Here is a 144,179-nt window from a genome sequence, read left to right as displayed (position 1 = left end):
ACCCAAACAAATTCTATCCCATTGGCAACAGTTTTATTTGGTCCACAAGCTAGCTGGGAGACAAGCAATTGATAGGAGCAACAAGACTTCCAAGAACACAGGCAAACAGTAAAACTGCCAGAGGGAGCAATACAGCACTTCCAGGTTGCAGAGATGTCTCCCTTCACAGTCGTGCTGTTATCTTCAAAGACAGCTAATGTGACTTGATTGTTTGTATTCCTTCATCATAGCAACAGCTTCCTTTTCTTCTATCCGGTGATGACATCTTACATCCTCCCTGTCTGTAAAACACATCCCTGCCTCTAGTATTCTGCTGGTAAAGAATTCTGCTTTTCTGATTGATTGCCAGCCAAGACTGCTAGGATGCAAGTGAGGATGATTCAAGCTTTTGGGTAAACAGTCTGAAGTTCCAGCATACCTGAATCTGAGCCAAATTCCTGCAGTAGCACTGTTCACTAGAGCTAGCTACCATTGCTAGACCCCAAATAGCATTTGAATTAAGCTTTCATTACAGAAGGTCAGTACTGAGCTACATTATCCCAAATAGTGGGCAACATTCTCCAACTTTAAATCTTTGGTGACCGATAACAGGGCTGCGCATTTCTTGTCTGTATTATAACACAGAGTTTCTGTTTAATATACTTTGCCTTACCCCATGTATCAACATATTTTGATAAACAAAGGGCATTTATGCTGCCATTTGACGAAGTATCTGCTTGTTTTACTAAATCAACTGCCTGGTTTCAATTTAGCCTATATATCAGAGATCACTTTAACCACAGAAGTGCCAAATTGAAAAGGATTCCATCTGTTACACATGGAAGGGAGCAAGAGCTCTATCACATTGCTGCAATATCCACTGTATTTCCTTCTTCCACCATTCTCTGCCCCTTTATTTTCCCCAAAAGATTCTCTGCTTAAAGTGCACATCTCATCCAGTGGAGTCTATTTGCACACCTTCTATGGCCCCAATATGGAAAAGCTTTTCAACATGTGCCTCGTCCCACTTGACAAGTTTCCTAGAGGAAATTTTCTTTCAAAATTACCAGTGGAGAGAACCATGCGCACAGCTCTGTGTGAACGCTGTAGCACGAGGGGAACAACACCAAGCTGTGCAGAGCCCAGGAATGCTGCCTGCCCAGCAGTCAGGAGTTCGAAAACCTGCATTCAGCAAGGGCTGCACTAGTCCACTGCCTTCCAAAAGGTCTGCAATGAAAGGCATATGCAAAGCAAGACCAAGTGTGCTGACAGGAGACCCTTAGACGGTGCCTGTATTGGCCAGTTAAAGTCAGGGATTTCCGTTTATGTTTCAAAACAGCCTATTCAGAGTGGGGAGTTTCAAGGGCTTCCAAGTGGCTGTTAAAAGTAAGTAAAACAGACACTCAGTGGTATCACTTCTGCCATTTGTCTAAAGATGTTGAATCCTTACTTTAAAAGAATAACCTCCATAATGTCAATATGTATGGCAAGTGATGTCATTCGAGATGTCACTAGCATATTTAGGAATGCAGCACAGGCACCTGAGCAGTATGAAGGACACCAATAAGCAAAATAAGAGTAAAATATTCAGCAAATGTGAGGTGTTCAGGGCCTTGCCTCCTCTAGAGACATGGTGCCAATGTTCTCCCAAGTCAACTGATGGTCTCCTGGGGCCCATATGTGAAAGAGCTTCCATCAACTGCCAGGGAAGCAGGAATGATTGCAATTCACTGTTGGGCTTTAAAGGGGTTGTAAGTGATTAATACTAGCGTAAGCAAACTCAGACAGTGACTGGACACAGCCATCTGCATGCAGGGTGGCAACAGCTGCTGCCGCAGCTTCTGGTACTGTCAGAGCAGGCTGAGGAGCTCATGCCAAAATCAGGAGTGCACTCTGAGGTCTGTCCTTTGTTGGTTCTTCACAGTGAGAAATAAACAATCTGGCGCTTAGAAGAGCATGCAGGACACCAACTACCTCACTCTCTCAGCTTGCTTGAGCCTTTTTTTTTTTTTGGAACTGGGGTAACTCTGCATAACAGCTTGAGCTACAGAAGAGGTCCCACAGACTTGGAGGTCCCACAGCTAACTCTTGGGGAGATTTCTGTTGGACAACTTCCATTTCCCAGACAACTCAAATTCCTCATCATGAGCTTGAGAGTTTTTTTCTCTTCTTTTTTTTTTTTATTCTCTCAAGTGAGCTTTAATTCTGAAATTAACAATTCTGAAAACTGCATATATCAGTATTTAATAAGAACTAAACATTCCTGCAGCATGCCATTCTCCTTCCTCTGAAGAAAAAGTCAACATCTGATTTTGTTTTGAGTTCCACGTGGGTTAGCGTAAGTGAATTGTTGAACAGAAAATTTTGCAGCCTAAATTGCATATTCAAAGTAGCCCAACAAGTCCCACAGAATTTAATCTTGATCATGTATCTTGATAGGGGGGAATGGGATTTATTCCTTGTCTCTAATAAGAGTCATCTTCTTCAACGAAACGTCAAAAAACCTCACACTCTAAACATGCTCTTCACTCCTAGAAATTTAACTACCAAATCAATATTATCAATGTAATTTTTTTTTCAAATTTTCAAATATATGGTATAAATATTTCAGAAAGAACAGATTAATAACACTTTCCAAATAATCCTCCCCCTTTTGTTGTAGCTACAAGAATCTTATGAGTTTTCTTAGAGATTTTCCAAAAGGTGAATCTTCTTCCCCACCTCACCTCTCTGCAAATACAGCCTATTTGCACATACTTGCACAGCAGATGCATGCTTGCAATGAACAGAATTTTTCTAGAAGCTTCTTATTTTCTTCACCAGGGAGTGGGTGGGTTGCTCTACGTGACCATGCGATACCCACCCAGGAGGGTCCAAGCTGTGGCCAGATGGAGCCTCAGCTGACGTGATGTAGTGATGTGACTTAGTTTTTGAGTTGGAGGTGAGATTAGACACTCCAAAGATATCCTCAAAAAGACCTATCTCAGGTACTGTGGGTTAGAAATACCAGCATCAGCATGCTCCTGAGATGTCATTTACAGTCATGACAGGTGCCCACCATAATATAATGAAAGTCTTATGCAAAAAAAAAAAAAAAAGACAAAATAATTTGTTGTAGTCTGAAGATAGAAAAAAAAAAAAGGGATTGAACAAACCACTTCCTTCTTTCCAACCCATGACTTCTTTTTTTTTTAAGAGTATTTCTTTCCCTGACAAAGAAAAATTGAGAAGCAAGTCTGGGCCAAATTCTTCACAATCTCTTTCTTGCTGTAACTTCTCAAACTAATTTCTGGGAGGAAAAAAACCAGTGGATTAGAAAAGCTTTCTCCTTCAGCAAATTCTTCTCATCATTATCCCTAAAAAGTGCTCTTGAATGTACCCACAATGCCTTTTTCACTCATTTTAGGTAGAGTTCCTAAATACTTTAGGTTACTGTGTGACACAAAACAAGGCAGCAAATCATGATTCTGACAGGTGAGCAGGAGTGCTCTGCTGTCAAATGTTTCTCTGTTGTTTTCAGAATATTTGTGGTTGAGTGGACCCCATGGTTAGGTCCCCAAAGCAATGTGAGGAGGATAGTCTGTTCTCCAACATGAAGAATAATCTAACTCTTCTAAACAGCATTTCCATTTGTTAATTCTTCTGTGCAGTTTTTAAAGCCAAGCTATTTTAAGAGAACTTTTATTTTGCCTTCTTTGACAATAATTTTAAACAAAACGCTGCTCTGCCTCACATGACCGAACTGTCTTCCAAAAACAATATTTTCAAAAGGGTAAACTCAAAATAGGCACTTACTTCATACTTACACATTGAAATGAATTGCCATGGCTTCTGAAGAGCTCACAGGAGCTTAACACACAGAACAAAAAAATACATAGAATAAAACTGTTTTATTTAAGTGATCCATTCTGGAAACTTGAGCTCTTCATTTTGGCTTGTGTTTTGACATTTCATTTTATTGTAATATAAGGATAAAGATATTGCATGCTGGGTAATGAAAAGTGGTCCAGAGTAACCTTTCATGATGTACCGTACATTTTATCAGTCATGTTTTTTCCTTTGTTAAAAGCTATCTATGATTAGAGCTAAAATACCAATGTTAATCCTCAAAGTTCTTACTAGATATTTAAAAATATCTGAAATCATTATCCCATATTAGTATGAACCCAGTTATGCTGTCCATAATGGAAGCTCTGGATCATGTAAAAATTCACTGACTTTCACAGAGAAAGCTGCATGTGCAACGGACCTAATGGAGAATCTCAAACAACTAATACTGAGTCCTGCATGTGCTCAGGCCATTAGATCACACATAATCTTTCCATCTGACAAGTTGATCATTTAAGCCTCCTATATTAACACTCTTAAATCAAAACAAAAACAAAACAAAAAAAACAGACAGATCCTTAAATCTAGAATCTAGACATCCATCTGTAAGGAGTTACATTGATTCCAATGGGATTCCAAAAAGATTCAGGGGGTTTCATTTGCACTCATTCCATAGATTGTGTTCTCTACTAGGCTTAAAGTTAACTGACTTATGCATAGACATTTTCTTGAGGAATGTGATTTTAGATGGCTAAATAGTTAAAGTCTTGGAGACTCTTGAGAAGGCAAAAGCCTAACTCAGGAAACCATTTAAGTATAGTAACCACGAGCTGTGGCAGGTTTGGGGAGCACTTGTTGGAATGCTTATCCCACAGCTCTCTGCAGTTATAGTCCCAAGGTAGAGCTTGCAAAAAGACCATGATAAAAGAACTGCTTCCATTCACATACCAATAAGTGAGCTCAAAGCCATATTTCTAAGTGATTTAAGGTCACAATTCAGCCCTTTGTGGGCAGCTACAAGGGATACAAGAATGCCTTTCCTCCTGATGCACCTCTGGGGACAGGAATGCCCAGCAGAAGGGCAAGCAGACTGCTACAGGCAGCAACCATCTGAGCAACTTTCTCTACACTCACTTTAGCGGTCAGTGGTGATACCAACAGGTCTTGGGCCAAACACGAGGGTCTTGATTGCTGAATTGTGTCAAAATCATGAAAAAATACAGTACAATCAGCATTTGCTGGGTTTTTCCAAAAGCTTTATCTGGCAGCTGCTGGGTTTTGAGGAGATGGGTGGCTTTAGGGTGGCTTTTTCCCATGACATCGCAGTAGTGGATCCAAGTGAGAACCCACTATCTAGTGTCACACACTGCAGCATTTAATACATTTACACCTGCTAACATGCCTGACTGTCACTTCAGGCTGAGATCCTTCTTTACACGTAAGAATGTACCTCCAACTCTTTTCTGTCTGGAAGTAACTTTGGATCAAAATATTTGAAAGTTTAACACCACCTTCATCAATCATGTTAAAAATAATAATAAAAAAAAGACAACAGCAGTTCTTCTCATCTGATACAAAGAAAGCTCTCCAGAAGTATTCCTCTCATTGAAGAAAGGGGAAAGGGATTACTGGAAAATAAGGATGCTGACAGCAAGTTAGTACAGACCTATGCCACAGCATGTTCCTTTCTATCACCTCCTCCTCCCACTAACTTGACCTGCTGCTAATCCTTGCATTTTTAGCACAATGAAAACCCTTCTCTGTTCACTAATCCCTCAGCACAACGACAGCATCAGCTGATGTGTGGCCCCTTTCTCCCGCTACTGCAACCCCCAGCAGTCTCTGCCAGCATGCCTCTTCCTCTATACATCCTAATCCTGCCCAAAAGTCACACAGTTATGAAGAGTCTGTGCGACAAGCAGAATGCTGTCCTTGGAAGAGTGCCTCGTGAGAATTTAGGCAACCCAAGCTTTAGTTTTTCTTTAAAAGTTTAGTTTGCTTTCTTTAAAAGGCAGTTTAGTTGAATAGATCTCAGGTTTAATTAAAAAAAAATCTACTAAACACAGTCATTAATCTCACTGTGGTAGCAGAAAAAAAACCCTTCAATTTGTGTTCCTAGAGAGGGTCTTTGCTTTATGAACCAATAAGGATGTTACAAAGCTGTTTGAACTGGTGCCAGATTCAGTAAAGGGACCCACAGCAACAGAAAACAAAGTCATTTTATTCTACAATTACCCAAATGTCAACTATAAGTACATGGATACACCCTAGGATTAAATCCACAATTTTGGTTCTTAGAACAATTTGAATTTCATCCAGAATATCCAGAAGTTGTTATAATCAATGCTAACATGAAAAGCATGAAAAGCTGTACAATCCAGCAAAAGTAAGTTTTTCTTCGTTGTTCATTCATCTTAAGGCTCTTTTGCACCACTTTGTTGATGCAAGGAGAGTTGGATGCTGATATAAGTTGTGCAGGGATACCTTAGTGAAGCTGAGGAAGGCACACTTAGAAAACAAACTGCGTAAAACAGTATAATATAAAAGGACAAATCCTTAACCTCTTTAGAACTAAACACCCTGCAGCTAGTATAAGGAGATTTATTTACAGAGCTTCACATCCATTTGTTTAGCTCTGAGAAACTGTGGGACATATTGAACTACCTGTTATATAATACATGGCATAATCTGCAGCACATAATTCACACAATGATTTAAATGAATGCTGGTCTTGTGTGATATCAATAACATGTAAGAGGCATTTAACCTTTACGAGGAATGAAATGCACATTTAGAATTAAATTTGATTCAGAAATAAACGCCTGTGTCCTACATCCAGAATATGGATCGTTTCCACCTCATCCACGACTTTTATCCCAGAGGTGAGCTGTTCTCGCAGCAGCAGCAGTCTCCTGATGTGTGTGCAAACAGCTGGAGTAACAGCTGCTGCTGCTGTGGATGCAGCACACAGGTAGAATGAAGTAAGGGGAAGTTGCATCAGTCTAACCCCTAGAAGAGATGGTCCCAACTTTGGGACTTCATGTTTGCTACTGATGAATGTCATCAGCCTGCAGAGGATTACTCAGTTTCAGAGACAGCATACTGCATATTCGCACAGCAAGCAAGTTGCCTTGCACCATGCATACTGAAACTTATTTTTATTTTTTTAGTACAAAAAATGTTTGAAAGCATTGTCTTAGAGATGGATTGTATCAATTCTGGGGTGGAACACAGTGACTAGAAACAAAACAATTTCAGGATGTAATTTAATAATGGAGTTGACTTCTGCAATAGGTCAGAGTTCCCGCAAACCTCAGCCATCTACAGAGTAAGAATCACGCTTGCTACGTTAGTGCAGTTTTGTTTAGTAAGCCAGAGGACAAAGGAGTAGAGAGGATATAGTCATAAAAATCCTGGTTTCGCAAGAAACAGGAAACTAAATTACACTGTTTGAGGAATTTCCCAAAAGGTAGTTTTTGCAAGGTGAAAGATTCAGCTATCGGCAATATAAAGTGCTGCCTATTACCTTATCAAAACAAACAAAAAACAAAACAAAAAACTTTTATCAGTTTCACCTTTATAGTGCAACGGGAAGTTAGGAACTAAAAAAAAAGGCATTGAGAAAGCCCCAGATAAGGTCATAGTAATAATCTAGTGCGTGATGTAGTGCAAAGAAAATGTGGAATCACATATACAAGCAAAATACTATCCATGTGTCCACGGTGAAGTTTGTACGGCACAGGTTGTTCTGATACTCTCAGGATGTAACTAAACTGTAGACTTATCCAACTGGGTACATGGACAGAAAAATGCCGTGCTGCCCCCCTGGACTGCAAGGCCACAGAGGTTTCCCATGGAGGAAGACCCTGTGGGAGAGGGACGGTGCTTACCAGGCCTAGGTTGACCCTGCAGTGGGAGATGCCCAGCACACCCCCCTGGGCCGCGGTGTACAAAAATTCGCCCTCTCCTCCTGGCTCAGGCCCTCTAATTGCTGCATCTTGCAGGCTGTGGGCCAGAACAACACTTAAATGTGGGCACGTGTTAGAAATCTTGTTAGATGCTCTTGTGCAGGGCCCAGTACCTCCAGGAGGAACGGACAGATCCCTCCATGAGCCCTTCAGAGGATGCCTGTCCACCGCTCACCAGGAGACTTGGGTGAGGGGTCAAGAGGGCCCCAAGGACTCTATCTGCTGTGTGGGGGAGGGGAGGCAGCCCTTCACACAAAATTCCAGGGAGCTTTTTCCACTTATCTTTTAGAGAAGCTTCACTGCTCTTAAAAAAAAAAAAATCAGTTTTCTCTCACTTATTCAGCCCATCTGCCTAGGGACATGAGAAGTTTTGCCCAGTCATGTATGACTGTACCTATTTGACCCCTCTGCGTTTGAAAAGCCTACTGTGCTACTGGCAAACATACAGCGGAGACACTTCCTCAGAAAACAAGGACAAGAAAAGTCTGCTTATTCTAGCAACCAAATTAAAATGAAATTTCCATTGGTTTAATTGATCAGCATTTTGTTAAACCAGAGTTATTTAACATGCAAGCTTCATTTAACTAAGAAAGAAAAGCAAGAGTAAAAGTAAAATTAAATACAATGACAAAAAAGCAGTGAGGTTGGTCTACAATCCAAGAATCATAGAGTCATAGAATCCTTAAGGCTAGAAGGGACCTTAATAGATCGATATAAACAATATTATTCTCAGCATTGCATTGTTTCATGTTTCCTTTCTGGAAAGCTTTTTTTCTTTCTTTCTTTTTAATCGGGATTGGTAGGAACATATTGTCTTAGTAAATAACATTTGTTTCTTTCCTCTTTCCCCTATTCCTTCCCCAGCCAGATATGTGCTTATAAAGTGAAAGTGATTACTGTACAACAAATTCTGCGTCCAGACACTTGGTGAGATGTTGCAGCGAATACAGACCACCCACTGGCTTCATCTGTTTTGTTTTTCTAGTCCCATATTTCTGCAGTTTTTCCACTGCCCTTGATAATGAAAAACATAAGCATTTATTTTTATACAAAAGGCAACATGCAGGGGCAGGTCAAGGAGAATTTGTTAGATGCCAAAAAAATTGAAGATGTTATGCTATACATATTTTTCCTTTCCCCTCAGTTGGTCTTTCAATAGTCAGAGCATCCTTCTTTTTGAACTCTCAGTATAGCTTAACAAAAAGCCTGTCCTTATCAGTTTGCCCTCTCAAGACTGTTAGATATGTTTGCTGTATTTTGCCTTACTCCTATATTAAAAGTAACCTACAGAGTAGTTTAAAAGTAAACTATAGAAATAAAATTAATCCCAGAAAACACAAATGATTTGTCATAGTTCTGTCTGTCAAAGACATTATAGAGCTTTCTCCCTATGGTCCACCTATTCTCTAAAATGTCCTAGCTGAGAACTACAGATTGTAAAGCATATTTTGGCATGGGTGCTATTGGACTGAGCTGTGCTCTTGGAGAAGGAGACAAGCTAGAGCACATTGGCAACAAGAACAAGAAAGACTATTAAAATGGATGCCTCTCTCGAAAAAAAATCATCTAGTTTGACAGTTTCTGAGTCTCTGCTGAGTTATATGTCAGCTTTACTCTTCACTTCCAAAGGTGCCTCCTTGCTGCTGAGGGGTGTATGTCCAAGCTAGCTATTTTTGCCACATTTCTTTCTTTTTTTGGTCACAATAGGCTAACTGTTAAATCACAAAGCAAATAGTCCTTTTATTTTAATTACAACTGGGTATGTTCCTGACAAACGCTAAAATGTGCCATGAACAGTAGTCATGCGTTACATTTACATAGCTTCTTTTGTCAGTACTCCTTCAGGAAAACACATGAATAGGAATCAGCTCATTCTTCACTAAATGTAATCAATTTGGAATTGCTAAATGTTCTACAGTACTGGGCCATAGAGCAAAGGGCAAAGCACAATTTCAGTGAAGCGAAGAAGCCAGAAAAAAATATTTCAAGGCAGTTAGGCACAAACACAAGTTGAAATCTATCCAGAACCACAGAACAGGCTTTTATAAAGAGGGTCAGTAAGTTATGACTAAGTGCTCAGATCACATTTTTTATTCAGGCTTCACTTGAGACCCTCCACGGGCACATCTTATCTTACCAATAGATAAATTTCTACCTCAAGATAAAGCTTAGTGCAATTGTTAAAAAATGACAGGTTGAATGCTTGAAGTCCAGCCTCTAAATATGTTTGTTGAGCCTTATTTAAATGGTGTGAAGATCTTTATAAAAAGACCTGTCTGTAAAAGATACTATGAGGTTCAATTTTAAACCAGGTACTCTCTTGGCTGCACAGACTTATTACTGTGTTGTCTACTGCAATTTTGAAGTTTCCATTGAAAGAAAGGTGATTTTTATGTGGAAATGCGTGTTAAACATCTGGAAACAAAAACAAAGAACTTAACCACAGTACAAAAACATAAAAGCAGGGGCATTCTCAGTGTTGCATTAGTGGGCCACTGTTACTGCAATTCAGTTTAAGTTGTTGATTATGACTTCTCATTTCTCTAAGACTGTTTATACATGAAACAAAGTTTCTCATTTTTTCCTGAGGTGTTCCCCAAAAGTTTAATTTAGGCCATATTTATCTTAACAATGGTCAATAGCAGCAGATAAAGAACCTGGTGACAAATTTCACCAAAACACCAAAATCCACCAGAAAGATATACACATGTATGTTGAAGTTTATTCTGATGGAATGGGGCATGTTCTTCAGACAATGCAGATTGTCTTAAGTTTCCAATACATTATGTGCCAGCAAAACAGTTAGAAGAAAAAAATGGCCAAAAGTAAACCAGCCCTTGAGGATAAACACCAAACCCTAATTAACAACACATGAGAAATTAGTATTTTAGTCTCTTGGCAACGGGACTTTCTTTTATTGTACATAATAACACTACTGACTTCCTGAATTTACCTCCACAGACCTCCCTTCCGTCTCAGGTAACGCACACAGCCGCACTGTGGTGGATGCAGCCTGGCCCGCTCGTGCAGCTCATGGTAAAACTCTAAAACTCCAACGCTCGTGGCATTATGAATCCATGTGCTCACAGTGGGGAAAATCCTGACAGGAATGTCAACAGCAGTACAACACTTCATTTCTATAGGATCTAGGAGGTGAGAACAGGGATTCCAGAGCCTTATCTAAATACACATTTGACACATGGAAATGTTAGTTTTTTGACATCTCCTGGCTAAACCTTGCCCCCTCCCAGAAAAAATGTACTACTTTTTTTTTGTAATCCAAAACAATTCTTCACCAGACGTATTTCCCCTGCAATTCTCCATAGCACCATGAACACAATCGTATTACACAAACATGCCAATTCACTTGAAGCAGAATTAAATTCACAAAAACTCTTAAGTTTTGTCTCTTGGGAATTTTCCAAAAGAGGCTGGTGTTAGCCTTGTCTCACCACTCCTGCTCCCCTCCTTCCCTTTCCATGATCCAGAAACTAGATCAAAAAGGAAGAAATATGTCCAGGATGCAACTCGAGCTTCTGCAGCTTGGGCCTGATGTATCCCTGCGCTCGTCAGCCTCTAATCACACTCATTATTCCCATCCAGACCAGGGATGTGCTGTAATGCCTGGAGTGCTACCCTTTCGTGAAGGCTGCCCACCAAAGCTGCTGTGGAATTTCAACGGCTGTCCAAAGGGATGTCGTTTATCCTCTGCGATGGGGTCTGAGGTCTCACCTAAGTAGTTAGAGACCAAAATTAACTTCCAGGTGGAGACTGCTTAATGATTCATGTGAAAGTCGTGGTGGTCTTGGCCAAAATGAGGGTGGGCAAGTGTTTGCATTACAATAAGGCACTAATGAGCACTGCCTTCAGTATTGCAAGCTAAAGGATCCCATCCCGTGTCGGTGCTAATGATGAGAAGCGGCTTTTGCTCCCATGGCATGATTAAGTCAGATCCGGCTGCTTTGCCACATGCAAAAATAGCAGTCAGTGATGACTGTCCCCTCCCTAAGGGTCGGCCTGTGTGTGCTCCACAGCAGGGAGGACAAGAAATCTCCCAGAGATTAAGAGTCTTTGCTTCTTGGGCCCCTGACCAGATCAACCTTGAGTCAAGCCCTTCTTGGTGCACTTTATATCTCAAAAAACATCATTTTCCTTCTGAAATATGGGACCAAATGGATCAGAAGCAGCATTTAATTAGCTGCCAATCAAAGGTATAGGATTTGGTGCCACTGGCACAACGTTCACACTGAATTGATCTTCCTTTCTTGCTTACCACAGTGGCTGAGTACAAAGACAAGTTGGGCTTATTTTTCACTGCGCTAGAATAGCTTAAGGGAAATTTTCTCTCTTTTGAAAACAACTCAATCTCATTTAAAAACAAATGCAAGGTTTCTTGTGCTGAATGCATATGAACACATTAGAGGAAAAGCACTGCTTCTGCTGTGCATTAAGCTTTCTCACAGTCTCAAGACTGCCTTAAAAAAAAATTTAGTCACTCATTTCATTTCCAAAGAAATCAAGTTTTCGGTTATTTTTCCCCCTCCAGCCATTTCAAACCCCTGGTAGTAATGATGATGTTCTTGTGAATGAAAAGAGAGAGAGAGAGAGGGGAAAAAAAAACAAAGAGGATTTTCCATTGTTTGGAGAAAGTGCAAATCTGGAGCAATGAGTCAGATGAACTAGAGCAGATAAAGTCCAAGTCTATACTGGGGCAGTGGGAAGTTGCAGCTGTGATAATGTCATGGGATGCAGGAGTGTGCAATGCTGGTGTCGACAGTGGGCAAAAGGGATGCTCAAGTTCCCCGTGCAAGAGAAGGCTGTACGCTACAGCGTGTGTCAGAAGACTCATGTCTGTTTCACTTCAGTAGAAGCTTTTAATTTCTAAAAACAAAACAACCAAACAAATGCCTTTTTACTCCGCAAACTGAAAAAGATCTGAAACATTTCTCAGCGCAGTAACTTTAAGCCAGACAGTGAAATTTAATATATGTTTTTAATCTTCAAGACTTGTGTTGACATCACAAACTGCGAAAGTATTCTTTGGAGTAAATGATCAGAGGGAGATGAAGCTTGGATTGCATGAAGTAGAGATTTTTTTTTCCTAAAGTATTATTGCTTTTAGTGCAGACCTAAGGAATTAAAAGAATTTTAAGGAGATGGGGAGATGCATGTCTAAATAGTGGCAGCAGCATCTCATGGTCTGCCTTGGAAGACAGAGGGAAAGAGATAAACCAGGAAAACTGCAAGCTGCACATAAAAATAAAAGAAGTATCTTAGAGGGATGAGATCTTGCAAGAGTGAACATACCTTAAGATAAATCAGTCCTTCTCCATGACTGTAGAGGATTAGTGGAGGAAAATATAAAACCAGGAGAACAGCCCTGTTTGTAGGAGTGTTCATTTGCTTATAGCGTTTCTGTTGATAGTGGCATCGATCCCAGTACTGTGGAGGCCTGGACTGTTATGTCTTTGCTCTCCCGAGTGGGATGAGAGGCAGAAAAGGTAGAAGACGGCTCCTTGCTCACAGCATGGGTGCAGTCAGATGGGCAGAGGGAAGATGGTGAGAGGACAGAGCATGACCCCACTTCCCTCTCTTCCTTACCACAGGACAGCTCTGGAGGCACAAAGTTTGGAAAACAGAAGTTAACTGACATTAACTTGTTCCCTATCTACAGCAAAGGGAGAAACATAAATGAAGTATGTTTCTGAATCATGAGCTTTGCCCTGCTCAGATAACTCAAGGGAGGTGGCTGATGGGACCAGCATTTCAGTTGCTGCAGAAGGGTAGGAGCCCCTTGATTGCTCTTTCTGTTATTCCATAGCATCCTAGGAAACAGCACAAAAATATCACAATCTTTGCAACCTCCTTGTCCTGTAAAAGATGGTGTATGAAGGAAGCTGCCAACACTTTCACTTCATTAGGCTGGTTGTGATAAATCACCTCATTAAACTTCCTAGCAGGCCTTTTGCTGCGGCATGCCAGGCTGCAATGGGCAGCTCTGGAGAGCCCTGAGTCCCACTAGCATCAGGCAGGAGCTAGAGAGGAGCTGGAGGAAGTTGTTCCAACCCCAGAACAGCATTATCAGAGCTCCAATGGGAACAGTGTCAGGATGGGGTCCTTGGAATGTGAGAGGAAACAAGACAAAAAGCAAATAAGCCTTGAAATCTTAACTAAAACTGCATGTGTCCGAAAATATCCAACGTCCTTTCAAACAAAGGACAGAAATCAGGAGTTCGAAATATTAGCTGCTGGTTTGAGATATGGCTCTTTCTGGCAGTCCACTCTGACACATTAGCTTTTAGTGATGTTATCAATGTCCAAATCCTTTTAAACAGGCTTGGGCAAGTAAGTACATGCCCACATGCCGTGCTTGTTCACAAAAGATTATAAAAGGCACTTTGGTTAAAAAAAAATCATAGCAGGAATAGCTTTCCATGTTTTCACATTGCTTACCACCAAATTAAAAACACACAGAAGTTATATTTCCTGGGAGCTCTTAGAGCATCAGAAATTCACTGTCACTTGAAACACACAGCTTTTGCTAGGTGGGCAAGTGCATTCTGCTCATCCACAGACAGAAAAATAGAAGTCCTCATTGTCTTGCCAGGCTGAAAGTCAGTGGATGCTAAAGAAATCCAAAGCTAGTTTTTATAGGCCTGATTCTAATCTATAAGCATACTGCTTAATGCATCTCCAGGAAGATCTCAAATATTTTAGAAACAGTTCAAATTACATTCATAAATTTGTATGTAGTAAAATACCTTAGCAGAGCAGACAGGCCCCTTTAAATGTTTTAGACTCATCTAAATGCTCTATTGTAACATCTTTCACTAATACAATCAAGTGGAAATCACCCCAAGAAGATGCAATTACCGACAACAAATGTATTCAAACTTTATCGAAGGGCAAAAAATAGCCATATCTAATCATGGGCAACTGAAGACTGACCACTCAAATGAAATTCCGGGCAGAGATTCCAATCTCATTATGGATGTTTTCAGTGCTCACGAGACAAAGAAGGTTAAATAAATAAATAAATAATGAAGCTGGCGCCAGTAACACCTACTAAGAACAAATTTCTTATGTTACAGAAGCAATCAAACAGTATTCCCTGACAAAATGGAAGATACGACCATTTATCTTTTCTTGTGTGCACACAGGATCAAATGGGGGTAGCAGAGGCTGAAAAGCACCAGCTAATGTTATCACCATATATTGATGACCTTTGATGTGTTTGCAGAATACAGGAGCTAGTGGCTGGGAGACATTCACATCTCAGCTCTGAGGGAAAGGCAGCTAGGAAAGGGGATTATGGCGAGTGCTCTGCCAGTGCATCAAAGCCACAGTCAGGACCCAGCAATGGTCATTCCTGATCCCTGCACACACTGCCAACACTAAGCTCCAGTTAATGTAAAAGCAGACAGGAATTATAAAATATGCACCAGCATGGGACAATGAATAGAAAAGTAACTTCATTGGAAAAAAAAAAAAAAAGGTAAAGTGATTTTTAGCCTTCCTTCTATCAAAATTTCTTTCATATGCTGCTTTGGAGCCCACTCAATTCCATTGTTTCATACTCTAGACAACTCTTCAATATAAAACAACATATACAAAAGCAATTCTGCTGCAGCAACCTTGTTTTATACATGCTCCTTGTTTCCTACATGTCAAACGTTCCTACAGAGGAGTCCTTTTTTTCCCCTTTGCCATAGAGGTTCCTTATTATTTGTGCCATTAGCCACATTCAAATGCTAACTGAATGAGGGAAATTGTTCTTTTGCAAGCTTCTGGCCATTGGTGTCATAACTGGATGTTCACTCTGATATGGACTGTTTTGATGGAATAATATTCTCAGATCATGAACAGCCCCTGTAAACATGAAAGGGTAAGATTTATACTTGTTTATAAGCTATGTGCTATTCCAGCCATCTCATGTTAGGCATATATCTTAAGCTTCCTCCTCCTACATACAGTGATCACAAACAAGTCACTTAAGGTTTTTTCTGCACATTTTCCAGAAATTCTTTTGGATGGGAAATTTATGAGAGCAGGGATTTCTCTTTTCTTCCTTGCAAGGTGTTTGCACAGCAGATTTCTCAGCTGCATGCAGCAGAACATGATACCTCCAGATAATGTCACAGAATCACAGGATGGTATAATGGTATAAATGGTATAATACCATTAAATTATGTTGTTGCTGCTATGCACAGAACTGTCCTATCCTCTTTTTATTTTTTTGCTTCCCCCACAGGCTGCAATGGTCTGGTAAAAACCATAAACTGAATCTTTTTTAGGACCCAGAAAAATCTCCTTTCCATCAACCCAAAAGCTCTTCTCCATTAGGCTTTTCCCATGATAAGTCCATTGCATACAGGAAAGCAAATAGCTTAAGGATCTCAAAAAAATCAGCATATTAATCTTCACTGTATGAACTGGTACAGTGGTTGCAGGGTCAAAAAAGAAAGGGCTATAAGTCAAATGCACTGCTGACTTATCTTCCAGGAACATGTCACTCATCAGTTATGTCCCTTTAAGACAATTACGGCTTGCTGGTACCACGCGTCCCCAGGCCCTGGCAAGGGAGGCGCAGATCCAGACCTCGGCCTTCCCGCCGCCGCACTCCCTGTGCCCGGGCCTTCTGCGGAACAAGAGGAGTCTGTTTCAACCGCTCTCTTCTCTGAAACCTTCAGCTTTCTGTTTTCCAGAAAACTCGACTAACCCTCTTTTATCCCAAATTCCTCCCCATTTTGTAAATCCTTGCAATTGTAAGAGCTGTATGTAAGCAGCTATAGAAATTATGTAAGTTCTGGAAAACTACCTACCTGCTCAAAATTTGTTCAGTAAGTACAAGTGCACTGGCAGGAATTTTGAGGCTAGAAACGGCAAACAGCACATGACTGATGACTATGAATAAATGGCATTGACACAGCTGTGCTGAAGAAACTGTTGTATGGCCTTTGACTCCTCTCCTTACAGCCCATTCCATGTGGTGATTAAAAAGTCTCACTGCAAGCCGTGCTGCCTCCCTTCTGATTTTACTCTTTTAACACACGTGAGCAGGTGTACCCACTGCCACAGAAACGATCACAGTAAGTTACTGTCACCCCCAAATATGCCAACCTCCTGCAAGCCCCAAACTTTTAACTAATGTGTCCCAGCTGCTAAAAAGAGCATAATTCATCTGTGAGCACTGCAGCTTTGAAAGGGTCAGCATTCAAATGAACAAGTCCTTTGCATCGTCGTTTCAAACTGCATTAGCCTGGAAGAATGTTAAGGGGAAAAAGACCGGGTACTAGGAAAAGTCTGGCCTAGGGAAGGGAAATTTTTAGATTTTTCTTCAAACTTGAATCTTCCCAGGGGCCACACTTGTAATGCACATGCTCTGTACAGAATGAGCGAGCAAGGGAGATGGGATGTGAACATCTTACAAGTGCTTCCTCAGGATACCTGCAGCTCTCTCAAGGAAACTGTTACTGTGGATCACATGGCTTACACAGACCACAACTTGTACATCCTTAACCTTTTCACCTGTTTTTCTTCCCACTGGCCAGTCACTGCCTTGACACCCCAGCACACACGCAGGCCCCTGCAAACCACCCAACCTCTTCTCATCAGCTGCGTGATGCAGAACGAGATTCCATGGATTTAACAGCTCCCTGGACTTGCTTGCTCTGCAGTCGAGACGGGGCTTATTCCAAGGCAGGAGGAGTTAGACTACAGTGACAAATATTTCTGAGCTGGATTGTCAGAACCAAGTCATGAGGACATGTTTTCTATCCTTAGCAAGCGCTGATGAGAAGGAGCTTTCCTTGAATTAGGGGCTGGAGTTGTTATTCTCCAGTTGCTCTCTGCTAAAGCCAAGCCAGACCATGAAGCTGTTTAAAAACGCAGGCAGTGCCCACAGCAAAGACTGCTCCAGATGAGATGCTGGATCCAGCGCCCGAATATGTAAAACACTAACAGCCGGGGTGACCAACATTAACATAATATCTGAACTCTCAACAGTTGGATCTTTCGCACAGACCATGAGCCAGCAATTTTTTTCCATCTTGGGATGTGGCTCCTACATGCTTCCTTTTTAGCAGCACAGAGGCCTGCCAGATCTGCGATTGTATAATTCTTGGAAAACGAGTGAAGCAAACGACAGGCCCAGGCGGTGGAGGCTGCTTGCTACGAGAAATAGGAATGGTCAAAAGGCGCTGTGACAGAGCAGCCAGACTGACAAAGTCTGTTCATATTTCACTGCTATTTAAATACTAGTAAATTCATCCAAACTCCATCTCTGGATGAAATCTAGCAGATTCTTTGGCCTGACTGAACAGTGCTCTACTGGAAGCTAGAGAAGGCAGAAAGGTGGCTATAAATTATGTTTATATCTTCCCCATCCTTGGGCTGACCCAGGACTGCTGTATGATGTGGTGCACAGTTAACCAACTAGAAGGCCTGTTTTCAAAGGGAGCAGGGAGCACTTCTGCCATGACACTCTGCACAGTCTGACTCTGCTAGCGTTGAACAGAGGGTCTTGCAAGTGAGGGTTAAAGTTTTACCTTTGCACAGGAAAATAGATTGAGACTCCTTTCACACTGGAAAAGTGTGTTGTAACATAGCTGAGGAAGCACTGAGCTTAGCACAACTACCCATATTCAGCATTTCAGAAGACTGCTGTGGTTTGTGCTGTTGCTGTAGCTCCACTGCTACCAGCCTCTGAGCAAGGTAGTTTGAAGTTGTCCTAGAATTGCAAGAGGACCTTGAGCTGAGGCCAGCTAGTCTATCGTTTACCAGATCCTGCAACTTCTCTTACGTGTTTGTAGAAAGCTTCAATTGCTTCATCCTCTTAATCAAGCAGTCAGTTAACAGATCTCTGCCACAACGCCAGAGATACCTTCCCCTCTGATCTCCACACTGAGAGACTTCCAGTGGACATGTCCTGGTTTCATTCTGGAGCTCCGTGCTGCCCAGGAGCTCCTTTCCTTAAAGGACACAACCCCTCCCCTCCTCTTTCCCCTTACTTATTCTTCCTAAACAGCCTGTGCCCATCCATGACCACGCTGCAGTCACATGTGCTAACCCAGCACATCTCTGCTTCCATCACAGCCCTGTGACTGCACGTGGACCTCCAGACTTTCCTGTGTGTGGCCCAGACTCCATGAATTAGCACAGGCACGCAATGTAAGCTTCTGGGCAGCAACATTAAGAGCCCCTTGCAGCCTTCTGCCTCCACCATTTGCAACGTTTCCTCTTAACCTCTAGCCCTCTGTCCCTCCTCCTCATCAAACCTAGTTCAGAAACCCACCTCTTCAGTTAGCAAGCCTGCAGTGCTTTGGCTTGCCACAGGCACGACGGCTTTGTGCAATCGTATCTAATAATCTGAGGTTCTGCTGTGCAGTAAGGACTGTTCAGAAAATATTTATGAAGTAACAAATATTTTAAGACTTCATTAGAGCTGAAGCACGAAACTCTTGGAAAACAAAAGGTTTGTGAATTGCTTCACTTAACACCCATAGCAGACATTTTAAAAATGATTAAAATAGTTTTTTTCAACTATATTTTATAACCTTACATGCCATGCACCACTGAAATTGTAAAAACGCAGATTATTATTACAATGGCCACAACAGCCACCCTTTACATTATGAAATAACAATATGCACTGTTCGCAAACTCCTGTAATCAGCAGAAACAGCTACCACGGAGAACCCAGTATGACTGTGACAGCAGCATGTACTTCTCAGTCAGTGCCTCGTGAATATCACCTTGTATTTCTAGCAAGGAAGACCATGCTGCATCCCTTCTTCTATACCTTTCCTGCCCCCGTGGCACACCAGTATTAATGGGCACACTTTCTGCCGACCCAGCCTGACAACCAGCTATGTCCCAAACTGACCTCACTTGAAAATATTTGTCTTTAGTCTTACCAGTGTTGCATATAGGCCATAACTGCAGAGATAAAGACTGCCACACACAAGTAAATAGTTTTAAAAATGGCATCCTGAGGCCCTCAGCATTTCATATGATTGTTCAGCCATCATCTTTCAACTTCTGAAATGCTGGAGCATTTCTGTTTCCTAATCTCTGCTTTTATGATCTATTGTAGGAAAGGATTAGAGGTCCTTAAAATAATAGCTGATACACCTAACTTTAATTACATAATTGAGATGGAAATTAGATTTCTGCTTGACTTCAGCATCTAAATATTCAGTGAACAGGCATCATGTGTTCTTCAAAGTGATAGTTTTGAATATCAATATGCCAAAAGTGATGGGCATGTTTGTTAACTTTCTGAAGGACTTTTACACACAAATATCATTCTCTTCTAATAGTCTCAAAACCCTTGTACCTTTTTTGCCTTAAAATGAGCCTTTAAGATTTACTTAGTCTCACCATCTAAGGCTAAACCACAATATGAATCTCAGCACAGCCTTACTCTCACTAATCCCTCAGTTAAGTTGCCAGTACCAAAATATTAGCACCGGATGGGTAGAAATTCTAATCTCTGGGAGCTGCCTATCTGTTCCTGCAGCGGTATGGGGATCACTCAGAGCAAGTGCCTCATATATACACGCCTATGTTGTGACACAAAGGTAGATTAGCCAGGTTCAAGCTAATGTGCAGGAACCCACAAATCTAGCTCCAGTGAAGATCCTTGCAGGGCTACAAGAGAGAGAGAGGCTACAGGTCCTGAGAAATACTCTACCTTTCAGTCACAAGAGAAGGAGGATGAGGAGAAATGGTATGCATCAGTGACATAGTGAAAACACTCCTTTCTGTGACCTACTGGCACAAGATCAGAGGAGCAGACTATGAAAAAAACAGACTTCTTTTTTCAGTCCAGCAGAGCAAATCTGTTTTCTGATGTCCGAAGTGGGAGGCTTGATGTTTTTGTAAAAACAGTCTTAACATCACAAGGCACTTTCTCTGGCTAATGTGTTCAAAGGGAAAACACGACCGGCCAGGATCAAAAGCCTTGTTCAGTCATGGTTGATAAGCGTGTACTTTATGGCACCTGTCCTTCTGTAAACAGGGGCCTTCACTCTCCAGAACACTTTCTAGCTATAGAACTACCTATAACAAAGAGAAGTGAGACAGGTCATGTATGGAAATAGACAATAACAAGAATCAGTAGCTGCAAATACCTATGAAAAGTGTTTTAGCCATAGATTTGCTTTCTTTCAATAGGCAAAGGAAGTCTTATCAGGTTAATTGCATCAGATTTGCACAGCTTTACAGTGGATTAGTTAACACAAATAATAATGATTTCACTTGTTTACTGATAATCCTTTTCTCTTGACTTCCTTTTCTTATTCTACTCTGCCTTTCCTTCCATCACATCATTTTCTAATAAAACCTTTAAAATTATTTACATTACAAAAATGCAGACTGTTACATGCTTTTCCAGCTCTCTTATCAGTTGGAGGTAAATTAGAGTATAAATGCATCTCTCCCAATCATTCGACATCCTCATTGCTAAGGAAAGAAAATCTTTCAAGGTTTAATGATGGAGAATCACTGTACTGAGAATACCTGGTTGTTTTCCAAGTCTGCTTCAAGCTTCTTGGGCAATTTCCAGGAAGTCGTTTTACTTTGCTGTGCCTCTGTTCCACATGTATGAAATGGAAATAATGACATTTAACCACATTATATAGGAACCAGATAATAGTATCATTACTAAGTCGTAGAAAATACTTGCAATTTGTTTTGCTGTTCTAACATGTTAAAATAGATAATGAATATATACTTTTTTTTCATCATCAAGTAAAATATATAAATGCACTTCATCCATAGCATCATTTTTGCACATGGGAATAGGAATTGCATTTATAAACAGAAAAGAACAAGGCATGTTATTTATGAAGATGTAAGAAATCCCACCAGAGATGGCTTGATCACACTGAATCTTAGCAACATGAGTAATCTTTGTGTATACAAATGAAGTCCGTAAGTAGCTGCTGAGCTTTGTCACATGAATACGGGTTTGGGGAATCTGTTTCCCTAGGGAACACAGTAAATGTAGCTCTGGGGAAACAAAGCATTAATAGCAGCTGAGAAAGAATGATTATTTCACAGTGATACAAGCTAAATTCACTAACAAAAAAATGCCCATACCCATGATAGAAACAACATCAGATAAATCACTTAACCCATCTAGCAAGAAAAAAAGAGATAAAGAGGGTTCTTTTTTTAAAAGAATTAGAACCTCCTCAGTGACACAAAATAGCTCGATGTGATAGAATTTTCTAGAACAATTGTTTACTATCCTCTTCTCTATCTGTTCTAAGAAGGCAGAAAAATGATTCATCTTAGGACCAACCTTTAGTAAATACTTATCCATTTCCGAACATAGATCAAGATTGCCCTTTATATGGGATACTTTCTCTGTTGCACTAGGTAAAATGTCACATATACAAAGAATAGCCATATGTTTGAAGTTAATTCAGATTAATGGAACTAAGGAAAAAAATATTTCCATGAGAAAATACAATGTCCTGCAGTAGCCTGTACTTTGAAATGGAACAAAATATACTGGCTTTCTACAGAAATACAGAAATCACCAGAAATTTGAAGATGAAGTATGCAGAAACACAAAATCTATTAATAATCGCATTACCAGATGCATGCTATAGAGAAATGGGTCATATACAAGACGTGAGATTGCTGGCCCGAATCTCTGACCTTTCCTTTATTTGCTGTGCTGCTATGACCAGCACTTTCCAGGCCTTCTAGGGAATCCGAGGAACTCTGTTTTTCTGCCTCCATGGATCCAGCCATCTTCTGGCAGAGATATAACCCTTCAAATATGGGCTGTGAAGAGACAGTTCAGGACCTTAACTGTTCAGAAGCCAGTTCAGAGCTAATGCTTGCCAGTACTTTTTCCCATCCCCTCCTCCAAAGGCATAAATCAGAGTGCATGAGGGACACAAAAGGGGAAATAGAATTTCTCATTTGAAAAGAATTGAAGGATTCAAGGCATCCTTCCAGGGCTGCGTTTGCCTGCTCTTCTGTTACAGTGAACCACTTAGAGCACTGTCAGCATTCGCAAATTTTAAGTGCTTTTCTTTTTCTTTTTTTTCTTTTTTCCAGTGTCAAGGTTTAGTTTCACAGTGGAGAGCACGGGCAGTCAGCCATGTGTTACAGAGCCAGCACTGCCCTCCAGCGCCTGAGCACCAGCCCACGCTGCACAAACTGAAACACAGAAACACAGTCACCACCTAAAGGGCTCGGTGAAAAACTTTCTGAAGAGTTGGCAACATCCTTTTTTTTCCCCCCTCTTATTCTCAACTAAAAATTTCTGAAATACCTTTCCTGAGATCATTAAAAAAAAAAAAAAGCTCAATAAGTGTTTACACTCATGCCATAGAAAAATATCTTTCTGTACATACCATCTATTGGCACTTAATCCTAGTTTGTATTGACATCATCACAGAGGAAAAACAAGGCATTGGTAGGTATAGTCTATAATGAATTGTTTGATTTTATGAAGCAAGAATGATAGTTCAAGCAGTTCCTCTAGATATCATAATGGAAGGCTCCACATCAGTGAAGATTGATATCTTCATCTCACTTTGACAGATGACTTTCAGATCACCTGGGAACATCCTGACATGAAAATGCTTTCTCCAGTGCTATTCTAAGGTTTTACTAAGTTTTTTATTCCCATATTTCCATAACATAGGAGTTACCTTGTTGTATACACCAAGAAAAACATCATTCTAGAGTTTGACATTACCTTCAGCTAATGTTTGAGTCATATTTTCCTTCACAAAGTGCCTGGAAAATTCTGAAATGGTTTTTCAATACTTCTAGTATCAAGGGCTTCCTAACGAATAGTTGTGTGGCTTCTGCTGGAGCAGCAAATGTCCCTAGGAAATGCCTCCTGCCTTCTGGGTCAACAGCTACCCTCCAGAAAAAAATCCCATTAACAATCATATCTGGCTGTCACGCTACTGGAAATTTACTGGGGTGTCTTTTCCCTTGCAGATTAATACCAGTTAAATGTTTTATTCCCTGTTGGTCCCAACAAAAGTTAAGGAGCCTGCCACCTCATCAAGGCCGGGGGGAAAGCACCTTCTGACACTTGCCTTCCCCTTTCTAGTATGGACACAGCCCTGTGCTGACAAGTTCCTGCTACCCATTTTCCAGCGGTGCAACCTTTGGTCTGTCTAACCCAAAGCTGGGATTTACCTTCATTGTTTTAAGCATAATCATCTTGCGCACAATCATTGTAGGATTTTCCTGCCTTGGCCAGGGTCCAGTACCTCTGACACAGAACTGCACCCCCCGCCGCCTCTGCAGGAGAGACTCTCTGCCAAATTTCTTGAGCCCTTGAGAAAGGTCGCACACCAAATCGTAAGGATGATTCAGCAAACGAACCTGATATTTTAATGCAATGTATTCTGCTACATCCCTCATCCAAAGAGTTCTAAATTAAGAAGTTAAACCTCAGATAAGTTGATGAGCTCAGAAACCATGCAACAACGCCACAGAAAGCACAGACACCTCAGAGAACTAAAACAGCTACACGAGGAGGAGTAACACAAAGAGTTGCTTAAAGAATGTGATGCAAAACTGGTGTGGAAAAGTGAAGCTTCTTCACTTTCAGGACAGCTTTCTCCCTAAACAGGCAAAGCAAGCAGAACTTTCCCTTTGATTTAATTAAGAACAATTGCTGAGGGATACCTCAGACTTCTATTAAGAGATGGAATGACAAAGTATATGAGTTACTGCTTTGATTCCCCATGGTAATTCATATGTGCCTGCGCCATGAACTGCACTAAAACAAGGATATGTAAGCCTCGTTCTTTTGGGCTAGCCATTTTTAAAACAAACATATAGGGATTACCCACTGTTACAATTTATTTGCTTCCTACTATGTATCTTAATTTTCACTCATTCTAACATCCAGACTGGAACATGTAATATGGTTTTAGTTCATTTAGGTAAGTAAAAAAATGCCCAAATATGCATTGCCCAAATACAGCAAAAGAATTTTCATAGTATTGATAAAGGTATGGAGATGTATGTTCGTATACACAGTATTCCTACAGGAAGCATGGATTATAAAGACTGGCCTTATTGCTTTTTACTGTTTAAATAAAAGTGTTTCCTAACATTTTCTTAGTTCTTTAAGCATCCTGGATGCCCTAATGCAAAGTGAGAGCACCTTAAACTTTGAATGGTGCCTCTTTGTAAACATAACATTCCCCAAATGACTTATCTAAAGCAGGATTTGGGATTTTGCTATTAAAGGGCTGCAGTGGAGTCACCAGAGAGACTGCCACAGTTCAGTAAAACAATACCCTAATCCCTTGCACTTTCTTAAGCTAATTTTGGAAATTGCCCTGACATTCATAATGCAGCACTTTGTCTTCACATATCTATTTTCTGCTACAGCTGAGCTGTAGTTAATACTTTATGAAACTCCATCGGGCTTACGGTTGTTTTATTTTGCTTTTGATACTACTGATGGAAAATGTGACATTTGAAAGAAAAAAAAAAAACATGCAAGCCACCACCAAAAAGCCTCGGAACAGAACAAAGCAAGACTTTCCCCTCATGTGAAAGCAGCTGGGTGGGAAAGGAGGGAGTAGCAGATGTGAAATCAAGGGAGGCTTTCCGGAGATTGCTGAATCACTTGGCCCTTTGTTATGGCACCAGGCCTTCCTGCCTGCAGGTCAGTGGCGCATTCAGGATACCCTGAAAGGCCACGTCCCACTCACTGAGAAGCCCCCATTCCCTGCGTGATGTCAGGGGACAATTTCAGATCTGAGGCGGCAACTTGTACCAGAATAGAGGTTATCCACTTCCAAAGTGTGAGGAGTGAAGGCACGCTGGAGCACACCCCCTGTACCAATTTTCACGTCTATTACAGATTTTACAGGATGTTTTTCAAGATTCACTCTGGTTTTCCCCATTCCTCTGTTACATAAGCAAGCTTTTTTTTTTTTTCTCTTAGGGAGCAGAAGGTAAAGTTTATCCAGAACCTCTAAATTGGATGGGCAAGCTTTGTGGAGAGCAGAATGGACTGAACTCACAAACATAACAAAGCTTGGGGCTACTGGATGATGAGCTCCAGCTAATTAAGAGTGAACCAGCCCTTCGGTTCTGCATAAGCAGCAAGATTTACACATCCCCCAGCCATGTACAGAGACCAAATTATAAGTCGGTACTGTACCGATAGGGCTAGAGGGAATGAAGAAGCTATTACAAGCAGTTCTCACTGTTTGTGGACCTTGGCAGAAGGTCTTTTACCGTGTTTAAGTAACCAGAAGAGCTACCCCTGCCCCATACCTGAGGTCCCTACCTCCAGCAAGAAGTCTGACACTGGCACCCCACACAGGTCCCCATCCCCATCTGAGGCAGAAACAGCTCAGGTGCAGATTGAGAACTAAGCATCTAACACTCACTCTTCCTGCAATGACGGCTGGCGACAGTTTACTGTCATTTTTCTTTTTAATTGGAAATCACCTCTCAAAACAACTGCTCCATCATAATTGTGTTCAGCAATTAAAAATAAAGATTAAGACAGCAAAAGCACTGCTGCCAGTAAAGCAAACAAATGCCTTATGCAACAGGTATCCACCCTGCCAAGACCCAGAGAAGCACTGGGAAGCGAGGCCTTTTTGTTTTGTTTTGTTTTGTTTTTTTGAGGAAGAGGAGGAGGAAAAATGATACACCATTTGTTCCGCAGGAAACTCAGCATTGATAGGGAAGATGTTGTGAAGAGACAGGTTAAGGCACTGACAGATTTTTACTGTAGACTAGCACTTGCAAAATGATCTGTCATTTTACTTGGGAGGTTGCAGAGATGCTGTCCATAATCCTACAAGTTCTTTGCAGTGCTATGCTAGGATCTCTACTCAATCCATGCGCTACTATCGATAAACTCTGCTGGGCTGTAATAGCTCCTCAGGATATACTGAACTCTGCTACTTTGAAAGACCAGATGATCATGAAGAGAGCATACACACTGTATTATAAACTGTTCCTGCCCGTTCCAAAGCATACATCCTATTTCAAATGATGCATTCAGAACAAAGCTCAGGCACAGTTAAAACAAAAAACACAAAATCCTATGCTGTCAAAATTATTCAGTTTTATGATTTATAGAGTCTGCATAAACTAGAACTGAAAAACTAAAATGAGAGAAATAAACATTGCTAATCATATAAAAAATACCAATATATAGGATCATTTGTAAAAAGGGACATACTCCACTTTTGAAAAGGTATGTATCAAAGCTCAAACTCAGGAAGGATTTTATCCGTTTAATTTGCATTATAATCATGGTGGTATTCCAAAAGAAGGTAATAGATGCAAGACCTGAATAGCTGTTTTTAATTTTCAAGGTAGACACCTCATGTCCATTAAAACACAAACTTAGTTCAGATATATAGTTCAAATAGCACTTTTTACTTGAATAAAGCTAATTTCCTCAAACTTCTGTGTTCTAACATACTAAATATCTCTGTGGGAATATACACGTTCAGTACTTTCTTCTAGTTCTGGAAAGATCAAGCCTCTCAGCAAGTATGATTTTACCAGTAAGCAAATTCAGGAGTGTTTAAGCCCAGATAAAGAATTTGCTAGGAAGGCAGCAATATAAGAAGGCCAGGCCACATAACACAGGTAGGTCAAAGATAATACTGCCTTTGAAGATAAGTCAATATTTAAATGGGAGATGCTCTATTTTGTGTTAGAGAGGGGTAAGTTTTTGAAGCCATTTGTATTTCTCTTACCACATGGGCTACTATGAATGCCGACGTTTGCAATTTCATTACTTGCAGCTTCAAACAGTCCTATCTTTGCTCTTGGAGACAATGCAGTACAACGAGATTAGTTTAAGCTAACAAAAAGCTCTTAAATATTACAGTACATGTCCACTATATCATATCAAGCCACTACAGGCATTTAGATTGAAAGGCCTAGCTAATACCTTTTAAACTAGCACACAGGACACAGGTTGTGACCTGCATAATGAGACGTGTGAGATGAACTGTGTAAGAACACATCAGAGTAACCAGTGACTTTATCTTTTATCTAACCAGTGACTTTATCTAACCAGTAACCACAAGACTTTATCTTTTTATACCTTGAATAAAACTGCTGTCCTAAACACTTCCTTTGCCTTGCTCAGTTTTCTAACCCAGCTCTATTTTCATCTTACTCATAAAGAAGAAAGCTATCTAGCAGTACAGTGTGGGAAATTCCCAATGAAATATTAGATACTGTTTCTGTCTTTTTTATTTCTGCATAAGACTTTACATATCCACATATGTAGCTACAGCATAATTTCCTTTCATAATCCTCGTAGTCTCCAGTGCTACCTACAGCTTTCAGGTAAAAGAGAAAGACGCAGAAGTAAATGAACTACCCTTCAGCACATTTCACATTTCTTTCTTTTAGCATTCAAGAGAAACAATCAAATCTACAAAGTTAACAGCTGCAAAAGCCTACCAAAAACAAAAAAAGTCTCTAACTTCTTCAGGCTAGACAGCAACGCTATCTCACAACAGCTTGTCATTTAGGACAGGTAGCTACCTATCTCTAAAGAGCACTATCACATCCCCTCTCTAAGGAGAGACCTTCAAAATCTGACAGCTGAAATTCAAAGCACTTGTTCCCTCATCAGGCAGATTAAGTCCCCTATTTAAGGGTTTTTCCCACCTATCCCCCTTCCTAATAGCACTAAGAAGATAAGCATGACAGTGAAATGAGGTGGCTTTTGTACTCATTTGCCATTTAGGCATATTTATGCTAAGAAGTTGCTATCATTAGGATATACCTGTGAAACATTGATATATATTTTGGTGGCAATAGAAAATGTGTAGCTGCTTTTGTTAAGCTATAGTATTCACCCACAAGCACATTAATAGTTCAAAGCATTAAACTTTTAAAGGGCTTTGAAATATGCAATGTCTTTAAGTTTTACAACATCTACAGAACTTATAATTCATATTTCATAATTGTCTGATAGTATTCAGGAATGCAAGTAAAGCTAAAAGAGACAACCACTTAACTGCTTTAATTCTATTCTAATTTATTTTACTGAAAAATTAAATAATTACAACATTACAATTGCTTTACTTAATGTTTGCTTCTTCCTAGCACTTGCTAGCTGAACTTCATGTAAAGCAGATTTTGGAGAGCCACAGTTTATAGCCTGCTCTACTAAGGTAAGTCAATGCTTAACACGCAGTGTTGCAAAGTGTATTAAATGGAAAGACTTAATACAGTGGTACTTTCCCTAGGGCCAGGACACACAATTATGATGGAAGGTAAGCCTGTGCTCGTGAGGCAATGAGGTGGCAGGGGCATCACTGAAGTGATTAATGAGTCTCAGCTGCTTTCAAAGGAACAGGTACTGCTGATAATCTATTTCTGAGGTGAGAACAGTGATTTTAGTGCTTGTGGTAGCTAAAGGCAGTGGCCCAGAATTTTCAGTTCTGTTCTGATGAAGGGTATGATAAAAACTTTTGCTTTCCTCAGATACCAGTGTGTATGTGAACCATACGCACTGAAATGCAAAGGGAAAAAAGGAAATAATATGGAACATAAGGGTTTTTTTTTCTCCTCTTTCTCTCAGGGCTGAGAGGGTGTTATTTGCTCCTCTTCATTTTTCTACCTTCTATTAAGGAAAACTATTATACTACCATGCTCTACTGTTATGAGCAAGATGTATTTGAAGTTGCATTTGAAAGGACAGAGAAAAGAACTGAGTACTTACTAGGCATCAAAACCAAGACATTTGAACTAAGAGTTCTGGGAATTTATCTGCATATCGTTATTCTTCAAGGTAAGCTGTGTTTATGAATAAATGCCATTTGTGTTGAATTTTTTTCTAGTTTATCCCACCCCTCTAAAGCAGGGGTGCTACAGTTCTCCTGTTTAGGGGGAGAATGTCCCTGCTTTCCCATATCTCATGATAAATATAGCTGTATTATTGGTAGGAGGAAATGCTGTGGGAAAGGATTAATAGTTGTTTATACTACTAGTAGCTGAACATCACAGTATCAGGTGTAGTTGTTTTACCTGGTAGAAAAATCTTATAGAATATGTGAAAAATGTTCAGCCTTTTAGAATAGGCTGAAAAAGACATAGGGAAGGAAAAAATAACTAATAGTTACATAATGACTGTGATGCTGGAAGTACTTTACCTGTTAGGTGTAGCTTTTAATTAAGGCTTTTGTTAAAACCACTTTTTAAGCAATGTTTAGTAACAAACTCAACTTTGTCAGACTTCTTCAGGAGGACGAACCCTTCATTATTTTCCTTACTCATACCAAATGAGATGTCTCTTTTGTGCGTAATCGCCACACAGCCCCGATGGAAAATGATGTAGGCTTAAGGCTTGGTATTAACACTTAAGGCCTGTGATGTAGGCTTAAGGCCTGGTATTAACACTATATTTTGTAGCAGGATTAGGACTTATGTTAGCCTGCAAAGATGCTTCATTGTGTTTTAAGGAGTAATGGTTTGGGAGAAGCAGGACAGCTAGTAATGATGCTTATAATGAACGTGTATATAGCTCTTTTAAGATTATGCAATTTAGCTACATAAATAAAACCATGACATTAATGTAAGCCATCATGATTGCCAAACTTTGTGTACTAGGGACTGCACAGAGGGGGCTCTGGAGTGAAACAACTTAAATAGACTGTAGTTTAAAACTAATACAGAGTTATAGTATTCAGATCACTTTATTCTTCTGCAACTGCAGTCTAACAAGTGTCTGCCTGCCTTCTGAAGTTGTTTTTCTAATGTAGTATTTTCTTCCGCTCTTCTCTAGTTATGCGTAAAAATCTCTGAAGTTTTACAGAAAGGGCAGATATAATAAATTATAGTAGATGAGAACTCAATCTTAATTTCATGGTAGATAAAATATAGTAAAGATTGCACTGGCATTTTGCCAAAATCTTAAAGGCTACATTTAGTTTGTGATAAAGCGTATACAATAGTATTTGTTGTACTTTCCTTTTTAGATCAGGCATTGCTTGTTTATTCTTGCTAGCAACAGAAGCATGCAATTTAGCATTGCCCTTGACTGATTCCCTATATTTCAGGTCCAGCCTGAGCTATTTATCAAATAGATCTGAAGAGTTCTAAGCAAATGCCAACACCACTTAGTCATGCAGAGTCTGACCCTGTGGTTGGATGGACCTTTGTTTCTTTATGTAAACCTCCATAGGGGTTTACTCATGTCTATAAATTCAAGAAGATAATTTGAAGTTAGACCTGGAAATAATTACTCTGCAGAGTTATAAGGACCAAGTTGTGTATTAAATGTTTTTCTCTGAACAAGCAAAAACTGTTGAGTTAGAGACATCTTGTACTTTCTCTTTCAAAACTTTATTTGACTAAACATTTGGAAATCAGGGTTATAAGATTTGTAGATGCTACAGAGTGCCTGCTAGATCTGACTGCCTTATATTTTTATCAGGTAGGAATAGCATCAGCAGAAATGACTAGTGTGTGGATTTCCTTCATTAAAATCGGTGCTTTAATTAAAGGATTGTCAGATGTAATTAAGCAAATACAGCTGATGCAGTTGGCAGACCTTATACCTGTGGTTATTGTGCACTTTATCCATAGGAAGCCTCAGCTAGGCTGCTTTGTTACAGGTTCAGTCTTAACACATCTACCACGGGATTCACTTATAAAGAAGCATTAAAATTCACCATTGCTAACAGTAATTGAGCCTAGCATAGCCTAAACAGACAGGAGTCCTGTTGCTGAGAGAGCAAGAAGTGTAGTCCTTATCACTAAATTGCCTGTTACCTAACCAGGCAGCTCAGAGTGTGAGAAAACACTTTTTCTTTCAAAGATGAGGGAATTGAGGCAAAAAAAAATTAGTGGGTATCTAAAGGCACCAATGGTCCTATACATTCTTATTTTCATATATATATATATATATATACACACTTGAGTCCTTCCACCTAAAATAACTAGGAGAAATAACTAATGCAGAGCATCTCCACCATAGCTAGCTCACAACTTGAATTTATTGAAGCAGAGCTCTGGAATAATGTGGTGCTTGAAGGACAAATGCAGAGTTCACAAGTTCTGGGTGTCAGGTTGTGGAATTTGCATTAGTAACAAGGTTGCATTTGAGTTGGAATAACTAAATTGAATAAAAATAAGTCAGAGCTGTAGCTTTAATCAGAGCTTTGTTTTGATGTGTCAAAACACAATCAGCATAGCACTGAGTTGAATACAATTAAAAGCAATGCTTTATGATTCTGGTAGTTCAATAGCAGAATAGTTTTGGGATATTTTTGTTGTTTTTATCACTCTGGCTATGGGTAATCAGAATGGTGAGATAGGAAGGTCATATGAAAAGTGAACGTGCAGAATTGGCCTTATAAGATTGATCTATCTTCAGCTGTAGTGTTAAAGACACACTATTGGAGAGCATGTACTGATGTGGGAGGAGAGCCAAGGCAGGCTAGCACCTGTGAAAGGGCAGGCAGGCATGACCACCACAGGGATCTGGGAAAGTACATTATGTGGGTATTATTAGATGTGCCTGGTTATTGACTGTTGGCAAAAGTGCACAGAAGTGCCCTCTGAAGGTGGAGCGTGTGGAGGGCTGTTTTTGTTAGGATGGGGTTTGTCTGGGTTGTGGGGAGACAGAAAGGCCCCGGGGGACAGGAATGCTTGGAGAGAAGGGAGCCACGTTTCCCTGCACGAAGCGGGACGAAAGCGGCTGCCCGCCAGGCCGCGCGTCCCGTTGCTCGCAGGCGGGCCAGCAGCGGCACGATGCGAAGGACGGGCCTGGCTCCGGGCCGCGGCCGCCCGTTACCGAGGCCGTTACCGCGGCCGCCCGCAGCGGCGGCGCCCCCGGCCGCGGCCACCAGGTGTCGCGCTCGCCCGCGGCGCCGGCCGTGACGCGCGTTGCGGGCTGAGGCGGGTCCCGGGGCGCCGCCGCGGAACCTGCGAGCGGCAACTGCGGCTGGAGCCGCCTCCGGGGATCGTCAGGGAGACGCTCGGGAAACGCTGCCTGCGTGTCGGGAAAGCCGTTCTCGGAAACGGCTCTCTTGAGAGATCTTATTTGGGGGGCGTACGAACATATATTAGTGTTTGTATGTATATGCATTTTAGTAAAGCCAGGTAAGGTTAAAAATAACATCAAGTGTAAAGTAAAGCAGAAGTTATTAATCCTTAGTGTTAGCTATGCTGTTTGCCACGTTTTTGTATTTTACTTGCATCTGTCTCATCATCAGGATGTTTTGGATCACAAATATTCATAAGGGACTTTTCTGGTAGTCGGCTAGCCTTTTTGTCCGGTCAGTTACACGTAGGTCTGTGTGCGTGAAGATTAAATGCTGAGCTTGGTGAAGAGTCAGAGCAACCTGGGGTCTTTTGAGATGAAAGCAATATTTACGATTGCATAAAAGCTTAATATAATAAGCTTTGTTATTTGTTGTTTGGTTATGTTAATATAAATAATATAACCAGGTTTTATCAATCCTGCAAAGCAAGTGTAAGACTAAGAATGACCTAGCTCATAACACTGAATTCCCTCAGTAGCTGTGTGGATTGGAGAAAGGGCTTTTTTTTTTTTTTTTTTTTTTTTTTTTTTTTTAAGTAAACACTTTGATTCTGTGGGAGATGGGGTTTTAAAAGTAGTATTTTAATTATTGTAACCAGGTCCTGAATTTTGGCTTTAAAGAATAATAATAATAAAAAAAAACTCATTAATACAGAAAACTTTTGTAGGAGCCTACTTAAACTTTTCACGTTCACTCCTGAGAAGTACTAGTGAAGGGGTAAGTGTGAAAGAGTGACTGTTCTCTCTGTGCCTGCTGCCTTCTAGACCCAGGAAGCAAGTGCTGCTGTTAACCTGAAAGTCTCTGCATGCACCCAGGCCTCTGCTGTAGCCTACTGTGCATTTGAGTACATCACGTAGTAACTTCGCAGTGATTTGAGCTCTGTCACTGCTTAGTAAGAAAGTAAATCCTTGACTAATATATTTGTACCAAGAATGGATCTGATACAAAATGTTCCTAATTTTCATGTTCTTGTAGTAGTAGCATTTTTAAGCAAAATAGCCTTTCATCTGAGACATGAAAGCCACGCTGCTGCTGACTTCCTAATGCTTGCTGTTTGAAGAGAATGACCGTTATAAAACTTACCAAGCATGACAAGATGACTTCTGCTGTGCTGCTTTTCAAACTCGTGACACTGAACAGTCCAGATTCAAAGCTACGAAGCTTTATAAGAAGGATGAAAAAGGACTTTTTGAAACCTCACTCTATAACTTCAGACTAATCTAAGATCTATTGCTGTATTAAAAAGAACATATAAAGACCAAGTCTCAAAATATAAACCCAATATAAAGTTCCTCAATGTTTATGTCTTTGTAGCAGTAATGTTGCACCTATGCATCTGGAGCTTTATAAGGAACTGAAAGGATAGGTGGGTTACATACATAACTATATACATCTCTATACATACTGTCTTATATGAGGCTATAAATGCTCTTAGGTCTAAGTTTTAAGAGCTGCAGAAGAGCTGGGACAAACATTATAAAGCATACTTGTTAGCAAAATAAATTTACTTAAAAGGTTAGAACATAGGCTGTCCTGCATGAAAGCTAAAGCAAACAGTGGGGGATCTGGATTAAACTGCGAAGTAAATACTAGTATTGACAGCAAGAGTATGTCTGTTCTTGCCCTCTCTCCCCAGCAATATACCTGATTCCGCTCTTTAATGTATGAGCAGCCAGTCTGCTCTTCTAAATTTCTCTATGGAGTCCTGTGTAACACTCACAGGAAGGTAGTTGTGCTGGCCAGCGCTGCACTGAACTTTGCTGGTGTTTGGTAAACAAAGACTTGGACTGGGAAGCTGTAGCAATTGCATAATGTTTTTCTCAAAACTAGTTGTGTAGTATACACTGAGCTAAATGTAGTATACATTTTTTCTCCCCTTTGGTTTGAATGTAACCAGCATAAGAGCTTGCTCCTGTATTTTGGTTTTAAAAATAAAGAATAAAAAATCCACAAAATAGAGAAAACTGTAGATCAGACCAAGGGGAGCTTGACTAAACTTTCCAGATTACCTACTGAGAGGTATCACTTGCAGGATAGCTGGAAGAATGACTTTGTTTTTTCCATACTTAACTATCTTCTGGGTCTTTTGTAACCCAGGAAGCAAGTTTGGGTGGAGGGAGGAAATGAATTCTTGTGAAGTGTCATTAGATGCTTTTACAATCAGGAAAGCTATGTAAGAGTTTTGAACTGTGTAAAGTTCATCAGGAACCTTGTGGACATGCAGTTGCACTCTGTAATTCCTCTTGATCTGGTTACGCATTTGGGAGATATTCTCAGCACTTAGGTGTAACTTTTTTTTTTTTTTTTTTTTTTGCCACAGCATGCACAGACATTATGTCAGGAATGCTGCAATAATGCCCAGCTGGGAATGACCTTTTTAACACAGAATTTGCTAGAAGATGCATACTTCTGGTTATATCCTCTTCCCTGTTCTGACATCAAAGCTTTGAGTGAGACGGAGCAGGAAACAAGCTAAAGTATCACACTAAGGTAACTAGGCTGTTTGGGGACCACTCAGGTATAGAAGGTGTTTTTTGCTTGTGTGCTTGACATATTTAAAGACATCAGGGAAGCTGACTGCTAAGCTCCGCTGTACCTGAGCCAGCCAACTCCCAAATCTGTCATCATCATGAGCTGAGTTCTTCATAGCTGCTGGAATGCCTCTGCGCTGCTGAAATCCAGAGATAAGGATCTGAAGAGTTTAGTATTTTGGACACATGTGGGGCAAGCTAATTTTCCCTTGGAAATGGCCAGTGTTTGGCAATTGCAGTGCTGGAGTTACCTGAGTTACTGCATATGCTGACCCAGCCTAGCTGGGTTTAGGAGTTCTTATTTGACACTATCCATGTTACCATCTGGGTGGTGTTTTGCAGAGCTCCAGTGCTCCTTGTATGCAAGTTGGCTCATTTTCCCATTGCCTTTGGTAATGAAGAGCTGTAACATGTTGTATATAAACATGTTATAAACATGTTAAACATGTTACAGCTCTTCATTACCAAGCCATATTTATATGTATATAAGTATACATATGAGTTGAATAAGCATCAAGTTCAGTGTCAAATGTAACTGCAGAAGTGATGGGTACTTCATTTCAAGGGTGGAGTTCCCAAGTGACTTTGGTTAGTGACTTCTTGTACTAGTTTTTGGCCTAGAGGTAACAAAGGCAGGTAAGCAGGATGCATTTATCAACTCATGAATCTTGAAGACTGTTGAAGGCTTAAAAGGTATTGCTAGACATGAACTCTTTGGCTTTTATGGGTGAAGAATACAGCGCACAACTTCTTTTCCTCAAACCGCATGTGTGCAACACTATTAATGCCTATTATATCAAACTCTTCCTTTTTTTCTGATTGCACTTTGGAAAAATGAGTATTTGGTTGGCCAGCAACATCTGTGGGTGTAGTGTATTTTTATTTTTTAATCTATTAGGAAACTTCAAGTGTCTTTTTTTCTTTGCGAGCTTGGACAGAAGCTTTGTTTTTGGAAAAGGAAGAAAGGGTTTTGCTGATGTTCCTCTGATTTAGTTTTTATGCAGACTTTCTTGTGGAGGCTTTAAACATTACAGTACAGTTTTGGGATTTGTCTTCTCTCAGCTTTATATGCCTTAATTGAATGAACTATGTTTTATTAGGGCATCTGGAAAGAAATCTAAGTGACATGTATGGCTGAATGCCATGTCATTAACACTTTGAAACTGTGTGTTCATGGTAGAAACCTAGACTTTCTTTATCCTTTATATATTGCCACTCTGGTGTCTTTACTGAAAAACTACACTAGAAAGCATTTGCTATAATTGTATATTAAGTTTGTTCTGCAGAAGTAAGAGGTTTTCTTACCCTCCTTGGTCTCTTCATCCAGAGAACTTTATCCAGTTCCATATTTATCTGTGGTAAAGATTTATACCTGGGATAATCTGCCTACTGATTTTTATTGTTTATTATGTTATTTTTGCACCCTTGCTTTTGGTTTTTAAAAAAAAAAAAAGTGATCTTAAGCCGTGGCTAAAAGTTTCTTGATTTTTTTTTGTCATGTCTATACTGCTATTTTAAGATAATGTGATATTCTAGTTCTTAATTGTTAAGCTTGAAAGGAGGACAAAATGGTTGAAGGAAAACATCAAATTAATCACTTTGCTCTATTATTTGCTTGAGACAATAAAGAGAAATGACAACTGTTAGTGTATTGTGCTCACTTCTATTATGGTCTGTAGAGTCAAATGAAATTCTCTTAACAGGCTGGGAGAAGGAATTCTGTTTTTGCAGGGTGGCATCAGCCTGTAGATCAGGTATATTTGGGTGGGAGAGGAGGTAAATGATGTGAAGGAAGGATTCGGGTAATTACAGGTGGTGAACTGGCTCTCCACCTGTATCAGAAAACATGAACCAGAGAGTAAACACTTGATTTCATCTTATAAGAAGTTATATTCTCTGCCATTATCTTTTACAGCTGGGTTGGATGGTTGCTCTATAAACTACAATCCCAAATAAACTCTTACTACTTCTACTGTCTAAAATTTATCAGGGAGCATTTCTCTAACTTTCCTTAAAACACTTAAGTCTGTTTTGAAATGTTTTTTTTTTCTAGTGCTAGAACTGAATTCTTCAAGACTTTTGTACCTGTATTTTTACATAAATGTACGAAAGTAAGTTATAGGTCTTATTTTAGCTTGAGCTTCCCTTAAGCACAAATGGCTGTTCATACCTGGAATTGGCTAGTAAACACTTTTTCTATCTTTGCAAGCTGAGGTTGTAAGGATACGTTCACACTTTCTAATTCTAATGTTTCATTAGAACTACACATGCCCCCTTAACTGTCCCAGTGGCCTAATAATGCAATAGTATCAGTTGCTAGACATGGGCCTTCTCTCCAAATGGTTCTGTTAGAAGAAAAAAATCCAGTATCTTCTGTGACAACACTTAATCTTTCTTTACTTGAAGCTGTGTTTCTGTAATGAAGTGGGTCTGCCCTAAATTTTGAGTTTATCTTCAATTCTAAGCTGCCCTGTCTGTAAAGTAAAACCTGCCTGAGTTTCAAAGCCCCAAATCTGGGGAATGGATGGGGAGAGAGGGGGGCCTTGTAGTAGGAGTTTTAACTGGCAGTGGTTGTGGCAGAGGTGTGAGAAGTGCTCAGTGAGGGTAGGTAGGGACTGCCAGGATTATCCTAGGAATGGTCTAGCGTCTACTGGAAGATAACGAACCACAGATCTGATCAGAACCTAATTGACTATTACACCTTTACTGTGCCTGCAGCATTGAAAATGCAATAATACTCTGAAAAATAGCAACTAGAGAGAAATCTGAGGCTTCATCCTAAATGCCTTTGAACTGTGGTAAAGATGGGCCTCCTGTCAGACTTTGTGGTTCAAGGAAGCAAGTACTGTATGTATGGAGTATGATGGACAAGGGTGCTGCTTCAGTTTGCTCGCTGAGAAAGTTGTGTTTTAAGCAGAAATGTGTATTCTATAAAACTGAAATCATAGTAGGACTTAAGTAACAACTACTAGAAAACTCGTGGTAGGAATAGTATTAGTTTCATATAAGAAACAAACAAAATCTAATCCTGGGGGGTGAGGGGGAGGGAAAAACTGAACAAATAAGGTAAATAGGGTACCACAGAATGCTAAACTTTGTAAGCGTCCTTATTTCTCCTGGGTTTCCTGCAGTTTGCGGGCGCGGGGCTGCTGTGGTGGGACCGCGGGCGCTCTCCCCGCGAGGGCCCCGCCGGGGCTGACGCGGGGCCGGCCCGAGGAGCAGAGAGGCGCGGCCGCCAGCTCCCCGCTTCCGTGATGCGGCCTTCGGCTGGAAACAAAAGCGCTGTCCAGGGGAGTCCTCGGCCTGTCGCGGTGCGACTTGTGAGCGTCTGGGCGCTTCGACTTCTGCTATTTAATCCTTTAATAGCGGCGCGGCTCGGCAGCCGTTAACGCGCGGCGCCCTCCCCGGGCCCACTTCCGGGCGGCGCCGCTGTGGCGCGGGCGCGGCGCCGGCAGGGGGCGCCCGGGGCGGCGCGCTGCGCTGCGCGGGGCCGCCGCGTGTCCGCCATATTGGCGCCCGCGCCGCAGCCGCTGCGCCTTGTTCGTGCCCCGGCCGCGGCGCGGGAGGGCGGCGAGGCCGCGAGCGGACGGAACCGAGCGGCGCCCGTGCCCTGCGCCAGCCGCCATGGCCGGGAGGCCGCGCGGCCCCTGAGGGAGTCCGAGCAACCCCTTCTCTGCCTGCCTCCCTGCCTGCCTCCCTCCCTCCTTCCCTGCCGCGCGCGGCGCGGCCGCCATCAGCGGAGAGCAGCCGCCCGGCCCCGCCGCCGCTCCCTGCCGCGACATGGAGGCCGTGAAAGCGTTTAACAGCGAGGTGCGTAACCCCCTGCCCGCCGCGGCCTCCGCCCGCCGCGCCCGCCTCGCCCGCGCAGGGGGCGGCAACCGCGGGCCCTGCCGCCCTGGGCCTCGGGCCGGCGCGGCGGAGAGCGGCCTCCTCGGCGGGCGGCGGGGAGGAGAGCGGCTCTGCGGGCAGGCGCGGCCGGGGAGGCCTCTCCTGCGCCCCGAGGAGGGGCGGCGGGTCCCGGCGCGGGGCCTGTTCCCTTTGCCGCGCCGCTCGCCTTTCCTGCCGCCCGCCGCCGCCCCGCTCGCTCGGCGCAGGCCCGCAGCGCGAGCCCGGCGCCTCGCGGAGCTGCTGCTCCCGAATCTGGGGGCGCCGACCTAAAGGCCTGGGGGCTCGGACTGAGATCTGCGCTCGGGAAAGGCGCAAACGCCGTTTGCTTGTTACGTGGGATTTACGTGCTGCGCCAAAGCGCTCGGTTGACAGGGTTCTGAAAGACCCATAAACGCGCAGTAACAAGCTCAGATACTGCTATAGAACTTGGTTCCTTAATGCCATTAGTTTGTTACTCTTATTGCAAGATACCCCTTCTCACCACTCTGTTATGTTCCATGGTATTATAAGACTTTTTTTTTTTTTTTGGTAATGCTTATCTTTGAAAGCTAGTGTGAAAACAAGGAAAATAAAATCATTTACGTATAAGAAGGTGCATGTCCTAAGAAAACTAGACTTATATTACAGATCTGAAGTATCAGCTCTGGTTACAATGTATACTTTTCCAGACTGCATGCATATTAGAGATCCTGGATTGCCCTCTCTTTGCCCTGCGTATGGAAATGGCATGGTTTTAATCACTTAAGTAGTACAGTGCTGTCTTGTTTATTTTTTACGAATGTTAATTTGATTTGTAGTAGAATGATGTGCTAGCTGTGCAGTTTCTACAAGCCAAATTAAGATAGGATCTGCCTGTTTTAAAAGCCTTCCTGATAACTCAGGTGCTTGAGCAGCCATAACTGAGGTGTCTGTGTAACTCTAGGTAGAACATGTTATGCAAACTTCCAAGTAGAAGATACTATGCTGTGGTCACTGGAAGAAAAATAAATGCTAGAAACTGTTTTTGCTCTATTTTATTTTTTAATTATCTTAGATATCATATTTTTAGAGCTATGGACAAAGGAGAGCCTGATGACAAGAAAAAAAGGGTGCACAAACAGTTCAGAATCTTTTTATTCATTCACACCTACATGTGTGAGCAAAAGTCTTCAGTTCCCTACTGAGGAGAAACAAAACAAAACCTCATGGCTAATTTTCTGAGCACTTAGGTATAGAGACTGTCAAAATAGTTAACTCTGAATAATTAAGCTGAGAGTTGTACTGGAAAAAGTAGAGCTTTTGGATCTTGGCTTCAGTCTTTGAAATGCATCAAAAAGAGTAGACTTTGGGTTGTAGGAAAAGCAAATATGGAAGATTAGGCTATGATTTCTTTAACCAGCTATTTTCCTCTGGCACAACTGGTACATGAATAGGTTTATGACTTGTCTTTTGTTTTCTTTTGTTTTTCTTTGACCTTTATATTTGGATGCTAGGCTACACTGATTTTAAAGATGCTATAACCCAGACCCTCATCCTGGAAATAAATGGTACAAAACTTGCTACATTTTAGGAAACCTTAATATAATTGGTAGCCGGTACAGTGCCTCTGTACCAAGTACAGAGCTTCACTTCAAACTGAGTTGTCATGGCTGCCTCTGACTTAGAAACATTCTAGCATTCTAGAACTGTGAAATGATTAATAAACATTTAAAATAGCTGAACTATATGAGTCCATAGATTGTACTGAGTACTCTATCTGAATACTTATGTTTAACTTTTGATTTTTTTTGTACTACACTTCTAAAATTCTTTTATACTTTTTTAATGTTGTTTTAAGGTCATGTTAAACTCCAGAAATGGAGTTTGGTTCTAGAGACTTTTGTCTTAAAATAGATGCAATTTAACTTTAGCAACTGATGGACTAGGGTAAATCTGTAGAAAAAACTACCTCTCTCATACAGTTTGGATTCAGTTAATAATCTTACAACAGTTTATGTAACTTAACTGGCGAAATCCACACGACAAGTTTAGAAACAACATTATAGATAAACACTGCTGATTGGGAACTTCTGTTTTTTTGTTTTGTTTTCGAGGAAGGAATTGTATTTGGGTCCTGCAATGAAACTGAAGACAGCTGCCTGCCTGTGCACTGTGACTTATTTCAAATGTGTGGTTAAGCCGAGTAGGATCCAGTCTTATAGCTCTTCTGTGTGGCAGTCGTCATTGAAGTGATTAACATGGGCTTGTCATTAAGTTGATTAGAAAGAAATATTTCAAGTATGGTGGCCGCCTCCTTTGAACTCTGACTACTGGAAATAATGCCTGCTCTTGGGAGAAGTTGTTCCGTAATTAGTGATGCTACTTGGCATTGTCGGGCTTGTACCAAATTGTTTAGAGAGAATTAGCCCTGAAATTTTCAGTTCTAGGAAGGGTGAAGTGAAAAACAAGAAGTAATGCTCGTAGATAAAAACTTACTTAGTATTATTATTTGTCGTAGTTGGTATTTTACTATTTGATTAAAAATGATTAACAGTTGAATAGAAAAATACAGGATTGTGTAGGTGATTAAATATATTTTGAGGTAATTGTCAGGGTTTCATACTGTGCAGTTGTCATCTGTTATAGTTGGCATCACGCATGATAACCACTGAAGAATGATTTTGCTCCAGGTCTTCCCTCAGGCTCTGAAGTTTTACTGCTAAGCACAACATCAAACTCAAGAACAGACCTTGATGGGACAAAACATCTTCAGATGTTCTTTATATGTTCTGTAAAATGGATTTTGTTAGAAAGAAATCGAGATAGACCAGAGGCAAGAACGTGTGCTGACACAACTTCAGTACTCAGATGATAATAGTTTACTTGCAAACTTATTTCAATAATTAAAATGCAGTATTTGTTATATGTAAAGAGTAGCTGTCAGCTGGATGTGTAGCCATTGTAAAATTGGTTTCAGGTACTGTGCTTGAAAATGAAAAAAGTAGTTTATGTGCTATACTCCCCAAAATATTCCTGAAGTAATTCTGCTTTTTACAGTGATAAATTTGTATTTCCAAATTATTTTTTAGCTTTTATTATGCAAATAATGTATACGGACAACATGAAAGGAGATAAACAGAATCTTTATGTCTGAAAGCATATATGCTTCTTACTTTTTTCTGGATTTATATTGATTTCCATCTGTAGAATATATTTGAATAGGATTAGAATCCCATTTAGGGAAAATGGAAGTAACAGGTTGGTATTAAATACAATAAAAGTGAGAAATTGATGCATTTTTTGTTAGGCATGTTAACTGCATTTTTAAGTATTGAAGAACAGGAATCTTGAAAATATATATATATACACATATGTATGTATAAAAGTTAAGCTGAAAGAACAAAGTCAGCTTAGAGGCTATTTCCTTCAAAACTCTCCTATAGTAATGCGCTGATCTCTTTGAATTAAACACAGTATTTCTGTGCATTTAATATTTTTCAGTCACATAATATTTGTTATCCGTCCACATACAGGCACACACCTCTACTGATTTCTTCAAGCCTTACTCTGTGATGGTGCCCCTGCTATATTTTTGCATGGCATTTATGTCAGAAAGAAAAAGTACAGGCTATGTTCGCTTTGGGGAAAATCATGGAAAATTGCTTTGCCTTTTTCTGTCTAAATATCTTCCAGGTTTTGAAGAACCCTAAATAAAACTGTTTCACAGAACTGCTAGACCTGAGGCACAACTGATGCCAACATTAGTTGTCCCTCACAAGGGTCAACATAAAGTGGAGTCACAAGGAGCATCTGGTGTGGAGAAGGGCTGCGAGGGCTACATAATATGCTAGGATGCGATGAATAAAATAATCATTGTTAATTTAGAGTTAACTGGTGCTACCGAAATAACGTAAGTGATATGGACATAACTTCAGTGATTATGTGGGTGCCTGTATATTCTTTTTGCAGTTAATTGCCTATTGGCCACAAGTATGATGATACTTCTTTAGGAGATATGTTGGTGGTGGGGAAGAGTTCAGTCAGCTGCAGTTTCAGAACTGTAACATTTGCAAATAAGCCACATTTTGATTTTGGAACAGTGGAGTATAGAGACAGAGAAGTATAGAAAACTAAATCGACCATTTTGTTTTATAATACTTTGTTATATTAGCATATTCTAAAAGACAAGGAGCTATTTTTCTCGAAAGAATGCCTGTTGATTCTAAAGTGAATAATAGTTTATCACCATAGACATGCTAAATAGAGTTTCAGCATGTTTGATGCACCTGAAACATCTGCAGAACATTTTTCCTAGCTGCTGAGAAAGTGAGATACTGTCTTTTTACTCATCTCTCCTGTTACTAGTTTCAGTGGTGAAAGAGTACCCTTCTTTCATATCCTGTGCTGTTTTAAAGACTTCTGTAACTGTGATACATTTGAAGTTTTCTTGATTAATTTCATGTAATCATTTAATTAATTATTCCTGACAGAAAAAATGAAAATATGTAGAGCAATTATTAGTGAAATTAGAATATTTTACCCTGCTGCTTCCCAGGATGAGTTGAATTGCAGTGGCTCTTGACTATCTGTCTTTTGTTAATGGGACACAGAGAAAGAAAGCACTTTCTCATCAGGAAGTAGCAAATGAGACTTTGATGTTCATCTGGTTAAAAGTTTCCATGTGTGCTGAATAAATATTTACAGTTTTAGTATCAGATTCTCATAGACTGATCTGACCTTTGGCTTTCTCTAGAAATCTTGAAGAATCTTGAGTTTTACCTTTGTAAATATATGATCATACAAGGATCTGTTAAAGGACCAAAATGCTGGTTTTCTTCTGTATATATCTTGCGCAATACCGTCTGGTTTTGATAATTTGTCCTCATTTCCTTTGTGAAGAAATAGAGGGCAGACATTGATTATTCTTCTGCCTTCCATATGCGTGCTCTAAATTGGTTCTTAAACCTGATTTAAATTAGATCCCTGTTTACTTGGGGGTATAATGTAGATCACTGGATTTTGTTAATGCTTTTGAGTCACTATTTGATAGTTAAATATTTGTGCTGCTTGCTACTCGTGTAGGAGAACAGTGAATCATATTGCAGTTTAACACAAATGCAGGTGTGAACTTGCATGACCTTAGTCCTTTGCTCATCACATACTCCTGAGACCTCACTTGTGCTACAGTCTTTTGCAAAATACTTGAGATTTTCTTTACAAGTTTTATTTGAGTTTGCCCTAAGCAGTCTGTTTTCCTCTGGCTATAAGAGCAAGCTTCCGTAGTCAAAATGACTTTCTTAAACAAACAAAAAACTAGGAACTTAGGACAAAAGTATTTGAGAAAGCAAGCCCTAAAGCTTGGACTAGACATTGGATCATTTAGATGAGAGTCTTTCTCATTTGGGAAGAGGCCACCTTTTTTTTTTCTTCTCTGTAAAACTGGTCCATCCTTCTGTCTCTGGATACCTCCCGAGTGGCTGATTCAGCATTCTTTAGATTCTGCATTCCTGGCCTCAGCAAAGACTGATGTAACTTCATAGTAAGGCCTAGCACAGTAGTGTGTAACTCGTCAATTTTTATATTCAGATTTTGGCTAGCTTGTCTTTGAGCTCAATGAATAATATTAGTCCTTGTTCCTGTATCACATTTTTTAATGAATTGCATGTGTATTTCTTCCCTTTTCTTTCTTCTTTGAAATTGTTTTTCTACTTTATATGCTGTATTTCTCTGGGAACAAGGACAGTAGCAGCAATCAACTACACATTTTTTTAAATCTACTCAATAGTTCGTTCTATTCTATAGATTAACTGTTCAGTAAAAGAGCAAGCAGGTGTGCTTGCAGGCTGTGACTGCACTAGTTTTTGTCTATATTTGTCCCTCACAGTTCTACTGAATGCCTTCGCCTTGCTTATTGTGAATATCTGTCTTAATCATAACATGAGTTTTGTTAGGGTGGAGTAAATAACCTTTTTCTGAACACCAGTGGTACCTCCTGCAGGAGGTATTTTATGGAAGACACTGAACACAGTTGTCTCACATTACTGAATTGGAATTTCTAGTTGAAATAGCATGTGTTTTTGAAAGGATATTTCAGAAGATCAGTCTCCGTGTGTATTTAGGCCTAGGTTTCAATGTTTCTATGCATTAATTCATTTAGATTTGAGTGGCAAGGGTTTTTTTGGTGTGGAAGGTGTTCTTGTTTTGATTTATTAATTACTTTTAAATGTGCATCTTTTCCTTCCATCCCTATTTTTCTGTAGGTCATTTTCTCTTTACAGAAGCATAAAATACCGTGAATTGAAAGCCATTCCTTAAAGAACTGTTGGTTTAAAAATCCTGGCCTCATGGCATGGCTTCATGAAGCTCTAATGACAGACCATTTAGAAATTATTAGACTAGATAAGATGGTACAATTTTCATATTTTGATATTGATGGGATTGCAATTTTTCAAAGGGAATTAATTGTATTTATAAATGTCTTTGGATTTTCCAAAGGTTAAGACCAAAGAGCTTATATTAATCAGATTGGTCAAAACCCACAGAAAGGTCTGATCAGACTAGAGTTTCTCAGAATACTCAATCTTCTATACATATTAGCAAACCAGAGTTGGTTCTCATGAAAAGGCAGTAGTTATTCTCTGAATCTGCTCTACTACAGCTTCCAGTAACATCTTAGTCTTTATGGCATGGTTGCCAGATATGTAGTAGTTATTGCTTCTTAGTTTTCAAAATCTTAAATTGAAACACTTAACAGGAAAGGGAAAGCATTTCTATAATGAATATGTTGTTTTGGGAAATCAACCTGATCAAATGGTGGTTTTGAATTTAGCTTACATTATGACATTTCTTTGGGAATGGAGGAAATGTAAACTAAGTTTAAAATCTAAGGAGAAAATATAATTAGTAAGCTTTTGTTGTGTGCCCTAAAGTCAGTTGCCAAAAAATATGCGCAGGTCTTTGATATTTGTAATATTTAGGAATTGTCCTTATATTCCATGTCTCACAATTGTAGAGGCATGATTATATTTAGACTTTTTTAAGATACATGACTTGATACTGCAGCACATTGTACCAAGTAATACACTGCAACATGAACAACGGGCATTTCTCAAATGTGAACAGCCAGTGCGTTAAATCCTGCACTTCTATAGAGAGTGTCCTTGTGCTTGCACTTTCTCAGTTCTTCTGTAGAATTAGCTATAGAATCATGATAAAATGCAGTAATGTGATCAGTAATATTAATGTAGAAAATACAGAAAATGAAATGCTCCTTTTATATTCCTTATTTTTTTCTTATGCAATCTGCTTTCAAGGTTCTTCTGAACATTTTGATCTGCGTTAGGTCTGAGGTAAAGCCCTCAATCTTGCCTAGTTATTTTAGGTGATAAATGTTTTTTCTTCTAAGCTTTTTGTTCCCTTGTAGTAATCCCCCAAAGTTCATGAGGGAACTTGAAGAGTGAAGAGGGGAAGAAGGATTATATTTTATGGCTTATAATGGGCTAGGAGCAAGTAAAGAGGCCATTCTAAATTAAACGTCAATTTCTTAGTTGCATGTGATCTAGGGAACTAGACATGGATCCAGATGTTTTCTTTAAATTCCAGTGTTATGTTCATAGTCTATTCATGCAAAGCAACACTCAAACAGATCGATTTTAATGCTGTCAAATACAAGGGTGCACATTTAGAGGGGAAAAGGTACAGGTTCTACTTACAGAACTCGTAAGCCTTCCTTGAAAGTAGTAACCAAAGAGAATTTAGAAGATATGGGAAAAAACAATTTCATGTTGGTGTGAAGAGAACACTAGCTTTTTGTGTGACAGTGGAAGAGCTACTAAGATTCTTGGATGTAAGAAGACACATGTACGATAATAAATTTATGTATGTTAGCTCTAAAAATACCATACACTACTAAAAATATTTTTTAAAAAGAAATGAGTACTGAAAACATTTTCAAAAAACATTTAAAAAACAGAAACAAATTAGAGTTGGAAAATAGTTGGGGAGGGAGAAAGAAAGATTTGAAAGAGTTTTTCCTTTACCCACTCTGAAAGAAGCAAGATACGACTTCATTACATCTTCTAGAGGGAAAATAGAAAAGTATTAAAGAAGAAAATATTACTAGAAATAGTGCTTAGAGCTGGAGTCAGACTTCTGAAGTTTAGATGCTCTTTAAAAAATAATAAAGGTAGTATGTTCATTTTATCCGTAATAGCCTGAATTCCCTTTTGGAAGGCATGTTTTGGTAAAATGTGAGGTATGAGGATGGAGTAGCTTGTAAAGATCTCATCAACAGCAGAGTTTTGGAGCTTAGAATATATGCCCTATTTTGCCTTTGGCTCTAAAATATGGAAAGTAAAGTGGAATTTTGTCCATTTTGCTTCAAATGGCCAAGGTCCAGTAAATTTGAAGATCATAGGTGTGTTTTCTAAAAATGAAGTGAATGGGAGAAAGATTGTGCAGAGACAGTGATGATAATACCCCACCTCCTTGCAGGCTAAAATGTTTCCGGTTAGAGAATGGCTTACTGTCTTTTCATCTTGTTTTCCCCAGTTGCTCATGTGCTCAGTTAGGAAGTATATTCTGAAGTTCTCTTCAAACAAAACTTTGTGGAGTGGTGTGCAATATGACTGACATGGGCCTTAAATCTATTGAAATTGTGTTCTTGGTGCCCTTTAACTATTTTATGTATACTTTTGTAACTATTCTGTATATAAATGAAATGCAAAACAGTTACTAGCTTATCAAACACATTGACTTTATACATAGTCAATGTACATATAGTTAAAATAACAAAATATTACCCATATTATTAAAACCACTATATACATAACGTACTTTTATTTAAAGACACTTTGTGTGTGTTACTATAAACCACATAATCTAGCCTTTAAAACAATTGTTGGTAAAATGGCTGTTGTTGGGTTGTAATTCTCAACAGCTGTCTTTTTTTTTGGGGGGGGGGGGGCTTTGATGCCTTGTATTGTCTTCTATTGATTACTGCAAGAAAAGAATTCTTCCTTTTTCCTCAGTGCATAGTCAGATACGTGATGGGGAATATGGAACATCTGCTGTTCTAATCATCCTGCATGCACTCCTGAGTCAAGTGTATGGAGCGGTGGAGTGCTGAAGGGGTTAATATAAAAAATACTGCTGGTAGACCCTAGTGAGCATCAAGAAAGCTTCCTATTCACGGAGAAATAGGCTTATGTAACCCTTAGATAACTTTCCCTAGAGAATAAATCTCTGGAGAGAGTATAAAATGCTACATAATAGAAGCTTGTTGATTTTCATTCCTTTTTTAAAGCAATGACTGACAATTTGGAGGGGGGGGGAGGGGAGGAGAACACGCAGAGATACAAATATTTGGTGATTCAGTGACTGTTTCTTGTATTGGATTTATTTCTAATGGAATTGGAATATGAAATAAGTTGACCTAATTCTTTAGGTTAATATGTACTAGGCATGGCCGATCGTTTATTTTGTCCTGTGAATAACAAATTTAGGACTTGCTGAACATTCATTGCATACATTATCTGGTTAGTGTTGTATCCTGGTAGCAGTATGACCAAGAGCTGCAGAGAGACTGTAAGGATCTGTCCTTGCTAGTACTATTTATTGTGACTGTAAATGGAGGTGTCGGTAGTTGATTGCGCAGGCATTGGCTGGTGATCTCTTACATAGTGACTGATGTGAGTACTAAAGCAGGCAGCTTAATACTGCTATCAAAATATTAATTCCCATAGCTGTTGTAACAGCAAATATCTCTGTCATCTATATGAATATCAATTTCTTTGGATCCCAGGGTTTTTCTGAGTTTCCAAGCCTTATTGCGAAATTAGTCTTATCCCTTGCCATTTTTTTCATGTTGGCTGTGGCCAGAGATGTGAAAAAGGATACATTATTTCATGCATCTGAGGTTCAATAAAATTAATACCTTACTCTATGTGTTTATTCAGGATACTAAGTACTGCTTGCATGTTGAATAAGAGTGGTGAAATATTTCAGAATGAAATGCCGGCCTTTCTAGAAATGCCACTGTAGCATTGTTACTCACGGAGGTGGGACAGCTTGCTGTGTAAGCAACTAACTAGGTAGTTACTGTGTGTGTGCTGAGTGGTTAAACTTGAGAAAACTTAGACAGCAACTGATCTTCATTCACTGCAGTGACATGTAAATTGCAGATATTAACAATAAAATTCAGTTTCAGTGTTTTTAGCACTCTTTGAAATACAGTTTTACTACTAAAACTATTTGCATTACTGCACAATCAAATTTTGAAATATTCTGCTGAGTTCTCAGCCTTGCCCTACTTATTCTTTGGAAGACCATTTTTCTTAATAGAACTAAAATAAAACACAGAGCAGAAATTCAGTGCTTTAACTATAGCATCAATCTGATCTGTCCGCAGTCTTCAATGTATAATTTATACTTCTCATTAAAACTTTGAACAAGCCCTTTTTTTTTTTTTTTCTTCTCCCTTAACTTTTGAAATAGGACAACAATTTATATAAAGTGCTGTTGGAAGAGGGAACTACTGATAATCTTGTTAATCCTAACACTTATATATACTGGCGTATTGGCTGTTACCTAGTTAATTAGCTCTCATTATCATTGATTTTTTGCTGTAAAGTGATTAAATTGTTGTGTCAGATAGAGGAAAACATAAAAGTGCGAACACAATTGGATTTTTCCGCCGACCTGCTAGTTTTAAGGATGAATCTACATTTAAGTAGTAGAATCTGTTTAATTGGTTGCACTGGCAGACTTGCTTCGCAACGAGGTATTTCGGGATCTGAGTCTTCTTTCATTGTCCAAGAAAGAAATATAAAATTCTATTAAGGAGAATTTCATCTATTTCCAGGTAATAAGGTTTGCCTGAAAAAATGGAGAGTGTAGTGCAAGAGAAAAACTTGTGTTAGTATGTGATAGTAAAAGCAATGTCATAAAGATCTTCTTGACCAATGTAAGAACGGAAGAGATAGAGGTGATAAGAAATAGCAGAATTTGAGTTTGTTTAAATAAGTAGAGAGATGAGTATGATAAATTGAGGAAGAACTGATGTGGCTTTTATTAAGGAAAATAATGTAATTTATGTATTGGAGTTATTTGAAAGTATCAGTAGGCATGCAGATACATGAGAAGCGGTTGATACTACTTACTTGGATTTCCAGAAGATGGTTGACAAGATCCTTCCACTGCAGTCTGAAAGGAAGTTGAGTTGCTGTGGAGTAAGGAGGAGTTCTGCTTACATGTAAAGCTGTCTACTAAAAAGAGAGGTGGGGAAAGTGTCCATATGTAGAAATGAATTATGAAATCATGATGGAATCCTGTTGGAATCTGTTCTGTGCTGGAAATACACACATTTTGGTGCATTCGTAAATGTTGCGGAAAAGGGGCAATAACGGTGCAAGAAAGTTTGACAGTATTAAGTTATGCAGGGTAGTGATGGTGGAGAGACAGCTATGAAGGATTGTCGAAGCACCCTGCTGTACTGACATTACAGGTTGCAGCTTAATCAAGCTAAGCATGCAGTAGTGCACATGGCGGGGATGAGGATGAAAAAGGCAATTCTTGAATTGTATACCTGGTGATGGGCCTCTAAGATGACATCATTTGGTAATTGATAAGGTCTGGTAATTGAAATTGTCTGTTCAAAGCTCAGCAGTAGTCAAAAGAGCAAGTAGAATTCTAGGAATTATTAGGAAGAAATAGAGATCTCTTATGCTGCTGTTACACATTTATCTTCTGCCACTATCTCTTATTTCCACCTTACAAGACTGTACTACTAGAACTGCATCTTGCAGTGAGAGACTAAAAGGACAGTTGAGGTAATGGAACAGAAATTACAAAATACTAATGCTCTTTTCGGGTTCTACTCTGGTTCAAGAATTGTTGAGTTCTGGGTTACTGGTGGCTAACATGATATACAGTGAAAGTATCATTAAAAGGGCAGTTCTGTAAGCATCAACTTAGATGCTGTAGGAGCTGGAAAAGGGACCTGTCCTGTTTGATGTTTGCATGCACTAGATTCTTGAGCATAGCACTGCTCGAGTTTCCTATGCGAGCACCTGCACAAGCCTCTGTGGTTCAAATCCCTCATTGAGGAATTTTGAACTCAGAATCCTGCTTGCTACGAAGCAGAATTCGTTAGCAGCATAAGCTATCTTTGCTGTGGGATTTTTCATCTTCTTTTGGCAGTAAATCCTGATACTTGATGTTTTAGTGTTATACAGGGCCAGTAAGTTGGATAGGTGGCGTGCAGTTTATTTGGGCAAGATTTAGAGGTGACTGATACGCAGGCTATGCTGGAGATTGAGGAGGAGGAGTTACTGAGTACCGATGGAGACATAATGCAGGGTTCACCTTTGTCTAGCTGTTATGTTTCTGTATAGCTCTCTTAGGATAAGAGCTTGTAAAGAAGAGAGGAAAATCTTTTTTCTTCTTCTTCTTTAATAATGCAATGATGAAACAGTTTAAGAAGTGGGCTTACAGAAATGAAATAAAAATACACTCTAGCAATTGCTTGTTTTTTAGATCAGTTCCAAGACTATTTGATAAGCTGTTGTGTGCTTGTGGCGTCGTGGCTGGCTTTAATTCTTACCTTGCAAGATCATTACCCTGAGAATTGCTTTTGCTGAGACAGGTTAAGATTTGGTTTTTATATTTATAAAGATATATAGACTCATTTTGTCCCTGAAGTGCCATTCTGGTTCAAGCCTCCCTCTTTTTCTGGGTTTTATATTCAGCATTTAATCGAACATGAATACTTTTATCAAACAACCCCCATCTAGTTGTCAAAATGATGATGTGCATGGGCATGGCAAGGAAGAATCATGCTACAGCCAAGCAATAGAATAAATCTCCCACCTCCCCCCAAACTTGCTGAAAATTAGTGCAGTAATTTCTCTAGAGGTAAAATGTGATGGGAAGATTAAAGCTCTTTTTTATTTTGTTATTTCCAATTTGGTTTGCAATGTATTTGAAGTTGAGTATGTTCAACCACCTACAATACCTAAAGTAGCTAGTTCATTCTCTTGTTCACAACTTTAACATTTTTGTAGATGCTGCAAAAATTTTTATTTTAAATTAAATGCACCGAGTTGAAAAATCACTGACACTTTTTTTGTTTTTTCCTGTAATGTGGAAGCCTTTATTTTGCTGTTCTTTTTGTCAGGGAGAAAATAAAATTATTCCCTCAAAGTAGTATAGGAAAACTATTTAATGCTCTTTATGACTTGGTTCTTTAACATCTGTTTTTCCAAAACAGTTCCAAATTTGTAGATAGCTGGTGAATGGTTATTAATTTTGTGTGGACTGGCATGTTCTTTTTTGTTCTGGTGCAAAATCAGTTCTGAATAAATCGGAAAAAGAAATTGATCTTATGATATATCAGGCGGTTTTTGAATTAGATTTTGAACAGATATGTGCATATGTCCTCAACAGCTGAGAGAGATGCTGTGTTCTCAGAGCAGTTTGTGTTCTCGGAAAACACATTTCAAGAAGAGCCCCCAGGCTGAGCCATTCACTGCAGTAGTGCCTCAGATTTTAAAAATAATTTTCTGTACTTACTGATGTTTCCTATAAAAGAACTTCAACTATGCAAGTCCTTCCAGATGAGAACTTATAAAAATAACTACAGAAAAATGTTTTTGTTAGTAGTAAGATATCTTTTCTTCTTGATGATCAGATATTTAATGAAATACTGATTTATTTTTATTTTTCTTTCTTCCCAGGCGGGCATTTGATAGGAGTTCATGTTTATCGAGGAAAGTAAATAAATGGCTAATGAGTGGACTTAGGTAGATTCTCTACAAAGCACACCAAATTTTATAGCAGCTCAACTGTAATGCATGTTTTTTGAAGTTTGTGGGATGGATTGTGTGTATGTGGACCTTTTGTTTTCTTCTTCCGGCTTATATTGTAATATAACCAACATATTTCAGAACCTGGGCTTTATCTGCCTCTTGAAGATTATAGCAGGTTACCTTTGACCTTGAATTAAACGATTTCCACTGTGGGGAAAAAAAATGCAGCTGCTTGATGTGATAAGGCTCAAACTTCATTTGAGTGGGTTCTTTTTGAAGTGAGGCCTGTGTTCTATAATACCCTGCAGGTTACTAACCCCATTTTATACAGTTACTGAAAAGATGTTCATTACAGCATCTGGATGAAGACCTGATGGTAGTAAGTGAGTCCCTTTGTTCTGAGGCCCACCAGAACATCTCTCCAAGGTGTGCAATTCCCAGGAATATAAACCTAGAGCCACCTTTACCTGCTTGACTTGCCCTGCCCACAGTAATCTTAAATGCAGGCCAAGAGTCCTGGTTCTTCCTTTAGAAGCTACTGCATAGTTTTCATTATCCCTAGTGATTTCCTATGAACCTTGGAGACGGGAGACGAAGGCAGAAATTTTAGTGTATTCCAGTTGAGTGCACTGTACGTCAGTACAGTGGCCTAAATAGTGTTTTGGTCATAATATTCTGTTTTCCCTTTTTACTGCCTTTGAAATCTTTCTGGTTCACTATTGACATGATACTTTAAAAGAAATGTCTTTTCAATCAGCAGATCTCATTCCTGTATACCGATAGCTTCAGACCCAATGTCCCCTATTTCATGTGTTCTTAAACTTATTTAATCTGCTATTTCATTACTTATTAGTATCACTTGTTGTTATCACCTCTCTTGCAGTTTTTGGTAGTCAAACTTTATCCAGAGTGCTGTAGATGCTCTGGAAGTACAGAGCACTGGAGCTTAGCTTTATTGTGAATGAAATGACTTTATTCAAATTGTTTGTCTTCTGTCTTTAAAGAGAAATTTATCAAGCTATTTATTTTGTCCTTTTTTTGTTTTGCTTTGTTTTTGTTAAATGTCTTTTGATGGTCCATATTGGTGAATTATATCACTGATTTCTGTTGTCTGCGTACTCATTGTGCCTTGAAAGAATTTCAGTAGCTTGAGATGCGGCCTTCCCTTATGACGGTTGTGTGGAGTTATCTGGTTACCTGCTAATTCTGCGCTTTCAATAAATATTTCTGATACAAGTGTCAAACTTGGCCGGTCTCTTCTTTTCTAAATGTCTTCTTGAGCCCTTCCCGAAAGGTATTTTACGCTACAAGACTAGGACTGTTCCAAGTGAGAATTCGCCGATCAGAGTTAGTGGTTATTTCCTGAATGCCTTCAGAATTGAGTCCTGACCGTTCGTTATTTTTCATTTTTGCTTATTTGTTTTGTAGCCTCTTGTTAAACATACTTCAGGATGATTTTGATGTGAGAAGTCTCCACAGTTTTTCCTTAGTGAATAAATCTGAAAGCAGGGCAGGGGCCTTTTTTGATAGGGCTTTATCTCTTGAATCTTTCTTCTTCTGCTGGTTTGTTTCTGCCTGGGGCAGGAGGGGAGAGCCCTCTGTTCCTTCTGTCCCTTGAAAAGGGCTTGTTGTTAAGCCCTTTCTTGGTTGTTTCTCAACCTTTGCTTTATTTTTCACATTTAACCATCTAAAGCTTACAGTCTTTTTGCTTTCTTCATTTGGACACTACTGATTTTCTGTAGGTATCTTTTTGCTTCAGGTAGTCTCACTGACTTTACTAATTAGTCATTTTAGCATTTTGTTTCTAGTTTTCTAAAGACTTTTCTTAATGCCAGAGCAAGCAGTGCCGGTGAGCTGATTTCTAGTAAACTGTTTAGACTAAGCTTTTGTACAAAAGGCATACAAGAAAAATGAGCCAGAAGAGCCAGAGGAATTCTTAAAATTAAAAGAACATATATATTTTTTAGCTCTTTACTCTTGTATATTATACTTCTGAATAAACTGCAGGTTTGTTTCTTTTAACTAGATTTAAAGAATGTCAGATTTCTTTAAAGGCATGCTGTCATAAATATCTTTCATGTGTGCTGGAGATGAACCCCAGGTTTTGTTCCTGGAGGGGCAGTGAAGCCTCTGCTGAACCAACGTAGCAGCAGAGCAAGTGCAATAACATCCCTGGGTCACTTCATAAGCGTAATAGGTGAATTTGGTGAAGCCTGAGCCAGGAAAACGTGTGCTGTCATTTGATATACAGTTAACACAAACCAGAAAACTCGTATCATAATTGTCTTTCTGCTATCCTGGGTAGAGTAATGAGATGCTATCAGTATCCCGGCCATGCTGTTTTCTGGGGACATGCGCTGTGATGTGTGGTGGCCAGGCACCTGGTGGCCCAGGGTCCCTGCTTTGCAGGGAGTTGTGTGTGACCACTCAGTGCTTCCCAGCACTGCGGTGGCGCTGGAGCTCTGAACTGCCACTTCCCCTTTTCCTGATCATTCCAAAGGGATGGACTGACCAGCTGTGGTCCCGCCAGAGCTTCTGCTAGCTCTGTGTGTCTGGTCACAGAGCTGCACTAGTCCTGTTCTCCTGGGGGTGCTCTTGGGATTGGCGAGGTGGCTTCTCGGATCTAGGCCGATTCTGATATCACGCACACACATACTGGGAATTGCTTTTCCTCATAGCTTGGGTTTTGAGGATGTTGACCAGGAATATCCAATCCAACTCTGCTAAGGCATTTGCAGGAAAGTCAGCAAATTGCTTCCGGCACTGCAGCAGCAGCAAAGCAATTCAGCTGCACTTGCATGTGATTCCCCCTAAGCTGGTGGGCAAGACATGGGTGGCCAGCAGCCTGGCGTGTCTCCTGTGAGTAGCTGAAGTTTGAGCACTGAGCTATTGGCATAAAACAAAGAAGCAACTGACTGCAGTCTCATTCTCCTCTTCTCCCTCTTCCCTAATAGCAGTTAACAGCATTTATATCTTTAAATTCTAGAAAGTTTCTGCTTTTTGTTGTGTAGGAAGCACCTAAGCGCTTCAGAATATTTTGCACCAATGATTAAGCATCCTGTAAAATAACAGGTTTGGGGTTTTTTTTTAAGTGAATGCTTGGCTATGAACTGATAATAAAAGTTCTTCTATTTTAGTGGACAGGGCATGTGAGTGGAGGATTGTGTGTGTGTTTGTTTGTTTGTTTGTTTTTAAATAATAATTAATGGAAAAACTCTAAATTTTCCTGAAGGGACTTTAGGGGTTTTTATGCATGGGCATTCCAGTATCAGGGCTTTATTTTCAAGGTAATGTGCTTTTAAGCGTGTTTTGTAAACAAAAAGATAACGCAGGTTAAGTCAAGAGCCTTAAAACTGATTTTGTATCTGATGATTTTGCATATCAAAGTAGCAAAATACTGGACAGTCCTAAGTTTCACAGCATACAGGGCTGAAGGAGCAAAGAGCAGTGTTTTTTCAAAGCTACATTCTGTGAATAATTTGAGGTTTTCATGGCAAATAAGTAGCCTTGGAATAGGGATTCCAGACTTGGTGTGAAGCAAGGAGCTGTATTCAATTACCACCTATGAGTTGTAGCTATGAAGGTAATTTATGTACAGTTCACAGCAGCAAAGTTCTGATAAAAATTGCCATTCTGGATTGCTTCTGTTCAAATAAAATGAATAAAGCTCCATTGGGGAAAATTGATGCACAATTCCACTACTACTGTGTTGTGATTTTTTTGTTAGTTAGATATTAATGGAGCTGCGTGACTGTATTATATCTGAGAATCCAAACAAATGCTTGCTTAAGCATTTATATAACTTATAATACATTGTTTCTCTAACTCAGTGAATGAAGTAAGTATTTTTTCCAAATCTACTATTTCAAGTTACTACTTGTTTCTTTCTCACTGGGCTGGAAATTTTGTTTAATGTTGGGGTTTTGCTTTCTTGGCTTCTGCAGGCAGATGATGACAGATAGCATAAATATTTGGTTAAAAGTCTGTTTTGCTTGTATAAAGGTCATCGTGAATACTACTGTAAGCTTTTGCCCTACAAAGAAAACCTTAAGGAAAGTCACCATATTTGTGTGTTTTCCATGCTACCTTTGTTAACTCTACCTGCAGCTGTCTGCTGTATTTAATGTTAGTAAATCTAGCTATACAGTGACCATGGCAAAGTAAAACCTGTTACCTTTTAAGCATTTGTTGTATTATATTTTTGTGCCTTTTTATTTTTTTGAATAAGGATGTCTTTTCTGAGCCATTTTTATTTCCCTGAATGGGGATACCTTTTCTGATATAAGGTATAACTGAAGTAAAAATGAAAAAGTGGTATTTTCCTTTGACAAATGTGTGTGTGCGTGTGTATAGGTTTACTGTTTGACGGTTACAGAATATACTTCTGACAAATTACTTTGTTTTCTTTCTTTATTTTTTCCTCAGTTGTACTCGCTAAATGATTACAAGCCACCTATTTCCAAAGCTAAAATGACACAGATCACCAAGGCGGCAATCAAGGCTATAAAGGTGAGAAATTGGCTAATGAATTATCATTTTCTCTCCATTTCACATCTCTCAAAATAACTGTGTAGCTTAAAGAACTTGCTGCTGGAATCTTTCCTCTCTTTTCTGTATATGAATTCCAAGTTGTGATTAGATGTGATGGTAATGGACTTTCAGGGGTGCAGTAGAGGGCTTAATTTGCTATTTGATTTTCATTTACTGATTGTCATATGCAAGATGGAATTATTCAAGTGTTGTTCTTGGATTAAATCTGAAAGGGATTATTTTTTCCTGTGTTCAAAATGGAAACTAGGATTGCCCAAGAATTACTATAATACTAAAAAAGGTTTACTTTCCAGGAAGTTAAGGTATGTATGCCTTTTCAATTAATACAACTGTTAAAAAGTTTTATTTCATACTCAGAAATTTCTAGCATTTCTAGCTTTAGATATGCATTGTTCATACATATTAATTTTCATGGTATTTTGATACAAATTGATCTAAGTTTTGGTGTTATTATATTAAAGAATTCTCTTGCCACAAAATAAAATTAATTATTGATAGCAATGAAACAGAGGAAATAGCACTGAAGAACAAGGGAGAAGAGTATCATGTCATTAATGTTAACCATTAGAACAAAAGACAATTCACTAGAAGCAGGATAGATGAAAAAATCTAGTTTTCCAGATATTAACTTATGGCTGCCAGTGTACTACGACTATTCCTTGGGATATTTAAGGTTAGGTAAACATGTAATTGCGGTAAAAACATGTAATTGTACAGGGCTTGATCACTATGCAATGATATGTAAGATTAAAAAAGAATTCTGAAGTAAAAGTTTTTGGTGAATGTGATCTTTCAGTGCTTGTGTTTTTAGATAAATAAAGGTTTGGGCTATTAAAGCAAACTTGGAAAATAAAGAAAATATGATGAATTATATTAAAATTGGGATAACATCTGCAGTCATGTACAGTGAAATAACTGTAGGTTTTTGAAGGAATAACTGTATTCTCATACTAAATGAGTACTTGTTAAAATCCACTTAAAAATAAAGAACTTGGGTGACAAGAACAAGTGAGGTTTAGTTTTCCTCATGCCATTAAATATTGAAAGACAATACACTCAGCTGTAGTTGTTGAATTGTTTGTTAGTCAAACAGCATTTCTCATTCTGACTTTACTCTAAGTATTGCATTACTTGAACAAGTATGTGCATTTTCAGGTTTTCTCCTCTGTTGAAACACCTTTTTTATTTTCCAGTTCTACAAACACGTTGTACAGAGTGTTGAGAAGTTCATTCAGAAGGTAAGTAAATCACAGATTTTTTTTTTTTTTTTGTGAGCACACGGAAAAGCTCATTTCCTTTTATTCAGAGTTATTCACACATTAGCTTATTCCAGTTTTTATTAACATCCAGTTTTTGCTAGCAATCAGCTCAGATCATAACCAATCATGCAAAAATGCAAATAATTATTCTCATTTGGTACTTTGATATACGTTGGTCTGGATGATACTGATACCGTCTTGGGACTGCTTCTTTGAGTATATTCATTTAATCTTGATATAGGCTTTTAGTTAAAATCTACTCCCTGTAAATAGCTAAGCAATAAAAAAGCAGGGTGGAGGAGGGTTAGCAAGTGATAGTTGCTTTTACGTTTTTCCTCTATTTTCTTTTTTTTTCCCATACATTTTAAAGTTCAAGGGAAGATAACCAGGCTCATCTTTTTTTTTGTAACATGAGATGTAATATTTTGCTTAGTGATTCCTTCCTGTAAGTTAAAACCAAAAAAATATAATTAGACTAACATGACTTTTGGGGAAAATGTGATATTAATTTAAAAATTCTGAGCAATAGAGAATTATATTACACTTAATTTTCTTCCAATAAGTTAATTGCTCTTGGATAAAAGTGCATTTTGCTTGCTGTTGGAAATGCATTCCAACTTGTGACTCTTGTCTCCTTGTCCACACTGCACTGGATTGCTCAGTTGATAGCTTTTTGTACTGAATTTTTTCTGCTCTTGTAAGTAGTAACAAATTATGATCAAATTGCCTCTTTATTTTCTCCAATTGCCTCTTACGGGAAAATTCAAGTAAAAAGTTACAGTAAAGTTTAATATCTTTTTATTGATGACTCAAAGAAAGAATAATTGGCACACTGGGGAGGAAGCTACACATACCAACACACACAAAATACAAGAGAGAAACCTGGGAGGATTTGATGCTGGTAGACTGGGCTCTGCATTAGAGATAATGAATTTACAGTGTTACATGATATATTTTTAGACTATCTGGAACAGAGAAGGAAGAGGTGAACTTTATGTTTTCCATTATATCCTGTGTGATAAGTGTGCAACCAGTGATCTTAAAGTAAAACCATGTCCTGTATATTCCAGTGATAACTTCATCGTACAACTTTTCATTCTGTCTTTAAACTGATTTGCCCTTGCCTGATGGATTTCTTTTTTTGTAATAGAAAGACCGAGATTATGGCCGTAATTGTTACCTAAATAAAAATGCTTAAATAATCAGATTTGTAGTTATGGTACATGTTTTATAAATACTTTGCCGTTTGTGAATTATATAAAATTTCCACAGTTTTAAAATAAACATCATGAAGATATTCTCAGCGAAACAGATGTCCACTCCCTTCTTGTTCAAGGAAAGCATATAGCGCACACTACTTAATGATTCAGAATAAAGTTAACATTTTGACTTAGAACATCAAAAAGGAAAAAAAAATTGAATGTTTCTATCTAGTTCCTATATACTACTTAGAATTTGTTTGTGCTTTGTGCTCTTCTAACTCTTCTAAAAATAATGTTATGTTTTAAAAGAATGCACAGTTCATGTGCCAAATTTTGATAGATTCCAAAAAGTTCTTTTTTTGGTAGTAGGAAATTGATTTTATACCATTTACCATTGTTTTAATTGATTTATACCATTTCAAAACATGTAAAACTGCTATAAACTGAACACTAAAGCATAGCTATTTCTCTCTGGAGACGGTTTGATACTCGATGAACAGCTTTTTAAATAGAGAATGTTATGTTAATACCTTGACCCATTTAAAGATTTTAGTGGACTGTCCATATTTGCTCTCAGGCTTGTGTTATTTCTTATGCGTGCTTATTTTAACTTTTTGTTCTTTGTAGTGCAAACCAGAATACAAGGTGCCTGGTCTCTATGTCATTGACTCCATTGTGAGACAGTCTCGACATCAGTTTGGGCAAGAAAAAGATGTGTTTGCTCCACGATTCAGCAATAACATCATCAGCACTTTCCAGAATTTGTATCGTTGTCCCGGCGATGACAAGGTAAACCACTTACTGTTCTTCTAAAACAATCTTTAATATGTTATGTATAAATATTAAAAAAGAAATTAACTCACTTTTTGCTTATTGTAGTGAACCTGATAATAGGCTTTTCTGTATCCGTGTATATGTGTTTCTTTTAATTTTGCTTACCTGAGTGAAGGCACGGAGCTAGATTTATCCAGCTAAATTAAGAGGTCTTTCCGCAAGTTTTTCATGAAGACTCAGTGAGTGGTAGTAAGGCATTCTGATGGGGAGAAATTAAGCAGGGATTTGGTGCAACAGGCAAGTGTCACAAATCTTCCTTTCTCTTCTCCTTTTCATTAAGAAAATGAATGAGCAGGTGTTTTAGTGCTGAGGAGTAGAAATCTTTCTTAGTAGCAGTGTCTTTAGCACAAGCTAGTGTGATTTGCTCTGAAGCAACAATAGAAAATCAACAATAGAAAAAAGCAAAATGTCTTTAAAGGTGCCTTTCTTTTGATGTTAAAACACGTTACACCTGAGTCTCACGTCCTAAGTGGAATCATTTGACCCAACAGCTCTGCTAATGCCTTGACCGCAGCAGTCAAGATGGCTGCCAGATTATTTTTATGCAATTTGATGTTGGTTAGAAATAGAAGGTGCAGAGAGGTTAACTTCTTTTGTATTTGTCATTGCAATTTTACATGGCATCCGCACATTGAAAAACTACAAAACGATGGGAAATGCCAAAGATGTCGTCTCCACATACATTTTTATGATGCAGTTATAAATCAAGTTGTAGGTGAGGCAGGAAAATGCAAGAAGAGAAGGAGTGCTTATTCTTAGGATAGTTAAACATCATTCTGCAGTTCCATTTTTCAGCCATTGCTCTGAAAACGGAAGGCATCCATGCAAAGTGAGCAAGGCAAATTCAGGCACTGCACACCCTCAGTTACTGCGTAAGGCTTCCTGCCTTTGCATAGGGGTTAGGAGCTCTACAAGCAAACATGTCAGGATCTGTACATTAAAATTTGTTAAAATACTCCAGCATAAGTTACTGGCTTGTCTTCTGCAGTGCAGTTTTGAGGTGCTCAAAAATATTTTTAAAAATCTGTTTCTTTCCAATCTGGTTTTAAGTGTATCTGGATACATACACAGTGTGAACTTCTGACAGCTAACCTATTTTTATATCTGTCTTTAAAAGATATCAGAGTAAATTTATTGTTGAGGGAGGTATAGCACCATTTATCCTGTCTTTTAATGCTTCGCTGATATCTCAGTGCATTGTGACTAGTGTATTATATTACACATGTTTGATGTGAAGAAAGATAGTGTTCAGTAAAACATAAAAGTGTGTTTATGGTCTGTAAAGCTCCTGTTGTGTGTGTTTTTTTTTTTTAAGAGTATTTTTCACTTTAGCTAAGGAAAACATACTTTGCAGTCTGAAATCTTGCTCTTGTGTTGCATATGGGTTCAGTGGTACAGGGTAGACTGACTACTTGAGAGTAGTTCTACCATATGTCTGAATCAGCAAAGCAAAGTGCTAAATATTAAAGATATAAAAGAAGTATGTACTGATTTTCTAGCATTTTGGCATATAATTCAATTTGAAGCCATAATGGAGGAAGGCAACAGCTCTCTTTATTTGAGCAAAGGTAAGAAATAACAACAAAAGACAGAAAAGCAATAGTAGCGGAGTTGAAGTAGCAAAAATAAAGACACTGGTTACCATGTATGGTTCAGACATGGAAAGTACCAGGGGAATTAGACACTAAGAAATAGAAACGGATTTATATTCTTGTTCTGGATAGAAAAGGGAAGGTAGAGCCTCTGATGGAGTTATGAAAGACTGTCTGACCAAAAAAAAAAAAAAAAAGACTCCTATGGGCGTCTTAAGAGATTTCCATTCTCTAGGTTACATCTTTCATGTGGTGAAAATTCGGTACATAGAATCACAGAATCTGTATATTTGGAAAAGACCTTTCAGATCATCAAGTCCAACTGCACCCATCACCACCAAGCCTGCTAAACCGCGTGCCCCAGTGCCTCATGTCCACGTTCCTTGAACACTGCCTATCGGTGCCCGCTTTCCTGGACAGTTCCATCTCTTTGCTTATGCTCCTAGATTTCTGAGTAAACAGACCTCCTCCCCATTCTTTTGGTCTAAGTGTGTGTAATTAAGGATTCAATATGTATGCTTTATAGAATTTGAATAAATTGACTCCCTTTAGTGGCAGAAAACACAAGTTTTTATGCAGAAATGTGTTAAATGTTCTTTAAAACTTTTTTTTAGTAATTAAAGGTATCTTTTCCAACATACCAGTTACTGTCCAACTTTTGAAAGCAAAACCTTGCCATTGCAGCTGGGTAATAATAAAGCTTAGAAGAGAAAAAAATTGGGAAGCAGGTCCAAAAAAGGTTGAAAGGGAAATGCATTTGCAGCTAGAACAGTGAGTTGCTTTTAAAAGAGTTGTATAAACCCTTAATTTTTACTTTCATTCTGCATGATCAAGAATTTTATATATTATATGTGATTATAGTCAGATGGAAATTATATTCCAGTTTAGACTCTTAAATTCTTCATGAAGAAATAAAGATGGTCTTAATTTTTAGAGGGCTTGCAAAATATTGCGCTACTACTTTTCTATAAAAGTTTTATTAGAATATGTCCATTTTTCAATTGGTAACCATATCATAGGTGAGCCAAAATTGCGTTAACATGTTTACTGCAAAAAATACAGAAAACTCAAATTTCCCTGTTTTAATAATTAGTAATATTTAAGTCTTCCCTTAAAATTATTTTTCTCCCATAACATCTTCCAAGAGTAAAGGAGCTTGATATCCTCACTTTGTTTTGTTTTAGTCTATTTGATTTTCAGAAGGCAATGTCACTGAGTGTAGTGTAGAGAGCGTATTACTGTTCTCTTGGTATCTTGTGTAAGTCAACCTCAGGATTGTAGGTTAGATTTCTTTGGTGATGTAGTCTAACTGTTCTTGGGTTTCTTATTGGTTGTAACCAGAAAGTACTTAAATCTAGACATTAATCTTGGCCATTGTTAATTCCATAATTGATAATAACAAGAAATATAAACTTGGCTCAAGTGTTTTGTTATTGTTTCTTCATTTTAGAGTAAAATTGTCAGAGTGCTAAATTTGTGGCAGAAGAACAATGTGTTCAAGAGTGAAATTATTCAGCCTCTCTTGGACATGGCAGCAGGAATTCCTCCTCCAGTTGTGACCCCAGTCTTGCCCAGCACTACAGCTGCTATGAGCAACAATACACCAGGTAAACAAAAATTGGCCAAGATCTTGCTTCGACTAAGCACTTGTATCAGCTTTGGTATGTTGGCTGTCAACATGCTGAAAAATCTCACTGGTTTCCTTTAGACGGGTAGAAGGAAATGTACAATATCCAGCATGCAGACCAAAGGAAATAGTAAAAACAACAGCTAGACTGTTGTATTACTTTCCAACTATGTATTTTCAAATATTTTCAGATTATGTAGAAGTGCAGTAAGCGTTTTTTATACTGGCAAGTCAAAACAGCAGGTGCTTTAGAGAGTTAGGACCAAAATAATACTAAGAAATCTTGCTTAAATAGTAGTGCCATGATTGAGAGAAAAGATTACTGAAGTTCACTATATCACAGTTGTATGAAAGACAAATCCATCCATCTTTAGCAGAATCCTAAAGGCTCTGCATAAAATGCAAGTGTCCAGTGAGTACCCAGGTTACTGGGTATCTTATGGAGAAATAGATTAGTAACAATTATCATTTGGTGTGTATTGCTTTTGTTGAATGGCTTGGATTACTGGAAACCTACCTAGGTTTCTTGACACTCTGCTGTGTATTGTTTTTGTCAGCAGCAGAAACAGCTGAGAGGTACCCATGTTTTTAAGTAATCCTGCTGCTTGAGGAATGCTGATTGAAGTTTGTGTTCTTCCTCTGTGTATGTGTGTGCAGTGTTTTCAGCAGGTGTTAATGCAATGTCTTTCTCAGTATTTAATAATTGGTAAGAAAATATTAAATATATTTTGTAAGGTTATTTTCAGGAAAGATTATAGTATTTTTATCATTTGATTTCTTGCTGTCTGTAAATCTCATCTATAGAATAACAGAAATGTTTGCATATTTTTTTGCTGATTTAGTAAACTTAAAAAACAAAAAGCCATATTTAACTGTACATGTTAAAAGCATTTTGGCATATTGGATTTTGTCTTTTTTCAGGAACACCTGTGACTCCAGTTACTCCAGCCAACGTGGTGCAGAGTTTACCTGATCCTTGGGTATCTCAGATTGCTAATACAGATACACTTGCTGCTGTAGCACAAATTTTGCAAAGTCCCCAAGGCCAACAGGTGAATATTTTGTAGTCAATTATACAGTACACCGTCTACCCTTGTTTTTAGCTACACTTCAGAGAAAACAGCTTTCAAAAATATCTCTTGATTTTGTGTTCAGTTAATTATTCATAAGGTTGTTCTTCAGAAGTGTATTCCAGGTAAACCACCTTAAGCTTCTTACTACCTTTTCTAAAACCCTTTTGATTCCTTAAAAGTATCCCAGAACGTGACTTCAGGTACTGGAAAAATCAGCTTGCAATACATGCAGTTTCTTCTGTGTATAGTATTGGAGACAAATCAAGCAAGATCAGTATTAGATTTTTAAAGGCAAGAGTTGTGAAACAGAATGCCAGTTTAAGCACATTTATCTGCTAGATAAAGCAGATAGCTAAACTATCACAGAATTACGTAGTGAGAGTATACTCATTGGGGAATTCTGTTGTGGGTTTAGTTCTTTTGTTTATCTTGCATTTATCTTTAAATAAAATTTTTATTTTGCAACTTTCAAAAATAAGGTCTTGATTTAGAAGTGATTGATTCTTTTATTGCTTAGTTTCTAGATGATTAACTGAGTAAAATGGCTTTGTGGGCAGAACGCATTGAACTGCCAGTCCTCTTAAACTGAAGCCACATAAGTTGAACACTCAGAATTAACTTTCTGTAAAAATGTATTACATCATCTTTGCTCAGTTAATACAAAAATTAGGCATGCCCTAAGCCTGTTTTTTTGTTTGTTTGTTTGTTTGTTTTTGGATTATAGTTACTGACCGAGGCATAGGTTGTACCAGTTTACTAACTGAATAAAACCTGTGCATGTGAATCAGGAGCAGCCACCAGTGAGCTGTTACAGAGCAGCAGAATAAGTGAGAAGTTTGATGTTCGGCTAAGCAGTGTCATCTGTAATTGTTCATAAGCAGGTGCAGGCTGGTGGTTTATTTGAATCACACTGAGCAAAACTGATGGTGTCGTTGGAGAGGAGCGTGGGAAGTTTGTGGGATACTTCATGAAGTGTGGAACAGATAGTGGAACTGCTCTTATGCAGAGTAATGAGAAGTGGAAATACAAGGAAAATAGTAAGGTAGTTTTAAAAATTGTTAGCTAGAGTTAAAAATAAGGAGCAGAGAAGAAAGATTAAAATAATGAAAATAAGGAATTACAGTTTTGGAAACAACAGGTCACAAAGAAATCGTCTTTGAGTATTTTGCTCAAAATGGTGAAATGTGGAAGAAAATAGATCTGGAAAAGAAAGAAAAGATGAGCGTAAGAAAAGCGTGGAGAAGGGCTGTGTACGCAAAGTACACAGTGCATAAAAATCTTTAGGATTTTGAATTATGTATGTTTCCATCCCCTTTCCAACATTTTTCTCCCTCTTCTCCAAGCCACTTCCTTTCCTATAAGCTCCAAACAAAGTATTTGATTTCATCTATAGGTTGTGTTTTATGGGTGAGAAGAATGCATGCAGGTAAGATAAGACTCTAGATAAAGGAAAGGCGAGAAAAGAGATGTGACCCACGAGAATATGGAAACATTTAGAATGGTGACCATCCTGGATTTGCCCACTCTGGGGCTTCCATCTCTGCTTCTTCAGTTTGATTCCTTCTTACACAGAGCAACATACAGCAAGGTGGATTGGCCATACTTGCTCGTTATTGTGGATGCACCAATGAAGGTGTGTTGGGGGCAGCTCTTCAGCTTTGCCTCTGAATTGGTAAAAGCTCTTATAGGGGAATAAAAAAATGCGATTTCAGAGGCTTTGCTGGCTAAAGAGTCTGAATAACTTGTATTAAAGAAGACTTGCTTCACAAGAGAGGCTGTCTCTAAAATGGCCTTTGTAAAAAGTCTTTTTTTGGTGCAATGTTGCAAAAAGTCTTTTTTTGGTGCAGTGTGGAAGGGCAGATGAACCCAATCATCTCATGCAGTCTTACTAGTGAGGCCTCGCAGTAAGGGAGGAATCCCAGAAACTTGCAATCTAAAAGAGTGCAATGTTGAACTCCCTGAGGAGATGAAATATGAACTTGAAGATAATCAGGGACTTACATCAGCAGAGTTTGGACTATCTGAATCTGCCCAGCCTTTGTCCAGAAATAGCCAGAGAAAAGCTAGGTGCACCAGAAAAGGGTGTATCTCATGGAACTATTAAAAGATTGTTTCCTCTAATTCTGAGATACATGAACAGGACTTCTCCATAGAGATAATGCCTTTTCCTTGTGCATTAAGATAAATTTGTACAGCTGTATGGAGGATCTCTATTTAAAGGATGTATAGTTTTCCGTGTGAAAATGTTAGTCTTGTTTTCCTCAGTGAAACAGCTCTTTTTTAAAAGTTACATGCAAACAGTAAACCAGGATAAGGAAAATATTATATACCAAATATTCGGATAGTCCTCATGGTGCATTTGTTTTAAAAGCCTTTAGAGGGCAGTGTATTTTTCTCTGTTTCCTTTGTGTAGGGGAAAAAAAAAAAAAAAAAGGGAGATCCTCTTAGGACATCCTGATATACTTTGATCAATTTTTTTTTTTTAGTTTCCGTTCTGGGATATTCACTGAGGTTTTGAAAACTTCTTCTCTGCTGGTGTTTACTACTTACTATTAGACTTCTCCTGGATTGCACAGTGAGGCTATTAAAATTCTGACTTTTGACTTTTGTCTTTTGACACTCCCCATACTTCTTCGTTTTTTAAATCAGAAAACTGCAGATGCAGCCATTTGCTGTGTAGTTCTTTGCCATAATGGCTGGAGGATTTGGGGGTTGTTGCAGTATTTGATCTTGCCCCAGAACTGCTGTTTCTTGTTCAACATTTTATCTCCCAAACTATTCTAGGTAATTTTTATGCTGAGATGCAGCTATACAGAACCTGGCATCTGTGCCATTGCAAAAAGTCAAATTATGTTCCCCAAGTCCTGCTTAATATATGGTTCTATTGAAATGGCTGATGTTGCACTCTGTCAGTTCAAATCTGAGGTTCAGCATGAGATTTTCCTTGTGACTAATCCAGAGACACTAGTGCAACCTCTTACTATAGACCTGTTGCATCAATTTAAAGTGGAGCTTGCAACATTGTTTACTCTATAAAAATGCTGCTACAGCACATAGATTTTTCCTAATGAAGTGAGACCAGTAGGAAGCTGGAGTAGGCTAACAGATTTTTTTCAGGTCAGAAGGAATCAAATTGGAGAAACAGAAGAGGGAGAACCCTAGAAAGCAGGAAATCCTGAGTGGTGACTGGTCATCATGCAACCTGTCAGAGCAAGTTAGGAGGAAGAAGCATCTGCATGTCTTGTCAGCCACAGAAAACAAATTAGCCAGTAAGTGGGAACATAATTTGCTGTAACTGAAAACAGATTAAGATGAAGTAATAGCCGTAGGTTAGATAATACTTTGTTCCCGAGGTGTTTTTTTTCCTAGTTGAAAGGGGAAAAGACTAGCTTGTTTTTTTTGTTGTTTGTTTGTTTTTCCCTTGTTTAATGCAGTTGTCCTCTCTTTCAGCTTCAGCAGTTAATACAGACACTGCAGATTCAGCAGCAGAAACCTCAGCCGTCACTCCTTCAAGCCCTGGATGCTGGTCTTGTTGTTCAGTTACAGGCCCTCACTGCACAACTTACAGCTGCAGCTGCTGCTGCCAACACACTTAATCCTCTGGAGCAGAGTGTCTCTTTTAATAAGGTAGAAGTTGAGTAATACAAGTTTGTAGAAATATTTATTGTTAAAATATGTGTGTGTGGGAAAGTCTTTTAGATTTCAGTATATGCATTTAGAAGTTTTAAAAATACATGAATATACTATGAAGTGCTGTATCTTGAAAAAATTGAAAAATTGTTTAGGGAGAATTGTATAAATGAGCATAGATAGTCCTGCATGAGTTTAAAGCTAGGTAACGTTTATGTCAAGTTGGATTTAATTTGGGAAAGGTGAGCTGTTATGTTTTTTTTCCCCCTTTGTAACACAGCAGGGAGGAAGATTTCAGATTAACTACATGTTGAAGAAAGTCTTTCATGTCCTCTACTTCCTGTGTATATGACATAAAACGTATACGACATAGGAAATAATTTCTTAAGAGATAATGAAAGGCAAACATGTGGGAATGTATATACCTGTTTTCCCAGAAGATTAAAGGGTTGTTAGACTTACAATTTTCTTACTTTATAAGAGTCAAGAAAAATACTAATTTTAGCCACAAAGCGATAGTGAATAAAGAAATAGATTCAAGATTGTAGTTAAAATTAGCCAGGTGACACTTCTATAAAGGATGTCAGAAACAAAACATAAATCCTTTAAGTTATTTTGTGTATATTGTGAAGTGTATGTCATTATTAAATAGAAGTAGGAAATGAAAGATTCCAAGAGGAAAGCTGATAGTTCAAGACTAGGTGGAAATAACCTTGTGGCAATTACAGTAATAACGGTTGACTATCAGCTAGAATATGAAGGAAGAACTTCTCAAGATGCAGTTATATGTTACTGTGATATCTTTGGGAAAAAGCTTGTGAGTCAGTAATCTCTGTAGGACTGTCATTGAGTCAAAAAATAATAAGCAAAGTATCCCTCTCTGTTTTTATCTTTCTTCCCACAATCTCTCTTTTGTCAATAAATCTGTCCTGAATTTGATGTGTGCTGCATCTAGAGCTGCAGGGTGGTTTCTCACAAATTCCTACAAGTTGGTCTGTCGTACTCGGATCTTTGAAACAAGAGAGTTGTCACTACTGATGAAAGTAATAAAGCTGTAAAAATAACCCAGGACAAAAATATGGCCTTTACTAATGCCATAGTGCAACATTAACCATCTACTAAAGCAGGTTATAGTCACAGGGAATGGAAGGGTCAGTAAAACTGACTGCTTTGATATGTAGGTTCAAAAAGCAATTCAGAGCACAATGTTGTAGTGTGTTTTCATTCCACAGACTTGAATTCCAGTGATTATGTGCATAGGTGTACTCGTAGTTGCAACTGTCTTGAATGCTGAAGAGGTTAACAGGAACAAATTGAAGGAGTTGACACTGTCCTGGGATATTTATGTACCTTGTGAGTTCAGCCTGAAGTTCTTTAGTTTATGGCAGTAATAGTATACAGGAGTCTTTTGTCATGAAAGTTCTCAGCAGAGTGAATGGACATGATTGTGATTTCTGAGACTTCGGAAGTAAGTGTTGCAGAAGGAATTCTTGTGCAGGAGTGGAAGTGTGATAAATTGCGAGCTCTTGGTGGGCTCGTGGTTTGCTGTTCTGGCAAGCTCAGCAGGACTCCTTGTGTTTAGCACATCTGATCTGTACCTCGTTGCTGCATTTGAGTAGTGTTAGGTTTTAATACATTTCAAGTTCCGTGTTCAGGGTTCTGTACTATCTCTGTGAATGAAGTGGTAACGTGTGTCTTACTAGTCCTTTGAGGCTTTACTCAAGGATTGTTCAGGCTGCGTTGCAGGGACAGCGTGGACTTTGAAAATGTTTTCTCTTTTTTATGGCATTGGTGTTACCGTAACTAATTTCCTCTCTTCCTCTTTTTTTCCATGGCTTGATGATTTGCAAATCTGGGTGATCTAGAAACATATAAAGCAGAAAAATATTTCTGTTGAAAAACTAAGTATCCATTTTCTTTTAAAATCTCTGATTTTAATAAATTTAGCAGTTCTTGACATCCTTTTTCTTTGTTTTTGAGCACTTTGCATATTGTACAAAGGCATTTGTAATATCTTGTGGTAATAAATTACACAAGTTAATGAACATTTTGTGAAAAATTATTTCATCAACATCCAAAATGTTTATTTTCTGATTTTTGCTGGATGACCTTTCCGTGTGTCATGAAGATGGGAAGTTCATTTAAATGGATTAAATGTTTAAACAGATTAAGTGATTAAATGGATTCGTTGACAAACTGAGGTGCAGCACGACAGTGCAGGTTGTTCAGGAGCATTCCGTCTCTCTGCTGTGTTTTCTCGATGATGTATTTAGTGCTGCTTTGAGGAAATCTCTGTTCGAGTTTTCCTATTTCTGCTCTTGGTACTTCATGTATATTAGATTATTTCACTGGGAAAATAGTTCTAAAAATTCTTGATGGATCAGAGGTTCTTGAAGAAATCATTCTTTGTTCTTTTTGCTCAACTCTTGTAATTGACAATGCACATAGTGCTTTCTGAAAAAGAAGAAAGGCTACTGAAACATAAGGACGTGTTAAAAGGAAAGGGTTTTTTCCCTTCTATTTCCAAATAGCTGGCCTATGTTCTCCTTTTGTTTTTTCTTCTGTGAAACCAATGTTCTGAGAAAAGTTTTGATATTTTGTAGTACAGTGTTGACTCTGCTTTTCAGAAAAACTCCAGAGTGTAAAGGTGAATGTCTGTTTGGTACCACAGCTGTGTGAATGCACAATTGCTGAAAACACAGTTTCAGTGAGAATAATATCTGTAGTTTTCAGCTTTCTTTAGTTTTGCCTTAAAGAAATTAGAATACTAATGCAATGCTTCTAGACTGTTCAAAACAACAAACAAACAAGCAAAAAAAAAAAAAACAGCAAAAAAGAGGCAACCCCAAATTTTTGTTTCAGTAGAACTACAGCAACTACAACTTAGACTTCTTTACAGGTAAAACAGGAGGTTTATCCAGCTTTTTTCCCCTGGCAGATTCCTTGATTTTTGTCCCTTGGAAGACTTCTTCCTCCCAAATGGTAACTGTTTGCTTTGCTTCTTCCCAGACTGTTAGAGGTGGCTTATAAGGAGCAGGAATGCACATTGTTTAAATGACACACATGGATAAAAGTAGTGGAATTCTGTAGGCAACAATGGTGCTGTTGCTCTTGATGTGAGCAGAAAAGTGTGCTAATTGCCACAGGACAGAATACTTTGGTTCTTTGTAATAATTCCTTCTAATTAAAGGTATTTTTGCATATAATAAATTTTTAAGATTTTCCCCAAATTAGCTGTTTTTTACTGTGGACAGAACACACAGTTTTACTTGGAAAAACAGCTAGAACTCAATAAAACTGTGGCCAAGACTGAGAAAGAGCATCTTTCTTATTGGAAAATAAGCAGAAGATGTGTTTTTATAAGGAATACTCACTAACGCTTACTTTGCTTTCTCCTAGAAGCTGATGGACAGATTTGACTTTGGGGAAGAATCGGAACAAAATGAAGAGCCTAAAAAGGAAACTCCAACTTCCCAACTGTAAGACCAAGCTGTATTTCTTAAGGGAAATGCTAAAATGAGCATTAATATTTAGTAGCAAGCAAAATATTTCTTTTGAAGCATAAGTATACTAAAGCAATAGGAAAAGACATTTCACTGAATTAGATGAGGCTTGTATAATTTAAAAAAATTGATACGAAGTCAGTGTGCCAGAAGATCTGATGATTACATCTTAAAATTAACACGTTTTCTGTTATATTTAAAACTATAACATATGTTAATGATGATTTTTAAAGGTGATATTAAATACATTATGTCCATTATTTCACATTTTTAGTTAATCTTGAAACTCAATTATGAAGGTTGTTTATCAACTGTTTAAACAAAAAGAAAAACCGATTATTTCATTTTAGGCCTTTAGTACCAGAATCTGTGAACAACTCACTTTTTCATCAACTAGCTGAACAACTACAACAACAAAATTTAGAACATCTCAGACAACAGCTTCTGGAGCAACAGCAGCCTCAAAAGGTAAGAACTCCATCTTGTGGCTGTCATGATAATTATGTTCTACGCTAATAAAATTCATATTTCACTTCAGGCCAAAAAAAAAAGTCTCCTTTCTGCCACTTCTCTTATAATGAGAGTATTTATCAATAGTTCATCTTCTGACAGAAATGCAAAACTACTGGAAAAAAAGAAGAAAGTATATGAAACAGGAAAAAAAAGCACAACTAAATGTGTGGGATGTACTTTCTGCTAATGTTTTGGAGTATAGTTCCCTTGAATTACGGGCTGACTGTGCTTTGGTAGTTCTGCACATGATAACATTTTTATTTCTGCTGTTGTGAAGATGATTAGCACTGAAGGGAATATGCTGCTGTCTGTGAAGGGAGAGCAGGATGCAAGCTGCTGCTGTAGAACCAGCAAGAGGATAGAGCAGTAGATTGTGGCATACCTTAAGGTTCCCCTTGCTAGTTTTAAGTCGTGTCCGATAAATATCTCATTCTGTTGATTACTATATTCATTAGCTCAGACTCAAGTCTTGTATTTCCTGTGAAGTTAATGATCAATGGTTGAGGCAGCCTGGGTTTCCTTCTTAAAGTAAGTGAATTTTGTCCTCTTTCCTGTACAGTGAAATAAAGAGGACTACCCTCAGAAGAATTTATTTACCTGTTCCTTTTCTTTCCTGATTCTAATTCCTGATCCCACTAGAAAGTAAAATGTTTGTGCCATCTTAATACTCATTAGTAGAGAGTGAACTAAATAGAAAGCATTAGGATGCAACTTCACAGAATAATAAAGATGTTAGACTGGAAGAAAATTTCAAGGGCCACCAGATTAACAAACACCCATTCCAGACTTTAACCCCTGCAAAGGTGTAGTCATTCAACTTTTGCTCAAGAACATTTTGTGTCTTTTGAATTTTTGTTAATTTTCAATAATTTTAATTTTTACTAGATAGATTTCATTTTCCTTTCTCATGTAAGGGCAGTAATTGGATAACACAGCTACAAATTGAATGTTTTCTGATACAGGTGGATAATCTAGCAATTTCTGGCCTTTAGTGTATTAAAAATGTGTAAGAATATAACTTTGTAGGGATATCTGTTTTAGAAGCTTTTGACGTCCTTTATTTAAAAGTAGATATCTAATTTTAAAATAAAAATGCTGACTACCTACCTTTATTATAAAGTAATTTCTAAAAAAAAAAAAGGTAGATTTGGAGTTTAAGATTTCATTTGTGAAATTAAGTTACAGTACGTTTGTGGGTAGAAAGTTCATATGACACGCTGACATAAATGACACAGCAGTATCCTTTATCCCCTAGCAACTTACTGTCTTAAAGCACACAGCATATGAAATTTTGGAACTAAACAAATGTCTTAACTAGTTCAGTATATTATATATATTACAGTATATATATTTTATTTGTAACAAAAATTTTTGATGCATGTGCACAATTGAGCAATGGCCGTTGTCAAGTGATGCTCTATACATGCCTGCCATTGCTACTGTCCTGTCAATTTTTATTTTCCAGTTAGCCAAGTGAAACAACAAATAGTACACTTCGCTTTTTGATTCAGTAAATAAGTAATATTTTAGTAGTCATAAACATCACAGTCTTTCAGAGTTATGTATTTATGACAGTACATAAAATGAAGTGGCATTTGGTTTGGTTTTTACTTCTTAGCAGATATTTGCCAAAAGAAATTGAAATTGGGAAGATAAGAGTCTCTTGATAAACTGTTTCTCAGAGGTACTTGAGCAATTACTTCATGTAAGCTTATACTTTTATATAAGAAACAGTTTGAATTGTGAGTTTTTTTATGATATATTATTATTTATTATTCAGGCAAGCCCTGAGGAAAATCCAGAAGGAAATTTTGGCTCAGAGCACTCTGCATCACCTTCACAAGGGAGTAGTCAGCAGCAATTTTTAGAAGTTGAAACAAATGTGGATGATTCAATAGATATTCAACAACAGGTAAAACTATTTTAAATTGTGTTATGGAAATATAAAGGAAAATACATAGTTAAAATAGCTCTGTTTTTTCACATGAACATCTATTATATCTGACCTTAGGACATGGATATAGATGAAGGACAGGACGTGGCTGAGGAGGAGATTTTTGAACAAGAAGAAAAGAAATCAACTGTTCGTTCAAGATCAAGAACACGCTCAAGATCTCGTTCAAGGTCTCTTGATGAATTTGTATTAAGTTTTTCAGAAACCAAGTTTACGCTTGTGGTTATCATTCTCAATTCTGTATTTTCCATAACTGTTATGAGCAGTTTTAGCAAATTATGAGCAGATTAAGACTTTTTCTAAGAAGCAGTTTGTTCTTCATACCCAAGACCTATTGTAATTTTTAAGAACTGCTCAGATAACAAGACTAACTAAAGGTAACCAGTTGGATGGATTTGCTATTCCAGAAAAACAGAAGTGAGAGTCTTTGTGTTGTGGGGGTTTTTTGTTGGTTTTATTTATTTATTTATTTATTTGCTTCGTTTCGTTTAAAGCTCAGTCTATATATTGTGCTCCTCACAGTAATGGCAATAAGATTAATTCCTGAAACAATTTGAGCAACTGTTAACGAAGTGTCTCTGTTGTGCTTCAGGTCTGTACTTAAGACAAAACTGCAATTTGTATTTCTTTTTTTCAAACTCAGCATAGTAAAATTAAGCATTTTATAGGTCACCAAGGAAACGAAGGTCTAGATCAAGATCTGGTTCTCGTAAGCGTAAGCATAGAAAACGTTCACGCTCAAGATCAAGAGAAAGGAAGAGAAAATCATCTCGGTCATACTCCAGTGAAAGAAGGGCTAGGGAAAGGGAAAAGGAGCGTCAGAAAAAGGGATTACCTCCTATACGGTCGAAAACACTAAGTGGTAAGTAGCAGCTATTTACCGTTTTAAAAATGTAGGAAATTTCAGCAACATCTTTAACATGGGTTTATTCTGGACCTCTATGGTATTTTTCTTATCCAAATGGAAGACGGTGTAACACATCATGGTTAGCACAGTCGTAGCAAAAATGTCATATATTCTCCAAAGTAAAGTAAAAAGGACAGCTTCCATTTCTTCCAAGTGACAATCTAGTGCATGGTATTGTAGTTAAGTTCCCTCTATAATATGTTTGCTTCAAAATACCTGGTTATCCAATTTAGCCTCACTTCGCTAAATCTGACTTTAAATTCTACAGACATGTTTTATGGAACGTTGAATAGAAATGATTTTTTAATAAGTATTGCTTTTGAAGTTTATCATAGTTATAATAACCTCTGATTTTTCATGTCTTTACAAATAACTGTTTGGATTAAGACAAGTATTTCCATTAAATGTCTATTTTTAAATTTTTTTTGCTAACTTATTTTATCTCTATATAATGAGTAATACCATTACAATTCCTGCCTTTGATGATTTCTAGAGTCTTCTACTCTGTATTTTTAGAGTACTCTAGTTGTAGAGCCTTTTAAATGCATACAACAAAATATTTTATAAGCAAAATTTTGGCATTAATATGAATGTTTCTCTTCAGTTTGCAGTACTACTCTCTGGGTTGGACAAGTAGACAAGAAGGCTACGCAGCAAGATTTAACCAATTTATTTGAAGAATTTGGACAAATAGAATCTATTAATGTAAGTGACCATGTTTCAAGGATTACAGGTTAGCAACTAAAACAGATTTATGCCTCAGAGTTCTTTTTAGCAGCCTAAATTTGTCTTTAGGAGAGTAACATGTTGATGTTGAGTAACTATAGCTATGATATTTGGATTCCATGTACGTCACTTTGGAAATAGTAAAAGTGTTGCACTTCATGGTAAAATGGCTCTTCTGAAGCACTAATTATAGGATCTAGTAATTAGATGAACTTTTAAAATTAGTTCTTGACAAATGGTTAGGGTTGTGTCCTTTCTATTTTTGTGATGTGGCCCTGGAGCAGGTGTCGTTTTGCTTTGGCTGATGGATACAGACCACTGTTTTGGTTACATCCCATACAGAGGAGTGCGTAGGTAGAGTCAATGTGTATAAACACTTAGAAAAAAACAGGAATTGTACTAAAAACAAGGAATCATTTGAAGATATGTTGATTTAAAAAAAAAGGTTTAGGTTAGTAGGAAACATATTTCTCATGATCAGTCATTTAGTCATATTTCAGTGTTGACTGTAGTTTGAGGTAAAAGTCTTTTTCTCCTCAAAAAACATATGAGTGTGAGAGAAATCTGGATTATTGCAACACCAGCACTTTTAAAGTTCCTTCTCATACAATTTCATTACTTTCAGATTTTTTTCATTATTTTTCCTGTCAGGTTAACATATTCAGACGTATAGCTATTCAAGAAAAATTTATATGGCATTGCAAAATGTTTTACAGATTTATGCAAGTCAAAAAAATTGCTTGACTTTAAAGCCTCATTTTGTTTTGCAAGGATTAACAGTTAAGAAAGATATCTTAAGGCTGAACAAATTTCAAAGGAATCTATGACCGTGTGTGCCAGTAGTTACCACCTTTCAGAGGCAAACTAGTATCTTATCCCAACATTCCACAAAACTTCAATTAAAATCGTATGACACTGCTGTGTAGTCTTACCTTCATAGCAGCTATATTAAAATCAATCATATTAAATATTTTTGCTTGGTACGTTACCATGTAACATTATGTGCATTATATTTAACATTGTATACCGCATTGTACTTTCCTTCCCTAAATTAAACATTAAAGCTGGCAGGAATCAGCTTTCAAAAATGAGGTCTCTGCCCCTCAAAAGTGCCAAAATGCATGAACAACAAGGCTGTTGCTCAGCTGACAGCAAATTTGGAGTTTGGAAAGAGGTAGGAACCTCTGCTTTTCTGAAGCGGCCGTAGCTCCTGGGTTTTGCCTGCTGAATGCTCTTCAAATCTTTTGTGCCATCTAATGCTCAAAATTATTATTACTGGCACTGGAGTAGTATTTAATATTAACACTGTTGATATGTCACTTATTTTCCCACTTTAAGACAGTTATTTTCTTCCGTAGATGATTCCCCCAAGAGGTTGTGCTTATGTCTGCATGGTTCATAGACAAGATGCATATCGTGCTCTTCAGAAACTTAGTTCTGGATCCTATAAAATTGGATCTAAAATTATTAAGGTAAATTGTTTTAAATCTTGGAAATGCTGTTCTGTTTCAAGTACAATAGTTTGGGTGTGTTGGTTCATCACTTGAAAGCTTTTTGTTCATACAGACAAAGTAGAAAACGAGAACAGAGCATTGAGAGGTAGATTGTTTTCTTTCCTCTACCTATAAAATGCAGATCTTGACAGGCAGTATGGAAAAGAGGCAGATTGAATAATTTGATATTTATATAAATTGATTTTAGGAAGTATTGGAAAAAATAGTTGACCATTCTAAAAGTAAAAAACAGTAGACTTTCAAAATTGATCTTAGGTGACAGAAATATGCAATGAACTATTTTAAAGATTCTGTTTGTTGGATTTTTCATTTAACCAAATCATCTTGTCGGATTTTGTTTTTAGATTGCCTGGGCTTTAAATAAAGGTGTGAAAACAGAGTACAAGCAGTTCTGGGATGTGGATCTGGGAGTTTCTTACATCCCTTGGGAGAAAGTAAAATTGGATGATTTGGATGGCTTTGCTGAAGGTGGTATGATAGACCAGGAGACAGTAAATACTGGTACGAATGCTGATGATTCTGATAAGAAAATTTGTTTCTTGATAATTGTCATAAAGTTTGGTATTTTAAATAATACAAACTTTTTTTCTATTTAAATTAGTTATATTATCTACTTGTTCACGATAAAAATGACACTGATACCTGAAATGTAGGTAGTCTTTGTCGTTGAGTAACTGATTGTCATGACAGTGTATCAGTTTTCAGGAGAATAAATTTAGCATTTTTAAAAGCCGTTCTGAATAATTTGTTCTGATTTACAAGTATATAAAATAATAATTTGTATGAAATTTAGGATCTGGTTGTGGCTGTGAAAAATCTTATACTTAGATGTAAGACTTAAGTTGGAGTTGGCACTTGTTGGTTAGCTAGACCTCTAGGTATATTTTCTGTAAAGTCAAAGAGTCCAGTAGTAGATTGTGTCAGATCTTTTCCTGAAATCCAGCTCAACTGAGAGAGGTTTGTCAAGTTTGCGGGGAAAAGAAAATCAAAAGTATTTTTTTGAGAGGGTTCTAGCTCATAAATGCACCAAATGTCCAGACTCTTTGCAGAACTGAACAGTGGATCAATCCAGTTTTATACTAGAAGGGATGTTTTTTCAGGTCAAAATGTATATAAATGCCAGAAGAATTGAAATGTGAAACATTGCTGAAATATATGAGTTATATTATGATGCAGATGCAAGGAAACATGATTCCTTGTGTTAATGAAAGGTATCTTGAGGAAGAGGAGAAAGGAAAAAAATTGGTGGGTGTTTTAAGTGAGGATCCTAAAGGGGGGCATTTTAGTGTGTGAACAAAAACAAAATCTTAGTTATCACTTTTATGTAAAAGTACACATTTTTTTTTAAGAATGGGAAACAGCCAGAAGCTCAGAAGCTGCTAAAGAAAATGTTCCAACTACGCAGAGCACTGCAGTTGATAAGAGCACAGTTATTACAACACAGACAGAAGCTTACACGCAACCAGTCACTATGCTGCAGGTTTGTATTAAAGTTTGGATTAAAAAAAACCTCCACAGGTGAGGAGAGGAAAGTTTTTTACTCAGTATGGACAAACTTAGTGAGATGTGCATTTCTCTGAAATACTTTACGGAAAAATCAGTTGCATGGTTGAGCAGATTCCATAATTTTTCACTAAAATACAACCAGGCTTTCAAATAAGACTTAAATGCTGAAGGCAGAATAAATGTTAAAAGTACTGTCTGCTTTATTTTTTTGAGAGAAATAAAAGTGAGCAGATCACCAAAGCAACTTTCTGTGAACTAAGCAACTCAATATTATTTACACTTGTGCAAATACGTATATTTGCATTTCCCCATATATCAAGTTTGAATAAAAGTTTAAATTATTTCCCAGTAATTTTAGGCAGAATTTTATAGGGCAATCTCGTCTTTGAAAGAACTGATTATTCAAAGGAGTATTTTGTTGAAATCTGATATATAGAGTAATTCATGAGATTCTGACTCTCTGCTGCCTCTTCTTGGTAAACTGTAATCACTGTTTTTTAGTACTCTCAGATTGCCATTTTAACTACATTTTTTCTTCCTTTTCATTCTCATTTCCTATTTGCATTTCTCTGTCTCCTATAGGTAAATTTTTGTTTTGAATAAGTACGGCATCTAACCATGTATTTTCAATTGTTTTAGATTAAGGAGAATTTATCCTGGGATTCTTCCAGGATTCTTGTTTATCTATAGCGTACCATTCGGTGGCATTCCAGAATGCCTCTAGGTATTCAGAACATACGCAAAGCCTTTGGTGCATTTACTGCTAGCAAGCATTGCAGTTCAGTCAGTTTATATGTCATTGAATACTGTAAGTATTGAAGTTGTTTGTTTGTTTGTTTGTTTTCCACTAAAAAAGATTCCAGTAGCTCCAGCTGTGCCTGCTGTTAGCTTAGTTCCACCAGCGTTTCCTGTCACAATGTCTGTCCCTCCTCCTGGTTATAGCCCAATTCCTCCTCCACCCTTCTTGCGAGCAAGTTTCAACCCTTCACAGCCACCTCCAGGTAAGTCAGTAGTGTTTAAAAAAAAAAAAAAAAGAAAAGAAAAGAAAAAAAAGAAAAAAAAAAGCTATTAACCTACTATGAAATTTCGTATGTCTAACTTGATAGTATTTCCTGTTGGTGTATTTAGTGTAATTTTGGTCTTTGGTTTAAAAAAAAAAAAAAAAAGAAATCTCAACGTTACTCTCCTGTCTTTAGAAAACGTGGAAGCTTTGAAAGATCAGTATTGGAAGTTTCTTCTTTAGATATTGTCAACAGAAGTAATCTTTAAAGAGAACATATGCATGTGTTACAATAAAGATGGGATTTTTTTAAAAAAACAACCACCACTGGTGCTTCTTCCCATATGTGTGTTATTTGCTAATCCTCAGTGAGGCAGCTTTTCAAGATGTGTGCTGTTAGGTTTTAAAAGCATAATTACGCTTTTTTTCCACTGAAATAATGTCATTTTTTTCATATAGGTTTTATGCCTCCCCCAGTTCCACCTGTCCCACCTCCTGTTGTCCCACCACCAGTTGTCCCACCAGTAGTTCCAACACGTAAGTTTAATTCTTCTAATGATACTTCTATGTCATGGAAAACTTTTTTTGGTCTATTTCTTGTTAATTAATCAAAATCATGTTAAATCTGCCTAATGGAAAATAGTGATATACAGACTATTCATTAGCTGTATTGATTAGGGGCTGAAAAAGATTTACAGAGCTTTTCAAGAGGACTGAAAAATAATACTACGGCATAATTGAAAAAAATGATAACCAAATTACTTTTTAATTTGTATTGATGTTTTAATTTTCAACCTGGTTGTTTACATACTGTGGTGCTTTTGTTACTTGTGCTATTTGGTATTCCTGAGTAACTTAGAATAATTTATTTCGCTTCAGCCTTTTGAGTGTTTATACTCAATATTTTAAAATGTCTTTTTAAAAATATTTATTGCTTAGGTTGCTAGCAGTTCATGGTTGCTACAAAAAAAAACTACTTATTGTGTTGATTGAGGATAAAAAGTACTTTTAAAAACAGCAATCTTGTGGTAATTAAGTTTCACTTTGATTATATGATCTGATGTCTTGACCTTTGCCAAACTGAACTCTAAGGTGGAAAATGTACTTATTGTGATACACTTCTGTTATTTCTCTACAGCTTTAGTACAGCCTCCATTACCAATTGCACAAGAGGCAATGAAAGATGTTCCTTTTACTAGCCTTGTTCTACCAGTTGGCACAGTTAGTAGCAATCTGGCCACTCCAACATTATCTACTGGAAGCATTTTTAATCCTCTTCCAAGCAGCAAACCCGAATCAGATGAAAAAGGCTCACATCTTGCAGACCTCCAGATTTCTTCCAGTGAAAACAGTAGAGCTGGTAAGAAATTTTATGTTTGATATTCTCCATACAAGAGACATCATATTTTTATGTTCTTAATGCAGGTCTTTGCCCATTGCACTATTAACCATGAAGTAGGAAATTTTAAGCCAGGCTTCATTTTCAGTTTAGGATGGAGTGATGGGGATAATCTTTATCAGAATCTGGTGGTTGATTTCTGGCATTGCATGCTCGGGGGGCAAGTCTGTGTAGACTTCAGAAGTAAAGCTTAGCCACTGAGACTCTTCTAAGAATACTTTTTTAAAGTGCATTCTTTCTATATAAGTGGTCGTGGAAAGGAGTGGGAGAGATTGGGGTAATAAGATATTTAAAGAATTATGTCAAGATCTTTCACAAATTGGGTGATGTTTGCAGGGTTTGTCAGTTTTAAGCTGCTCTATATTCTTTACATTGTTGAGATAGTGATTTCCATGGCTTACTGTCCATTTGTGTAATTAAAATGGTCTGTATTCATTATACAGGTCTTGTTACTATTACCTTTCTGACTGTGTTAATTAGATAATGGATTAAGCTGCAATTTGTTTTGAATACTCTGTGTTACATTGGTAATTTCTGCTAACTCTTCTTGTTGTTGCTGTGTTTTAGTGCAAAATGATGTCTCGAGTAGCTCTGGACTTGGAGGAGTGCAGCCACCCAGTGTTTCCAGCAGTTCTGGGCTTGCTGGAGAAGGGCAGCCATCCAGTGTCTCAAGTAGCTCTGGACTTTCAGGGGGAGTCCAGCCAACAAACGTCTCAAGCAGCTCTGGACACGTGGGAGGAGTGCAACCACCAGCTGTTTCAAGCAGTCCAGGTCTTGCTGGAGGAGTGCAGCTCCCCAGCATCTCCAGCAGCAATTCTCTTGCAGGAGGAGTTCAGCCAACCAGCGTCTCCAGCAGCTCTGGACTTATGGCTGGAGTGCCACCACCAAATGTCTCGAGTAGCTCAGGTCTTCTAGCTGGAGTGCATCCACCCAGCATCTCGAGCAGCCCTGGGCTCCTGACAGGAATGCAGCCACCCGTTGTCTCGAGCAGTTCTGGACTTCTGGCAGGAGTGCAGCCGCCCAGTGTCTCAAGCAGCCCTGGGCTTCTCATGATGCCTCCACCCAACGTTTCAAGTAGCTCTGGACTTATGGGAGTGCCACCACCAAATATTTCAAATAGCTCTGGACTTCTGGCAATGCAGCATCCAGTTGGGGTTCAAAGTATGCCTCATTTAAATATTACCAGTCAAAGGATGCCAGGAATGCCTATTTTAGATATCCGTCCAGGCCTAATGCCCCATTCACCTGGACCGAGGTTTCCATTAATGCAGCCTGGAATACCACCGCAGCGCGGTATTCCTCCTCCAGCAATCCTTGATCCAGCTCTTCACCCACCGCCTCGAGGTCCTTTTCCCCCGGGAGATATTTTTACTCAAACAGAAAGACCGTTTGGAACACCAGGAAGACAAAATATTGATAGTATTTCTAATCCAGAGAAAAGACTCCCGCTTGGAGGTGATAATATTCAACAGGAAGGAGACAGAGATTATCGCTTTCCGCCAGTGGAAAACAGAGATAATCTTAACAGGCCGTCCCCCGTGGATGTCAGAGATCCTGTTGGGCGACCACCAGTTGATCCAAGAGAGGGTATAGGAAGACCTCCAGTGGATGGAAGAGAACATTTTACAAGACCACATGTAGACATGAGAGAGAATTTTGGAAGACCAGGTATAGATAACCTTGGTCGAAGGGAGCATTTTGGTTTCAATTCAGAGAAGCACTGGGGACAGAGAGGAGATTACGATGAAAGAGAGCACCATGCCTTCCCTATGTATGGTGGCCCTAAAGGCTTCCATGAAGACCGAGAGAGGTTTCGGCACATAAACTATAGGTTTGACAGTAGAAGTGGTCCTGGTTGGAACAGAGGGTTTGAACAAGATGCTCACAGAGATTTTGATGACCGCAGAAGACCCTGGGAAAGACAGAGGGATAGAGATGACAGAGATTTTAATTTTTGCAGAGAAATTAACGGAAACAGGTTTGGAAGAGACAGAATGTCAAACAACTGGATCCCCCCTCCGCATCCGAGGGTTTTTGAATACTTTGATGGGGCCACTTCGCAACGCAAAGCTGATAATATGCCCCAGGTAAATGGTGAAAACACAGAGACAGAAAGTCAGCCACCAACCGCAGAGGTGCAGGACGATCCAGAACTCTATGAAAAACTGACACCTTCCAGCGAGATAAACAAAGAGAAGAGTGACACAGGAGCTGATATAGAAAGTGAACCAGTGGTAGAAAGCACAGAAACTGAGGGGACATAATCATCACTCAGTAGGTAAAAGATACCTTTTGTAAAGTTGTCATCTCTCTGTAATAGATAAATGGCTGACTGGACCCTAGCAGTTCACTTTTGTCTGCCAGAATTAAGTTAATCTGACGTTCATGTTCATCTTTCACTTAAATAACTGTACAACTGACTTGTATAGAACACTGTTCTTAATTTGAACATGGTAGGTAAACATTTTTTTATTTCTCTGGTAAAGCATAAACTTGCCCCTACTTGCTTTTAATTTCATAAAGATAAAACAGCAGCTTGTCCAACAAAGACTTCCTATGGAAGAAAGTGGAATTTTTTAGATACTACCCTTAGGTTGGCTATCGAAATTGTTATACTTGAAAACAGGTGCTGGTGTATCTTGTCCGTGTTTTTAGGCTGCTGCAGAATTTTAAAGTATAGACAAAGCTGTGATATTTTATGTTCCTACAATTTGGCAGAAAAAGAAATGGCCCATGTCACTTAAGGAGCATAACACAGAGATTAAAAGTGATTTTGTAAAATCCACACTATAGTCTCTGTTTTCTCTAAAGTAAGTGTTTGTGATTTGTTCCTCGTACTGCAGTGGGTTTAAAAGAATGAAAAAATACATTTTAATGTTGGGTGCATTTTGTTTTTAGATGCCAATAAAGCATATTTGTTTGATAACAGTGTTCTAGGTATTGTATTTTTTTTAAAAAACCTGCAAGCTATAAAAACTTGGAATCAGCTATGATATGTGCCTAGTTAGTTGTTGCAGAAGGTTTATATTACTTTGTAAGACCAATGCAACAGTTACATGTGCAAGAAGAAAGCATATACTTTTTACATTGAAAAATCATGCAGTCACCTTAGTTGATGTATACAACATATGTATGTAAATATTTGTGTAAACTGTATGTAGATATCACTAGTTCTGTGCGTGCCCGTGCATGTGCACCCACTCACAGAATAATGTAGACAGTTTAATAAAATTGAAGTGAAATTAGATTATAAAAACATTGCCTTTCACCTTCTTTAGGTAGTAACATAATGGCATTTTTTTGACTGCAATATGTCATGTTTATCTTTTCATGTTCATAGTTATACATGTTCTTACTACTTCTAGAAGGTGGAACATTATATACTGTAAGGATATACAGTAGGATTTTAGATTACTTTTTGAAAACAGTTATGCATGAAGCAAAAATTATTAAGCAAATATTTGCATTGTCTTATTCTGTAATATATTTGGTATTCTGCATAGGTAGTGGTAGCATTAAAGTATTTTGTGGTTATTTGTTTTCAGCGACTCTCCAAAGTTCAGAATTGTTGAACAAAAAGTGAAAAGCTGTTGTTGGTCTAAAAAAGCCTATGTGTTTTTAACAGAAAGGAGGGGAGATTTGTGTTCTGGTGGCCTACTATTGAAACAGAATCTCTTGCTAAATGGTTGAGATGAATTGGCTGCTTAGGTAAATTAGTAACACTGTTCTCTCATGTTTCACTTTGCTGCTTGTATATCCTTTAAATTGATGATGAAAGATTTGGCTATATGATAATGTAAGATTTTCAATTTGTCCATCTGAGTGCATTCCGCCAACTTTTCTCAATATAACTTCTGTTAAAATTCCATGTTTGGAAGTATCCTTTTCCAGCTTTCAGAGCTTTTTTTTTTTTTTTTTTTTTTCTTCCTTTATTTTTTCTTCTTGCTTCATAGGATCAAGGAGTATATTCTGTTAAATTGGTGCCCTGTTGGTAGAAGAACATTTAGCTCAGACTAGATTTTTGATCTTTATCATTAAAGCCTAAACCAGCAAGTATAAATTCCTCTCTCTCTTCTCCCAAAGGGATGAAAATAGGAGAATGTTGTGTGAATGTAATGTATAAACCTGCCTTGAACGTGGAGTCAAGTGATCTGTGTATTTGTTGCCCTCCCTCTTGGGTGGGGCAGGGGTTTTTCATTTTGTGTCATGGTTCAGTTTTAAAATTATTAGGACTTTTATTCTGGATAGCAAAGAACCTGTCAGCTTAATGAAGATACTCTTTTGAAAGAGTGGATGTGGATGATTCTTTGCTGTGCAAGTCGTAGTCAATAGGATGTCGTGAGATGTGTGTTAAATAATTATTGCTTTGTAATAGACCTTGCTGACGTGCTGATTAGCAGAACATGTCTCAGGAATTGAGATGAACGATATTTCAGTTAAAAGTACCTTCGTCTGCAGATTCTGTTGATCGAAGATCTTGACTGATGATGCTGCACCTAGCAATAGCACTCTGGTCAGGCATATGTGGTTGTGAAAGTCCAAACACACAAAGTAGCTGTAAGAGCCTTTTATGAAATTAAGTGCTTTTGTTATTTCATTTAATATGTACAGACTGAAAAGATTTTGGTTATGGACCATGTAAATACACCAAATCAAACACAAATGTTGGCACTAGCTTTTCTTTTCGAACATTTTAGATGTTTTTTTTAAACCTAATGTTGATCTGTGTTCATTTTTCTAAACTGGGACTTGCAGCGTGTCAAACTTCTCATAGTATGATGGTGCAGGTAAATTATCAGGTGAGAGAGATTAAAATAATGCAGTTGATAGCGATGTAAAGCAATGTGTTATTTAATGTTTTTTTATCTTTGGTAATATCTTTCAAACATTAATAAATTGGCTGATGTATATGTGTTATGCCATCAATTTCCAATAGCTATTTTATTTCTTTCATAGAAGTTTATTTTAGTATTTAGCTTCATCGTGTTTAGAGCTTGAACTGTTCTATTATTAATATAAAATGCAGATTAATATTGCCAAAGAGAAGTATTCTTTGGAAGAAGGGACAAAATATTAGCAGATAGGATATGTTTTCTTCATCTTATTAGTTGAGTTTTTAAAATTTTTCAGAGTTTCAGTGAAGACTGTCTTCTCTCAATGTAGGTTAAATGATCAGAAGCCAACACTTGCACTGACAGGAACTGTCCAAATATCTGGATTAATCCCTTAATGCATTCCACAGTCCTGGAATATAATTTCTGCTGGAAAGAGTGGAAAGAGTGAGAATGGGGCGGCGCGAAGACGAGGGCCAGACATTCGGGCAGCAGTTACAAGTAGTTTAAAGCTTCCTATGGTGCTGAGAGCTAGCTGTTGAGTCCAGAAACTAAAGAAGCTCATCCATAATGTTTTGTCTTTGTTTTTATTTACATAAGCAATATGTGTATTAAAAAATACTAGGTAGCTTTGCAGACAATGCAAAGAACGTATTAGGCATGCACATTTATTAGAAAACCGTACACACGAGGAACTTGTTTTAAACAGCCTGTAATCTGATTTCTCACTGCAGAATACATACAGCTCATACAGATTACAAAGACAAAAGAAACATAGTCCTTGTTTGCTGTGGTGGCATGATTTGTTGGCTCTAGCTTTTTCTTCTGTGAAATATTGGTGCGCTGTCTTCTGTATGTAGTGTCTCATTATTATTACAAACACAAGGGGATACATTCTGCTAGATTGTTTTAGTGGAGTAGTATAGCATTCTAAGGCATTTCAGTGGGTTAAATGACTTTATGAACTCAAAGCGAGACGGGAATGCTGTAATCAACCCTGTAGTGTGGCATGAGTAGTCAGTACTTAAGCGCTGTTGGAAAAGTGTCAAGTAAATTGTTTATAGAAGGTATTTGTAAAATAAGCAAACTTACTGCAGAGAGTTTTCCCAAATTACCATATCAAGTTACAGTATGGCTGTGAACACTTAAAATACTAATTTCTTGATTCACGTTACATTAACTCTCAAATCTTTGGGTCATTTAATTTGAAATTGGAAAAAAAATAGCCCAAATTTTCTCCTCCATATTCCCAATAACATGTTTAAAAATAAAGTACTGGTGACTTCTCTGTTTTCATGATGGAAGCTGTACGGATATAACCTATTCAGAATATTAAGAGTCACCAAGATTAACTACGACAGTTATTGTTAATTAAGGTAATGAAAAGGTATATCCCCTACTGACAGTTATTGCTGATTTTGTGGATTTTACATTAGTTACATTTTGCTGTAAAGTGCTGGTTTATACAAGTAGGAATGTTCTGTGTGGCCATCTGCTTCTTGGGTGGAGGATGGTATTTGGACCTGTTTTAGTCAAATTATTGCTCATGAGAGATTGATTTAAAAGGCTTGAATGTGTAGTATCTTTCAGTGCTTTTCTACAAAATGTGTATTTTTAAAATTGTTCTCTAAATCCGCAGACACTTACGTGAACGAAAATGACAAAAGCGTCTTTCTGTCGTATCTTTTTCTGTATTCATCCACAAAAGCAGAAACCTTGCAGTGGCAGAGATTCTATCCTCTGGACAAACTTCTTACTTGTCACTAGTCCTATATCTTAGATTTCTCCTTTGAAAGGTCTTCTTTGTGGTGGTGTTCACTCCGCTTAGCCTGTACAACTTCTGGAGTCATTTACTCAGTAATTCAGTAAACATTTGAAACTTGTTTCAGCATACATATATGGCATTTCGCATTCAAGGAAGGTCAAATAGAGCTACAGAAGTGCATAGCACCTCTTTAAAAGTAATAACTTTCAGCAAAGATTTATATGAGCTCGACAGTGTTTCTTGTTAGAGGTAGGATCATGGAATCATAGAATCCTTAAGATTGGAAGGGACTTCTAGGGATCATCTAGTCCAACCTCTCTGCACACGATGGTATGAGCCTTTTAATATTTCTGAAGTTGGTGGGGTGTAAAATTGTATTAGCCTTAATTCTTAGATTTTTTTTTCCTGTCTTGCACAGTCATGGAAGAGGGCAGTTGCATTGAACATTCTAGTCTTAGAATATTTTCTTATAATTGGTTCTGATACCAAAGATTAAAAGAAGGAAAGGAATAATGATGTTTACTCTTAAAATTACTTGCAGTTGAAGATGAATGTATTTTCTCTTCTTAAGAAGTTTCTAAAAAATAGTTTAAAATGCACGTTTCAGCACTTGTGTAGTAGCAGTGATAGAGGTGTCCCTGCTTTACTATTCTTACTCTTACTTTGTCCCTTTTTTAACAGTTAACTCATGTTAATGCTTGTCTAATGTTTTCTTTTCCTCCTATCAGATGAAATTTCATTAATGCCCCTAGTCAAGTTGTTATTTTATGCTTTACGGGAAAAATCCGGTCAGGGAATATTTCAACCTGCAGATAAATTAGTTTAACAATTTTGCTTCCTGATTGGCTAGTGCTTTAGTGCTGAAATGTTCCCCTCAAATGAATTTCTGCATGTATCTATGTCGTAAGGGACATAAGGCTTCACCTTAGCATGTTTCAAGATTTTATTGAAATGAGGAAAAATTTCAGGACTCTCTAAGGTTAGATGACTTGATGTGTTTCCAAAACTAGTGCAAAGTTCACATACAGCTGAATTGACCTGCATATTGGAGTATTAGAGCTGTGCGAAAAAAATCTTCACTAGGTAAAGTGAATTCTATATCCAGTGGATATGGAATTGTTAACTTAGGATGGTGGGTTTTTTGGTAACACTAGAGAAAAATCAAAGCATAAATAAGACATCTGTTAAATAATTTCAAAATGCTTGAATTCTCTTTGATTTTTTTTTCACTTTCTTCCAATCCAAGCTATATTGTTGTCACAGTAATTTATCGAGAGAAACAGAAATGTTTAGATTTATGCTGTTTCTGACATCTTTCAGCAAGGTAGTGAAATACATTTTCAAGTGTGCCTGACTTTCTTTCCTCTAAAAGGGAATGCATATTACAAATTTCAGGCAAAAATGTGGTCAAACTCAGCAAATCCTTGTCTATAGAATTAGAAGTGTCATTTTAGGTTCCTTTTTTAAAGAAAATAGACACTTAACTTTACAAACTTTTATTAAAATTATACTGTAATATAGGATATTCTAGAATATTATTTTTTCATATACTGTCCTATACATGTAGTACATTATTCTGATCAATTCTGCCCTCACAGAACTCCTCCTGCCACAAATAAGAACTATCTTTGAATTATTTGAGTTACATACTTGTTTTGTTTAAATCTAAGACAGTGAAAAGTCTTTACCTTGAAAATCATGGTTTACTTATGCAGTGTAGCGACCAATATAAAGAATTCAGTGTTGAGAACCCTGTTGATCAAACTATCTGTGGCTAAGAGGTATCATTCCCCAATATGTTGAAAACAAATTGAAGTGTTTGCTCCTTCATTTGGAATTTTATTATTTATTAGAAGCAAATTTAATAGCATATTCTCAAATTGCTTGTTGATTAAAAAAGGAAACATATTTAAAAATTATATAAAATTGATGGGATGTAGTTCTATGCATTCTTAAAATGAGTGAGGAATCCGTTGGTTTTATTAGAATAGAGATCTTTGAATTAGGTTAAGGATTTTATTTATACAAAACATTTAAATGTAGTCTTAAGTATTCTGTGCAATTTTTAATTTGTATGTAAACTTTGTATATGCTTTACATCTGCAGTCCTTATAGCATGATCAAAACTGCTATTGAAAATAGGAGAAATGGCATAAAATGGCAAATTATAGTAGACTTCAGGAATATTGTACAGATTGGACCTGTATCCAGGGGATAACGTTGTTTCAGAAACAATAGCTTGCTAGTCTAATTTGAAGTCAATAAAAACTCAGTTGCAAACATTAATCTTTCCTTTTTCTTTTCAATTTAATAAAAGCTAACGCACACATTTTGATTAAATATTCATCAATTAATAAGCATCCAAAGATACTAAGTAGTACTCAGTGTTTTTCTTTTAATGTTACTCATAGGCTCAAAAATAAGCAAAAACTCAACCAAACAACAAAACACTAAAACCAACCAGGTTCAGCTAGATGTGTAAATATTTGCAAGGTTACAAACTTCTTGGAGAAAAAATAGCTTGATAAAAATATTTAATAAACATCAAAGGTGTTAATAACATTTGTTTTGCTAAGTAATAGATACTGTAGAGCACAGAACATGTCAACTAAAAGGATATTTTTTTTTACAAAGAATATCTTGAACTGAGCTGTCGGTGTAAAATCCAAGACGTGATTTTCCCCCTTTGAGTTCTCCCCTGTGTAATCACTGGCATTGTTCCAATCTGAATGGTCATGAGAAGATAGGCTGATTTGTTACGTTTTCATTCACCTGATTTTCATGCACGTCACTGTGCACAGGTTGCCCCGAGATGTTGGGGAGTGATGCTTGGGACAAAACTATCAGAAAAATCGCTTAGGAAAGGAGGTTACTGAATAGTATAAACCGCAATCTGAAGCCCTGCTCTTGAGTAGTGCCTGCCTAGCACAGCGGTAGTTACTGGTTAGTTGTTAGTATCTCAGTAGTTAGAAGGAAGGATGCATTTCACACTTAGCAGTATCCCAGTTTGGAAAGCCCTGGCTACGATACAATTTACTCTCTGCTGTCTATAGAAAATAGAAAATTTCTTTTTGATAAAACTTACTTGATGTTATTCCTAAAACCTCAAACTGCCTCTTTCAGCCTTAATATACCAAAAATCCTGCGTATGAAATCCTGCTTCCAAGCAGGTGATTACTAAGAGCTGCTGCCTTTTGCTTCACTGGATCCAGAATTTCAAACCCTTTCTCTTTTGTGTCACAGTTCTTTCTGCTGGTGCTTCTAGAAGAGCCGTCTGTAGAAGTTTGTCTAGTTCTACCTTCGTTGTCTGACTTATGCTGCTCTTAAGCCTAACGCCTTCTCGGGTGCTTTGGGTTTTGTGTGGGGGTTTTTTGTTTTGCTTTGTTTTTTTCTTTCAATTGCTGTTTCCTCCCCTGCTGTCCATGTAAGTATTTGAGCAGGTCACCATATTTAGAGAGTCTAGGAGTATGAGGTAGTAGCTGTACTAAGTATCTGAAATATCTGAAATACGATCAAACTTTTTCTCATCTGTCATATTGTAGGAAATGCATCAAATAAGAAAGAAGGCAATTTAAAGCTAGTTTTCACTGGATTTAAAGTGTTTTTCACTTCTGTCTCTCCAGAAATCTTTCTGAATAAGTTATATCAATACAGCATGTAGCTTTGTAGAGCAACCCTGTAAATTCACATTCACTGCTCGTTCTTCCAAATCCGTGATGTATTTATTCTCGTTTTCTTCATCTGCCTACTGGTTATTTTGGAAGGTTGTGTTTTGTTTAAGTAGCTTAATGCTCAAATGATTTAAAGAAAAGGTAATGTTCTAGTTTAATAAAGTTTTCTTCTTTTTTAGAGTGCACTGCCTAACTCTCCTCAATAATTCTCATTTTCCAGTGAAAAGTTATTACATTTCTGTACGAACTAAAATAGAGATAAAAATGAATGACATATTAAAAAATAAAAGCAAAAGACAAATAAAACTTTTATAAATATATATTTGGAGTCATGATAGTTTGAGCCCTGTATGTTCAAGAACGTAACTAAAATGACACTTTCCCACCAGCTAGGAGTGTCATCTGTCACTGTTTTTCACAATTCATACGCGCCTTGAAGTTATCACAAGTTAGAGGGACCTCAGGAGTTAACCCATGCAACACTGTTGCACAGTGATGAACACCAAAGCCCCGCATTTACCTTCTGCAGATAATGTAACCTTTCTTACTCACAGTAAAGAAATTTAAGGAAAAAAAGTCTAAAAATTACGAAGGATTTCACTTTTCCCAACATTAAAAATTGTTCCAAATCTGCCTCTTTTTTTTTGAAGAGAAAACAAGCAAATATGAATCCACAAGGAATAAGGATGCCAAAACAATTTTTTAAACATTTCTAGCATTTTTGTGGAAAAGATGATGAGACCTAAGGAAAGTCTGCTGAAGAACTTTAAAAGCTTTGATTTGTGTTCTGCTACACTAGCCTGAATGGCTGTTTTAGGAAGTTATCTGTTTGAAAATTATATTTTCTTAGAAGAGCTCCTCAAGTAATTTGGCTGGTTTTGTTTTTCTCATTTCTTTTTCCTGAAAATATATCTATCATTTGGCATCGACTTGAGATGCATACCGCAAGATAGGCTGCACGATTGACATTTATTATTGCTGAACTACTGAAGTATATTTATCAACAGCCATTTTGTGGAAACTTCTGGAAAGCACAGTTACACACTATTTAAGATCTCTACATCATATGAAAGGTTATACAAATCAGAAGCATGTTAAAATGTAGTATGGACTCTTCCTTTTGTTCTACATCCTACAATTGTGGATTCCTGAAACTGGAGCATCTTTTCAAGAGTCTTAAAGTCTTGCTGTGTCAGAGTTAGTCTTGGGTGTATTAACATAGAGATTCAAGTACATATCATCTCAGAAAATCAGGTGAATATTTAAACATCTAAATTAAGTTAGGATTTAAAATTTAACTTGCTATGAAATACTTGATTACACCAGATTTTTACATCATACATATATTTTATAAAACAAAGCAAAATGGTCACTGTAAGTCTAAGCTTAAAGCTAAAATAGTGTCAAGATCTCACAACTATAAAATCACGGTATGCAAGAGCAGTGTTAACTCACAGCCATTACCAAGAATTCTAAAGTTTCTTTAAGAAAAGAAAATGTGTAGGAGTATCTTCAAAACATGATCACAGCATGACAAATATACTTTTGTCTGAATTTGAGGAAAACATGAAACAGTTTTAAAAATAAATGTACAGAAGTCCCACTTGGTGGAGTGAGACTCACTCACTCATCACACGTGTCAGTTTAAATGCCGTTATTGGCCACGTGTCAGTTTAAATGCCATTATTGGCCACCATTTGCTCTTCTGTGTCTAATGGCCTCCCTTGGTGCAGCAGACCGGCTGATCCTTGTATCAGCACATCCCCATCTATAGCTTTTCCCTTAACTCCTCTCTTCCCATTCTGCTTCCAAATGGAACATTTTCAATGGCAGAGGGGAGAGGTGTGGCTATGGGTACACAGATAATTCCTTCAAAAAAGGACCGTCTTACTGTTATGTTTAGATTTAGGATTTTTTTTACACAAAGTGTCACAAAACCGACATTTAAGCAGTGCATAATCTGTAGACTTGCCTGAAAAAATCAGGATTAATTGCCGTTAAGGATTAGGGCAATATTGCACTAACATTTACAAAAGCTTTTCTGTTTGCTAAAAGTAAGTTTCAACCAGTGCTGTAAGTGGAAAATAGAGAAATCTAAGAGTAAATGAGTGAATTGCACTGAATGTCTTAAGTATAATTCATTTACACTAAGATATGCTAAGTCTTTTAGCAGAAATTTTGTGCTTCATAAAAGGTAACCACTGTCTAGTCAAAGGGATTTTAACTTCCTCAACCTTCAAAGCAATTCTAAACAGCACAGTTATTTTTTTAAAAGCTTTAGTGCTTACCAGTGTGTTAGTAATAGTTGAATCATCTTTCATTTTCAGTTTGAGGAATCAAAATGAGGACAAGATGGGGGAAAAAGTGAACGTAGCGTACTTGGTCTTGGCTTGGTCTTGGCTGTAACACGTTTTGTTACTTGAGAGTTCACTGTTCTGAGCCTAGTGCTGTAGACAAGAGTGTTCTGGGGGACTGCGCCTAATTATTTCAGTACTTGGATTAGAAAAGCCACATACCAGAACTTTTCACCTCAAGGCTATGAAGCAGCGCAGGGGGCCCGGGCCATCTCCACAGCAGAGCTGTGCGTGATGGACGCATTGGCAAACTGCTAGAGGATGTGCTCCTCTTGATCAGTGTAGGCACAAGGTCCAGGCAACCTGTGGATCAAGGTTTTCTGTTTAATCCACAATAAAATTATTGCTATGCTGAGTAGCAGAATAATCTACTGAGCTTTGTCGGGTGGTTAATATTCATAAATAGACTTTTTTTGAAGTTAAAAATAGGTTCTTCAATTTGATCATTGCTAGTTAGTCTGGTTTGTGAATGCAGTACCGTGTTAAAAGGAAGAGTCGTGTTAAAAGCAAGGAGGAGGGTATACTTAAACTGCTATGGGTGCTTTTTTGGGGAATATTTTTAAAAACAGATCAAGATATAGTAGGTCTATGAATTCCTATTTTTAGGTATCACTTGGCAGGGAAAGACCAAGAATTAAATTTCAAAACCATTCAGCGCTTCAACCTTTTTAAGTACTAGTGGTAGGTGGATGCCGCAAACGTGCTGGACTTTCCACTCCTGGTGCAGTCTTGAGCATGGCTGGTTGCTGCCCACACAGAAGTGCTGCATCCCATCGTCACCAGTGTTCCTAACGTGGATGTTCTCCTGCCTCCCTTGGCAGCCTTTTCCGTCCTCCTGATGCTGTTGTTCTCCATCTGTTTCTAAAACGTTTGAAATAATCTGGCATATTTTGCCTATTTGAATCTATCCTGCATTAAGCACAGCCAGCTTAATACAGTAAGGCTGGATGAGTGGCTTTTCCCTTGCTCACAGAATTAATTGACATTTGATGTGGTGTGGATATGGTTGATATGGTGTAGATTCCCTACACCAGGGACATTCGATTTGCTGTTTCCAGCTGGTAGTTGAATCTTCTTTGTCCGCTATTTCCAAACCTAACACCTACAGTCTGGCTACAATGTAAGAAATTTGAGCTAGCCTCTCTTCATCCTTTTATCTTTCATCCCTTATCCTTTAAAGTTGTGTTCATTTTATATACAATGTGATCCTTGAAAAAAAAAACCTTAATTTCCTCTCTCAAAAATCTTGTTTTCTGCTTTTATTTTTCTCTGCCTGTGTGAAAACATACTGGAGTGAGAGGAGTATGTGAAAATGAGCGAACAGGAGCAGAATAACATGGGAGTTGAGAAAACTACCCTGTGAGGACTAGGGATTGAGCTGTGTCTGGAGGCAGGAGAGATATTAGAAGCTCAACCACATTTCCTGTGGATGAGTACATTATATTTTATTCTGCGCTCTAAAATTGTGAATGTTTCCTCAATTAAATTCGGAGATAGGAGCAAGCCATTATGTGACAAAGTACAGTGGGATTTTTCTTGCAGGAGACACAAGTTTTGTGAGAGCTCAAACAGTCTAGAACCTTCTTTCAAAAGACGCAAAATGTTAGGTATTCAAAAACATTTTCTAAGCACTTGCCTCTTTTGTTAGTGATACAATGAGCCTGGGACTTGATACTCCTCTCTTTAGCATTTTAGCACTGATTAAGTTTGTTTTTTTGAGGTGTGAACCGTTGAGCTGGAGTGATTGCCGTGGGATTTTGATGAACTGTGAAATTAAAGGGTTTGTGAAGTATGTGCAATTACTGCATTTTATATGCATTTCACTCAGGTGCCATGCAGAGGAGGTGTCTAATTAGCTCATATAAGGTTACTAGTGAGGCTTAATGTAGCTATATTTCAGCATAGTTTTTGGTAATTTGAAAATTTCAAAGGTGTGGGTTATTGCAGCTTTACTATTATTTACCATTATTTTAGCTGGTGAGACAACTATTAAGTTACAGTAAAACATAGGGCCAGTATGGAATTCCTGTATGGAACACCTTTAAGCAAGGTACACTACCCCCCGCCTTTTTTTTTTTTTTTTTTTTTTTTTTTGTAATTTCAAAGTATTTTTTTCTGCAAACACTTACCACTCTTTTTTCATTTTGGACAGCAACTTTAGTTTTTTTGTTGGTGGTGGTTTTTCCTGCTTGCGATTCGGATGACTTTGCGCTGGCTGCTCTGAAGCCAGCAGAGGGTGCACAGACCACGCTGGTCACAGCCAGTTCTTCGCAGCCCACCGAGCTGTGATACAAAGCCAGGCAGCAGCTGCCCTGTAATAAAATATGATTCTCAAAATAACTGCATAATTGTGCTTAAATGCACTGCTCTGAGCTCAGTTTGTGACCTGCTCTTTTGACTGATCATGGTACATGGCTCAGATCGCTCGCCCAGGTTTGCAGTGAGGCCCTGTGGTGGCTACGGTGCTCCTTCCCCCGAGGGCCCAAGCGTTAGCATCGCCTCCTCACTCACAGTTTGACCCACTGGGACTGACCCATTACAAAATAGTTCAAGGGGATACATAAATCCTAAAAGTTTATTTCCATTTACAAGTCTTCATGAAAAGCAAACAGTGACTGCCCTGGGCTACTTTTTCTCAGAAAATATCTGTTCTGCTTCATCCTCAAACACTGCTCATTTTATAAACCAGAGAAACACGGTCAGGCAAGCTCAGTTAATAAATGTAGTTGAGAGAAACTGTGTTTCGTTATCATTAATATTTTATTTTTCTTAGAAGCTAAGAATGCTTTATTTAAATACTGCTTAGTAAGTTTTATTTTGTCGAGTACTCTATTTACAGCATAGTATGTCCGAAGGAGAACCATCTGTGTATGTTTGCGAAGACAACTGGGGAAAGAGTTTTGTTTCTCTAAGCTGACTGCTCTTGTACTGGGAACTAGGATTCGGGGTGCTTCACAGCTACTGCTTTTATTTGCACGGATCCTGATCCCATCACCTTCTGCAGATGTTGATGCCCTTGTATGAATAGGGAACCTCAATGATATCAGTTTTCTTTGCAAACTAGCGTCCGTGGACTTGTATGTAATTATGTTCATATAGCTGCTGGTTTTCAGAATGTGATTGTAGGAGTTCTCTATAATTCCCAGTAAAACATTAATAGAGCTTGTTTCCAGAATAGGAATGATGTAAATATATTCATACTTTCCTGATGTTTCTGGGTAGCGTGACTCACAAGGCCTACTTCATCATGCTTAGGCTGCTTATGCTGATACGGAATGTGTTTTATTATCAACTGTGTGTGAAGTTAGCATTATCACATGAATCTGAATGCTACTCGGAAGGAGAAAGGGAAGTCAGCAGCTCTCAGTTATCACCCATTTAAAAAACTTGCTGCTTCGATAGTGACTAGTGTTTCTTTTGCAGCCTTCTCTTTGCCTCCTCGGCAGGGCTGCTGCTATCTCACCACTCCTGGAGGGTGGCGAGAACCAGAGCAGTGTCATGTTAAACCCCTTTTCATATCAGCAAATCCCACCAATAGCAACAATTAAGAAACCAGAAAGTAGATGTAATCTTAGGCTTTCTGCTGTAATCTGCTTCTCTGACATCAGTCATGTGAGAAATACCGTGAACGGTTTGCAAAAAAACGTTGCTTAGTATCTGGTCATGTGAGTGATCAAGTCTAATGATTAAAGACAGTCCGTGGCTTTAACCACTTACAAACTTGCTCAAACATGAGTAGTATTTATTTTAATACATTCATTATCTGAAAGATTTCTTCATGAAATCTTTGTTTTTTACACTCTCTTTAACAATTAATGTATTTCATTACTGTATACATAAAACTATATATATAATGTATTTATATGCTCAGATGTATTAATGTTCAGTAATAACATACTCAATGTTTTGAGTAAATTGAAAGGTTTAACAGTTTTCAGTTTTCAGTTGCTTAATGTAAAATACAAGTGCTATTTTCAAAGAAGACTAGAGCTTAGAGTTAAATGTAAAAGGAACAAGTAGGAACAGTTGTGCCATGTGAGTAGTCTTAATTTAATTTCAACAACATTACAAGAAAAGAGGGGAGAAGCAATCTTTAGTTTGCATTCTAAACCTTGTAGTATATTTATTACCAGTGAGGTAACATTGCACAGTGAGGAGACTGCACAGTATCACTCTGAAGGAGTTTTGTCCCACAGTGACGCATTTTTATCTTATATTCTGTTTGGGATTAAATTTACCCTTATGTCTGGATATCTGAGTTTTTAATGCATGGTGTTACCATAATTGCATAATCCTGTGAGTTATCTTACCATAAATCAGCGAAATAAACTCATTAGCTAAATTCCATTTTAACAAATTTCAGCTTTGTAATTTTTCTGTTTTGCATTTTTTTTCAAAAGCGTCTTGCTTTTCCAGGAACTTCTTGGAATCAAATTCGTTTTATCAAGTTAATCTTGCTTTTTGCTTGTTTTCAGCAAGCCAAGTTCATCTCTAGCTGAGTTACATTGTCTTTGAATCTCAAAGCTTTTAAAATTTTCTTTTGTAGTATTGCTTGTATGAAAAAAATTCTTCATTCCCGTTGAGTCGTTTTTGGTAGCTCTCGAGTGAAAACAGAAATCCAAAGCTGAAATTGCCGTAAAAATCTCTTATTGTGTACTTTCAGATGACTTCTTACACTCTTCTTCTCTTTCCCCAGCGGAGTGTTTTTGTAGGAAAGAGGTAGGAAAGCCTTATTCTGGATTTAAGAGTATAAGTGATGTAGGCTAAGGTTTTAAAACTTCTTCTGTCTGTTGAGATCCCTGAAAATGTGCCAGCAAATTTCAGCCTGCTTATATAAGGCTTGCTTTCCTTAGGTACTTCTTGCATAATTTTTAAAATACCATTCACAGGTATCTAGGATGTACATCTCGGAAACCAATGACCTACGCAGTTCATTATTTTATAATACCAGCAGTTATTTATTTTTTCCAAATACAAAGAAACAGAGTTTCTGTCTCAAAGAATGACCAGATGCCTGTAAGCTGACTAAAGCTCATAATATCTCTGTCTTTGATGGTTGGTCTTGCAGAATAGTGTGATTCTGCAATGAAATGCAGTGTCTGGCTAGATTTAAAGACTGACATTTTTTGTGCTGGTTTGTGGTATACTTGCTCTCTGTTTTTCTGACTTGAGATGATTAAGAGGAGCAATGATGAATGGTGATTTGCATCTTAAAGGAACAAGTGATTTGAGGTCTATTCTGCTTTGTAAAAATCCAGATCTCATTGGTAATTAAATTAGTTTGAGTGCAGTTTGGATCAGTTAGGATTTCATTTCAGGACAGTGTGGTGTCTGCACTGGTTTCTGTAGTCCCCTCATTACCTTTAATACCTTGTTAATTTAATATTATATTTCTTTTTTTTTTTCCCCCCAAAGTCTTTGTACTCAGTGCATCAAAAAGAGCCAGGGCTTTACTTTTAGAATGTTAAAACGTGCCAGGAAATCAATGATTTTCATGAGATCACCTTCACTGTAAGGGACTAATTTCTTGTTTGTATGATGAATAAGATCTTTTGCAGTTACACTCTGAAGTTTAAGTCACTTTTGTTTCACAGTACAGTGGATATCTGCTCACTTTGCTGAAGAAGAGTGTGATTGTAGTATTCTCTGTAGCTGGACAGTAAAAATTAAATTCCTGGAACTCTCTTCTGTACTATGAATTGAAGGAAGGAAGTAAAGGGGAATCTGATTTTACACCTCTTTAGGTTTTTAGTATATACTTTCAGCTTTTACATTGGCATGAAATTTTGTCAGTTAAAGATTAAATAAGTTTTTTTTTTTTTGGTAAAGTGTTGTTTAATAAAGATAGTAGGTTATTTTTTTCACAGGATGCTATTGACAGAAATACGGACATCTCCTAAGGAGCAAGAAAGAGGTGTCATTGCAGGTTTATATATCAGCAAAGTAGGGGGGAAAAAAGGGACCTACAGAAGTTAGGTGGTTTTTTTGTGGGTTTTTTGTTTGTTTGTTTTCTTTTTTGTGTGTTTTTTGTTTGTTTGTTTTCTTGTTACTGTAAGTTGCATGATGGAAATGCAAGAACACTCAGCAACAGTGGAATTTCGTGTGGTAGGGTTATACTACAGGGTTGCTGTTTGAGTTACCTTTCGTCACGGTAATGCAGTAGCTACAGCCAGCGCATCCTTTGAGCGGGATGGTGTCACTGCGCATTTGCAGCAAGGGCTGCCTGTTTCCTCATTTGTAACCTCACACTTTTACCTGTCGGTCTTGGGTTGTTCTGCGCGTTTGCCGCCTTGCCACCGTATTCCTGAGGACGTGGTGGTAGGTGATAGGGGTATCCCACAGTAGGTAGTAGGTTAGTAGACACAGTCTCGTGTAGTCCTTTCCTCCTCGTGAGAGCTCTCTTCTTCTCTAGCAGAGAAAGACAAGTTTTTCAACCCCAGATTTTCTAGATGTGAACAAGCCAGCTCCTTTTTGGACAGAAAGACCAATGTTTGAGTGCTTAGTGAATTGTATCTGAAGAAGTGTCATATGGGAACAGATTCAAGGACTGCTTGAGTGGAGAAGCACAGCAGCAGCACCCATAATGTGAAAGCATAAGGGCAGCTCTCCATGTCGGATCCGTGGAACAAGGAGGTGGATGTGCATTTGTACAGAGATTTTGTTCCCAGGGCTGAGGAAAGAATGCATATGGCCATGCAGAAGAACATTGTGTTGTCTGCTTAAAGAGAAAGACAAATGCAGCACATAAGTAATCAGAATCAGATATTTCATTACTTCTTCAAGTTTCAAATATTGTTTGCAAAAAACACAGCATATAGAGTCAGAGGGTGAAAACTGAAGGTTAATTTAAAAAAAACTAGAAAACAAGATCCATACAATCTATTTTCTTACATATAAGCAATAAAGGGTAATTTTGTTTTTTTCTTTACAATTTATTTGTATTTTCCTTATTTTTTCTTTTCTTTCGTTGTAAATGACCTGTGATTTTGCCACCCTGACCATATCAGTCCCCAGTACACGTGCAGCCTCACTACATGCTGCCCATCCCATTTCCTGCCCCAGGTGCAGCTGCCCTGCAGGGCTGTCACCTGGGTTTGGCACTTTGATACTTGGCTACCCGGGGAAAGTGCAATTGCTAGGGCTGTGCTAGGATGGGAGGGAGCATCTGTTATCCTCTTTCCAAGGAAATCTGTGTGCAGAAAATTCGCATTCCTTGAAAAGTGTGTGTGTTTTACTGGCATTTTTCAGGGGACAGTTTACTAGTAAATAAAAGGTATCAGTTTCTGATGGTCAGCCTTTTAAGGATGCTTCATGTGCCACGGAAATACTTCTTTTTTACATATTCATGTCATTAAGTTATAAGTCACCTTACAGTCACTCAACCAGCAACTTGCATGTCTTTAACAACAACAAAAAAAAAGTGTTTCTTTGAACACTGAATCTGAAACAATTCTACGTGAGAAACCTAGACACTCTCCTGGCAGCCTGACAAATCTGGAAAACCTGCTGCTTCTTACTCCATTTTACAGTTTTCCTATCTTGCTTTCTTTTAAGATGCATATAAAATACTATGAGACCCATAAGAAATCATTATATCATTTGGAGGAAGTCAACAAAATTACTTACTGTTACAGCCAATTCTAAATCTCCAACACAGGAAGTTTTCTTACTGCCTAGAAAATGGATGTGATTTTGAGAGCAGGAACTATGTATGTGTTTTATAATATGTTCGTATTTTACATGGTTATTCTGCCAATACTCAAATATGCAGAAGTGAAAGTATGTATTAAAAAAACTGGCTTTTCCAAAGGCAAAGCTAACGTGGTTTGTAAAAGCCAGAGCCCATCTGCTTGGATTTCCCGGATTCCCGATTTCCTGGAATTCTTTCAGTGTCAAAGGAGGACATTTATATAGTGTAGACTTGCAATGTCAGTGCATAGGGAATCCTTGCATAATAACTAATATACAAATGTTTGCAGAAGTCAGTGTAGATAGAAAGGAAACTGCACGTCTCTGTCATCTGGCACTGGAGAGCAAATTTATAACAAGGCTTTTTATAAAATTAGCACTCGGCCGTGACTGTGTTCAACAGGCCCATGGGGTCACATGAAAGGAACCAACTTGCTGCCCTGGGCCTGTTTATGGGGGTTTTATGGTTATTCAGGGCATCGCATTTCTGCCATCATCATTCATGATGGGCTTTATAACCCTGACAAATGTTTTTGACACAACTGGAAATGTTAACTTACAGTAACTCAGATACCACTGTGGAAAGCAGGGCTTCGTTATGATAGAAACTTTCATGCACATACTGGGAGAACTCTCCTGCTCTTAGGACTTTATGTCTACATATTTAAAAGTAGCCAGAATATTCTGAGGAAAAGAAGACTTGCTTGAGGGTACACCGCATATACGTGACCAGGTGAGGCCTGACATGAGTTCCCAGGGGATGTGGCTGGGCTGCGCAGAGGCCTACGGCCCACATTGCTGTTGGGCCTGAGGGGAAGTCCTCGGTCATCTCCGGGGTCGCTGCTGACCCATACGGATCTTCAGAGGACATAGGAGAAATTCCAGATTAATCATAGGAAAACACCACGTAGGTATAAAAGCAGGTAAATAGGGCCTAACAATAGAACTAAGTCAAAAAGAAATATTTAAGGTTTGATTAGCTATGCCTCTAGTTTAGAAGATTTGAAAATTCTGAGGCTATTCCTTGTCACGGGACAGGTTCATGTCCTTCCAGTTCAAATTACACTAGGATTACAGATACAGTTCTTTCCCTTTCTCATATGTGTAAGCTAGTGGTGGAAGTGGTGGAATTTGTTTTGGTGGCTGTTCGTTACGCCATTGCTTTGTGAATCTAAAGCTTAAGTAGTGACCATCTGAAAGCAATAATTCACAACTCTATGAATCTATTATTTAATTTAAGACCTCCAGCCTTCCTTGGCACACTGCTGGTTTGTCCTGGGCAGTTTTTCAGCATCAAGCCATATTTGAAGAGCTTGAAGGGCAAAGCTGATAAACCTGTGAGTGTGCCCATATAGACACTCAGCAGTTATTTTAACTGTTACGGTAGTAAGGACCTTTGAGTTTTCGCTAATGCATTGAAAAGCAGATTGAACTACTTTTCTCATTGATTGTGATGTTTGTTTAATCTGTCCTTTTAATAGTAATTAATAGTAAATTTAAAGGATCTAGATTCCAATCCAGCAAAGTGCATAAAATATGGCAGTTGGATTACACTAACAGGAATTTCTCACATGCTTAGCTCTAAGTGCGTGAGAGTGTGTGTTGACTCTACTGCCTAAATGAAAATGGAATAGGGGAAGAAAATGTAAAAAAAGTTAAAGATGAGTTTAAAAACAATACTCATGTAGCAAAAACCTTTGCCAGCATAGGCCATCTTAGTGACAGATTTTAAAGACTAGTAGTGTGGAAATACATCATGAGTTTGCCTTTCTGTTTAGTTTAAATTCCTGTTTCTCTCACACTGTGGTTCAACACAGATGATGCTGTAAAATTATTTCTTTTTACGAAACCATTTTTTCTACACTAGAATGTGCATTTCTTTTCAAATATTTCATGAAGAAGAGTTGATGTCCTTAATTTTCGTATTAAAAAAAAAATTATAGGAAAAATTATATACACAGACATTACCTTTGGAATATTTCAAAATCTTTCACAAAAGAAGTGGAGTTCCATCCTCTGTGCTGTTCTGTCCGTGATCTTTCACACATCATTCCTTGAGATTCTCCTTCCTCTTGTTTCATCCCAGAAACGCTTCAGCTAGGGATTTTTTGACAGAAGCAGAAGGCAGATTTTTCATTAGCACTGTGAGATGATACTCTCCTTAGATTTAATTTGGCTTTCTTAAAACAGCCATATTTTCTAGATTGTAAGATACTTGACTGTGACACAGTTCTGTGTTGTTTTATTTTATATACATGTATTAAAACATACTTTAATACTAGAAATAAGCCATAAGCCTGGGTATTGTTAGAGTAAATATCTTGTCTCTGGGCTCCTTAAATTATTCTCTCAAGCTGATTGTCTTCCTGATACCTGACTGCTTTAAGTCCAGCGTGATATTTAGCAAGTTTCTTTAAACAGAAAAAAAAAACTTTAAAAAGTGCTTTTAAATCCCTATTGGAAAATTAGGATATATATGTATGCATCTTAATTTGTCTCTTCAACTACTTCTTATTTGAATTTTGAAACTATATTATTGAATTACTGAACTGTTTTTTTAAGACTCAAACTAAGATATGATTTGTATGAAAGCTGCTATACAAAATAAAGGTGTATTGTAGTTACCTATAAAAGTCAATGTGTCATCGCATTAAAAAAGAACTCCTGTGCCATAATAGAGTATTTTTACATTGCAGGAAATACTATTTCATTCTTGAGGAGTCTTATTTCAGCATAGGGAACAAATGCCTCTATCAGGTTTATTTAGCTCATAAGTTTGTAGCCATTAAAAGTAATCAGTTCCAAGATGCAGCAATTCAGGCATTCTGTGCTAATGATAAAATAATAGATTTCAGTTTCTGGGGATATCGAAGTTCATCATTCCCTTCCTTTGATATATCTGTTCATTCTGAGCTTGATAAAGAACAAAGTAAAAATAACACAAGTTTTTACTGACACAAATTCTCCAGCACATGTGAGTAAATCTCAGTGGAATTGCCCTTTGGAAGAGAAAGCAGACTTTGACCGTAACCATTTGATAGATCCCCTGAAATCAACTCTCAAGAATTAATTTTTTGGCTTATTCTATGTGTGATTATAAATGTGCCCCTATATAATCTTTCATGCTGATTTTTCCTTTCTCTTCCCATAAAATATGTCTCATATATTTAGACTTCACTTTAATCTAGATTTCACAGCTATTGCACATGTCATGATCTTATTTTCCAAGGCTTTGAACCCACACTTAACTTTGTGTTCAAACATTTTGACTGGAAATACTTGAAGTTTGTGGATTTTTTTAAACCATAGCCACTTATACAAATGTGCTATTTCATTTTTCAAGACGTCTTACTATTTTTAAAATGAAAGTCACAAAATATGTAATTTCATGGCAATGATTAGACCATTATGCCTGCTGAATTTCTATAAATTCCCTCTTCCTTGTCTTTGTTTTTGCAGAGATCAGAAGAAAGTTTCCATTGACCTTGGCTCATGATTGCATTTTCATTTTTCTCCTACTTATTGTCTCAAACAGCTGAGCATTTTTACTAACACACCTCTGCTTCTATGCTGTGCACTTCCCATTTCAGATGAGATGTACCCATCTTCTTTTTTTTCTCTTATTTGAAGTAGTCTGGTGTTTTTTTTTAAATAATCAAGACTATGATTTCAGAAAAGTCAGGTCAGTTGGGCGTTTCTATCTGTGTTGACACCCTTAAAAATCTTGGGCTTGCCATAGACTTTCTATGTGTTATTGAACAAACTACTTAATGTCTCAGTGTGTGGTCATTCATAAAAAAGGGATAATGATAATATTTCCTTTTTCCCCCTGCTTTCTTGTTTAAAATGTGATATTTTAGCTGAGGAACTTTCTGTTGCCGTGTTTGTGTTAGGTTTCAGCACAGCAGTGCTAGCAACAAACTTGGGCCCTACTGCTGTGATTTGTAATAGGAAGTGCTGTGATGTCTCCTCCTGTAGCATCCTACAGACTTACATGAAGATTTTCACTGAACTGTTCAAGAAAAATGAGGATACTTTCATGTATTTTGGGAAGTTAGGAGAAAATTTCCTATCCTTGATAGCTCGTGTTTCTATTCTGCACCCCAGTCTCTAATTAACAGTGTTTCTTCCACAGTTATGCCACCAAAGATATCTCTGATAGTTTTTGAACTTGCAGCAGTCTGAAGAGAAAATCTTGAGTAGGAGAAAGAGGTGAATTTATAGTATATTCATAACATTTAACTGATGCCAGCATGCAGTGGAAAGACTACAGCAGATCTTAAATATGGCACTCGTGAAAAGTCATCATTTTCAGGAAATTGATATGTCTGATTTAGCTGCATCTTTTACAGGCAGTTTGTCTTTAAAATTATCCTTTATAGGTCAGTCGCCCTTATAGTCTCTAGAACAACCTAGGGAGTCAGATAAGAAAATAGTACCTTATGAGAGTGTTCTTTTGTTGGTCATTCTTGCATTAAAAACATTTCTGTATCAGTATAGCATTATTTCTTCTATGTTTTTCCAAGGACCATTAAAACACACAAATTGGATTTTTTGTGAAGTTGTCCTTAGTTGTCTACATTTGTAAATGAAAACTAATGTAATTACACTGATTTTGAAGTCATATCAAGAAGGTCAGGTATTCATTAACAATGGTTTAAGTATAGACTTACTTCGAATTATAACTTGAGGAAGTTTTTTTTCATCAAGCAATTACCTTGACAAGAAAAATTAAGAAGACCAAATGAATGATTGGCAGGATCATTTTAATCTCATTTATCCATGAATTTGCTTTTCTGAGGGCAAAACCTATTGTTTGTATTGTTGTGCAGGGAGAGCGCCTACTTTGTTGTGCACAGTATGTTATCTGTTCTTTGCAGATCTTCTAATCTCAGTGTTCAAGCGATCAAACCTAATAGAGGACATTGGTTATGTCTTCATTGGTTTCTCTTTTCCCATTTTAAATAGTGAGTACTTTGGGTTTTTTATATAACTTTGTTTAAAGCTACAGCACTGACTGGGCATCTTGCAAGCATTACACTGCACTTTGATTGCATATGTAACAGGTTGGAAAAGTCTTTGAAGGTTTCGGATCAAGGCAAGGCGCCTATATATACTAAAATAATAGTAATAATAAATAAAATCTTAAAAATCAGTGAGAGAGATCTGCAGTGAGATCTGCAGTATATGGGGTTGAGCTACTCCATAAGTCCCTGCTAAGCATGCCCCATCGATGGCAATCAGAACATCCTGAACATGCTACAAAGGGGTAGGTGGCTCATTTGGCTTTCTTGGCACGCCAGGAAATGGAGAGCAGCAAAGACTCGCTTTCCAGCAGCGGACAGTGAATTTCTGGCAGCAGAAGAGCTTGTAGTTGTGACAGTTCCCCTGCCTTCATCCCACGAAGGCTGTCCTCCCTGTTCCCTGGCATGTTTGGGTTTCTGATGCTATTGGTGAGAGCTAATGCTCATACCCATGCCCCGTTTGTCTGCTTCGTGCCACAAGATCACAAACCTGGCAGGTCGGGCTGGCTTTCCTCCCTGGCACCCCGGGTTGTTTGGGCAAAGCTGCTCCTCCGCTGCCTGCACCGCCTGCTCGGCGCTCCCCCGTCTCCTGGCGGCTCCTGCGCGAAGCATTTCCTTTCCTTGGAATTACTATTACAGTCTTGATGACAAATGTGCCCTCTGCCTAGCTTCGCCACAGCCTCACTCCTGCCTAGTCCTTTTCAAGTCAGTTCAGCTCGTTCACAAGTGTTACATACTTAATTCCTCTATATCAGTCCCCGTGAACCAATGAAAAAGACTTTTGTCAGCAAAACACAAGAAGAATAAAGGTCTGGCTGCATATGAGTATGTGAAACAATTAAAACAATGTGCAGCAATGTGCTCTCTGCTACTTCCACCCAATTGAATTAATTAGCTAAACTGATATGGGAGATCATCCCTTGTTCTGTAGGCTCAGTCCTTCCTGGCAATTATTTCAAGATAAATTACAGTAGTGCACATTGTTCTGCTTAGTGTCTTTAATCACAAGGGTGTTTGCTTTCTGTGGCTGAGCACTGAAATGTATGGCTAGTCTCAAGCAGTTACCTAGGCTGCTCGTCTGCTTGCAGGTAGGATCAAACATACCTGTGCTGCGCTTAGCAGGTTTTTGCCTAAACTGCTTCTGTAGCTTCCTGTGGTGGTATTATCAGCAACCCCTACAGATAACCACTTGCAGGGCTAACAGTCCTAATGTTAGAAAATTTTTCCTAATGTTTGGCTTAAATTTCCGTAACTGCATATTGAGTTACTTGTCATGTTCATGATGGACGTTGAGAACAATTAATCACCATCCTCCCTCCATTACATATTCTTACATATTTCAAGTATTTTATCATGTCTTCTCTTAGTTGTCTTTTTTTTTTCTAGACTAAACAATCTAATTCTTTCTTCCCTCCTTCTACATCTGTTATCATTTTTATAGCTTTCATCTGGATTCCCTCCAACTGTCTACTTCCTCTGAAAGTTTGGTAGACAGAAAAGGGCACAGTAATACAGTCAGGGCTTTGCCAGTGCTGACTGAGGAAGAATAATTACTTGATTAGCATATAGTATTATCATGAAAACAAATCAGACTGCCTTTTTCTGCAACTACCTATCATCCTGATTTATAATTTGTCTGTAGACCACTAGAAATCCCCCACGGTTCCTCCAGCAGTAGGGTTGCCTAGCCAGTCTCCTTTTTACATTTGTGCACTTGAATTGTTCTTTGGTGGCAGTTTTCATGCATCTGTGTATTTAGTGCTGATTTCAAAACATTTATCCAAATTACGTGAATTTGTAGTGAATGCTAATCTGATCTTGTAAACTGCTTGCAGCCTCACCCGGTCTTATATCACACCAGTTTTTATAAATCTTTACTGAAGTATTAGATCCTCAGATATCTTAGTCATCAGTATAGCAACTAACTTTTCTTTTGAAAACCCTGATGAAAAAGAATGACTGAATATCACAAGCTCTTTTGCTGTTGTTGTTGTGCCCACCTCTCTGGTGAGTACTGGTTGTGTTGAACAACATAGTTAAACTTTCCTGTGCTTTTCAGCTATGCCAGCAAACATACACTCAAACTTGCTGATGTTTTAGCCATAGTAGCCATTGGTAAGATTGGAGATCAGCCTGTGCAGAGCTTCAGGTTGCTGCAGCAATGTTCTCTGGTATACATTTTATTTCAAGCTAGCAAGGCTATGCTGTGCTCCATTTTGTGTTCTATCATGTTTGTGTGGGCTTTTCCTGTTGTATTTCATTTTCTTGCTTGTCCTGGTGTTGGATTGTTAGATTGCTTGCTATTCTTCCAGTATTATAAACAACATGTCCTTATTGATGCTTCTTAAATTACTCTTTTTGTATTTTAAGGTCATTAGATAGGTCCTTTTATATGCTCACTTAATCTGCATTGGGTTAATTTGCTAGTGTGCCTTTGATTTGGCCACTCTCAAAAGCAGTGGGCTCATCAAACTCTTTCCCCTTGGACTTTCTTTGCTTAGGGGCTTCAGGAATTAGCCCTTTAAGTTTGCCGGTCTGCCTTTTTTTTTTTTTTTTTTTTAAGTTCACTAGTATTTTCCTACTACCCTTGTCATTCCTACTACCCTTTGAAACATGAAATCTTTCGTTTTATAATAACCACTTCCATTTAACCTTCTTTACATAACTAAATTCTCAACTAATTCTTTCTTGAAGTTAAAGTCAAAACTAAAGCACCACCGTCAACTTATGTCTTTTGACACTTTATGGCCTCCCAGGTTACTTATTCAGAAAAATTCCTCAGTATCTTTTTTTCTTTGTAGAAATAAGAGACACCTTTAACACCAAACTTTGTCGTTTTGCTGGTTCTGAGTTGCCTTTTGAGTTTTTGTCTGCTTTCATGGCCGAATTCCTCTATCCAGGAGGCCAAAACACTGTCTTTGAGGTTATCACCAGTGCTGGTAGGATCTTTTTAATGAACTAGTGACCTTATCCTTCTGCAAAGCAATCACAACTAGGAAACACAGCCTGCCGTGATCCCTTCTACTTGACATTATTTTCAAGCTTGATCTGCATCTTTTTAAAATGACTCGAAGAAGTTTCTCTGAGATGATAGAGCCATGTTCCTCACAGTACAATGGCAAGCACAAAGTGATTAGATATGACGAGCTAGGACCTTACTGTTGTGACAGGTAGTGACACGCAGAGCAATGTGATCTGCTCGGAGAACAAAACAGAGCTCATTCTGGCTGGCACGTTAAATATATATATATGTTATGAGAAGAGATTAACGAGATGCACCATTCCCTTATTGAACAGTCAATGTGACTATTAGGCGCAGGCTACCAATATTTTTCCTTAGGAAAGGATGTATGTAGTTCTGCTACTTGAGCATATTTCTGTTTTTCTTTTCCTTTTTTTTTTAAAATGGTCTATAATGGTTATTTCAGACATCTGGAAAAGAAGTCTCACATTTCGGTTAAACCAGAACTGTCTTTTTAGCCCTTTTTTACCCTGCTATCAGTGCTGCTTCAATAGCTCTGTGGGAAACAACATCATTTTTCTCTCTTTTGGAGCCTTTCAGAGGCTCCAAATATTAGAATTATTTTAGAGGAGTGGTTTTGGATTCAGTTTGTAGTCAGACTGATAGGTTATATATCATGTATATTATATAATCCCTGTAATTTAAGAGTCCACAAGGATAACAAAGCATTTATTGTATTCTGAGGTATTTCCAGGGGGTGAATAACTATGATTATCTGAATAAGCCATTAGCTACCACTATTACTCCACTCAAATGCAGCTGAAATAGCATTTCTTCAGTGGTAAAAATATTTGGCAGCACTACAGTTGCCAAAAAAAAGTTTACAAATGGCATTTTTGGAAAGTCCTCTACATTCTTAGGAGACACCAAAGAAACTGTATTTAAAGGCACCAGACTGAATTTTCCTAGACTGAATTTGTTCACGATTATTGTTTTCCTAAATACCTAGATCTAAGCATTTTAGTAAGTATATAATTTAGGGAAATTTTATATCTACTAGTCTTATATCCATATATGTATTTATATGTGTGTATATATATATATACACACATATATCTAGCAATTCAACGATTAAAGTAGCTATTGACTTTGGATTTATTAAACCTTCTTACTCTGTTATCACCATTATATTTTATGTGTTCTTGTCAGATACAGAGAGTAGTAAATATAGTTTTCCAATTGTTCATATCACTGCTGAAGCATATGCTCCGTATGCGATATATTCCGGTTCATTTTATAATAGAAAGTTTGTTAATCAAAGACTTGATCAAAGTCAAAGACTTTTAATAGTAAAATATTTTTAGTACTGATGTGGGCTAAAGGGCACAACTTGACAGTTGTATAAGTTAATCACCTTCTGGGATTTTTTGGGGAGTATACACTTGCAATGTCTCATTTACTAAACTTTTTGCTTGAAGAAATTTGCCTTTGTGCTGATTTTTTTTTAAAGTAGAAGCCAAATATTTCCTCGGGGTAAAAAAAGTCTTGAGATTATTTTTGAATTGAATATTTTTGATAGTTTAATCTGATTAGAAACTCTGAAGTTTCTTTATCTTTGGCTCACACAACTTATTGATGTATCTTTATTCTTTGCATAATATCAAATCTCTTCAGAAGTTCTGGTAGTAGTTTTAGTTAGAAAAGATCAAAGTACTTTGCAAGAATCCTTCTGTTTAAAATGCTTTGGAGACTAGGAATGATGTGAATTTGATGATGCTGCTCTCTGGAGATTCTCGGCATCGATAGGCAGGCGGCGTTCCAGCGCTGATGAGAGACGATGCAAAACTCTTCAGATGGGGTCGCCTTTGTTGGAGCTGTGGAACAAAGATGCTAGTGTTGATAATCTTTGCACAACTAAAGTTAAATCTACTTAAATTTTCACTACTATTCCTGAAAAAAATGTCTGTTGATAACGGTATGTTTTGAAAAGTAGAAGTTTTTTAAGAGCCTAGTTATGAATGCCGTAAAACTTTGAAACTTCACAAGGTTTCTGAAGAGGTCATGTGCAAAAGGCATCATTTCCAAAGCGATGATATCAAACAAATACCAGCCAGCTACCATTATTAAAAACTAGATCCAAATCTTTGTTTGTTAGAGTGATACAGAAAATGGAGATTATCGTTGTTGACATTAAGAGTAGCTTGGTGCATACTTCAGAACAGAAAAGTGGGTTCATTAGCTGATAAAATAAATTCTCTTGTCTTCTCCACTTAAATTACTTTTGGTCCTACAGTAGATGACTGATTTCTTCAGTATTTGTCTAGTTATCTTCATTAGCAATACAAAACTATTTTAGTTACTGTTTCTTAAGAAGGGCATTAAAGATTGTTCATTTTATAAATACCTAGATTTAAGCATTATAAAATGCCTAAAATCTCACATGAATAAATGTTGAAAGAAATTATATTGAATAGTTAGTCCAGTTAAACCCACAGCATAGATTTAATAGTAAGTCAGTCAGAGACTATGGCTGGAGTCATAGTGGATTTCGTCTTAAACAACTGGTGCAAAACCCTTGCATAAACCCTAGGACACTGTCATTTAACAATGATTATCAGAGGCAATCTTATATATAGTAGTGTTTTGTTAGCATAACTGAAAAGGATATGTGGTAACACCAATGTAGATTCAATCTCTCTTTTTTTTTTATTTTTTCCTAGAGTTCACAGAGAAAGACAGCTAAACAATAAATGGAGTTAATGATCCAAAGAAAGTAATCAGAAAGATTTTCTAGGTCTGGACAGGTTTACCATAACTACAGAGACATTTAAAGACTAAACAGACTATGAGATTAAGAGACATCCTTTTTACATGATTTATAAATTTGAATTAATGGTGCCAAAATATTTTCAGTGTCAGGCCCTCTAAGATAGAATTATCACTGAAATTATTGGCTTTCTGATCAATAACAGCTAAGGTCACAGACAAATCAAAAGTAATGACGGATAATAACTTGTAGCTAAAATAAAGTTACTTAAGGCACTAATTAAAGATTATTCTTATAAATAATTAAATTTAAAGGTAGAATGATATCACTCAAGCAATTTTCAAGATCTTTAAGAGAATCTGTAGTTGAAAGGTTCAGCTTTTATGACTCTTCAAACATTGGTAAGTCACTGGGGAGTCAGTTCTTGCACTACAGCTGTTGGAAGTGGTTGGAAGCTATTTCCACTGCAGTGGAAATGGAAGCAGCAAGGAGGATAGGGGAAGGAAGCTGATGTCCACTGTGGGCTAAAGCAAGAAGACTGAAGTTTTGGGTAGCAAAGGGGTAAAGAAGCAAAGTGAATGCCTTCCTTATATGGATTGTCAAAAGCCCAGCAGGTAACTGCATATAGGTATCTTATTCCAAAGGAAATGCCGTTAAAACATGGGGCATATTGAAGGACTGGAAATAAATGTAATAGCACAAATGTAAAGTCAGTCACTGAAAGAGATAGACACAATTTCTGCAATTACTGTTTGAGACAATAAAACAAGAGAGAAAAAAAAAAACTGTGTTTGTTGGTTAAAGACGTCTGTGAACCATCAGTGCGATATGGCAGTGATGAAGGAAGATGACATCTCAGGACATATGAAGCAAGGTCTTTCCAGTGGAGATACTGAAGTATCAGTACTTTTATAGAAGGCCTTTTTAAGATATAGGCTGAAAGTCTCATTGACCACATTCAAGAAAGGTTAAAGCAAGCTGGAGCAAATGCAGAGGCGAGCTATTGGGAAAGCAAAGGAAATCTAATGGGCAAGAGGAGACTAACAGATGTTGACTTATTTAACCTGCTAAAATGAAGCCTGGGAAAGAGACTGTAAGCTTGTTCTCTCCAAATGCCTTAAAGTGGCAAATACCAGAAAAACAGAAAAGGTGCTTGTTGTAGATACAAAGCTGGGAGATACAGGTTGATTATGAATAAACGTAAACTGAAAAGTAGAAAAGAAGTTTTTTAGCAATCCGAGCAGTGAATTTCTGTCACAGTAATTAAAATGGAGTTACAAAGGAAAAGAAAATTTTCGGTAGAGCTTGGTCAGTTATGAAAAACAGAGGTAGGAGCCTGGAGTCTGTGACCTTCCTGTCTCATGTTTCCGTTCTTTGTGTTCCTCTTACCCCATATAGCTAAGGACTGTGAACAATTTAATGTTCCTGGAGTTGTCCTTAAGAACCAGAAGTTCTTAAACATTCAGTGAGATGAAACACAATAGTAAAATAGCAAAAAGAGACTTTAGCTGTAAGAAAAGAGGAAAATCTAGGTCTGTGAGTTTGTCTCAGGATCTGTACAAGTCCTCAGTGTGGCGCAGCCCTGACAAAGGCACATAACATATGAGAGCTTCAGCCCCGTGTCAGGCAGTGCTGATGCTTTTGGTTTAAACTTCTGTCCTTGGCATTGTTAGAAACTCAACAGAAGAGATCACAAAGTTACTGCTTTGAGACAGTGTGGGACACTGCCCTATGCCACCAGCAGGCATTTGTTACAAGATTCCAGCTGATATTCTGGGACTGCGCAATGACTTTCATCCCCCTCGTCCCAGTGTGACCAGTTACAGGTGTGCGCAGACTCTGCAGCTGGGAGGCAGCAGGCACCAGCCGTGGCTACTTCTTAGCTAGTCTGGGGTGCCCCTCAGGTGGAGAGATGCTGGTCTATGAGCACCAGCTGCTGCTATTGGCTCTTTACCATGGAGAAAATCTGGAGTGAAGAGTTGATCAATACAAATTACCAGATTCACCTGGACCTGGGAAGCCAACAGCTGCCTAAACCAGTCCCCGCTGACTGTAGGCTGCTCTGTCTCCTGTGAAGCCCTTCAGCAGGAGTTAAGCAGAGTAGAAGCCAGCTCACAGCCAGGTCCTACCCTCCTCACACTGAATCTCTGTCTCTCCTGGCTGCTTGAGCAAGGCCTCGCTGGACTGGGGCCACACCAGATTTATTCTACCTGCTGTGTGCATGCATGTGACCTTGTCTTGAGGCGGGCCAGAAGTACTCAGGCAATCCACCCATCTATGGAGTGATTAAGGCTACTCATTGTTAACACCTTTTAAGTGTTTTGTTTTTTTGAGTTCCCAGCTCATGTGTTGAACCTTTCTCACCCAGATGAATCCTGTGCAGCATGAATACAGCGAGTGTGGTAGCAAGTACGTAAGGAATTGGCTTGTGATCAGTCAACATAGTTGTATAAACGTACTCCAAAACTAACATAAATCTTTGTCTTCCTCATAGCAATGCAGAGCATGATAGCCACTTTATCCTGCAGCTCTGGAAGGCATCTCATTTGGATGTTTCTTGTCTTGCAAATGTCAACTGTTCGAAATTCATGCCTTCAAGAATTATGAAACTAACTTTAAAGTTTTAAGAAATCTTAAAAATAATGCGCTGGAAATCCCTTTTATTTTGCCTTCTGTTTTTCTAAGCTTCTCCTGAGCCTATCAGAGCACAAAGTCATGTTTTGTTTTGTGCTTCTTCTTTTCATCTGCAAGCATGTAAAAACTAAGAGATGAAAATTCAGAATGTCATATAAACAGTTCTCTTCAGAAGGTGAGGCGTTGCAGAAAAAATATCATCCCGAAGCTCATGAGAAATTCTGCCGCGTTGATAGTGCTGTATTTGATAAACAAAGCCAAGGGCTGAGTTTGGGCAGAGTTTGCACATCTGCAATGAGGATATTGCTTGGACCATGCATGGCTATGTGAGGAGTGAAAAAAGCCAGGCACAGATTACCTCTAAGAAGGAGAAGAAGGAGAAGCGGTCAGGGAAAGATGGCTCAGGCAGTGCAGTACATACATTTTCAGTCATACAGCAGGCAGAGCAGCAGGTTCTCCAACCAGAGCAGAACTCATCCAATCCCCCCTAAAAGCTGCTGCGTCCCAAGAGGTATTTTTAAGGACTGACAGTTAGATTATCCTCTTACTTTATACTCTTAAGAATATCTGATCTCCAGAATGTAATGCCTCATTGGACTGTTCGTTTCTAGCTGATGTCTCACACATACTACCTCATTCAATGCAGAAAGACTTTTTAAATTAAGCATATTTTTTATGTGTTATAGAGCATTTTTTCTAATAATTTTAAATTATTTTAAAGAATGATATGTGTACTATTTTTATTTAGTCTCACTTTTTCTTATATGTTAAACTATTTTATGAGATTGTGAAACTGGCAGTGCTTTTGGTTTTAAAAAATATTTCCACCTACTTCAAAAGTAAAGATTTTGTTATCCATTGTAATAAGTATAGTTAGAATTTCTTGCCTTGTAGTGTCCCTTCATGGCTTCTACAACAGTACTTTTCCTTACGGTTTACCTATTAGTTTATTTTAAAATGGCAGTTATGAGAATTTTTGTATGTTACAAGTACAGAATTATTACAGCAAAACAGATATTAAACATCTGTACTCACATTTCCCCCAGAACTTTAAAGTGATCTATATAAAATGCCATCATATTTTTTTAATTATCTGATGTCTGTTTAAGTATAACTTAAAATGTATCAACAAAATATACAACATGGCCTGAGGTTCCAAATGTTGCCTTGATAGATACCCCTGTAGCCTCAAGGGAGGAGGCTTCCTAATTCAATACAGGTGTGTAAAATCATCAGCACTTCTGACAGCATGTATCAGAATTTGGCCTCCTGTGTCCCAGAGCCTGGCTGTGCTCTGGCAGACGCTCCCTTAGGTCTGTGAGACACTTCCTGCTGTGATGACAGGACCCATCAACATTCACAAGCAAGTTCCTCTTCTCTTCCTCCCTTTTCCCCAGAGTTTTATCAACAGATACATATTTCTGGTTTGGAGAAGTCATTTAGGTGACCTCACTATGCAGGTGGTGACGGTCATGGAGAAACAACAAAAAAAACACATAGAAAGCTCAGGGCTCTTCAAACCTGCAGCGCATTCCCCCTTCTCTGCCAGGAGACAGTTGCATTGTGATACTGGCGCACACAAAATTGGATTTACCTCCTAGCAATTCATCTTTCTAGTACTACAAATCAGACAAACGGCAGATTTCATTTCTAGCCCAGCTAGAAACTTTCAGGAGAGAAGTCATTGTGATATATACACCTTTCCATATCAATAGAATATCAAGTCTGCTGCTCCTAAGCAAGTTGCTACCTGGTTTCTCTCTCAGTTGCATTTCTGACTGAGTGATCTTTTGTTCATACCCACTACTTCAAAAGGTCTTGGTCCAAGGAAAGCATGGAAGTCCTGGCTTTGACTTCAACAAAATGGCAAAGGTTGTTTTGGTATGAGAAAAGTGAAGACATCTGCTTTATTTCAGCCTCAGAACTTTTCACTTCCCCTAATGAGAAGTTGTTTTTATGAGAGTCCTTCTCTGCCTCTGCAGTCAGGCAGAGTGTTACACATCACTAAAACCCCTGCTTAGGCTAGTTACCCTATCTTTCCTTCTCATCTTTCTTTCTTTTCCACTGAAGAAAGTAGGAAGCATTTATATGTACTCTTTATGATATTATGATGTTATGTCTCAGTAATCTTTTATTTTTCAAAGGAGAGTCAGTTTCCTCCTTTTCACTAGAAATCTACTGGGAACATCTCTAAATAGCAAATCAAATGAAATTTCTGGTTATTTTCTCTAGTTCTGTATTTCAACTTCTGTTGGCCTCCAATTCTTCCAGTCCTGAACTAAAAATACAGTGCTGTGCATTACTATCCGGGAATAAGGTGCTGTTTTCGCTTCAGGAAGCAAGTTTCACTCATAGTGAAAACAACCTACGAACACTTACAAACAACTCATAGTTTCACTATTGCTCAGATAGTATAAAAAGCATATGCCATAGGATCAAGATCTGCCAAATAATCAAAGTGGAGTTAGAAGAGTGATCTGTTCCTCATGTAGTTGTGGAACTGGCTTGTAACTCCATAAAGATTAAAGAGTAAACTTTAAACCTTTCCTTGAAAGTAACAGTAGGAATAGTTCTGTTGATTTTAGTAATCCAGCTTAAGTAAATTTTTGATGGAAGCTGACAATCAAGAACAAGACACAGATGTAAGATAAACAGTAGCTGGCAAGTATAAGAATACTGTGTTATGATAAAAGAATGCTATAGAAATTTTATAGCTTGGAAGTTTTCTGAGGGGATATAACTGATTTATTTCCAGAGAAAAAAAAAAAAAAAGTATTGTAGTGCTCTACATTTGTTTTTTTCTAAGTGGAGGTTTCCATAGAATAAATTCAGTTTTATGAGGCTATGAAAAACATCCATTAAGCTGAAATTCAGCAATATTCCAATAGTGGGAATGCTTCATAAAAGTAGTTATATATATGTAAAATAATTTGTTAGCAAGATTATATATTCTCACTGAAATTTCTTCTCCATTTTCAAACTATTTTATAAAATGTTTACTGATATTTCCTGCTTTATTTAAATAAAGCTGTATGGCAAAATACTTCATTTGAGCTAAGGAAACTTGGCTAAAGTTGTTACTAAATGAATGCGTAACCAATTTAGAAAAGGTATGCAGAGAAATTGTCAATGATTAAGTACAGTTCTGCAAGTGTATTTCTTTGTTCTGATATTATGCAGTACTTTCATTGATGGTATTCTCAGTGACAGTTTGGATGAAAGATTAAAAAATATGCTTAATAAACTCATAGCAGGGACTAGAACAAGCGTGTTAAAAGCAAGTCTTGGAATTGAAAATGATAAATGATAAAGTAGAATGACCTAGAAAATACCAACTTTGGGGAAGTTAAATTAGGACAAATGCAGTAGTACATATAGTTGGAAGTAATCATCTTCACAAGAATACAAATGGGAACCAGCCAGTCAAGCAGCACTTCTGCAGAAAAGATCCCAAGCTGAACATAATACGTCAGCAATGTCATGGTACTGCAAACAAGGCCAGAACTACTCTGGGCTGTATGAATGGGAGTAATAAAGCATAAAATGTAATTATTTTGGTCTTCTCAGGAGTGGTAAGGATTCAGTTGAGAGCTTTACCCTCTTGGGGGAACTGCAGCTCAAGTAGGATGTGATCCTGCTAGAGAGCATTACGGGGAGGCCAGTGAGACTAGACAAAGATCTAAAACACATGGGCCTTCAGGGAAAAATTAAAGCGTTGTTTAGTCTACAAGTTGAGGAGGCATAAAAAAAGAAGGCTGATAGCAGCCTTCAAATAGCAATAGGTGTCTTAGCAAAGGAGTAATAGTCTTAAATGACAGCAAGGATGATTTACGTTAATCACCAAGCAAAAAATTTATGCAGCGAGAAAAAGTGAATCCCTGAAATAGGTTACCTAGTGGAATTTCATGTAATCCTCAGCCTTGTAGATGTTTAAAATGGTTAGACAAACATCAGCAGGCATGGCCTAGGTGTTCAGATCAGAGATGACATGATCTCTCAAATTATGGGCTGTATTCCTTTAATGATTTCTGTAGATGTGAAAATGATAAGGATAATAGTTATACAAACAAGAAGCACTTTGGATATCTCCATGAAATTACATAAAATGTAACAAACAAACTTAATAGAGTTCTATAATTTATTGTATGACTTCTGTGTTTACATTAGTTTACATAAGTTGTTTAGCTTTTTCTAATTTTGCCCCTGTCAGTAATGACTGAAAATTACTAGTATCTGGTGATGATTATGAAATAAATAGGTAAATGTAATCAGTTTCCCGTATTAGGATGCAAAATAAAGCTGTTTTTGTTTTGTCCCAGTTCTGTAGCAAAAATGTACTGCAGGCACATTCTTGGTCTCGCGTTTTCTCAGTGATGGAGAAAGATTGGCTTCTTGAGAACCAGAGTGCCTCGACTTTGCAGAGGAGTATTTGGATAAAATGTAATGGATAGGAGAGAGAATCCAGTGGTCTTTTCTGACCCTCGATTCTGTGAAACCCATTGAATTAAGTAATTTGTGAAGGGCGATAGTAAATGATAAATAATTGTTACCGATACCTAATGCACACGACTAGCATGTATTAGACAGAGTCATATACCCAACTGACGTAAGCAGACCATTTCCTGGTCTGTTGGATTCTTACTCATTCACCTTATTAACTTTTTTCAATTACTTATGACATACCTTACATATATTATGCGTATGAGAGACAAAACAGCATTTTTAGCCAAGAAATCTATTTTTAAAAAATTACTTATAGACATAATGCTTTAATGAAGGTTTTAAAATGAAACTTTATTAATTTTTGTTATGTATTTTATTAATTGCAGAATTTAAAGTTAAGCTACTGGAGAATGTAATGGTATGCTAACAGTATTTTTAAAATAATGTTGATTAATCTCAGATAACATGTTAGGAACCACGCAGTAAAAAGCACCTTTCTCCTTTCCTACGCATCCTGCAGCTAGCAGTGAGTTTGTAAACCTCACAAAAACTTGTAAAATTTGTACATCAGAGGTTTACCTCCTCAGAAAGCTGTTGTTTATGAAACAGTTGCTATCGGTCTCAGCTCTCATTTGATGGACTTTTGCAGATTGGAATTACGCTCCCGTAACCAGTGATGACTAGTTATTGTTCCTTTTGTCAACAGGCGAGATGAAGGAAGTTCTGGCAGCTTTCCATGTCCCGGGCTCTGCAGAGCTAAGTGCGAAGTGCTCCCCTGTGCTAGTGCATCGCCTCGCGCCTTGGGGCTCACGGGCTAGAAGGATCCCAGCGCTGCAGACTGAGACGGCTCTGAGCACCTCAGTACCCCGTTTCTGCTAGAACCCGGGGATGACAAATTTACAAACCAGTATTACCTGTCTGGAGCAGGTTTAATTTTATAAATTAAAACCATAAACTCTATGAGTTTCTAGACCATATTTGTGCTGTTGAGGATGATCTGCTCAGATGAACAGTTTTGCGTCCATCGGAGAGACAGGTTCTTCTGCTGGACCAGAAGATGACAGTGGACTGTATATTGTAACTAACATCATTTGTAGCATCTCCTAGTGCAAATAATTGAAGAAGAGGTTGCAAGGAAATCCCTTAGGGAATAAGATATGCTTTGTTTTGATCTACCAGTTTTAAAAAATGTTTTGTTTTTTAAAGATAACCACTTTTACATAACACTACATGTGCAGTCTGTGTGCAGCTCTTCACTGTGGCTATATTCCAGAGGTGATGAATTCCTTATGAGACACCTGAACCTTTTTAGATTTGTGATGAACCCTTATATTATCGAAGAGAAAAATAGAAAGTTCCAGGGCTTTTATTTGACTAGATGTCTCCAATTACTTCTTGTTAGTGTCCTAAAAGGTGGAGGACAGAGCAGGAAGTAGTAATGAAATACAAAATGGGATACTGCATTTCTTTTTTTGGCATATGTACCTACCAGAATGTGTGTTTGGTCTAATAATCAAGGGAAAAGATACAGCTTGACTTATCTGAGCCCTCATGTGAAAAAAAAATCTTCATTTTGGGGCAGTATTTCTTAATTTTGTCTCCTGAATAGCTATAGAAAAGAAGGAATATGTATATGCCTATCCATATGTGAAAAGGACATACTTGCCATTTCTTTATTTATTTTTGCTTTTTCAAAAATTAAAGTGCCAGTTATTTGGAATGCTGTAGTCTGTGGTCTCTTTAAATTTGGTTAGTGAGATCCTTTGAGCAAGATCATTCCCATTATGGTGTAACTGCATGGTGACCACAGCTTTGGGCCTGTATAATAAAGATCTGAATTCAAAGTTTTGTTTCTGATCATTTTCTCTACCTTTATGTCTTATCTCCAAGTGTCTGATTGGAATCATGCTTATTTCTGAATACTATTTGGAGGAAGATGTGAAAGAAAAATGTTAGAGAGGGGGGAGCATTGGTACAGTTGGTCTGTGATTCTCCTTTGTAGCATTATTTACACCAGGTTAAAGGGCAGAGGGATATAAAATGTTAGTAAATCAAGAGTGATGCTTACATCGAGTTTGCACAGAAGGCCCCAGGGCAAGAGAGGATTAGGCTTTTCACATCTCAAATTTATGTTCTTACCAAAGCATTTGACATCTGGTCCCCGTTAATTCATAAACTTGGAAAAGGTCGGGGAGGAAAAAGCTCCAGAAAAGTTGAATCTAAATGGTCTTTGACTTGCTGTGTATGTGATATATTTTGCTGAACGTATGTACATCAGAATTTAAAAGGTAATTAGATTATTTTTCCTGGCCCTCGTTTTCTTCTTTTAATGAGGAAATTTTAAACTATAAAAATATTCTGCCCATATAGGCTGCCCATGTATCCAGGGTTTTGGCCTGCTGACGCTACAGGTGGCTTATTGCAAACACCTGAGTTAATGTTGTGAGATCAGCCCTGACCTTTGACATCAGTTAGTGTGGTGTCCCTTTTATCCGGCATCTTAGGTAGCTGGATAAGGCTGAACACATCCTTAGCACTGCGAGAGAGATCGCTCTGCAGCATTTACGTGTGAGCAGGGTCAGTGCCTCTATGGGCTTTCCTGAGCAATTCATCCTAACCCAGGGCTGGGCTCCTGCTCAGCCGGGGCAGCCCCGTCTTCCTCCTCGGCCCCGGCAGACCTTCCTCCTCCCCGCCTTGCTGAGCACTGTGGACTACAAGTCCATGCAAGTCCTGCAAGGCCCTGGGGACTCACTGATAACTGTCTCGTAAAAGTGTCTCTCTCGTGCCAGTTCTGCCATCATGAAGAGGGTGGGAACAACTTTTTATGAGCAGTTTAGTCTTACACTGGCCTGTGCTCATGGAGGAGCCATACATTCGCATCCCTCTAACTTTCTCTTAATTAAACTTTAAATTCTTATTTTAGCACACTTAAAACATTTTTTTTTAAGGATAAAAGCTACTCTGTCAATCAGTGCACAAAGAGAATAAAGACAATTAATTAAATCCATAGAAATCTAACAACAACAAAATGCACCTTAAATTACCTTTGCAGTGGCATTATTTTAAGCACAAGAAAAATACATTGCTGTGAAGGAATACGTCCTTGCAATTCAATTTGCTCTTCAGAGAAATGCATTTTAGAAGAACAGGAATGAAAGCTGTATCCTGTAGCAGTACCAGTGCACTGCAAGTCTCTCGTGCTAACAAATCTTTGGCTATTAATGGGGCATAAAGATGCTAACTATGTGAACAGCTGAACTCACCACAACTGTAGAGGATTGAGCTTGACCATCGCACCATTGGAATTTGAATATGAAAGCTAATTGCCTCAAAAGAAGGGCATGTTTAGAAAAGTTGAGGAATGGCTTTTTGTCCAAACCGTAACAGGGAGGTGCTGTAGGCATGGCCATTCTATCATCAGGAGAACTTTTCTGCAGAGAAGATGTACAACTGTTGCCCCATCTGTTGAAAGAATGATTAAAAGGCAACACAAAACAACAGAGGGAAGCTCTGTGGCACTGCAGGAAGGGCAGAGGCTGGAGCTTTTTGTCCTTTGGCTGAATCCCCTTTTCAGAAGCTCCCGTACTTTCCCTCAGCTTCTGCACAAGCCCTTCTTTGTGAGGGGACATGAATATGGAAAGATGTCCAGTGCATCCCTCTCTTCAGTTGCTTTCAAAGGAAAGACTCAAAAGTCATTATTTTCTAGCAACTTTTGATTCATGGTAATGGTGATTTTACAGACAGATTTAGCTGGCTTTGATGAGTTGGAACAGTTCAATATTTGTACAATTAGAGCAAATAATTTGTGGGCTTAGAAGGTAAAAGTGTTGGTTTCTCTGACTGAATTTAGTATGTGAATATGTAGTTTGCATTCAAATAAGATGGTCCTAAGTAATTTCCTTAGCAGACAATAACCCATTCCAAGAATAAGAACATCTGTTCAGGGTCCAGACCTGAAATAAATAGTGGGTTTAGAGACAGATCTGTTATCCAGTGCTGTTTGGGTATTAGGCCCTTGACTCTTTGGGCCACAGCTGGGGTTTTGGTGACAAAATAAAACAGTGTTTCTGCTATGGTTGACTACACCAAACCTCACCTCTGAATGCCGTTTTGTTCCCACTGCCAATATGCTCTGCTTTGACAGCACATACTTGTACAAGTAAATTTGCCTGAGATTACTCACAGCTAAACTGACTTGCTTTCGAACTATGTATGGGTGCACATACCACTGTTGATTCATAGTATTCATACAAGGGAAACTCTAACAGTTGGCATTCAATTCGTTATTTATTTACTTTTTGTTACATCAAAAAGCCCAGGCTTTTGAGAAATAATGACCATATTCTATAAGCAAGCAGCTATTTTACATTTCAAAATTTCTATTGCAGCCTTGATCTAGAAATCTCCAAATACTTTTCAAGTATTAAATAAAGGAACCTCACAAGACCAAAGGAACCTCATGGAGCAGGTATTTTTATTCTACTGTATAACTAGGTAAAGTCCCTGGAGAGATAAGACACTTCACTATTACTTCACAAGAAGTCGCTGCACTGCAATCAGATAAACAAAAATGACGACACTTTAAGTAAAGCAGCATCCTAAAAAGTCCCTTTAGTTCTAGCATTCTCGGTCCCTGTTGCATTTCCCTTTTGTGTGAAGAAGGCCTCTCTGTGAACACTTCCCCTCATCTTTGATATATGTCCCCTGGCCACCTTCCAAGAAACAACTGGGTTCCGCTCTTCCAACTGATAACCTGAACTGCCTGCCGGAAATAGCTCAGAATGGTCATTTCCACACTTTGCATTTGGTCAGTTCTCAGCCAGTTTCACAGCTATCTTCTTTTCTGGCTTGGCCGAACCTTTATTTGCTAACCATAAGCGACACTCTTGAGATCACATCTGTTTCTGAAGTGGTCATTACTCATGAATTGGGGTCCGCATCTTCCTGGGGTCCGCAGTGGAGATGGAGGACTTCGGTGGTGGGGCACGGGGCTCTTCCCAAGGCCGTCCATACGTGTTGGGCCTGCAGCCGCTCCAGCTGTCAGACGCAGCCGCAGAGCTAATGCGATTCTCCAGCTCGGTGAGGAGTTTGTTTCCAAGGTACGGCCGCTGTTTTCTGGCACCTCGGCAGGGAGTTAAAAGTTGAACCAAAGGACATAACTAAGAGAGAGTTCAGAACGGCCAGCAGTGAAACCCCCTGGGGAAGCTCCATCCACATAAAGAATGCCCCATGTTAATATTTAGTTAGGAGAGGAAAGGGAGATGGGCACTGTCTCAAGAACATACTTAAATAACGGACTGGTGAAGCTCGGAAATCGCAAAGCTGCACTAAAAATGGAGATTGTGCTGTTTACACCAGTTCTCCCTCTCACCAAGCTCCTTATTGCCTGGGCAGAGCTTGAAAAGACATTCTATTTTTTTTGGCTTTATCATCATCACTAAAATAAGCAAAACCAAATTTGCTCACCTTTAAAAGAAAAAAAAAGGAAGAAAAAAAAAACAGGGAATCTGACAGATGCAGTGTTAACTTAAACAGCTGGACTGAATGTCCCTGACTTTAAAAGCACGAAGAAGAGCTCTTGCGGACTGCCAGAGCAATGCTCTTTCTAGCTCTTTTCATCCCGTTAGCTGCAGAGGGAGCACGTCCGGGAGGCAGAACATTCATTCCTGGCCCTCTAAGGCACTTAATGTCAGATGCAAACTCAATGTGGGAAGAAAAATTCCCTTAGCTGTTCATTTATTATTCCTGTGTATGGGAGAGCCATCATAATAACAGGAATTAATGAATGAAAATTGAACTGAAGCTATATGTGTCAGTAACACACAGTGATGTCTTTAAACCAATTATAGATACTACTATACTGAATCCAAACGAAAGTGATGGATCTACCATCACGGAATCTTCAAATCAAGCTTGAAAAACCATTCAGAGAATCATGAAGTTCTACTGCAGGCAGAACCTCTGTGCTTGATTCAGGGACTGTTTGATGATATCTTCTCCTGGAGGAGCAAAAAGGCCTCAAGACCTCAGACTTAATGATCAGAACATCCCCAGGTTCTCTACTAATCTAATTCCAAAGCATCTTTTACAGCTACCATCTTACATTCATTCCAGGATCATACTATGTATGCACACAATGGCTTATGCCTGTCTCAGAAATACAGCAAGTGCAGCACTCTAAACATCCGCGGATAATAGGAAAAAAATGAATGGTTGTTGTTTAGGTGGGTAGCCAAACAATAACACTTTTTTTTCCTTAAAAGTCAAGATATATTTTTGTTTCAAAGGAAAATTCAGCTACCATCTTTAATAACTTTGCAGTGGTTCCAAAGGGCACACTAGGCTTTGAGACATAACAAGGACTCTCTTTGGCTGCTTTTTCTCTGAGATTACTGGACTTTAAAATCAAGAGCAATGAAAAACAGTAGAAGCAAATAAGGACCAGTTGAAAGATGGAGCGTTAGCAGCTGTAGCCCTTCATATGATGAGTGCTGCCATTCAGGCTTGGAAAGGAACTGCTTGCAGGATCAAAGTGGCATGTTTACTTGGCTTCATCCCCTGTAGGTCCTTCCTCCCTGCCTTGCAGCATTTCTATTTATGCCCTGGAAAGGCAAAACCATGCCCTGAGTCACCGTCACACAGTGGGGCTGAAATCAATGACCACTTTTGTCTTGTTAAAACTCTGCTGAGTGTTGCTGATCCTGGAACTCCTGGTCACTATTTTGTGGCAAATCTGCGTATATCCCTTCAGGGCCATGGACCATAGCGCAGCAGCCTGAGTGTGTGGCCACCTTTGATCTTGGGAGAGGCGCTCCCAGCAAAAGAGCTGCCCCGTTCCAGAGCAAAGAGGGGCAGGAATAGCTGAGGTTTGAGCTCCAGGAGCAAATCAAAGCAGTTGAAGGCAGACAGCTATTGAACTGCAGCCACTGAGAAGAGTGGATCATGCAACTTATGACTTCAGATGAATTGAGCCTTGTAATAAAGTTTAACTTCAGTCCTCTCCTTTTAGTATTATAACACTATATCAAAAATAAAATACACATTCTTTTCCTGTTCCTCTGCTATCACATGGACTATTCCATATAATTTAAATCAGTTTGAGTCTTTACGTCTGGATTTGTTGTTTACTTCAAGACATCTTTTTAAATATCGCACATGTTCTAAGTATGATTCTCTGTAATGGTAACTTTATATTCTTAGAGCTGAGGACTGTCACTCCCTTAGGGCCAACAGCAGTTCTTTGCCATGCTTTGGCACCTTCCGCTGGCACCCTCGAGATCTTTCCCAGGCCACTTGCACCCACTCAGTCCAGGATAAGGCAGCAGAGGCCGTTGTCCTTCCCTTGCCACCCCTTTGACGCACCCCATGGACACAGACCCCCTTGCAGCCCCACGGTCGCAGTCACATGTGACATGTCCTGCTGGGCTTGCTAAGGGTTAAAGGGCTGAGGCAGAGCAGGAGGGCTGTCACTGTCATTGCAAGCTCCAGATGGGAGGGATTTTTGGCAGCACTCCTGGGTCCTGCATGTAGGCGAAGGTAGCCAATTACTGTAGCTAGATGGAATTATATATTCAGTCTAGGTTTAGACAAGATGGAGTAACTGATTGCATTCCTTGAATGAGACTTGAAAGAAACACTTCTGAAAAGAGCTCTTACTCGAAAGCCGTTGTTGTTTGCCTGATTACATTACTTTTTGGACTGCTCTAGATCTAGTGTAATTTTTTAACTTTACCTTATTAAAGCTTTTTTTTCTTTCAAACTCAGAGTGACTTAAGTCTTGTTTGGGGTATCTTTTTTTTTTTCTTCTCACTCACTCACTCCTGTATTTGTGGCCTGAGTGACTTGCAGACAGATAATTCCCACAGCTCGTGAGTGGCACTTGAGCCCAAATCCCAAATGGCAGGGAACAGTCAAACTGGCAGCACTTCTCTGCAGCACGCAGAGCTAAGGAAAAACCTTAAGAGCACAGACAAATATTGAATGTTTCTTCTCTGTAGCTACCACGAGAGGGAAGCCTTGGCCAGCCAGCCCAGCAAGGCTGCTGCCATGGCCCAAGGAAAATCCGCTTTAATCTGGGGACTGTCAAACAGCAATGGGCGCTCTCCCCTCAATGCTGCATTGATAACAAGAAGTAATTTAAGCTTTTACATGCTTAAGCTATTTTCCTAAGTCATTTCTATTTATCCTAACAAAGCTATGAAAGATTTTGTTTTATTTATTTATTGACAGGAATGGAAATGTGTTTTAATAAGGCAGGTCTGAACTCAAACTAAGGGAACGAATTGGCTAGGAAGTCTCATGATGTGATCTGATCACTATTTTCTTCCATTTTTGAGGAAGCCCTTCACACAGCGACAAAGAGCTAGCGTTTGAAAAAAGCAAACAAACAGAAAAAAATATGCCTTTGAATCTGGCTCTGTGTTTCATAGCCCAGTCAATCATTATTTCCATGAGAAATTACGTTCTCTCCTGCAATGAGCATTATCATCCTTATTGCGCAGATTTTCTGCATTCCTCAGGACTCAGCTCCAGGTCAGCCCATCCACAGGCTGTCCGGCTGGAAGTGAACACCCGCGCAAGTCTCTGCGCACAGAGCCAGAGCTGAGGCTTGGGGCATGACTGAGAGACCGACTCTTGTGCGTGTGCACTGGGGTGTTGATGCCACTCACTACTGGAACCAGCCTGTGCCATAAAGTAGCTAAACTAGCCCACAGCTTTCTAGGGCTCTGCTTAAGATTCATCTGGTAACATCTGGGTAAGCAAAGAAATTTCCAGAAGACACAGTGCAAGGATTGTGAAAGTCTGTAGAGAGGTTTTTCTGTCTCCTCACTATTGGTGTGAATAACCAGAGATGGGAAACTAGGAGAGAAGTCAGCGTACAGGAGTGTTTGCACTGGAATAGTGTAAAGGAGCTGGCCCAGAAGAGGAACCACATCTCATCTTCATACCATCTGAGGACCTTCATGCTTGGGAAAGTCAGGGTGAATATTCAAACCAGGTAGGCTATAGTGTGAGCTGTAAAAGAAAATGCTGCAGTCAGACAGAGACGAAGGAATGTAAGTCCTTGGCATACTGATTAGCAACTGTCTGTGTTTTCGGACAAGAAAAGATGGATTAAAATAACACACCATCCAATTTCATTCTAGCAGGAGATGAGAGAGGCACAGAGAGACAGACAAGGAGGTTTACTGTAAGTCAGCCAGAAGAGAAGGGAATCCTGAGACCTTCTTCATCAAGTAAGGTCTTTTCTGTCCCAAATAACAGGAAGTTTCCCTTTGTCATCAAACCTGAGAGACGCAGAGACATTAAGCTGCTCAGACAAAAGTAACTAAGTCTAGGTTAAGCAACTAGCAGAAATGACCAGTTGGAGTAGAGGTGGCAGCCAGGGTAGTAATACTCAATTATTTGGACAGATTTGTCTTTTCTTCCATTAAATCAGTGGTTCTGTCTGTCCTGCTTTGGGCTCCACCACAGCTGTAGCGCTCAATTTCCATGCTGTGCAGCCAGCAACAGGCCAAGGAGGCAGAAATACAGTAGTCTCATTCTTGCTTCTGCAAGAGCAACAAATGCTGAAAGGGAACCACTAAGCCTCAGAGGTGTTTTTCTGTCCTGCCTTCTGTTCCTCTTCAACAGACTTTTTCCTTCTCTTTTTCAGACAATTAAACCATCTTCTGCCATTCTCCTATTATGCCATCTTTATAATCATTCCCCACATTTTGAGTTTAAACTGCCTTTCCCTTCTCTTCAGGAGCACCTTTTGTCTGACCCCTCATTTGAGAGCCTGTGGATCAACGCCAAGAGTTGAGCGGGGTATAAACTCTCTGCTTGCTTTCCACGGCTCTTGTACATCACGATAGCATTTAGTGTACACATGCATTATGCTCAGCGCATGAACCATCTCTTTCATCAGTGAAAACACAGCCCTTGTGCTTGGCAGACCAGTCCTGTGGTTTTTGCTGTGTGTCACAGCAGAGGTATGCCTGCAAACAGAGAGTTGTGAAGGCAGGTTCAAAGGATCTTCAGCTGTGAAAATTTATCAACTGTTTCCCCAAACCCAGGAAGGTTGTATCCAGTGGGCCACTACAGCCAAGGAGCAACTTCAATGCATGTGGGTAAAATAAAAACCTAGCACTCCCTGGCATACAGCCTGGGTGTGTAGGAGCACCTTGGAATAGGGTTTTCCTTTCTCCCAATTCACATTTACCCTTATGGTCCCACCGGTGTTCTGCACTCATGGCCTTGGCACTGCTGTGCCAGATTGAATACCATATGGAATTTTTCACAGGCTTTGTGTTCCTCATAAACGTGTTTGTAGCTCCCTTCCAAGCAGAAGGAAAGGGCTGCATGCGTCATTAACAGTCCTTGTTTACACACACACAAAAAGAAAACTCTTAGGAGAATGTGACGTATGCTCAAAGTCAGGCCAGTTGCCTTTTTTAAAACTCAGTGACACACTTTAAGGTTGCCAGATTCTGCACCTCTTACCTGGTATGCACATGGTGAAATTTTTCGTACTAGTCAACATTTGCCGCAGTCTGATTTTAATTAAAAACAGATTGGGAGGCTGGGGAGAAAAAGAAGTTGGAATTAGAAATTATAAAAGACAAACACAAGTCCTCTGATAATTGTCACTGCTTGGGGTTAAAACATATGCAAAAGCCTGCAAAACCTCTGTCAGTGAATCACTGTGGAATGTGTTGATTTGTTTAACTCATCTGGAATCATTACATGACTCATTCCCAACCTGGAGATCAAACTGAGGGTTTGAAGAGAAAATGTCAAATAAAGCAGGCTCCTTGCAATGCAAAAGGACAGTTTTAATGTCAGCCTTTGAGACCTGATTCATTAATATTCTGCAACGTGATTGCAAAACATGACCGTTGTGATTTGGCAACATCAGGCACTAATTCTGTAGTGATGTAAATTGGCTACATGTTAGCTGGACAGTACTGAGCTGGACTTTATTTCAGTAACTAAAAAGTGTTTTCTAATATCTTGATGTCCTTTGTGCAGTTTTGAATATACTGTCTGGAAATCAGTGTGACTAATGTACAGATAGGCTCCTAAATCAGTTAGGTACTGTTAAAAAAATATTGCTCAAAAGACACTGTCATTCTTTCCCAGTTAAGATTTGTCAAGTATTACATCTGATTCACATGGGAAAATAAATTTTGACTGTATGAGTCACTTCAGGATACTTAACAAATTATACAGTGTGATCTGCTGCATGACTAATGCATCTGTGTATTTAAGAGTCTGTTGATGGCTAATGGAAGTTACAGAGCATATCTAGAACAGAGGACACTTCAGAACATCCTGGTTCAATAGATTAATCTATACATAATTAGCTGATGTTTTGTAGATCTAAAAAAAAATCCTAATGCTTTTAATGTTTAAGGACAGGATTTTAATTTTTTTTCCTACAGCAAGTCCTTGTTTGAACATTTCACCGATTTGCCATTAACAATGCCATTTTATTGATTTCAGTTCATTGCAAGGACTGCACTCTATTTAATTAATACAGTTTTTGTTCCTTACTGGTAACTTCCTAGTTACACTATCAGTTGCTTCTCAACCTAATATGTTGCCTAGAAATTTTGGCCTTTTGTTGACAAGTCACTTGTGAAGTGACCTTTATTTTCTCTGGATGTGTTCATTATTCACAGGTAGTTACCAAGTAACTTGCACAAATTCTTCACGTGATCAATCTCTTGCAAATTGCCCTCTATGGCTATTTATTGTTGGTCTTGTGTGACTTTTAAAACCTGAAATCTCTGGTTCCTTTTCTGTTCCTTTGGTGTGCAACCTTCCATTTGAAAAGAAGAAGCACAAATCAGAGTGCTTGGAAATTTTTAATCAGCCTTTTTTTAATGAAGATCTGTGCTTCTAGTAGAAACAAGAAATGCTTGAAAGAATTGTTATAGTCATCATTTTCCTTGATCAAAATTCTCAGTAAATAAATAAAATATATTCCTTGCTGAAAGTTTTCTTTTTTACTCTTCTCCTGTTAACACATTATCTACATACTTCCTGGTTTTCTTATTCACTGAATAAAAAGTACTGCAAAGTTCGTAGAAGAAGAGAACATGATGTTTATGTTTTCAATAAACTGAAAAGGAAATTTGCAATCATGAACAAATTAATTCACTCCATTGTTAATTTACCATGAAAATCGATGTTAATCAAAAAATTTCAGTCCACCCTAGTAATGCACATTTCCGCTGTGGGTATTCATTCTAAGAATGGCTCATGTTTGACTTAGTGAAACTTTGGAGCTCTATGAATATTTTCATTAACAATTGATAGTTGTCTGAATCACTTTGCTATTAATTTTTCTTCTTTCTTCAAAAAAAGTGTTTATCATGACCATCAGCTCTCTGATGTATATTCTCTTGCCTCATTTCCTTTCCTTTGCTGTTTTTGGCTGCATTTTGAACAGGCAGTGTCATGGTGTTTGAGCATCTATTGCATTGCTCTGGCATCATTCTGTGGAGAATGATCGTTCTAGTTATGGGAGAAGAATGGATCAGAAATGAAATCTAAACCCCATTGCTAAAGCCCATCTCAATTTACTTAGGTAATATGATTTTTCTCTCACCCTTCTGCTGTTAGCACTGATCAGGGTGGCTGTGTGGCTTTCAGCAGGTAGGAGCCAGTAGGAGGCTGTTGAAGCAAAAATAATACTTTCTGACCCTCTCTCCAGTCAAATATAGAGTCACTTCGATCCTGTGCTGGATTTAAAACAGTCCCAGCAGTAAGGTCAGAAAGAGAGTCCTACACCTAGTTTGGCAGCTGAGAGAGAAATGGTGTAGCAGAAAAAGTAATGGCATGAAAATGAGCATTTTCAAGGGTTGATTTATTGGTTCACTAGGGAGGGAAACTTCCAGCCAGCCTGTCCCAGGACAGTAGGAACAGACAGCATTTTTTGTGGGCCCACTGGTTTTAGACCTAAAAGAGGGTAATAAGGGCTCTCCATCAAGTCTGCAGTGCTGTGTCCATGGCGCACACAACATCTCCACAGCTAATGCTAACTGCCTGTAAGTGGTCAGGATTAGCCATTAGTGGAAGGATTAGCCAGTGATTAATACTCAAGTCAGGTAAAAACTTTTGCCTGTGGAGCTGTCTGCCTTTCAACAAGAGTCAAGGGCAAATCCATGTAGCAAAGCAAACGGTGAGCTCATCTGGTGCAGAAAGCACATATGCTACCACCACACAGCCCAGCACCAGTGCACAGCGCTCTCTGAGCACTCGAGCCACCTCCAGGACAGAGCAATGAAGCATTACTTTCAAATTCCGTTCTTACTGCTATTACTATTGCTGCTTCGTGGTGCAATGTGTAAACTAGTGCCACAAATTAGCTTCTTCGCAGTGTTGAAAATGTGAGGTGTATTGTAGTGTTTTTTCCCTACCAGCTAGTACAATCATCAGACACCGATTCGGAATTACTGTTTTTCACCACAAGAGATGACATTTGTGCTGTCCCACAGTCTCTGGGCCTTTGACATGACCTTGGCTTTTGCCAGCAGCCGTGCCGTTCAGCGTGTTGCAGCGCAGCCAGCTCCTGGGGCACACGTAGGGGACTGATGGTCACTACGGGTCCTGCTGGGATCAGGCACGCTAGCAGCTGTGTCAAGCTGGTGAGCCTAATTGGATGGGAAGACGTGTTGATTTGGAAACAGGGCCGGCTCTGTAGCATTTTAGAGGAGCTCTTAAAGGCTTAGTCCTTTGGGAGCCAGCTGTGGAGCTGTGGTCTGGATTCAGGCCTGGGCATACCACAGGCATTGAAAAGGGTTGGGTTTACCCCATGCTAATACCTATTTACCTCTGGCAAAATGGTCCAGTAGAGTTTTTGTTTATCTTCTTGCCGACCTGTTTGAGGAAGCAAATTTATGCAAGTATCCATGCTCTGGCTTGAGCAAACATCTCTACAGGTATTTTTCATTTTCTTTAATCAGTCCCCAATTATTTTAGTAGTGATCAAAGTGAATGAACAAAAAAGGCAAGATGTAGTATCCTGAAAAAAGAAGCAAAATTGTGATTGCTTGAGTGAGATGGCAAAGCCTGTCTGGTAATAAGGGGACCTTTTACTTCCCTGCCCAGTTTTTCTGGAAGGATGAAATAGAATTTGGTAACAGAAAGCCTCCTGTGCAAATTCAAGCTACCAGCCTATGGACTTCCTGGCAAAAATAAATAAATAAATAAATAAATAAATCTGCATTCAGTTGCTGTGACCATACACTTTCCTACTTCTAATTGAAAAGCACACAACTTACTGCCCATAGAAGCTTCTTTCTCCCTGTAGATCAAATGAGAGTAACCCAAAATGCCTGCACTATGCCTTGCTACAGGATTGCATGACCACTTCAGGTTGCACAGAATATACTTTTCCCTTGAAAATTAATTTCTTTATTGTGATTGAGCCTGCCAAATAGCATGCCAGAAGGAACGCCATTACAATGGTGTATTGGCAAGGATTTTTCTGGACTGTGTATCATTTTGGCTAAAAAGAAGGTCAACTTTTTTTCAGTGCAACCTGAACATCAGCCTCATTTCACGCCAAACACCTGACTAGCTACAGTGAAGTGACATGTGCTGACCTGAGCTCCTGTCCAGACAGGGTATTGTAGTGATGTGCTTTCTGTTTCACAAAGGAAGCCTAGTTTGGCTTTTCTTTCACTGTAAACTTATCAGTTGTCATAATGGCTCTCTGTTTTCTTAGGCAAAACCATTTCAAAAAATCTTAAGCCCATAGTGTGGACTCATACAGACGTGGGAGTACTTCCTTTACATATAAATCTAACATGTGCCAGAATGTAATGCAGATCCACCTGCAAAGAAAGGCTTTACTTGGTATTCATGAGCCTTGAAAAATTTTGGCTTTTTGTATGTGATTCACTCATCATATCTATAAGCTCGCTTTTCTTGCACTGGTAACAGGCATGTGAGAGGCTATGCGAAAATAGGCCTTTGAGTAGTCAAGGTTCAAAACATAGAAAGCAAAACTGCTGCCAATGCTGGGAGACTATTTGTGTCGTTATGCCAGTATGCTGATGCATCAGTGCTGGAGCGTGTGGAATACCTGTGTGACAGCTTTCACAAAGTCATACATCAAATTATGGGCACACGTGAATGCCTTTTGCATAAAGGCCTTTTGAAAAGCTCATTTTCCCCTTCCTGCACCTTCAAATTCTATGAATGGATTGTTGTAGTTTATAGCTAAGAAATAGATTTAGTAAAAGGGTAGTGTAATGTAAAACTGGAAAAAATACTGCAGTTTACTCAACACCATCACTTACAGTGAGGCAGGCAGACAAACTTCTCTCCGAAACCTGTTCCTCTTCCATTCAGTGTTAAAGTGATATGGTTTGCCAAGAAACTATAACAATCTAGTCATTTTAAATATATTTAAAAAAAAATACAATCGTACTTATCAATAAAAACAGATTAGAAGAGTGGAATTTTGTCAACAGCAAATCATAGAATCGTTAAGGTTGGAAAGGACCTCTAGAGATCATCTAGTCCAAGCCCCCTGCACACACAGGGTCACCTCGAGCATGTGGCACAGGACTGCGTCCAAGGGGGTTTTGAAGATCTCCAGAGAAGGAGATGTCACAATCTCTCTTGATAACCTGTTCCAGTGCTCTGTCAACCTCACTGTTAAATTTTTTTCCTTAAGTTCCTGTGGAACTTTTGGTGCTTCCGTTTCTGGCCATTACCTCTAGTTCTGTCAGTGGCCACCCCTGAAAAGAGGCCAGCACCATCCTCCTCACTGCCTCCCTTGAGGTCCTTATAGACACTGATCAGGTCCCCTCTCAGCCTTCTCTTCTCCAGGCTGGACAGGCCCAGCTCCCTCAGCCTCTCCTCACAGGGCAGATGTTCCAGGCCCCTGATCATCCTTGTAGCCCTGCGCTGGACTCTCTCCAGCAGCTCCACATCCCTCTTGTACTGTGGAGCCCAGAACTGGACACAATACTCCAGATGTGGCCTCACCAGGGCTGAGTAGAGGGGCAGGATCACCTCCCTCGACCTGCTGGAGACGCTCTTCTTAATGCAGCCCAGGATCCCATTGGCCTTCTTGGCCACGGGGGCACACTGCTGCCTCATGGTCAACTTGTCGTCCACCATGACACGCAGGTCCTTCTCTGCAGAGCTGCTCTCCAGAAGGTCAGTCCCCAGCCTGTACTGGTGTCTGGGGTTATTCCTCCCCAGGTACAGGACCTTGCACTTGGCCTTGTTGAATTGCATGAGGTTTTTCACTGCCCAGTTGTCCAGTCTGTCCAGGTCCCTCTGGATGGCAGCGCAGCCCTCTGGGGTATCGGCTACTCCTCCCAGTTTGGTATCATCAGCAAACTTGCTGAGGGAGCACTCTGTGCCTTCATCCAGGTCATTGATGAATAAATTGAACAGGACTGGACCAAGGACTGACCCCTCAGGGACACCACTATCTACAGGCTTCCAGCTAGACTCTGCACCACTGATCATCACCCTTTGGGCTCTGTCATCCGGCCAGTTGTTAATCCACCTCAGTGTCCACTCATCTAACTCACACTTCCAGAGCTAATGTTGGGAAAAAAAATAGGAATGTATTTTGCATTGAGTAACTCTGTTATTGTTTATCAGATAGTCACAAGAGCCTTGTGAGGAGAGAAAAGGTAGTGTTTATTTTTACCATCTTTCACCTTCAACCCTAAAAGTTGGTGAGTGATGAATAACTGTATACTTCCCAAGGCAGCCAAACCAAGCAAATCTCATTAGCTCCCATTCAGTCACTATAAAAAGCCAAAGAAAAGGAATAATGTGTAAACATGTCACTAATAATGTCCGCAAGAACAGGCAATGCTAGTAGGACTTGTGGTCACTTTGGCCAACTTGACATCATTTCAGGTTCCTGTTTTAAATGATGTGATTGAGATCAAATCAAATCAAAGTTGGTGAGTTGTAAAAAAATTATATAATAATAATGCATGTAATGGCAGGGATGTGGTGACAAAGTAGTAGGATTGTCTTACTGAATATCCAAAGCAAGCAGGTTGAGCCTTGCCACATGAATGAAAGGGTTTCCTCCAACTTGCCTGGCTATGGGTATCTGGTCCACCAGGTCTACCCAGAGAAGCTTTGACAGTACCAGTTTCTTGCACATCATAAACTACAAAAACTCTTCCTTACCCACAAGGCAAATAGGGGATTTATAATTGTAGAGTATTTACAGATTCAACAGATAACAGAGCCAGATAATAATTTCAGGTAAACATGGGCTAAAATATTTCCATCTTGATCACTTGAGCTGGCACTGTACCATGCAGTCTTTTTTTATAATGGACTTTAGTAAAAAACTTGAGTTGTCAATAATGAAAATTGGCCTTCAGATTTTATGCAATAATATTTGGTAAAGACTACTCGTCAGTGAAGGGGTGCATAAAAATTGCAAAATCAAAACATTTGAATTGTTCATATTTTCTTGCCTGTTCTCTACCTTCTGGTAATCCATCACTACTCCTGACATCTTAGTCCTTTTGTTGCAGATGATCCTTGTCTAAAAATGAAAGAAGCAAAACAATGTTTTTCTTCATTTAATCACTCTTCTGAATGTGATCTCCCTCAAATCAGTATCAAGTTTACACTGTTAAACTGTATTTACACATAACCTCCTGCATTCATTCATGGTGATAGGACTCAGAAACTTAAAAGGGAGACAAGGCCTTTCATATCTAGGTCACTAATGTGAATATAAGTAGGTCAGCAAAGAATGAAAGTAGGTTATCCAATTGTTATGTGGGGTGAGGGGTATCAATCCACTTCTTGGTGGATATGTTTCCAGAGTACAATAAAATAGCATCACAATTGACATTGACATTGACTGGCATGTCCCCAGGCAATTGCAACAGAGATGTCAAGAAATAAATGGACAAGGAAACAAAACTCTCCTGTCACATGGAAGAGGGCATACCCACTTCTGGGCTGAGGCATATTGGGAGAGCAGCATGCAGCCTTGATGGTGAAGCTTGTGCATTTCTATCCATTTTGTGCCTGATTAATGGACAGAAAAAGGACCTCGCTTTCCAGGGCTTTAGTCTGACAAATTTCATCAGTACACTATCACTTGATAATGTATATAAGACAAATAGTTTTATCCTATTATGTCAGAGCAGATTACATCCTATGGGCCTGCTTCTCTACTCCTTTATGCCACTTTTAGACTGGTGCCATATTACTAATCACAGATGAGTTCCACCAGCCTAAAGCCAGGATGGCAGCATGAAGATGCAGGTCCTTCATCTTTTAGAGAAGGGAAAAGGGAAGCTCTGAGGCCTTGCTGCATTAATAGAAGTGCTCCTAAGTACACTCCATATGGAAAGTAGAGACAGGCTTCACATTTTGAAGCTAAGTCATTTCTAGAGCAAGGAACAGAGAGACTTGGTCATGAGATTTGTGCAGTAGTGTGTTATAGCAGGTTGTGGTTTGGGTGCTTCAGACTTTGTCTCAGATGGTGCAGATTACAAAGGAGAATTGTTGATTGATGCTGTGGCTTGAAGTATGATGCTGACGGTAAGTTTGAGCATTGCCCCTCTTAACTCTAAGTCCCTTTTATCTCTCAGCCATAGATAGAATTATGTCACAAAATGTCTAACGGAAGGTACTTTTGCAAAATCTGCTCTCTGACTTACTTCAGTGAGGCTAGGGGGAAGCAACAGAATGCAAATTAGATGCAATGTGGTGCTTTGTAACAGCAATAGAGATTTTTGTTTCATTGGTTTTGTTTGTTTGTTTTTAATTAGGATCCTCAGAGGTACCTGAAGTTGAGGAATGTCTGGATTTTCAAAACTGAAATTTGCCCTTGTTTCCTAAGTACAGCCAATGACTTGAAGACCAGGTTGGGTCAGGTAGTTTCCTTGCTCATCTTCCAGTGTGCCATCTCTCCATCCAGGATGATGTGGACATAAAATCAAATTGAAATGTAGGGGGATGTGAACACAAACATAAATCAAAATAAGTCAGACAAATTTAGTATGTTCCCTTTGCCTCTCTCTGAAAAAATATGTATATATATATATATTCCAGCTTTTAACTGACTAATTTTTAAGTGCAAAGGCATGTGAGTTTTAAGTCTTTTGACACTTGAAATTAGCCCCCTGCCACTCATATAGTCTATGATAGTTTAACAATTGGCATAACAAAAAGGGAAGGGGAAAATGGCAAATGCCATTTTAAGAAAAGACGAAATGTAGATGACTACAACGATCTCAGCTGTTTTAAAGAAAAAGTGCTAAAAGGAAACTAGAGTGTAACTGTTCTGTTTTGTTATTTTTTATTTTATGGTTTTTGTAGGAATTTCTGTAACACCTAGACATGTAAGATCTGACAGATCTTACAGATCATGACAGATTACTCAGTTTTAGTGTTTGTGTGCTTGCTCTCTCTGCTTTCTTTTGACCTTATATCGGGGCTACCAAGTTCCTAGCAAACATCAGAAGAACTGTTATTATCTTCAGTCTCCTGGGTGCGGCATAACATGTGATTCAAGAACATTCTTCCTCTACACTTCCCATCTTGTCAGATAACGGGCCTCTTCCGAATTCATGTCAGTTATTATTCAGTGCTTCTGAAAGCCATGCCTCTTTTGAGAGCTGGAGACCACTACTATGTGTAATTTACTGTGATTCCCTTACATTTTATGAATTATCTATTGGCTTTGTTATGCATAGTTCTTTCATGGTAGGAAAAAAAAAAGCTCAGATATCCAAGTGTAAGATAACAGAGTAACTTAGCATAGATGTTTAAAAATGGCTTGATCTTTATCTGGGGAATGTGTGTTCTCAGAAACCCTAGCTAAGCAACGGCCTGTGTGTCCATCTCTTCAAGGTTTTTCTTTACAAATGGGTATTATCTTCTATGATATATGTACATTATCTAGCTCTGAGGAGGAATAGTTGCTATTTAGTTTCAGATAGAAGATTTCAGAGCACTTAAGTAGACACATGAACTTATCTGTACTAGTGAGTTAATGTCCAAGCTCACTCTCTGGACTGAAGCTAGTTGGCACAGAATGTGCTACATCCTTTTTCATCCAAACTGCTGATGAAGGATGGTATTAGGTCTACCTTAACTGTACCTAGAAATGGTTTTGGAAGCAAAAGTGTGCAGGAGATGTCTCGAATTTAACAATTTATTTAACAAAATCAAGGTCCACCAATCAGTGTTCAGTAATCAAAATCCTGACGCTGTTTAATACAGTAGTATAGACAGAGAGAACTTGTGTTAAAACTCAGAATACATCTCTCGAATCCAGCTCTTCTTTCCAAAGGGACCATAGGTCCAATGATGATCCTAGGACCTCATTGCTGTAAGCTGCAGTTATAGATCTTGGGTATATACTCAGAGCCGGGAAAGGAGATCATAGGAAAAGGCGGCGAGCCAAACTGTGATGCCACATACACTAACAAGATGTACCTATCTGGTCTTAGCTGTAAGTTAGACTATCCTTGCGCTCAAGCAGCTAAAATCACCATTACTGATGTTGTATAAAAAGAGTACTGTGCTGACACATTCACAGGAGAAGTCTGACTGTGAGTCATATCTCACTTACATTGCATTTCTATATATCTCTTGCATATTACTACTGCTCTAGGCAGAACTTCCTAAGATTAGTCATCCATTTCAAACTAATTATCATGTCAAGATAAGTTTTCTAAGTGCTTACAGGGAAAGCAAGGAGTTCTCGCGTGCCTCTTGTAATCACAGCATTTCAAGAGAGACAGCAAAACATATGGAAAAGAGTCATGTGGGACAAACTGGGAGGAAATGGAACTAAGAAAATATTTTGATTGCAAAGGAAGTTGGCTTGTCAAAGTGTCCTTATCTGTGTACAATACTGTTTATTTTCTAGTTATTTTTGTATATGAGGTATTGGTTAGTGAAAGGATTATGAAAAAGCCCTCTTAGCAGGTGGGGCTGTATTTATGGTCCACCAGCCTGTAGCAGAAAAACCATAAAGCATGCATTAGATCAGTGTGTTGCATAAAGCTCTGAAAGGCAGAATTGCATCCTCATGTGTACGTATTTCATACACTTACATCCCATTCTTTTGTGTGAAAGGCATTAGGGCATGTGATTTCCTTTTACTGAAGGAAGAGTTTATATTTAGCAGACAGAAGAGCTGTACTGTAAAGCAGCATAGGGAAACTTCAACAGGAAAGAAAGACTTTGCACTTCCAGCAGCCATTTCAAGTCAACATAGGAGGAAAACAAAACAAAACAAAACAAAACAAAACAAACGAACAAGACATGCCTTTGGACATGCCTTATATGGTTTTGCAAGGTGGGAGAATATACAAGCTACCTGATATGAACAAACATGTTCCTTTAACAAATGCAGTAATTTGTTGGACATCTATTTATATATATATATACACATATATATAAATTATGGAAGTGTGCATGTATACATACATATTTTATTCTCAGCACCCTTATAGGGTCTAGCAGTCATAAGAAATGACAAGGAATAATGGTGCTGCTGATCTAGCATGCACATCCAAGGAAAATCTTAGTGAGACTACAAAAGTTTTTGCCTTGGGTCTCATTAAGGTCAACCTTATTGCAGTTTCTAGTGGGCTCAGCTTTGTATCTTTGCTCAGGCAAAGAAAGGAGCTGATCCTAGCTCACTAGGGTCAGTAATGTTAAATAGTCATTTCTCCTCACCTTTTTTATCTTTTTATCAGGTACTCAGACAGTTAGTTCCTGTCCAATGATGTATAAGCATTATTTTTTATATCAGTTATAGGAGGTAAATCATACATTTGGAAAGGATTTTTCTAGTAACTGACTTGGCAAAATCTTTTCTTAAAGTTCTACTGCATGATCACAAATTACACACAAATTGTGGAAGTCTTTATTTATAGTTAGTCTGAATATTCAATAACATTGAAACTCTTTGCAACAATCTTCCCAAGGCTTGGAAAAAAAAAAAAAAACAGTCACTTGCTTTCAGTTTACTGTATGTATAAAGAAAGGTTGATCGTATTTACCTGGTAGCTTCAGGATGTCATGACAACTGATTATTCAATGTTTGCGAAAGGATCTGATAATGAAATATGCCCAAGGCTACTTGTGTCCTGGTCACATAAAGCATTAAATTATCTTTATAAAGAATTAAAAGGTTGTCTATTTAAAGGGACTATTCCCCCTGGATGTAACGCACGCCTCTAAAACGAATGCCCAGAAAGCACAATTATACTCTGCGTTTTTTAGAACTGTCTTTAAAGTACCTGGTCCTCCCTAGTGAGAAAAAGCAAAGGCTCTCAGCAAGCAGAAATTGAAAGAGGTGTCATATTTGTTTCCTACTCCATGGTCTCCCCTCCTCCTTCTTTTATCTTTAGAGAGCTTGTGGGGATTTTCTGGAGACAGAATCTTCATCAGTCTTTACTAGGCTCAGTTCAGAGATGCTGCCCTTGCACTAACATGGTTAGCTTTCCAGGCTTTGCCTCGAGCTGCCCAATGTCAAACCAAAATCTAAAAACGTACAGAAAATTCAACCTATCAAACCAGTTAGCTCCTCCCAAAATGACTCACAGCCAAGTGAAAGGAGACTTCATAAAAAAAAAAAGAAAAAAATAAAATAAGCAAACCTTAATATTTTATTAGCCATCCTCATGATAATTGAAAAGAAGTGAAGCCAGCTTTTAAAATGAAGTAGGCAACATATATGTTCATGTGATAGGCAGCATATTTTCACTCTGTAAGTCTGGAGAGTAAGGAGTGAACAAAAACAAACAACCAGAAAACAATAATCCCACAGGACCTAAACTGCTCCTCAGTCTTGAACTCAGGCCAACATGTAGTATTTAAGGCTGACGTTTTTTAAGGACTTCCAATCCACATGCAAGACAGAAAATGAAATATACAGTCAGTTCTTGACAGGTCTATTCAGCAAGTTCAGTTGCCTAAAGCAGTGATGGAACTGTGGTCCAGTGCAACAAGGACCTTGCTGGATTTCAGTGAGGAATGAATTTGTGGCATCTGGAGAAGTAGTCTGTTCTAATGGACTACTTTCTGGGTTTCTGCTCTTCCCTCCCTCTAACTTACTTTCTTACTTTCATTCTCCCTTTCTCATACAGTATGACCAGCTGCTTTCTGTGCCCCCAGTGCTTCCATACCACTGCACCATTAACCTCTCCCTGAGGCCCATTCCTCCACTACCTCCAGCTGCTTCTCAGGTCTTCTACCTTTGCTTATCCCAGAAGTGAGGAGAAAGCAGTGTGTTTTTCATGGCTCCTTCAGAAGAATGCGCTTGCTGTTTGGGCAGCCACCTACATTTGTGTGATTGGTCAGCTGCTTTTCATAATGTCCTCCCAAGCAAACAGACAAAATGAAAAGTGTTGCCTTTCCATTAGTAGCAGCACTAGTATGAGCATTTCTCTACCCCATTGCAGATTCCTAAATGTGGGAAACTTTGAGATCTCTTTCATTATGTTTGTTTTCAACAAATCAAGATTCCAAAGGGATGCAGCAGACACAGGGCTGACGATGACAAAAACTGGCAGATGGACAGCATTTTGCGAAGTCTTGCTTCCTTAGAAATCATATTGAAAACAAACTAGAAATGTCAAAAAATATATATTTTTGGTTGTGCTTTGTGGTTCACCATTTTGCTGTTGTTGCTAGGGATCTGTTGTTATGGTACAATTCATAATATAACAGAACCAAAGAGCGTAAGTGCCAAGAACAAAGACACTAGGTCACATCAGCTTCCATTTAGAACAAGACATACACTGCTGTGCTCTGATTAAAAACTTTAAGCCACTTTAAGCCACTCAGTCTCAAATTAATATACTCATCTGATACAAGATTTAAAAAAAAAAAAAAAGAAAAAGAAGGTATGCTGATCATCCCTGATTGCTGAATAATCCCCAGCAGCATCCAAGTCTACCAAATCCAGAAGCTCTTCCTTTAAAAACTCAGCATCATTCTATCCAAACCTGTTCTTCTTCACTGCTCCCCTCTTCAAAGAGGAGTCCAAGGATTCCTCTCATTCACACATCCGGGAGCATAAGTAAAACATACCCTTCACAGACTTGTCCTTGCTTTGTGCTCTGTCCCCAAAAACAATATTTCTTTGGCTTCATCTCTCTCTCTCTGGCCAGACATCACACTTATGTCCCTTAGAGCATTTCTGATGTTCAGCCAGCTTGGGGAGGGTCACAGCAGCAGGGAGCTGCCTTCCCACTGGCAAATCATCACTGTGGCAT

At 38.5% G+C, this 144,179-nt stretch overlaps 1 protein-coding gene across 3 annotated transcripts; it reads left to right on the top strand.

Moving 5' to 3' along the window:
• Nucleotides 1-38,918: 38,918 nt before the first annotated feature.
• SCAF8 (SR-related CTD associated factor 8) lies at nucleotides 38,919-121,778 on the top strand. 3 transcript variants are annotated; one of them, XM_088519603.1, is made up of 21 exons: nucleotides 38,919-39,162; nucleotides 57,429-57,512; nucleotides 58,748-58,792; nucleotides 60,643-60,804; nucleotides 63,892-64,048; nucleotides 64,990-65,120; nucleotides 68,592-68,768; nucleotides 72,171-72,250; nucleotides 72,625-72,742; nucleotides 74,568-74,699; nucleotides 74,799-74,911; nucleotides 75,410-75,603; nucleotides 76,253-76,353; nucleotides 77,733-77,846; nucleotides 78,233-78,389; nucleotides 79,238-79,368; nucleotides 80,251-80,395; nucleotides 80,854-80,931; nucleotides 81,533-81,754; nucleotides 82,361-84,071; nucleotides 120,641-121,778. In XM_088519603.1, the coding sequence occupies exons 1-20, from the start codon at nucleotides 39,133-39,135 to the stop codon at nucleotides 84,055-84,057; spliced, it is 4,068 nt and encodes a 1,355-aa protein (XP_088375729.1). In that variant the 5' UTR covers nucleotides 38,919-39,132; the 3' UTR covers nucleotides 84,058-84,071; nucleotides 120,641-121,778. The 3 variants fall into 3 exon arrangements, with proteins under 3 accessions (XP_088375729.1, XP_088375730.1, XP_088375728.1); XM_088519604.1 differs by lacking the exon at nucleotides 120,641-121,778 and having other exon boundaries at nucleotides 72,174-72,250; nucleotides 82,361-84,719; XM_088519602.1 differs by lacking the exon at nucleotides 120,641-121,778 and having other exon boundaries at nucleotides 82,361-84,719.
• The last annotated feature ends 22,401 nt before the right edge of the window (nucleotides 121,779-144,179 follow it).

The sequence above is a fragment of the Tinamus guttatus genome, unplaced genomic scaffold (genome assembly GCF_059628265.1).
Source record: "Tinamus guttatus ecotype Peru unplaced genomic scaffold, ASM5962826v1 Tinamus_guttatus_pri_ptg000063l, whole genome shotgun sequence".
Taxonomy (NCBI): domain Eukaryota; kingdom Metazoa; phylum Chordata; class Aves; order Tinamiformes; family Tinamidae; genus Tinamus; species Tinamus guttatus.
This window is presented reverse-complemented; position numbering and strand designations above follow the sequence as displayed.

What these genes read in the sequence shown, in the direction of transcription:
- SCAF8 (XM_088519603.1), top strand. Translation starts at nt 39,133, where the DNA reads ATGGAGGCCGTGAAAGCGTTTAACAGCGAG. An exon ending in CGGCAATCAAGGCTATAAAG is followed by an intron (nt 57,513 to 58,747) that starts GTGAGAAATTGG and finishes TTTATTTTCCAG; the next exon opens with TTCTACAAACACGTTGTACA. An exon ending in CCCACCAGTAGTTCCAACAC is followed by an intron (nt 80,932 to 81,532) that starts GTAAGTTTAATT and finishes ATTTCTCTACAG; the next exon opens with CTTTAGTACAGCCTCCATTA.